At 43.9% G+C, this 143794-nt stretch overlaps 1 protein-coding gene across 1 annotated transcript; it reads left to right on the top strand.

Moving 5' to 3' along the window:
* Nucleotides 1–43625: 43625 nt before the first annotated feature.
* Nucleotides 43626–104443, top strand: KCNK5 (potassium two pore domain channel subfamily K member 5). The gene is made up of 5 exons (XM_077813616.1): nt 43626–43938; nt 97694–97805; nt 99107–99273; nt 100357–100525; nt 101681–104443. Exons 1-5 carry the CDS (start codon nt 43753–43755, stop codon nt 102499–102501), a joined length of 1455 nt encoding a protein of 484 aa, XP_077669742.1. The 5' UTR covers nt 43626–43752; the 3' UTR covers nt 102502–104443.
* The last annotated feature ends 39351 nt before the right edge of the window (nt 104444–143794 follow it).

Here is a 143794-nt window from a genome sequence, read left to right as displayed (position 1 = left end):
TGGCCTGTTAACACCCCTGTAGTCACAGGACAAAAAGGGGGGTTAGTGAGTTATGGGTTGTTGAAATAAGCAATAAATCCAGTGTCTCTATTCAGTCCATGATTTTTAGAGTCTTTCAAAGTCATGAAAGTGTTGTACAGCTTTCCTTTGAGGATGAGGACTGACAGATCACATATAGAGTGATTGCTTTGTGAAAAGTGTCCACCCACAGGTGGTGTGGTGTTTTTGCCTTATTTTCCTGTGGGAGTTCATTTGAGAGTGTAGCGATTGTCTGGTTTCACTCAAAGTTGTTATTTGAGCATAAGCTTTCGTGAGCTACAGCTCAGTTCATCGGATGCATTCAGTGGAAAATACAGTGGGGAGATTTATATACATAGAGAACATGAAACAATGGGTGTTACCATACACAAATTCTGCAGCCTTCAGCCTTGGTCTCTTCTGGGTAGCATTGTAGCAGTGATAGCATGGAGAGGGTGGGATTTACAGGGCCTTTGCAGTGCAAACATTCCACTCGATCAGGGGTTCTCAACCTTTTCCTTTCTGAGCATCCTCCTTCACCCCACCCCACCGCCAACATGCTATAAAAACTCCATTGCCCACCCACGCCACAGCACCTGTTTTCTGTTAATCCAGTAGATTAAAAGCCAGGACCGGTGTTAGGGGGTAGCAAGCAGGGCAATTGCCTTGGGCCCCGTGCCACAGGGGGGCCCCATGGAGCTAAATTGCTCAGGCTTTGGCTTTAGCCCCACACAGCAGGGCTTGACCTTTGGCTTTCTGCCTTGGGCCCCAGTGAGTCTAATGCTCTCTGGTTTATTTTGGAGGACCCCCTGAAACCTGCCTGCAACCCCCTCAGGCAGCCCCAGACCCCTGATTGAGAACCTTTGCGCTAGATAACAGCAGCTCCCCTCAGCAGCATCACAACCGAGCCATATTCGGCTCCCTTTGGTGAAGAAGCAGGGGGTTCTTTTCTTTTGGAGCAGGATTCTAAGCATTTGCCAGGAGGATCTGTAATGATGAACTTTCCATACACACTGTAAGGAGAGTGATCACTTAAGGTGAGCTGTTACCAGCAGGAGAGCGGGGGGGGGGGGGGGGTTAGTCTCTAAGGTGCCACAAGTACTCCTTTTCTTTTGTAGTGATAATCCTGAAGGATGACCCATCACTCTCACAGATCTTGGGAAACAGGCCAGTCCTTGCTTACAGACAGCCCCCCAACCTGAAGCAAATACTCACCAGCAACCACACACCACACAACAGAACCACTAACCCAAGAACCTATCCTTGCAACAAAGCCCATTGCCAACTGTGTCCACATATCTATTGAGGGGACACCATCATAGGGCCTAATCACATCAGCCACGCTATCAGAGGTTCATTCACCTGCACATCTACCAATGTGATATACGCCATCATGTGCCAGCAATGCCCCTCTGCCATGTACATTGGCCAAACTGAACAGTCTCTACGTAAAAGACTAAATGGACACAAATCAGACGTCAAGAATTATAACATTCAAAAACCAGTTAGAGAACACTTCAATCTCTCTGGTCAAGCGATTACAGACCTAAAAGTGGCAATTCTTCAACAAAAAAACTTCAAAAACAGACTCCAACGAGAGACTGCTGAATTGGAATTAATTTGCAAACTGGATAAAATTAACTTAGGCTTGAATAGAGACTGGGAGTGGATGGGTCATTACACAAAATAAAACTATTTCCCCATGTTTATTCCCACCCCCACTGTTCCTCAGACATTCTTATCAACTGCTGGAAATGGCCCACCTTGATTATCACTACAAAACATTCCACCACCCCCCCCCCCCGGCTCTCCTGCTGGTAATAGCTCACCTTAAGTGATCACTCTGGTTACAGTGTGTATGGTAACACCCATTGTTTCATGTTCTCTATGTATATAAATCTCCCTACTGTATTTTCCACTGAATGCATCCGATGAAGTGAAGTAGCTCACGAAAGCTTATGCTCTGTCAAGGTTCCTCCCCCACTCTGAACTCTAGTATACAGATGTGGGGACCTGCATGAAAAACCTCTAAGCTTATCTTTACCAGCTTAGGTCAAAATTTCCCCAAGGTACAAAATATTCCACCCTTTGTCCTTGGATTGGCCGCTACCACCACCAAACTAATACTGGTTACTGGGGAAGAGCTGTTTGGACACATCTTTCCCCCCAAAATACTCCCAAAACCTTGCACCCAACTTTCTGGACAAGGTTTGGTAAAAAGCCTCACCAATTTGCCTAGGTGACTACAGACCCAGACCCTTGGATCTTAAGAACAATGAACAATCCTCCCAACACTTGCACCCCCCCTTTCCTGGGAAATGTTGGATAAAAAGCCTCACCAATTCGCATAGGTGACCACAGACCCAAACCCTTGGATCTGAGAACAATGAAAAAGCATTCAGTTTTCTTACAAGAAGACTTTTAATAAAAATAGAAGTAAATAGAAATAAAGAAATCCCCCCTGTAAAATCAGGATGGTAGATACCTTACAGGGTAATTAGATTCAAAACATAGAGAACCCCTCTAGGCAAAACCTTAAGTTACAAAAAAGATACACAGACAGAAATAGTTATTCTATTCAGCACAGTTCTTTTCTCAGCCATTTAAAGAAATCATAATCTAACACATACCTAGCTAGATTACTTACTAAAAGTTCTAAGACTCCATTCCTGGTCTATCCCTGGCCAAGACAGAATATAGACAGAGACACAGACCCTTTGTTTCTCTCCCTCCTCCCAGCTTTTGAAAGTATCTTGTCTCCTCATTGGTCATTTTGGTCAGGTGCCAGCGAGGTTACCTTTAGCTTCTTAACCCTTTACAGGTGAGAGGATTTTTCCTCTGGCCAGGAGGGATTTCAAAGGGGTTTACCCTTCCCTTTATATTTATGACATGCTCAAATAAATTGGTTAGTCTCTAAGGTGCCACAAGTACTCCTTTTCTTTTTGCGAATACAGACTAACAGGGCTGTTACTATGAGCGTTGTTGTTGGGGAAGTTAGTGCACTGGAGCCGGTACACCATGTATTGTGATAGCCATGTGTAGGACCCTTGGATTTTGAAAGGTGTGTTGTGGGGTATGTTGATCATTGTATCAGTGGAGTTATGTCTGCAGGTTTTGTGTCTGTTGTTCTGGCTGGGTCTGGTGCTGCTTTGAGTGGTGTATGATGGTCTGTGGGGAGCTTGCTTCTGGAGATGAGCTTATTGTGTCTTGTCTAACATCCAGGTTGGAAGCATTTCAGAGCAAGGATCAGTTTTTTATTTGTTCTGTGAAGCAGTGCAGCATCTAGGACACTTTGGGGGCACCAAACAAATAACTGATGGTAATGAAACTACTCCAGCACTTTCATTTTGGGAGACCTGGATTCAAGTGCTGGATAAGGCTGCAAGTGAACATGCATCTGTTATTCAGATCCTAGTCTCAGTTCAACCACATTTCAAAACAGTCCATAAATAGATATAATTGTGAATGCTTGACAGTCTCTGGTCAAGAAAGACCCAGAACTGAGGAAACCAGCTTCAGGTTGGTTGACTCACCACAGAGTGACCTTTGGTTACAGAAGGATTTTAAGATATTGACTAAGGCTCAGTTTGTTACCTTTTGTAAAACTCTTTGAAGATTAAAAATATTAGCTCAGGAATATGCATCAAGTAATTTGCCCTTCTATTGATTCTTCCATCTGAGGATCTCAAAGCACTTCACAAACATTAATTCCCCCTTTTAAGGTACAAAAAGCATTATCATCCCTATTTTACAGAGAGGAAAATGGGGGGAACTAGTATGTACTAAATTATGATTTCTGGGTTATAGAAACTAGGGGATTTCATAGTAATTTGGCCTCAATGCTGATATTTCTGGTACGCACAATCTTGCCAGGTGGTGTAATTATGCTGCAATTTACCTGTCTGGGGCTGGAGAGTAGTTTCACCATCCTCTGCAGGACACACTTAACCAGACCAGTGACTCGCTGCTTGTAACTTTAAAAAGGGAGTGATCAAATCGGAGTAGGTTTGCACTAGGAAAAACTGCTACTTCTCTACAACAAGAAGTCATACGTATACTTACTTACTTTCTGAATGTCTCCATCAGAAATATCTGGAAATCACTCTCCCTTACGGCTATGAATGTCAAAAGTAACAGGTTGGGGGGGATATTACTAGATTAAAACACTTTATCACTTAATAATAATAATAATAACTTATAAACAGTTTTGATGACTCTCCTTGTTTCTTAACAGTGAGACCTGAAATTAATATCGAGGAATAGAGTCAACAAACTAAATTCCTGGCTAAAATCCTTGATGAAGTCCTACAAATCAGGGGATAACTCTGCCAATTTTGCCCACATTCCCTTCTGATTTCTTCTGCCCCTAATTTATAATTTCACCAACATCGTTGTGCTCAGTGCTGTATGAAACAGAAGAAAGACACAGTCTGTGCCTTAAGTTTAATAGCATAAAGCTGACCCTCTGACTTCAGTGTACCAGGAATGGCCTATTTGTGCAGACTGAACCTTGCTGTCTATGGAGATGTGCCTTGTAGAGAGATTTTTCCATAGGGAAATTTGCTTTAAAAATCTCACCAAGTCAAAGAGCAACTGATGCACCTCTTGGTCAGAGGAAACTGACCACAGTGGGTTTGTTTTCATCAAGGTTTTTCTTATCTCTAAGTTCCCCAGGGACCTGGTGACAGGATTAGCTGAAGAAGGAGAAAGAGGGCCAGCTGCAGGTTAGAAAAACCAAATAAGATTGAAAATCTTTGCTTAAAGGAAGCACTTTGGAGTCACTAAGTCTCCTTTCCCTATCATAAAAGGGGCTCTTTATATAGTATGTTTGATAGCAAGTCTGGGTCTCTGCGGAATAATTATAACCTCACTGCTGGTTGTTTCTTCCCACTGAAGAGGAGTGCTGTGAGGCTATAACTGCACTGCTTCTACAGGGGTAATCTCTAGGTAAATTATTCCAGAGGCTAATTGGATGCATTTGAGTAGGACAGGAAGGACGTGGGAGGGTTGGTGTGATCAGAAGTGTCTGTGTGGGGAGAAGGGCCAAGTATAAACCGGGTGAAAGATGGGATAGCTGTGGCCAATGCTTTGGTTATAACTGTCCTCGGAAAGCTCTGATCCATTCTGCAGAGAGTTATAGAGAATTTCAGGCTGGTGTATCAGGTGGCTCAGGGGCACAGGAGATCAAACAATTACATTGCCAGCTCAAGAGATCTGCATTAGAAAAAGGAATAGTGTCACAAGTGAAATGAGTTTGGTGGTCATTTGCTGCGCATATATACTATGCCAGGGGTGGCCAACGTGTGGCTCCGGAGCCGCATGTGGCTCTTCATAAGTTAATATGCAGCTCCTTGCATTGGCACTGACTCCAGGGCTGGAGCTATAGATGCCAACTTTCCAATGTGCTGGGGAGTGCTCAGTGCTCAGCTCCCTGCTCTGCCCCCACTCCACCCCTTCCCCCGAGCCTGCCATGCCCTCGCTCTCACCCCCACCGCACCAGAGCCTCCTGCATAACAGCTGGTCGCGGTGGGCAGGAGGAGTTGGGAGGGAGCGGGAGGCACTGATTGGTGGGGCTGCCGGCCAGTAGGAGGCACTGCAGGTTGGAGTGGAGGTAGCTGATGTGGGGCTGCTGAGGTATTACTGTGGCTCTTTGGCAATGTAGATTGGTAAATTCTGGCTCCTTCTCAAGCTCAGGTTGGCCACCCCTGCACTATGCAATGCTTTGCACATTACTTAAGGCTTACACACTTTGGCTCAGGACCGGAATAGCAAGGGATGCCACACGTTGAGACCAGTTTTTGAGAGACTGATTTTTCAAAAGGGCCATGTTTCAAGGGCTCTTTGCAATTTCACGTCTGAGTTAATTAACTAGTACACATACAAATCAAGTATTTTCAGAATTACATGGTAACACCCATTGTTTCATGTTCTCTGTGCATATAAATCTCCCCACTGTATTTTCCACTGAATGCATCAGATGAATGAGCTGTAGCTCACGAAAGCTTATGCTCAAATAAATTGGTTAGTCTCTAAGGTGCCACAAGTCCTCCTCTTCTTTTTGCGGATACAGACTAACACGGCTGCTACTCTGAAACCTGTTCTACATACTGTATAACTGTAGATACTATTTAGCTGTTGGCCCTTGGTGCCTGAACTTTTTGATAGGTAGATGTTTACAAACGTATATAAATACCACTCCCATGGCAGTAAACTTGCTACCCACCATTAATATCTTATACACTGATCTCACAGCAAAATTACCCTGGAGACAATTACGGTGTTGGATGACAACCTCCTTTCCTTTCTAGGTAACATGAAAGAGAGTGGGAAATTATCTAGTATTTTAATGTGGAATTAATCAATCTTTAATGCCAAAAAGACAGAAGAAGACATGAGAATTTTTAATGTTTTTTTTAGAAAGCAGGTTCTGTAAAAACACAACAGGGACCAGATCCACAGCTGGTGTAAGTCAACTCCATTGAAATATCTGGACCATGATCTTCATTGTTAATGCTGATCTGATTTTCCCCACCCCTTCCCAAATCTGCATAAACATCCAAAATTGACAGATGGGTGTGTATGCAACTTCCAGGTGACTGGATGGCTGTGTCACAGTAGATTATTGAGCAGAAGTATGGAGCTAACTATGGTGCTCAGGGCATGAAATTGTTCAGAGCCCTGAATAACATAGCTAGGCTGACCTAATTTTTAAGTGTAGACCAGGCCAAAGTGTTTCACAAACATTAGGGAATCCTCACTGCAGACCTGTGAGGAAGGCTGTTTTCTAAGTATTATTATCCTCACTGTACAGATGTGGAGACTGATTTAGGGAGGTTAAGCAATTTGGCCAATGCTACAGAGCGAATCCATGCCCAAGCCGGGATTAGAATTCACGAGTGCCTGGTGCACGAGTCCCTGAATGATGCTGACATTCTGTGCTGCTGTGAATGCACTTCACTTTTCCTATCCATTCTAACTGGCAGCTTTCTGTTTTCTTCTTTCTTCTCCCTCTCTCAGGGCAAAGAAAGAAATTTCCGTGGAAGATGCATCCCTTCTGGTTTGTCACCCCTTAGGCGTGAAGCCAGCCTTCCAGGCACCAGCTTTCTTTGGCACGCACATTCCACACAGTTTGCATAACAGAGACTGAGGGCGGGGGAGAGGGCGGACAAACAAAGGTTTGTTTAATTGAAAAACCACTGATTCAAAGATGAGCAAACATATTCAAGGTACACAGTGAATAAACATAAAAACACAACTTCAGGCCTTACACTTCTATATTAGATAAAATCCCTTTGCTAATACAAGTTACCTATTGCATTTGAACAGTTTCCCCATGTAGCCCCTAACTTAAGAGGGATCCAGCATTTCACATCTTCCCACTTAGAAGGTGCCCCTCAGGGCTTGTCTACATTTAAATCAGCGCAGCTATAACGCTTCAATGTAGACACTACCTGCCTAAGCTGACAGGAGGGATTCTGTTGTCAGCCTAGGAAATCCACCTCCCTGACTGGCGGTAGCTAGGTGGAGAGAATTCTTCCATTGACCTAGCACTGTCTACATGGGGACTTAGGTCAGCTTAACTGCACTGCTCAGGGGTGTGGATTTTTCACACCCCTGAGCGACATAGTTATGCCGACCTAATTTTCTAGTGTAGACCAGGCCTCAGTTTCTTGAATGGCTTTCATTTCAAGCCCCTTCCATTCTAAAGGGTTTGCAGTTTGCAGGAGGGAGGTCTTCAGTCACTGTCAATATTCATGGCAGGGAAAACTCCCTTCTTGCTTGGTTTCCGAAGACTGGAATTTTCTTTTCAGTTTCAAGTTGTCTCAATGTCTTTCCAACGGTTCACCATTGTCTTTCCCTGGGCTGGATAATGGATATATACTTGGAGCTGGTTTTGTGTAAACACCTGTCTTAGGTTGTGCCCCTCCTTGCTGTGAGGTGTAGTTGAAATTATGAGTACAGTTTTCTATATACACAGATACATGTAGTCAGGTTGTGGTTACGAATCTGTATCTCATAATGACCATCCAGTTGAGAGCATCAAAAGCTTTTATAAAAGACCTTACTCAATACACTTTTATAATACAGTATGCAACCAGGTGGTTCAACTGCTCATTCGGGGGATTTTAAACCTTCTTTTCTCCACTTGGAGTGTCTGAAGCCTGATTGTGACAACCACTAAGGATAACCTAGAGCCCTGTGGTTAGGGTGCTCATGTAGGACTCAGATCCCTGGTATACATCAGGCAGGGTGGGGACTTGAACCTGGGACTCTCACATCCTGGATGAATGCTCTAGGCATTGGGCTAAAAGTTATGCTGGGAATGGGGCGGCACCACCATCTTCTGTTTTCACTGCCACCATTTTTTGAATGGCACCAAAGTCCTTTTGTGAATCTGGTACCTCATTAAAAAAATGTCTGGCTGAAACTATTTGGCAAATGTATGTCAAATTCAAGAATTGTTTCCAGGCAACCAAAACCGTGTTTTTCAGCAGAAAAAAAACCCTATTTGTTCAAAAAATGGCACCCAGCTTTATTCGCGAAGATCCAGAAAACCCATTTTTTCCATATATTTGCCAAAATTCAAATGAGGATGCAAATTTCTCCAGGTTCACTGCCTCCAAGTGTGACAACAATAGGCAGATAATGAGAGGAGGTAGGACCATAATCCCTTACACTACAGAACCCCACCAGAAAAGCAAGTTCTTGTCTCAGAGAAATTTAAAGCCTCTTAGGAGTACTACTATCTATCTGTGGCTAGACTTTTGCATGCCATCCTATCCTGCCTCTCTCCCCGCCCACCCCTCCGTTAGCCCCTGAGTATAATTCATGCTATTTGCAGTATGTACTGCCCTCTTAGCTCAGGTATCAGAGTGGTAGCCATGTTAGTCTGTATCAGCAGAAAGAATGAGGAGTACTTGTGGCACCTTAGAGACTAACCAATTTATTTGAGCATAAGCTTTCGTGGGCTAAAGCCCACTTCATCAGATGCATGCAGTAGAAAACACAGTAGGAAGATACATATATACACATACAGGGAACATGAAAAAATGGGCGTTGCCATACCAACTCTTAATGAGACCAATCGATTAAGGTGGGCTATTATCAGCAGGAGAAAAAAAACTTTTGTAGTGATAATCAGGATGGCCCGTTTCAAACAGTTGACAAGAAGGTGTGAGTAACAGTAGGGGGGAAATTAGCAGAGGGAAATAGTTTTTAGTTAATGTAATGACTCATCCACTCCCAGTCTTTACTCAAGCCTAATTTAATGGGGTCCAGTTTGCAGATTAATTCCGGTTCTGCTGTTTCTTGTTGGAGTCTGGTTTTTTTTGTTGAATAATTGCGACTTTTAGGTCAGTAATTGAGTGTCCAGGGAGGTTGAAGTGTTCTCCAACTGGTTTTTGAATGTTTTAATTCTTGATGTCTGATTTGTGTCCATTTATTCTTTTGCATAGAGACTGTCTGATTTGGCCAATGTACATGGCAGAGGGGCATTGCTGGCACATAATGGCATATATCACATTGGTAGATGTGCAGGTGAACGAGCCCCAGATGGTGTGGCTGGTGTGGTTAGGGCCTATGATGGTGTCCCTTGAATAGATATGTGGACAGAGTTGGCACTGGGGTTTGTAGCAGGGTTTGGTCCCTGGGTTGGTGTTTTTGTTGTGTGATGTGTGGTTGCTGGTGAGTATTTGCTTCAGGTTGGGGGGCTGTCTGTAAGCAAGGACTGGCCTGTCTCCCAAGATCTGTGAGAGTGAGGGGTCGTCCTTCAGGATAGGTTGTAGATCCTTGATGATGCACTGGAGAGTGTATTTTCCACTGCATGCATCTGATGAAGTGGGCTTTAGCCCACGAAAACTTATGCTCAAATAAATTTGTTAGTCTCTAAGGTGCCACAAGTACCCCTGCAGATCTGAACTCAGTCCTCTTCCCTTCTAGCAGGACACCTTCTTGGGACTGATGGGGTGCAAAAGTGTGGGGCCTCTGGCAGGTGGCAGTGAATGCCTGGTACACCCAATCACATCCACTTAAAGGGAAACATTTACCTAAAGGGGAAGACTCGGTTGGTATTATTAAGAGAGTTTCTACCATCTTCATTTCACTGGCAAAAAATTGGAAGCAAAACACACATCCTGGATCACACAGGATATAAAGCCTCAGAATTTGGGCCTGATTTTGATCTCATTTATGCCCATTCTGTATCAGGGTACCTCCACTGGCTTCGGTGGCACTAACACAGAGTTACACTAGTAGGTGAGAGAATTAGCCTTGGGTCCTATTCCCATCAAGTGCTCCCATGGACTATTTTGGAACAATAGGTTTAAAATGTTGCTCACTAGGATAGCTTCATAAGTCACATCTCCCTTTCACGAAGTGGGACAACAGTCATACAATATTAGTCTAGCATATGTCAGTACAATCCAAATAGCATAATGTAGGGTACTCTTTCTCAGAGATGCCATTTTAGCCTGAGATGCTGTTGGCTCATACAAGCTAAACAGACATGAACCTGACCAGTGCTTGGATGAGAGGCCTCCAGGGAAAACACAAAACACAACGTGCTGCAGGAAGAGATACTGGTTTTGGTGAGTAGGCCGTCATTCAGTTTGAGTCACTACAAATTAAAAGCCCAAGCATGGTTTTTGGGGTCTTGCGGATGCGACCCAAAGCCAAGTGCTGAAAGTTCTGACCATGTCCAATGCCCTTTTTATCAGAGTTAAGTGTTCACCCCCATGTTCTGATCCAGTTCCAACTCTGACTACATTCAGCCAGCCTGAACTATGCCGCTATTTTCAGTTGGCTGTGGAATTCTTCATTCCCCGTCTCAAATCACTGTATAGCATGACTTCATGCTGTTAAACAGCTACTTCACTCCATACCATTGGTAGCTATACTAGAGGCCTTCTCTGTACACAAAATTTGGTTACCAGTTGAAGCTAAATTGATATAAATTGGGTTTAAATTACTATAAAAGTGACCACATAGGCGCTTGCACTGGTTTAACTAAATTGATTTAAAAACTGATTTTAGTTGAACAAGGACTTGGTGGTGGATGGCATGATTCCTCTGTCTGTATCTTGGGATCCTTTGAGATGAAATGGACACTGCAACTGTGCGATAGTTATTAACATTGCAGGCAGACCAAGACAACGAGTAGTCACAATCTCCTTACTGTCTGGTCTCCAATTAGATAAGGGTGAGGCCTCAAAAATGCTCAAGAGCTGAAATTCACCCCTCTGCAGCAGATCAACACAAAGCCTATGGACCACATAAATCCCATTCAGGTTTATGTGGTATTAAATGCTGCACAGACCTTGTGTTGCCCTTTTACAGAGGGGTGAATTTATCCCAAGGTATGTCGACCCGTGCTCCCCTTCCTTTCCCCAACTGATTCCCAGGATTGTTTTGGTGACTTCTCTTCCTAACATGTACTATTCTATATGCTGGTTGTTCAGTTAGTTTTCTGTCAAGCTCTTTGGAGCTGCTCTGTAAAGTAGTGAAGCTCTGGAGCTGCAGCGCATACTTTTACAGCCAGAATCTCAATGCGCCCTCTTGGCTAGCAGCCACTAAAGCAAAAGAGGCAATAAACTAGACACTTCTGTCCGTCAGAAGAATGTCAACAGACAAATTACCATAACCTGCCTGAACCAGCTCAGGCCTCCTAGAAGTCAGACCAGGATTGTCCTGAGAGTCTTTGTTTTGTTGTCTTTTAAATAGATGAAGAAATCAATGGGTATAATCATAGCAATCAGCAAAGCGAGAAGATGATTTGCATGGCTAGCCCACAAGGCATTATCACTGGAGCTGTGTAATTCCCTAGTTGCTATCAGTACCACTAATTACACCTGGATAAGTACCAGGTGTCCTATGAGTCACAAACGTCAGGCTTTCATCTGCTGATGGTGGATTCAGGAATGTAGTTTATGTACTGGATCCATCTGGAAACTACCTCAAGATAAATTCCTTGTCGTCATCATCTCTTTTCAGTGGTAGCCGTGTTAGTCTGTGTCAGCAAAAAAAACGAGGAGTCCTTGTGGCACCTTAGAGACTAATAAATTTATTTGGGCATAAGCTTTCGTGGGCTAGAACCCACTTCATCAGATGTATGAAGTAAAAGATACAGGAGCAGGTATAAATACATGAAAGGATGTCGGTTGCTTTACCAAGTGTTAGGTCAGTCTAACGAGATAAATCAATTAATAGCAGGATACCAAGGGAGGAGAAATAACTTTTGAAGCGGTAAGGGAGTGGCCCATTACAGACAGTTGACAAGAAGGTGTGACTAACAGTAGGGAGAAATTAGTATTGGGGAAATTAAGTTTAGGTTTTGTAATGACCCAACCACTTCCAGTATTCTACCTGCTACCCAAAATCCATAAACCTGGGAATCCTGGATGCCCCATCAGCTCAGGCATTGGTACCCTGACAGCAGGATTGTCTGGCTATGTAGACTCTCTCCTCAGGCCCTACGCTACCAGCACTCCCAGCTATCTTCGAGACACCACTGACTTCCTGAGGAAACTACAATCCATTGGTGATCTTCCTGAAAACACCATCCTGGCCACTATGGATGTAGAAGCCCTCTACAAGAACATTCCACACAAAGATGGACTACAAGCCGTCAGGAACAGTATCACCGATAATGTCACAGCAAACCTGGTGGCTGAACTTTGTGACTTTGTCCTCACGCACAACTATTTCAGATTTGGGCACAATGTATACCTTCAGGTCAGTGGGACTGCTCTCGGTACCCACATGGCCCCTCAATATGCCAACATTTTTATGGCTGACTTAGAACAACACTTCCTCAGCTCTCGTCCCCTAATTCCCCTACTCTACTTGAGCTACGTTGATGACATCATCATCTGGACCCATGGAAAAGAAGCCCTTGAGGAATTCCACCAAGATTTCAATGATTTCCATCCTACCATCAACCTCAGCCTGGACCAGTCCACACAAGAGGTCCACTTCCTAGACACTACAGTGCTAATAAGCGATGGTCACATAAACGGCACCCTATACCGGAAACCTACTGACCGCTATACTTACCTATATGCCTCCAGCATTCATCCAGACCACATCACACGGTCCATTGTCTACAGCCAAGCCCTAAGATACAACCGCATTTGCTCCGATCCCTCAGACAGAGACAAACACCTACAGGATCTCTATCAAGCGTTCTTAAAACTGCAATACCCACCTGGTGAAGTGAAGAAACAGATTAACAGAGCCAGAAGGGTACCGAGAAGTCACCTACTACAAGACAGGCTCAACAAAGAAAGTAACAGAACGCCACTAGCTGTCACCTTCAGCCCCCAACTAAAACCTCTCCAATGCATCATCAAGGATCTACGACCTATCCTGAAGGACGACCCCTCACTCTCACAGACCTTGGGAGACAGGCCAGTTCTCACATATAGACAGCCCCCCAACCTGAGGCAAATACTCACCAGCATCTACACACCACACAACAAAAACACCAACCCAGGGACCAAACCCTGCTACAAACCCCGGTGCCAACTCTGTCCACATATCTATTCAAGGGACACCATCATAGGACCTAACCACATCAGCCACACCATCCGGGGCTCGTTCACCTGCACATCTACCAGTGTGATATATGCCATTCTGTGCCAGCAATGCCCCTCTGTCATATACATTGGCCAAACTGGACAGTCTCTACGCAAAAGAATAAATGGATGCAAATCTGACATCAGGAATCATAACATTCAAAAACCAGTAGGAGAACACTTCAGTCTCTCTGGTCACTCAATAACAGACCTCAAAGTGGCAATTCTTCAACAAAAAAACTTCAAAAACAGACTCCAATGTGAAGCTGCAGAACTGGAATTAATTTGCAAGCTAGATACCCTCACATTAGGCCTGAATAAAGACTGGGAGTGGTTGGGTCATTACAAAACTTAAACTTAATTTCCCCAATACTAATTTCTCCCTACTATTACTCATACTTTCTTGTCAACTGTCTGTAATGCTACTCTCTTAGCACTTCAAAAGTTATTTCTCCTCCCTTGGTTTCCTGCTGTTAATTGATTTATCTCATTAGACTGACCTAACACTTGGTAAAGCAACCCACATCCTTTCATGTATTTATACCTGCTCCTGTATCTTTTACTTCATACATCTGATGAAGTGGGTTCTAGCCCACGAAAGCTTATGCCCAAATAAATTTGTTAGCCTCTAAGGTGCCACAAGGACTCCTCGTTTGTCTTTTGTTTGTTTGTTTGTTTGTTATCATCTCTTTAGATAGCTGTGAAAGTTACTCCTACAGGAGCTGATGTGAAAGGAGCACAATCATTCAACTATTTGGAATAAACAACCACTCCCCAGGATTAAAGGTACCAGAGTCTGGTTGGCAGCTGGGCCAGGACTGGATGTTGGTGTCTATCAACACTCCCTCATCACACCTCACTTTAAGATTCAAATTTATCTCCATCCCACCTACATCTGGTATCTTGTATTAACTAGATAATCGGGCCCAGATCCTCCATGGCAGCTAGGTGTCTAAATACCTTTGAGTGTCTTGGTCTATGTATCAGGGTGATGAGCCCTATAACAAAAGCTGAGATAGGTTTCACTTTTGTAAATTTACATCAGGAATGGTGACTTGGGGAAGTGAGGTGATTTATAAAATTAAATTCTACCTCATGCTGATCTTCCTGCATTTTGATATGTTCATTACTATTATTTTACATCCCCAGTGTTGCCAACTCTTGTGATTTCATCATGAGTTATGTGATTTTGTCAGGGGCTGGAGCCAATCCTGCAATGATGCAAGAAGCTCCAGCCCTCTCATGAATTTCAGCTCTGCACAGGAGAAACCACCCTCTGAGTAGAGAAAGCAGCCACTTGTCTGCCTCTTGGGAAGAGCAGCCAGCCAGGTCTGCTGCAGGAGGCAGATAGAAGAACACTCCTCCTCCACCCGTCCCCTGGCCTCAAGAACCAAGAGCTGTTTTTGGTTAGGGGAGGCGGGAGAAGAAATAACCCAGCCCTCAGGGCAGCTCTGCCACCTCACTCCTGGGAACAATGAATCAGCCTGCTCCCACCCACCCTGCAATCCTGGCAATACCCGGCCTGGGGAGAGGGAGGTAGAGCCCCTGGAGCTCTTGGGTGAATACCATCTGCTCCTGGGGACTTATTACTGTTTAATTTATCAGTTTGTTCCAAAACCTTCTGTACTGACATCTCAATCTGGGACAGCTCTTCAGATCTGTCACCTAAAAAGAATAGCTCAGGTGTGGGAATCTCCCTCACATACTCTACAGTGAAGACTGGTGCAAAGAATCCGTTCAGCTTCTCCTTGTCTTCCTTGCTTACTCCATTAGCACTTCTATCATCCACTGGCTCCACTGATTGTTTGGCAGGCTTCCTGCTCTGATGATGTACTTGGAAAAAAAAATTGTTTTTAGTTTTTGTGTCTTTTGCTACTTGCTTTTCAGAGTCTTTTTTTGTCCTGCCTAATTATACATTTAAACGTGACTTGCCAGAGTTCATGTTTCTTTCTATTTTCCTCAATAGGATTTGACTTCAAATTTCTAAAGGCTGTCTTTTTGTCTCCAACTGCCTCTTTTATTCTGCTGTTTAACTGTGATGGCGGTTTTTTGGTCCTCTTACTGTTTTTTTATTTTATTTTATTTTATTTTTAATTTGGGGTATACATATAGTTTGAGCCTCTATTACGGTGGTTTTGAAAAGTTTCCATGCATCTTGCAGGCATTTCGCTCTTGTGACTGTTCCTTTTAATTTCCATTTAACCAGCGCCTCATTTTTGCATCATTCCCCTTTTTGAAGTTAAATGTTGTTGTGATAGGTTTCTTTGGTATTTTCCACCCTACAAGGATGTTAAATTGAATTACATTATGGTCACTCTTACCAAATGGTTTACCTGCATTCACCTCTTGGACCAGATTCTGTGTACCACTTTTAGGATTAAATCTAAATTCATAAAATCCCTATGAGTAAGTCATTAGCTGTTTCAGTGTTTACTACTTTTAGAGTCAAGTCCTGTACAAACATCTTGATCACTGTTACACTGATGTGAATCCAGTGAAATTCTAATGGATTTACTCAAGATTTAGATTGAGATCGGAATCTGGGTCACAAGGTATAATTGAGGCTCCAACTCTTGAGGGAGAAATTAGAAAATTCCCTTTGTTAAATAAATTAAATGAATATATAAAGAGAACAGAGGGAGAGGAAAGGAAGTTGTGCTTGTTAAGCTGCAGGTCATAGGAGCATGATTAGAGAGACAAGGGGGGGTGAGGAAATTCTTTAACACCAACACAGCTACAACAACACTGCATAGGAGAACCATGTTCAGTCCACTCTTGATCAATGTATTACACAATGTTGTCAGAAGATGTTCTTGCCTTTTTAACTTTCCCTACCCCTGGTGCATGAGGATAGCTTAGTCAGAGGGAGCTAGTTGCTGGTATGAAGGCTGTTAATTAAGAGTGCCCTTCAACCTGTCCCCGAATGTTATAGGAACTAACCTAGGCACTATGATAATACCAATAATAAATAATATCATACTTATGACAAGAAAAACTGAAAGTGCATTGGTAAGACAGTAGGGCAGAGACAAGCTATCAAGAAAAGACCATTCAGGCCTTCACACATAGTAACAAATACGGTGAATTGTACTCAGAGTTGAGAGTTAGTGCAGAGAGCAAGTGTCTATATGCTCATAGGTTTCAGAGTAGCAGCCGTGTTAGTCTGTATTTGCAAAAAGAAAAGGAGGACTTGTGGCACTTTAGAGACTAACACATTTATCTGAGCATAAGCTGCAATGAAGTGAGCTACAGTCCACAAACTGCTCCGCGTCCCACCAGCAGCTCCCGCCGTCCTACGAACTGCTCCACCAGCCTGTCCACAAGGCACTCCAGCCGTCCCGCAAACTGCTCCACAATATATCTTTAGGCTCCCCCACTACTTAACACAACGCTCAGTGATTTCAGCTCTTAGTCAGTTCAGCTCTTTGGTGAATTCAGCTTGTAGTAGGGGAGCCTCAGTGCTGGTGCACTATTAGCCCAAAGTGAGCTCAGCAGCCTGTAACTAGACTTCTAATGAAATCAAAATTAGCTGATATTCCACAATGGAGAGAGGAGGAAGTGCAATTAGCATGTAAGGGACCCATGCCACCAAGTATTAATACTTGTCCCCAGCCTCTCTCAAGTCACACAGTTTTGGAACCCATGACCCTTGCCTAGCGAGTGCTACTTAGTTGATGGTGAGTCCCTCCATCATAACAAAAGGCCAAGTACAGTTCCAAGCACAGTTCCCATAATCAGGGTAATAACAATTTATTCTTCCTGCCCCAATAACAGAGACACTGAGGATCCCACAGCAGCCAAAGTGACCATTTGGGCAGCTATGGCCTCATTCTAGGTAGGGTGGGTGTGCCTATGCAAATGAGATCGGCCCCTGAAGTTCTTTTCCACAACTTGCCACACCTCACCACCAGATGTCAGGGCGGAGCTCATCCTGACACTGCTTACACACACTAGCTAAGGCTTTCAGGTTTTTTAAAAGGAAACATGCAGAAGCAGCATGTAGGCCTTATCTACACACAAAAGTTGTACTCCTGTAACTATACTGGTCTAATCAAATTGTAGGCAGTTGGTGAAGAGCTGAAAAAAGAGCACACAGGTAGGAAACTGCAGTATAACACTGTAAGATGATAAAATAAAGGCTATATTTCAACAGTAGGTAAGGGCAAGGGCAGCTGGCAACAACCAAGTAACAGAAAGGGACAGTGAGTATCATAACAGCAGGCATTCTGGAATACTCAGCTGATGAGATTAGTAATCTTTTTGACATCTTCTTTATTTAAAGATGAAACTTTCAATGGAATTTGTCCCAACCTTAAAGTGATCTGCAGAGAGAAAACAATAGTTTGTGCCCTCTTTTTCCTTTGTGAGGTCCAGAAAGGCAGTGTTTTTTTTAAAGTGTGTGTGTTTTGTTTTGTTTTTCAACTTTGATCAGGAATGTCAAGTCTGGTCTTCTCTGGTTTTGCAGGTAGACTCCTTGGAGGGTAAGGATTCGGATTTGGATTGTGAGCTTTATCAGCCTTTCATTGAAGAGATGAGGGCAGGGATGTTGAGTCTTTGTTTAAAAAGACTAATTTTCTCCTAAAGTGTTTCTCTGGTACACCTCTACCCCAATATAACGCGACCCGATATAACACGAATGTGGATATAACGTGGTAAAGCAGCACTCTCAGGGGCGGGGCTGCGCGCTGTGGTGGATCAGAGCGTCAGCGTGTCTGGTTCCAACATGTTGCTCTGAGCAGCATGTTAAGGGTGCCAGGCCAGGGCCGAGGGGTTGGATAAGAGGCAGAAGGTCTCAGGGGGAGGTCAGGGGACAGGGAGCAGGGGGGGTTGGATGGTTCGGAGGTTCTGGGGGTGGGGTAGTCAGGGGATGGGGAACGGAGGTGTTGGATAGGGCATGGGAGTCCCGGGGGGCCTATTGGGGGGGGGGTGTGGATAGGGTCAGGGGACAGGGAGCAGGGGGGTTGGGTAGGGGGTGGGGTCCTGGGGGTAATTAGGGATGGGGGGTCTCTGGAGGGGGCAGTCAGGGGACAAGGAGCAGGGGGGCTTAGATAGGTGGTGGGGTCTTGGGAGGGGTGGTTGGGGCGGGGGGTCTCTGGAGGGGCTCCAGTCCACAGACCTTACAAACCACAACAATTGCCTTGGTATACTCTGCAGCTGAATATTGTGCACCAGTGTGGTCTCATAGCAGTCATACTAAACTCGACACTCAACTCAATAATGCTATGCACACAGTGTCGGGCATGCTCAAATCTACTCCAGTTTACTGACTCCCGGTCCTATCAGACATCCATCCTCCACAGATTAGAAGAGCTGCTCAGACATCTCTCTTTCTTAATCATGTCAGTGCAAATATGAGGATCCCACTGTACCATGACTTGCAGAACCCGCCAAAGACAAGATTAAAATCCCGCAACCCACTATGAAACTGTATCAAGATCCTTACACCCAGCTTTGATGCTGAGGTTCAATGGAGAGTCACACGGAGCACTTTGACTGCTCAAAACAAACAGCTCGTCGTTGATCCTGTGGAGGAACCATCAGGTTTTGATTTATGTCAGAAAGACTGGCGCAGATTGAGTCGCATCAGGACATCTCCTGGGAGAAGTGGACAAACCCTCTCTAAATGGAAAATGAGGCAAACACCTGTATGCGACTGTGGTCACCAGGCACAAACAATAGAGCACATCATATCTAAATGTCCCCTTTGTCCTTTCGCCAGGGGCCTGAAGGGCATTCACCAGCTCACTGCTGCAGCAATGTGCTGGCTATCAAACTTAGATATTAATTAGTAGCTGTTGCTACCTACCCAAGCCATATGAAAGAAGAAGAATATTTCACAGTGTTTTTTCTGTTTTATGGGGAGTTCTCAAATCTTGTTACCCATAAGTACGCTTGGAAGGAATAGATTCTTCTCAGTAAATACCAGTGAACCCTGATTTCACTGGACACACAAACCAATGAAAAAATATTTTCAGCAATGATAATAAAAATTTACAGATGGGCAAAGTAGAAAAAAATGCTGTTTGGACTTACTAGAGTCAAAATTAAGTGATTTAGACTTCTGAATTCAGCTGGTTACAAATGGACTAGCAAATGAATGGTAAAACTGGTACGATTGGTTGATTTATGGGTATTTGCTTTGTATATTTTGACATGTGATGTTCACAGTTTTGTGCTTAACAGTTTATAAAGCTTTAACTTTTTAAATCTTAACATCTACTGACATTATATAGTTGTCTGACTCCTCTCCCCCATAATTTCTGGAACTGTGAAAATAAATATCTAAAAAAAATCTTAAAAATAAACATCAAAATTATATAAAAAAAATAAAAGTAGAATATTGACAACCTTACCCACAAGCATCCAGGCCCAGCCAGTCTGTTTCATAGCTACTACCCAGAATGTAATCTGCAGCCACTAGCAAAAGAATATATGGCCAGAGGCACTGTTACTATCTGAGCTTCAGTCTGCTCTTTAAAAACAAGATTTAGGACGTCCTGTTGAAAGACCTTTCCAGGGAGATGTCATATATTCTCACTTAGCCTAATAAAAGCTACAAAACAGTGGAGAGCTGCTCTGGAAACAAGAACACATATTGAGGGCAGGGGGGTATTGTAAGCAGAAATGCTGACTTTCTATTGTGCTGGGGGGTGCTTGACCCCTCCTCTGGCCCCGCCCCCCTTCCACCCCTTCCCCCAAAGCCCCACCCCACCGTGCCTCTTCAGATCCCATCCTGCCTCTTTCTGTCCCCACTCTGCCCCTCTGCATCCCTGCCACACTTCTTCCTACCCCATTCCGTCCCTCCCCTGATTGTGCCTCGCCCTCGCTCCTCCCTCTCCCCCCAGTACCTCCTGCATGCCGCAAAACAGCTGATTGCGGCGGGTGGGAGGCACTGGGAGGGAGGGGGAGGCGCTGATTGGTGGGGCCACCAGTGGGTGGGAGGCACTGGGGGGGAGAAGGAGGAGCTGATCAGGGGGGCTGCTGGTGGATGCTCAGCACCCACCATTTTCCCCCCATGTGTGCTCAAGCCCCACAACACCCCTGTAGTTGGTGCCTATTTGTAACGGAGAGCTAGCTCTGGGTTTAGAAGGTGACTAGAGTTCCCTGGAAACCTGTGAAAGCTGAATTCTCTATGTCCAAAGAAAGTGCTGGTGATGCCACTCCTCCAGCTTTCCTTCTGGCCTATGTGTATAAACGAACTTGCTTCTGTGTCTAAACTGTTGAAAGGGAAGCACTGCTCTGGAAAGTGGCAGTAAAGATGACAGAGACTTTGTAGGTCCTTATATCTGTTTATAAAATCCATGTCCCGTATTTGTATTTTCTAAAGAAAATAAAAATTCAGTGCCAGCAACCCAGCCCTCATGGGCAACTCTCCACCGCCAAGTCAGCAAATGTGAGTGCTCAGAGGGAATGGGACTAGTAAGGAAATACATTTCCCTTTCAAGTTTTCAAAGAATTTCAGCAGTGATTAAATATTATTTTAAATTTGTCATGTAAACTGAAAATTTCCATTTAAAATATTAGTAAAAGTTGCAGTGATGTGCAAATTAAAATACAAACATCCAATGTAATAAATCAGCTATTTTGACTCTCCAGTACAACCAGCGCCAGTTGGCAATGCTGGGTTCTCCCTCATTTTCCCAAGCTCTGAGACAACCACAGGGTATCAATATACAATATTCCACAGTACCATTCTGTGTAGTTTTAGTACTGTTACAAATCCAGAAGTTAATTTAAAACAACTAAGTGGCTGCTTGTACTTCAACTTTTATAAAGCAAATGCGGGGCTGAGGGGAGGAGAAAACCACTTTGGTACAGAGCAGATTTTCAGATATCTCCCTTAATTGCCCACAATACATACCTGGATCAATTTGTGAATGCAAAACTCATTTCCACAGTCAAATTGCATTAGTTGAGTGCAGTTACGAGACCTGCATGATGGGATGTGAGATTATTTTCAAATTCACCTTTAGGCAGTGTGGGCACAGTTAAGGAACCCTACTGAAAATATGATCCTATGTTGCTCAGGAATGTGAAAGATTAAAACCCATGAGAGACATAGGTTAGCCACCCTAAATCCCAGAATAGACACCACTCGGTCTACAGAATAATTCTTCCATCAGCCTAGCTACCACCTCTCGTGGGGGTGGATTAATTACAGTGATGGACTCTTCCGTCACTATAGCAAGTGTCTATACTGTAGTCCTGCAACTGTAGCATCTGTAGTGTAGAAAAGCCCTAAATCTCAAAACAAAGTTATGAAATAATCTATCAAGACTGCTCTGAACTTGGTTGATTTGAGACTAAGCATTGCAGCACTCATTGACCTGAGCCCAGTGGGATCTCGGCACCTCCTGTAAGGTGATGAGCTCAGTATCTTGAGGGATTGGCCCATAGTTCACCATCAAAGTAACATACTGTACAAGTGCAGGGATATTACATCATAATGGGAAAATATTTCACAAGTATGAGCTAAACAGGTATTTAGAAATATAAATATTATGTGCCCCACTTCTTTCAGGCAGTACTGTATGTTTAGGACATGATGCTAATCTAAAGGGCAATACATGGTAAGCTTTTTATTTGTTTTTTTTTTTGGGGGGGGGGGGGGAGGAATTGTTTTTAAAGTTCCGCTGCTCTTTATGTTTTCACTCCTCATCACAATTTTCTCCTATTGCATGACCCATCAGCGACAGGCTTCCGCGGAGAACCTGTAAACAGTCCATCCCTCTGAGAGCAAGGGACAAATAGTTTGTTTTATTGTTTTTTTTTTTAAAAAAGCTTTGTTTCTTCTCGTATGCTGGACCTTGAGCGGGGAATGTACCTTCAGAAATGACCAGCGCCCTTCAAATTCTTATCTAAAGAAATCCCACAGGAAACCTTGGAGCTCTTACAAAAATTTGGACTGTCTGTTATTTATCAATTTTGCAAGGACAGTAGTCTTTGGCTATCAAGCCCCCTTTAAGCCATCAACTCCCCCGTCCTATTCTCCTTGCTTTTAACAGTAGAGTTAAACATTGACTTAAGTTTGTTCATATCGGTGTATCTGCAGTACAAACACATTAACTAGAAATGCTGGCAAGATCAGCATTAGCCACTGAAACCTGACTTCAGTGCCTGCTTATGTCAAGAAACAGGTTCTATACCAACTAACTCCAAATACTTTGGCCCAGCCCACACTGGGTGGGGAAACTATATAAGCATCTTTTTCACAAGAACTGGTTCTCCAGGCTCATATGGCCAAAGCCTTTCTCACTTGCAGAGCTCTCCAAATTCTCCTTGCTAAATAGCTGTTATTTTTTATTTCTATATCATATATTTCCCATAGAACTCTCTATCTACATGCAGGGCCCCCTCACCATCGTATCTCCGCATCTCACAATCTTGTAGGTATTTATCCTCACAGCACTCATATCAGTTAGGGAATTAGCATTCCCATTAGACAGATAGGAAACTCGATACATGGAGAGAAGGAGACTTGTTCAAGATCACACACAAAATCTACGGCCTAGTCACGAATTAAACCCAGCTTCGTGAGCCGCAGTCCAGCAATTTAAAATAAAACCACCCTTCTACACTGCACTTGTCTCATAATATGTATTACAGCTATATTTCAACCATATGCTACAATAGTTACACATATTTAAAAGATTACACAACTGCCCAGTGCTTAGTATACTTAAGATATATGGCCATCCAGACTTTTCTAAGGGATTGTCTACAATATCGAACCATGTTAAAGAATTGTTCTGTAACATATTTGTGAACCATGTGTGTTTATAACAGTGTGGTACTGCTTGTGTGGAAAGATTTAGATCCCCTATGATTTAACCCTGATCTTTCCTGGTAAGCAATATGTCCCACAGTATTCAAGAACTAAAACAATACATCTCAAAAATATCATATTCCAGTAGGATTTATGATAATGTATAGCCAAATATTTTGGTGATGAGATGGTTGATATGAATGGTTTTGGTTGGAGGGAGTATTGGGAGTCAAAATTCCTGGGTTTTATTCCTGGCTCTGCCATTGATTTTCTTTGTGGCCTTGGACAAGTCACTTAAACATCCCCACCTGTGAAAATACTTGTCTACCTCACAGGGATGTAGTGAGGATTAAATAATGTCTATAAAGCAATTTAAGACCCTTGGATGAAAGGTGCAATGTAAATGCAAAGTATTGCTATAGTGACTGCTCAATCAGCATCTGGCTTTATGCCACCTACATACATTTTGGAGCCAACTTTGAACAAGGGCTTTAAAGAATTTCTAATATGATAACTTTTCACTTGGGTTTTTCTCTTTTCACTTTTCTGCAAGGTTTGGAATATTTTGTTTGGTGTGTGGTGTGTTTGTGATGTGGGTATGTGTATACAGCCTGTGCAAACTTACAATGGTTAAAGTTCACCACATTAAATAAAAACTCTTTACTGACATTTTTCCCTGGCTTTCAAAACCAAATGAGTTATAAACGGTTTTAAACAATGAAATACTTATGGTTATTCTATTCACAACTTGTTTTCTGCATTTTTACCTTGAGTGATAGCTTGCTGTCAATGAACTTGCACCTTAATGAACTTTCCATGACTATGGAGGTTAAGAAGGTTGAAAATAACCCTCCACCACCATCACCTGGGCCCCCTGACACCTATTTTCTGTGGCATGCAGAGGTTAAAATAAGGAGGGATCAAGAAGGTGCACAGCTTCTCTCATTCTGCTAAAAACAGAGGGGATCTCTCCTTGACTTAGGGAAGCAGCATTCCTTCCATGGCTTCCCAACACCTCTTGGCTGGTGCAATGAGAGTTCCCACTCCTGTTTCACTCTATTTTAGCTACTGGTGGTGCTGAAAGCCTTCTCGTTTGTGTATTGGAATCTAACAGTGTTTAGAGCCATTTCCAGGGTGTCAGCCCTGAATACAGGAACCAGGGAAATTGTGTATCCTCTGAGCTGCACAGCAGAATATTAATTAATTTGTTTGTTTGTTTGTTTTAAAGATACCTATCCCTTGGCACTTGCAAAGGTTTTCAGGATAGGACTCCATAGGGAAATGAGAACAGTATTCTACTGTATAAGAAAGTTACCAGGGACTTAGCAAATATTTTGATAACAGGTCCCCATGGTCCTTTTCCAACATAGCATACAGGAAGTAATATTTAAGAAATAAGACACAAGGCAGAACAATTTTGGGGGGATTACCAAGGGCCTTGGGCTGAAGCTGTAAAACTGAGTGACTCTGACCACGTGGGAAGTGAAATAATACCCAAGAAACATGCTGCCTGGAATTACTTTTTGTTATGAAATGAGATTCCTACATAAGAAAACAAGGGAAACATTCAGCGTGATGCATTATTGATGTGGATATGAGGACAGTGACACAGACTGCCTGGGGTGGGTGTGCTGAATTGGTTTGGGATTAAGGGTAAAATTCACCCCTGTGAAGAGGACTAGCAGGAAGCCTGTCCACCACTGAAGTCCCTCAGGGCTTAAGTGGTACATAGGACTCATACTGATTGGCTGCACAGAGTGAATTTCACCCTCAGGGATTAAGCAGCAGGTTCTTGTGTGGAGCTATCTAACAGGAGAGGAGACTTCTGAAAAACACGGGTCACTGAGTTTCTGTTTTGTTTTTTTACATTGAAACTCTTGTTGTTTTCCGCTTGGCTTTCTGTTCTATTCTGGGGCGTTATTTTTGGAGAAGCCAGGCATGTCCCTGCCTCGGCAAGTGCAGTTGGGAGCCTTGAACCGTGATAGCACAACCGCTGTCTTTAATGGCATTCTGAGCTCTTGCATAGTAGGTTGGGGAGGGAAAACAATGTATTGTACACAGGAAAGAATCTGACACAATGTTTTATTAATCATCATCAAGCATGTTATGGCGCAGACACGCAAACAGGAATGTTTCTGAATAGAAAGCGGACTGCTGTTGAATCATATTAAAGAAGTTCTGTATTAAAATCACAAACGAGTTTGATTCCCCATAGTTTAAATTCCAGGGTATTACTAATTAAGAGAGAGGTCTCTTGGTTGTTGGCTGCTAAATGTGTTAGTACATCCTAACACAGAGTCCGTTCTGAAAGCAATACTTTGTAACAACAACTACTCACACAGAGAGAGACTCAAAGCGATACTTTGTAACAACAGAAACAGCACATAGAGACTCCCCGCCCTTTTGTTGTATTTATCTCGCTTTGTTAACAATTGTGATTAAAATAGAGATAGAGGATGTATGTGGATGGATGCTTGGTGTGGATAATAAATGAATGATCAGGGAGGTGCCAGCCTAAGAATCCAGTGTCCATTGGCTGAAGAAGGCATCAAGTGGAAACTGGAATCCACCCAACAGCCTCAAGGATGGGAGAACCGAAGAACAAGATAACATCTGGCAGCATGGAGCCACCAGGAATGTGCCATCAGCTGATTGATTCAGGAACAGAATAGAATATCAGGGTTGGAAGGGACCTTAGGAGGTCATCTAGTCCAACCCCCTGCTCAAAGCAGGACCAATCCCCAATTTTTGCCCCAGATCCCTAAATGGCCCCCTCGAGGATTGAACTCACAATCCTGGGTTTAGCAGGCCAATGCTCAAACCACTGAGCTATCCCTCCCATAGACTACCTTAGGAATAAATTTGTATAAAAGTGGACTCTAGAAACTGAGAACTGTGGAGTCTGATTCTGCAAACCAACTTCCAGGAGCATCAGATGAGCATCTGACAAGGCCCTGCTCCCTCCTCGTGTCCAGGCCACCTGGCCAGTGGCTTGGCATGAGCAACTCTAAGGCTTGTAACTATGATAACAACCTTGCAGAACCTGTGTGTGTGTGTATGTGTATGAATGAATGTGTGAATAAATATGAAATTGAATGGAATGTTATAGTTATAACTAACTGCTTACTATGATTCTTTCTGGATTCACAATAAATGTGGCATTTTGCCTTATTCCCTTTAATAAGATCCTGTTGGTTTTTATTTTTTTGGTATAACACTCCAACCATTAGCAAAGCATGCAGATAATCAACTAAATAGGGTGCGAGGGGTTCTCACTGCTTTATTGTTTTGCAACTTTTATTCTTTATGTATATTTTTCTACAGACCCAAGGGCTTGTGTGGTTTACAGCCACAAAAGTAAAGACCCTGCCACAACGAACAAACCTGCAATTTCTGTCAGGATGAAATTCACTCCCATCCTGTGCAGAAGGTCAACACAAGAGCTATGCGTTACTTAGTCCCTCTTGAGGCTTAAGTAGGATTTAAGTGTTGCACAGGCCTTGTGCTGGCCCTCTGCATAGGGTAAATTTCACCCGCTACAAAATACTCAGAGAGAATGGTAAAGGGAAAAAGGGATTGCCCAGCCCAGTGCTCTAGTGCTAATGCTCTGTCCTAGATCCCCAGTCCATCAGCTCCCCACTTGGTCCAGCAAGTGTTGGGACCACTATGAAAGCTAGTGGCTGCAAGATTGGCTATATAGAGAATGTGGGGAATGGGAGGTTTCAGAGTAGAAGCCGTGTTAGTCTGTATCTGCAAAAAGAACAGGAGTACTTGTGGCACCTTAGAGACTAACAAATTTATTAGAGCATAAGCTTTCATAGGCTACAGCCCACTTCATCGGATGCATAGAATGGAACACGTAATAAGATATATCTATATATATACAGATAAGGCGGAAGTTACCATACAAACTGTGAAAGGCTAATTATTTAAGATGAGCTATTATCAGCAGGAGAAAAAAAACTTTTGTAGTGATAATCAAGATGTCCCATTTAGACAGTTGACAAGAAGGTGTGAGGAAACTTAACTTAAGGAAATAGATTCAATATGTGTAATGATCCAGCCACTCCCAGTCCCTATTCAAACCCAACTTTAACTTTTTCAGAGCTCCATGGGAGTGAGATGTTGCCCCATTTCCACCCAAGAAAGAACAATAATCCTGGGGCCTTTGTACTTCCACTATATGAATGTGAGCATTTAACCTTCAGAATATTTGCATAAACCTGGTAGTAATTTGTAAACCTGATGATACTGCACTTTACAGATTACTACCAGGTTTATGCAAATATTCTGAATTGGATTTTACCTTTCAGTATCAGTGTACTTTTGACAGCACTTCCAAGTGCATTTGTGTTCTCTGATTTGGTGCCTGGGGAATGTTGTTAGAGAGCTTATTCCTTCACTCTCCCACTTCCCTGGTCCTTCTCGCCTGAACAGAGAGCAACAATACCCAAAGTCCGGAGGGGCAAACACTTCGATGTTTATTGGGGTGAACTTCCAGCAAGCTTAAATCCAAGTTCCTTTTCCTTATTTTTGAATCCCAACTTACCTCCTGTTTGTCCCTAATTTATATAGTAATATTCCTAGCTATACCTTAATCAATCATTCTACTGAAATTTACCTAACAAATCCTAACATATTGTAACATGATTATGTAACCACCACCTTAATTAGTTTACACCCAGCAAAATTAATTATACAGCAGACAGAAACAATCACAGAACCAGACAGAGACCATGCCAATAAACAATAGCAAAGTGGGAACTATCATGCCAAACCAATACAGAAGTGAGGATTTCACAACTACATCTCTAAAGACATAAGAGTTTCCCAGCTGTGTCTATTGATAAGTGAGTTCTTACCAGACAAAAAACTATCAAACTAAATTTCCTTTTACATCTTCTATGCTCTTCCCTTTCTCTGGAGATGATAGATTGGATCACCTTCCTAACAGCCCCAGATTGACTAGTTTGGAATGTGAGGATGTGACCATTCACTTCCCAGTTTATGGCTGCCTCTGCTTGTTAGCCAAAGGCATTGGCCTACGAACAGGGCCTCAGACCGTCACAGTGAGAGATGGTCCTTACACAGATTCTTTCTTGTATATCTCTATTACTAGCTAAATAATAAACATATACCTAAATTCTTAAAGTATAGGCCTTTACAGGCAGGCCTGAATATCTATATCCTAAACATGATCAAAGGGGGCACAACCCCCTAGAGAACAGCCACTAATTATAACCTATAAGTAATGTAGTAAGCTCCTCCCCCTCCTCCCCCATGTACTAGACAACCTGGACCCAACCTCCTCGGACCCACTATAATGGGAAGTCTGGAACACTAATTGGAATAGGTGTAGTATGCCCATACGAGAGAAGGTGCAGTAGAATGATTGGTTCAGGTATAGCTAGGAATATTACTATACAAATTAGGGCAAACAGGAAGTAAGTTGGGATTCAAAAATAAGGAAAAGGAACTTCGATTTAAGCTTGCTGGAGGTTCACCCCAATCAACATTGAATTGTTTGCACCTTCAGACTTTGGGTATTGTTGCTCTCTGTTCATGCAAGAAGGACCAGAGAAGTGGGAGAGTGAAGGAATAAGTTCTCTAACAATGTTAAATAGCCTACAGTGTCCAAAGACAATGCATATCATAACTGGTGGGTCTGACCCCCTGCACCCAGCACTCCAGTTAATTTCTAAGCTTTCACTTTCATTTGAACCTGCATTCACACAGTGATCACATTTGGACAAACTTAATTTAAATGCATGGAGAGGAGTGGAGATGCCACAGCTCCTTGCTGTAACAGAAAATAGAAAGAACCCCATAATGCCTTTCTTTCTGTGCATCTCAGTGTGAAAAACAAACAGACTGGGTCAGGTGTGCAGGGTTCTCCAATTGTCCTAGCTACTCTATTTAAAAAATAGGGATAAATGGTGTAAAGATACTGACCAAAAAAGGCAGAGAGCTGGATTTGCACTTTGCGGTTAGCTCAGCACGGATTGATTCTCTGATCATTCTTTTCATTGTTATCAAAACACTTAAACGCTCCCATTAACTGCATGGTACAATATATTCTTTTGAAGGGAGGGTGTGTGGGGGAGGAGGGAATTATTTAGTTTGGAATTATTTGCTATTTACCTTTTTGGGTAGCAGTGAAACCATAATTCAGTCCAGTGACTCTCTCAGGGATGCATCCTTTGGCATATTTTAAGGATCAGCCATGAGCTATTCTTTATCCCTGCATAAGGGCTCTGATTAGAAAACTGAGCCATTGTGAAAAGATGGCTTGGAAGAACAGAAGTCATAAATGGAAAAGACCTATTGGTCATCTAGTCCAGCTCCCTGCCAAAGACAGTCTGTACCCTGTGTAGTACATATTCCAGTGTTTTTTATTTTCTCTCTTTCTACACTACTATATAGTGTTCTAGGGGCATAGTACTATGAGGTATGGTGGCCGAGTGGTTAAGGCCCTTGACTACAATCCTGATGGTTATGGGGCTGGAGTCTTGCTTCATTTCCCACAGTTCATCCAGCTGCATAACGGTTATCTGATCTGTTATTGAAGGCAGTCGGACAGGTTGCTGGCCACATCACTCTCTTGTGTTCTGTTAACTATGAAACTGATATGCCTTAACCATATCACCTAGATGTGCCATTGGCTTGGAAGGACTTTGACTATGTTACTGTGTGAAAGTGTTAGATTCTGTTGTGTAAGCAGGAATGGCTTTTTTTTTAAATCTAATCTATGCCATGATCACACCAGAATGCCGGGATCTGGAAAATTGTTGGTTAGATGTCACAAGAAACTTCCAAGCTAACAGTCTCTCACCCATACTTAACTTATTCACAGGTGTTTTCCATTCAGTGGGCAACTGAGCAAAAGACAGGAGGAGGTTTGAATTTAAATGGATACATAAATGTTGGGGATTCTATCCAAAGCCAGATGGGATAAACTAAGGAAAGGCAGATTTGGGGTCTGCGGCTAGGGCCAGAGCAGTGGCCGGGGCGGGGGGGGGCACCTGGGGCCAGAGCAGGGCTGGGTGGTACTCCCTCCCTGCCCCCTGCGGTGGCTGGCCTGGGCTTGCATAGCCCCCCCCCCGAACGTTCCTCCACACTTCCCTGGGGGCACACCCCACAATTTGCGGACCACTGGTTTAGACAATGGGCTTTAGTGTCATCTTTCCTACACTGTCTTGTCAATGGTCTTAAGTGCCAGGCTCTCCACCCTATCTTACCAGTGTGTTCCAGTAAAATCCCTCCTGCCAGCCTTCTACACATTACCCTGATAATGGATATTCCAGTGTTAAGCTTTCCACACAGTTCTCCAAGTGGATTCCAATGCCAGCACTCCTGCATACTCCGCTAATGGTCAATCTTGAAAAGGAGGGCAAAGTAATTTGATATATCTTGGTTTTCATAAGGTTGCCTATCTATCACCAAAGTGTCTTGAGTCCCTCCCATTAGACTCCTAAAGAGATTACCACCCACTGTAGAGAATTAATAAATATGTATTACTAATTAATCTATAATTATGTAGCTAGGATCTTTCCCATCATTATGTGGAAGGACTGTACTTCTCTGAAATTTGGGGGCCAGATCTTCCGCTGATGTACATTAGTGTAGTGATCTGGCCCTGTGTGTCTGCAAGAGACTAGCATAGAGATGATTATACATCTAAGGGCTGCTCTACACTGAAAACTTACATCAGCATAGCTATGTCTCTCAGAAACCTGAGGGCTTGTTTACATTACCCGCTGGATCGACGGGAAGCAATCAATCCAGCAGAGGTCGATTTATCACATCTAGTATAGATAAATCATTCTAGTATAGACATGACAAATCAACCACCGAGCACTCTCCTGTTGACTCTGGTAGTCTATCGGAGTGAGAGGCGCAGGCGGAGTTGACGGAGGAGCATCAGCAGTCGACTCACTGTAGGTAAGGCACCGCGGTGAGTAGCTCTAAGTACGTCGACTTCAGCTATGTTATTCACATAGCTGAAGTTGCGTAACTTAGATCGATTCCCCTCTCCCACCCCATGTAGACCAGACCTGAGAGACATAGCTATGCCGACCTAACCCATAGTGTAGACAGCACTAGATCGATGTAAGAATTCTTCCGTCACCCTACCCATCACCTCTTGGGGAGGTGGATCAACTAAAGCGATGGGAGAACCCTTCCCATTGCTGTAGTGAGTGTCTACGCTGAAGTACTATCCCAGCATAGCTGCAGTTCTGTAGCATTTTAAGTGTAGACATAGCCTAAATTAGGTTTATATTACAAAGAAAAGGTTGCTTTACTTGAGCTAGACAGTGCAATAGGTGAAAGGTGCACGTCTTAGTTCTTTTATTGTACTGGCAAACATTACTCATTTGTTAACTGATCTAGAGCTATAAAAACAATTAACAGCTCCTTCAGTCAAAGTGCAAGTTCAATTGTCATCTGTTTATATAGGCACACATTTAAATAATATAAAACATAGTAAATCTACCTGTCAAGTTTCTGCTTAATGAGATCAGTATTTTCATGTTTCATATTAGTGAGATGATATTTTCTCCATTGCAGGGGTGGGTGATGCATGTGCCGTGCATCCCAGAAAGCTTTACAACACAGCTCAAGGCAATCCATCAATAACAAACAATGGCAGCAATGCAAGATTATAGCACCCTGCCTGCAATTCTCAATTTGAGCTCCCTTTGAAGCAAGATGAAACAGTGCATGCTGAGGTCTGGAGTATCTGCAGGACACACTTCCATATTCAGATATGGGCTGCTACCTGCAATCGATTTCCTTTTATGAAAGATGAGTACGACTCTCAGGCTCTTGGTATGTTGCCAATGCAGCTCTCATTTGGGTAAAATGAAATCTTGCACTCCTTTCTCTCCTTTAAACTGCATCATCAAGGCTGATGTTGCAAAGTGAACTACAGACCCACAGACACACCCTTTACTAATTCTGATTGATACCCAGTTGCAAAAGTCAGAAAAAAAGATATAAAGACAGATCCTTCAAAACATCATTCATGTGAAGAGTTTTTATTGTTGTAAGTATCCCACTGAAGTCAATGGGACTGCATATATGAGTAAGGCTACTCACACAAACAACAGTTTGCAGACTGGACCTATAATCTTTATGGGAGTCTTTGTACCAAATGAATTTTAGTCACATTTAGGGAAAACATTTAATTTTCAGTTCTAATAGCAGTGCCATCTTCAAGACTGAATTCATTGGTGTCCCCAACTGGATCAGACACTTGAAACATGTGAAATACCTTGCATAGCTTTATTTTCTTTTTTTCCTATTTGGCAACAGAAAAGTCTAACACTAAAAGGAAATAAGTTGTGAAATCTCTATTGGATATAGCTGACAGTCTGATAATCATTAGTTTTCATAACCCTTGTTGCTAGCGTGATATATACATCAGATCTGATCCTGGCCCTAATAATCCACCTTGGAGGGAAGGGGACCCTGAGGGAGGAAATCTCTTGTTAAGATTCCCTTGCTGAGAATCCTGCTACATCATCCTATTGGGGAGAGGACTCCCCACGCATAGAAAAAGCCCCAGGACCATCCCAAATCTGGCAGATCTCCAGGTATTTGTGGGAGACTAGTGCTATCCATGCAGATGTCTCTGCCCTGGCTCTGGCTCCTGGCTGGCAGGCCTCTCTCCCCAACCACATCCCTGGCATTGTGGCTATCTTGGAACTCTATAACCAGGGATTCCTTGTAGGGCTATGCAGTAACACAGAATGAAGATAAATGATTGATATGTGCCCCAGCCCAGACCCAATCACCCCCAATCCGCCCAGTCTTTGTTCCCTTCTCTGGCACAGACAGGCCTCTGCAAGGTCTGGAGAATGTGTGGGAGATGGTGCTAAAGAAGCAGCTGACAACTTCTATGCAGAAGGGAAGAAACCACTAGGGAGAGTCCCCTCCAAACAGGTCTAGGGTGCATAATTGAATATGCTGCAATTTATAGAGTCTTCCAAAGACTTCCAAGACTTCCAAAGACTTCCAAAGACTTCCAAAGACTTCCAATTTATAGACTTCTTCCAAAGTCAATGGGAGTCAAAAGCATTCAGCACCCTGCAAACTTGCTCTTATGGTCAACTAAAATTTCCAGGCAGCTTTGATCTTTATAGTGGTGGCAAAAGCCTAGTCTTTAACTGAAGCAATGGGTCTTATGGATTCTTTCCGGTCTTCCAACTTGTCAGCATGTTAGCCAGTTGTATGGCAAGTTGCTTCCCTAGAGTCATATCAACTAATGAACTTTGCTTGCTACCTCTGCATCTGATCTTGGTATGCAATTGAAGGAAGCAGTGTGACACAATGAACGTTGAAATCTAAGTACCCTCAAACCCTCTTAATATCCCTCCTGCTTATAGTATCAACTCCTTTTTTTCCATTAAATTCCTGAGGATGACATTTCTATAGGCAACTGAGAGACCTTTGCGGGAGGCAAGCTTTATTAGGCCTGGCTGACTTAATACATAGTCTGCTCCTTCTAATTGCTATCCTCTATTATAGGATTCTATTCTGCAAGGTGCTAAGCATCCTCAATGCCCGTTACCCTCATTTTGCCACAGCTCCTTGATGTCTGCATTACAACTCGTGTTGTATCATGACAATTTGATGCTGCTTCATCTCACTGTATCTCCAACATCATGACAAATCATCAGTGTGTAAAACACTATGTCCTACTAAACTGTACGGCGGTAACTCCATTTTCGTATAAGATCACAAGATGTTGCTGCAGGATTTGGGACAAAGGAATAGGAGATGATGAAAACCTGATTTTGTTGTTAGTTTGTTTTGGGGGGTTCTTCTTCCCAGGATGGGTGACCATCCTTAGAAGGCCAGATAAAAGTGATTTAATTAACCTGAAACAGTAAAGAGGAAAAGCTACCAACTTTGTCTCATTTTCTCCTGCAGGAATTAGTCTGATGCATTTGCTTCTATGAGGAGAATGGGAGCTATTACAATAGCAAGGAATCCTATGAGCAGCCAAAATCTGCACACAACGCTCAACAGACATTTTGGCACTGGAAAAGCCTTTTAAATGCTTGTAAAATAAGGTTAACAAACTGAAGAATTATGCAGTGTTGAGGATTAAAATCTCAATGGAATTTGACAGTTTTTGCAGATTTATATATTTACTACAGTAATACTGTTTATTAGAAACAAACAGAAATTAACAGTTTCTTAGGAAACTAATTACACAGACTCCTCAACCATAGTATCATATAAATGTAGGGCTGGAAGGGATCTCGAGAGGTCATCTAATCAAGCCCCCTGTACTGAAGAAGAACCAAGTATACCTAGACTATTTCTGACAGGTGTTTGTCTTACCTGTTCTTAGAAACAGGTAAGACAGATGGAGATTTTCAATTTCTTTTGCAAGCCCTTCCAGAGATTAATTATCCTTATAGTTAGAAAAAATTTCCTAATATCTAACTTAAATCTCCTTTGCTGCAAATTAGGCTGCTTACTTCTTCTTCTACCTGCAGCAGACATAGAGAACAAATTGATCACCATATTTTTTTATAAGAGACCTTAACACATTTGAAAACTACAATGAGGTCCCCCCTCAGTCTTCTTTTCACAAGTCTAAACATGTCGAGTTAGTGTAGTCTTCCATCACAGGTCAGTTTCTCTAAATCATGGGCAGCGGGTAGCATAGGCAGGGGAAGGCTGTGCCTCCCCAAACAGCCTGGAGTGGCCCCACCCACGCTTCACCCCAGACCCCCTCCTGCCTGTTGTTCCCTTGTGTGGCCGAGAGGCTGGGGTAAGCAGGCTGGGGCCGTGGTGCGCACAAGACCCTAAAACTGGGGCCACGCCACACTGCCCATCTGTCTGGCGTTGGGACCGCGCAGCCCACCCAGTGCTCCAGGGCTGGGGACGCTCCAGCTGTGTTGCCTACCTGCCTGCCAGGTGCTGGGGCTGGTGGTGCTCTGTGCTCTGGCGGGGAAGGGGGGCAGAAGGGGAGGGGCAGGGCCTTGGGCAGAGGGGCCGAGGGCTAGCCTCTCCCAAGGGCATGTTTACCCACCGCCAGTGCTCTAAATCTTTTTTCATTTTTGTTACTCTCCTCTAGACTCTCTCCAGTTTATCCACATCTTTCTTAAAGTGTGGTGCCCAGTACTGGACACAGTACTTCAGCTAAGGCCTCAGTGGCAAGCAGAGTGGAACAGTTACCTTCTATGACTTACATACTACACTGCAGTTAATATATTAATAACCTTTTCTGTAATTGCATCACATTATTGACTCATATTCAATTTGTGATCCACTATAACCCCCAGATCCTTTTCTGTAGTACTAGTGCCTATTCCCTATTTTGTGTCTGAGCATTTGATTTTTTTCTTCCTCGGTGTAGTACTTTGCACTTGTCTTTATTGAATTTCATCTTGTTGATTTCAGACCAATTCTCCAATTAGCCAAAGTTCTTTTGAATTCTAATCCTGTCCTCCAAACCCCTCCCAGCTTGGTGCCATCTGCAAATTTTATAAAGCATATTCCACACTCCATTATCCATCATTAATGAAATTACTGAATAGTATGGGGCCCAGGACTGACCCCTGCAAGATCCCACTAGTTATGTCCCCCCAGTTTGACAATAAACCATAGATAACTACTTTTTCGTATGGTCTTTCAACCAGTTTTGCATGCAGTTTATAGTAAGTTCATCTAGTTGACATTTCCCTAATTTGCGTATGAGAATATCATTTGGAACTGTTTCAAAATCCTTTAAAAAAATCTAGACATATCACACCTGCAGTTTCCCCACTATCCACCAACCCTATAAAAGAAGGAGATTAGGTTGGTTTGGTATGATTTATTCTTGACAAATCCATGTTGTCTATTACTTATAACTCTATTATCCTCTAGGAGCTTATGAACTGATTGTTTAATAATTTGTTCCAGTATCATTCAGGTATCAAAGTTAGGCTGACTGGTCTATAGTTCCTCAGGTCCTTTTTGTTCCCCTTTTTGAAAATAGGTCCTATATTTGCCCATCTCCAGTCCTCTGGGACCTCACCTGTCCTCCAGGAGTTCTCAAGGATAATTGTTAATGGTTCCAAGATTGCTTTAGCTAGTTCCTTAAGTATCCTAGGGTGAATTTCATCAGACCCTGCTGTCTTGAAGATATCCAGCTTATCTAAATATTCTTTAACCTGTTCGTTCCCTATTTTGGCTTGCGTTCCTTCCTCCTCCTTGTTGTTGTTATTAATTAAGTATCTGATTACCATTAACCTTTTCTAGTGAAAACTGAGGCAAAACAGGCATTAAACACATCAGTCTTCTTGATGTCATACCGTTACTAGCTATTCTTCCCTCCTAAGTAGAGGACCTACACTTTCCTTCGTCTTTCTCTTGCTCCTAATGTATTTCTAGAATCTCATCTTATTACTTTTACATCCCTTCTTAAGTGTACTCATTATGTGCCATAACTTATTATTAGTTTATTATTCTTCATACCTTTCCTTTGCATCACAATAGTTTCCTGTTGTGCTTTTAATATTGTCTCTTTGAGGAACTGCCAGCTTTCCTGAACTCCTTTTTCCCTTAGATTTTTCTTCCCTTGGGAGTTTACCTACAAGTCCACTGAGTTTGTTAAAGTCTACTTTCTTGAAATGACTCATTCACCATCTCCTCCTGATTTAGTGGTCTGCAGTAGACCCTACCATGACATCACCCGTTTCCCCCCCTTATCTTGACCCACAGACTTTCAACCGGCCTGCCTATCACCTCCTTCTGGACTTCTGAACAAGTGTATATATTCTTGATGTATAATATAACACCTCCTCCCTTTTTTCCATGTCTGTCCTTCTTGAACAAGCTATACACCTGTATACCAATATTTCAGTCATGAGAGTTATCCCACCAAGGCTCAATGATGATGATAAAGGCATAAGTTAGCTTGTGTACTATGACTTCCAACTTATCCTGTGTATTCCCCATACCCAGACTCCTTGCATTTGTGACATCTAAGATGTTGAGCAGTTTCGCCCACTGTTCTCGCTCTCATTGCTTCTGTAACCCTAGCGTAATTTTCCATTTCCCCCACAACACTGAGCCCTCTGTTAAGGTCACTTTTTTGTATATCTACCTGTGGGCCTTTTCCACCTACCCCTTGTGAACCTAGTTTAAAGCCCTTCTCCCTAGATTGTTAAGTCAGTGTGTGAAGATGCTCTTCCACTTCTTGGTCAGGTGGACTCCATCTCTTCCCAGCAGTCCACCTTCCTGGAACAGCATCCCATGGTCAAGGAAGCCAAAGCCCTCCTTTTGACACCATCTGTGCAGTCATGCATTCATCTCCAGAATACATATCCCTATCTGGGCCCTCATCTGCAACTGGGAGGTTAGATGTTTTATATTACAAACAATAGCAGAATATTTGGCAATTTTCACCATTTTTCTCCCACAATGTCCCACTAAACCTGATTATGAGGCCTGACTGCCAAAGTTTTGTGGGTATTATGATGGTGAACTAAAAAAAGAAAGTGAATACAAGGACTGAAAATACTGCAATTGATTGATTTTTATAGCCATGATTTAGATTTTTCCAGGTTGATATGAATGTTAAAATCAAGAGTTTTATAATAAGAAATTGGTATTATCAATGTTTGTCTGCAAGAGTTGAAGTGAGATGGAAGAAGTTTAGAGTTTCTTCATGCAATAGTTTGAGAGAAACAGGACTACACTGTCCAACGTTGAAGGTCAGATTGCTATTGTAGATAGGCGAGGAGTAAGACAGTCAATGACATGCACAGATAATAAACTAAGATATCTGGGTTCCCTCATGAGAAAGTTGCTCATGAAGATTAAAAACTACCCCACTGAAAAAAGAAACTTCAACCGAGTATTTAGGCAGCAAAGCAACAAATTACAACCCCCTCCACCTCTCTAGGTACAAAAAAGTAAGACAAGATTTGCAACAAGAGCGGAGAAGCAAATCTAGATGGGTCAAAGCTTGTTAAAAGAGTGAGAGATGCAGAGTTGATGGACATCACCCGGAATGAGATCATGAAACAATTGGAAAGTAAGGACTTCCAGGTGAGAAGTGATGCAGCCTGAGAAGATAGATGCCTGAAGTTAATTGCACCTTTCACAGTTCAGACTCAGTAAAATCTGCAGCACTTGTCACTATGCAACAGGTTTCCTTTACCATAAAGTATTTTCATGTGCTCAATCTAAAACATTTTTTAACATTTATTTATTCATTTCAGGGTTGTTCTAGGAAACATCTGTACAGCAAATGTGTCTTAGATATACAACTTGGCTGAAAGGGATTTCCTTTTTGGACTGGAAAGCCTGAAATGATGATGACTTTTGCAAACAGTGCAAACGGTTGACACTTGTGGTTTCACTCACAATAGTACTATCTGCTGTTTCAGCCCTGAAATGTTTCAGCTTTTGAGTAAGCCATCTCAGCCTTTTCATTATCTCAACTGGCCTGGGAAGCTGTGGGGCCCATGTGACAGGTGCTGCGGGTGAACAATAGGGGCACTGTTTAATCTGAGGGAGACAGCGAGTAAAAAGGGCCATGGATAAAAGGAGATTGGATCTTTTAGGAGGTCAAGAAAAGCAACAAAGAGAGGTGCCAGCTATGGAAAACCACTTACAAAAAGCACCGCACTATAAGTATCAAATAAAACCATCCATGACTTAGACACATTCTTTCTTGCTACGCTCACTTTCAGTGCAGTATGAAAATGTGCCTTGTATTTTGTTCTGCTGCAGACAAAAGAAATTGAAGTGAAAATTGAAGTCAGGAGCTAACTGACAGACTCATAAGATCACTTCTGCTTCTAGAGGGTAGAATTTGCTTCCCACTGAATTGTGGTTAACTATTTTCTTGTGTGGGTTACCGCTCTAAAACCCAAAGAAGCAGTCTGACAAGTGTAGTAATATTTCAAAATGTCAACTGACTCAATTTCCTGAAAGATTCAGCAGAATAGTCGAGGTAGAGTTTGAGATGGAAAGTAGAAAGATTCTACCCAATCTTAAACATATGTTCCATAACTGTGTTGAAACTGTATTCATTCCTATTTGTTCTGCAAATCTGCACTGTGTTCTGGGATGTTCACGTTATTCCCTTAATATGGTTATTTCAGCTATGTAAAGAGTTATAGGTAGTCAGCAAGAGAGGTACAATTTCAAAAATGCAGTCAAATATCAAATACCCCTAGGTAAAGAGGCACAGATGTGCAAGAACAAGAAAATAGGAACATGTGATGGATTTTCAATCATTGGCGATTTTAAACTCAGGATTGGATGTTTGTCTAAAAGGTATGCTCAGGTTCAAACAGGAATTAATTCAGAGAAGTTCTATGGCCTGTGTTACGCAGGAAGTCAGATGAGATGATCACAGTGGTACCTTCTGGCTTTATAATCTATGAACACAAAACGGCTATAACTTGATCAGAGCAGTGGTCCATCTAGCTCAGTGGCTCATAGATAATTCAGAGGAAACTGCAAAAGCCCAAAATAGGCAATTATACAGTAACTTGCCCAGATCCTTCCTTTCAATTTTATTTTTAAATCCTGTGTAACGTAACTGTGGATGTTTTCATTATCCATCAACATCCAGTGCTTTTTAAAAATTATACTAAGCTTTTAGTCCAAAGGACACGTGGCAGAGAGTTCCTCGTGGTAAACGTGCATCGTGAAAAAAGTGTTCCCTTTTATCAGATTTAAATTTGCTGCTTTCCACTTTCATTAAACGTACTCTTGTTCGTGCTTTAGGAGAGAAAACAAATAAACTTGCCTGATTTACTTTCTCTATCCCATCCACTGTGTTTATCATCTCCCTTCTTGTCTCATCTCTCATCTAAACAAACACAATATTTCTAATATCACTTCATATGGAAGTTTTTCCATGGTTCTGTGGCCCCTTTTAAAGAAGCCTGCATATAATTGGGGATTCCCAAGAGAAGACTGAGATACTGAACAATCAATACATTGACAGATTTATGTTCTTAGTGAACATAAGAATTCTCATACTGGGTCAATCCAATGGTCCATCTAGGACAGTATCCTGTTGTCCGACAACGGCTGGTGCCAGATGCTTCAGAGGGAATGAACAGAACACGGCAATTTATTGAGTGATCCACCCCCGTCATCCAGTCCTAGCTTCTGGCAGTCAGAGATTTAGGGACACTCAGAGCATGGGGTTGCATCCCTGACCATCTTGCCTAATAGCCAGAGATGGACCCCCTATCCTCCATGAATTTATCTAATTCTTTTTTGAGTTATACTTTTGGCTTTCACAACACCCCCTGGCAATGATTTCAACAGGCTGACTGTACATTGTGCAAAGAAGTCCTTCCTTATGTTTGTTTTAAACCTGCTGACCATTAATTTCACTGGGTTGACTCCTAGTTCTTGTGTTATGTGAAGGAGTAAATAACACTTTCTTATTCACTTTCTCCACAGCATTAATGATTTTATAGACCTCTATCCTATCCCTCATTAGTAGTTTCTCTCACCCTGCTACTAAACTGCTGAGCTTGAAAAAAAGAGAACCTACTATAGGTTATAGTTGCCTGTGATGAATGTATTAATTGTTGGAGTAGGCTGTTTATGTAGGGAGCAATTTAGTTTTCTATAAGCAGTCTCATGAGAGCACTGCTTTGACGTCACTTTGTGTTTTACACACCAGTAACTGAACACCCACACCTAAGGCAGGATTTCCCCCCACATTTCTCATTTTTATCTTATTCCACATTTTTCTTCTCATTTTGCTCCCTTTTTCTTCCTTCTTGCACTGTCTCTTCTTTCCAGCTTCCCTTCCCTTCTCTCCCCTCCACCCTTTTTCTCAGTACATTTCACCCTCCCACTGTCTCACATTTCCAACTACTCTCATCCAACACAGTGCTGCAGCTTTTCCTCTCTCTTTAACCCCTTCTTTAAAAGTAAAGGTCAATTCAATTCCTGGGCAAGGCTTTATGAACAAGCCACGCTGGACTATCTCAAGCTGGGAGTTTTTGAATGTCTTATGGAAAAACACTGGCAGGGGTCTCTCTTTCATATGCATTATTTATTAAAGGCACGAAATATACTAGGGGTTTTACCACCACACAGGACAACACGGTTCCTTTCCTGAAGATCTTAAAATCTACACAGACAAGGGAAATGGGTGAAAGGGAAGCTGTGCATGGCTCCTTTCCCCATTTTTTGGCCCCTTGCCCATTTTATTGGTCCTCGCCACTTTGGCCAGCTCAGATGAAAACTAGAGGCATGTTCCAAAAACTTGTGACAGTCTATCCCCTCCTCAGGAGAAATGAGGAGAACTGCATCCTCTTACCCCTGCTCAGCTCCAGGAGAAAAAAGGATCAGATCTCACACCCCTTTAACATGGGTGGTCACTCACATATATGGGGAGAGGTGTGTAGAGCCCCCAGGCACCAAAAACATCAGTTGTCTTCTAGATTCACCCGATCTCCAGTAACATGGGTCACCCTTCTTCCCCTGACACTACTAGTTTTAAATAGGGGTTTGTGCTCCAATCCCCATTTACCTGTCACAGATTATGACAATACACACACAGAGTACAGGCAGAGGTGTCTCACATCCACAGAGAGAGGGTAAGCAGAGGTCTCTCTCAGACACACAAACACAGGGTACAGGCATCTCATCCCCACAGTACAGGCAGAGGGGTGACACTCTCACACCCCCACAGTACAGGTGGAGGGATGACACTCTCTCACACACACAGGTACAGGGGTATCTCACACCCACACAGTACAGGCAGAGGGTTGACCCCCTGCCACAGTACAGGCAGAGGGGTGTCTCTCTCTCTCTCTCATACACACACACAGAGTACACACACAGAGTACAGGCAGAGGGTTGACCCCCCCCACACACAGTACAGCTGGAGAGGTGTCTCTCTCACCCCCCCCCCACAGTACAGGTGGAGAGGTGTCTCTCTCACACACACACACACAGAGTACAGGCGGAGGGGTAACGCTCTCACACACCCCCACAGTACAGGTGGAAGGGTCTCTCTCTCTCTCTCACACACACACACAGGAGTACAGGGAGAGGGATGTCTCACACCCCCACAATACAGGCAGAGGTGTGACTCACTAACTCACTCACTCACCCACACACAGTACAGGCAGAGGAGTGACTCACCCCCCCAACACACACACAGTACAGGTGGAGGGATGTCTCTCTCTCTTCCCCCCCCCCCACAGTACACATGGAGGGGTGACACTCTCTCACACCCTCCTCCCCCACAGTATACGCAGAGGGTTCACCCCCTCCCCGCCCCGGGTACAGGCGGAGGGGACTCTCTCTCTCTCACCCACACCCACAATAGAGGCAGAGGGTTGACCTCCCCCCCCCCCCCCCGTACAGGCGGAGAGGTGTCTCTCTCACACACACAGTACGGGCGGAGGGTTGTGTCACACACACACAGTACGGGCGAAGGGGTGTCTCACACACAGGCACACACACAGTACGGGCGAAGGGGTGTCTCACACACAGACACACACACAGTACGGGCGAAGGGGTGTCTCACACACAGACACACACACAGTACGGGCGGACGGGTGTCTCACACACAGACACACACACAGTACGGGCGAAGGGGTGTCTCACACACAGACACACACACAGTACGGGCGAAGGGGTGTCTCACACACAGACACACACACAGTAGGGGCGGACGGGTGTCTCACACACAGACACACACACAGTACGGGCGAAGGGGTGTCTCTCTCTCACACACAGGGCACAGGCGGAGGTCAGACTCTTTCTACCGGGGCTCTGGTCGCCCTCCTCGGGGCCGCCGTGGCGGGCTGCACGGCGGAGCGCACACACGTGGCTGCCGGGGCGGGGGAGGCAGCCCAGCGGAGCGGGGTCGCAGAGGCACACGGAGCGGGCAAAGCGCGGCTGAACGCAGGTCCCCCTGGCCTCCCCGTCCTGGGTCTCCGGGGTGGGAACCTGCCCCAGAGCTGCTCAGCCGAGGCGGGGAACTTTCCCCTCCAGCCGCCCCGCATGCGCCGCCCGGGAAGGGCGGGGGAGAGTCGGGGCACCAATTCAAACAGCCGCCGAAGGAGCGAGGCGGGAGGGGGGAGGAAGAGGGGACGGAGGCAGCCCGGGGGAGAGGGGAGAAGAGGAGGGAGGAGACGGTGGGAGGAGAGAGAGCGAGAGGCCAGCGGGAGGGAGCCACACAGACAAAAAGGGAGGGAGAGAAGAAAGGTGTGGGGGGAGGGAGAGCAAGGCAAGGCAGGAGAAGAGGAGGAGGAAGAAGAAGAGGAGGTAAGAGCAGCGTCTCTCAGTCGCTCTCCAGAGGGAGCCCAAGGCTGCTGTTCCCTTCCCTGCGCCTCGCCAAGGCATTGCCAGCGCCCTGCTTGTCACTGTCCCCGAGCCGCCCCCTCCAGCACCATGGTAGACAGGGGCCCCTTGCTGACTTCTGCCATCATCTTCTACCTGTCCATTGGGGCAGCTATCTTTGAGGTCCTGGAGGAGCCGAACTGGCGAGCAGCGACGGAAGATTACAAGGACAAGAAAACTGAGCTGCTCAAGGAGTTTCCCTGCCTGGGCCAGGAGGGGCTGGAGAAGATCCTGCAGGTAAGTGCGGGGAGCTGCCTCCCCTCACCCATTCGGGCTGCTCCGGGGGTGACTATGGCGGGCTGGCCGGTGTGACCCTTTGAACGTGAGGATCTCAAAGCGCGGTTAAGAGAGCTTCACAAATCCTCCCTGTGAGGCAAGACAGCCTTAGTAACCCGCCGCGGAGACAGGGAGAGCTAAGGCTGATGTCTCCTTAACCAACATCCTCCCAAAAACGAGACACGTGTGCGTGTCATGCGATTAACCCCCCCCCTACCCCGGCCCCGCGCCAAAACTTTGAATGAAAGTCTATCGGGATAGTGCTGTGTGTTCCCGTAAATGTCTTACGAGCCTCTTTAGAAGTCCCTGCCCCAAGCAGGTTCCTGATTTAGCTGGGACACTTGCCATGCAAAACCTAGGTCCTAAGTATCTCAAAGTTTACCTCTGGGAGAGATCTCTAACAGGGGAGGGCCGTTCTTCCTGGGGATGTGTGTTTTGGAGAGCAAATCCCATTTGAAAGTAGGGTGCAGTTAAAAGAGGTGTATGCCTGTCTTTAAGGAAGGGGGAGGGGAATAGCTTTGGTTTTCTAACAAAGTATTTTCATTCATACCTATGGGGGGTGTCTTTGACATTTGAGATTTCATGAAGAATTTTATTTTTAACATGAGAAAAGAGAGTTTGACAAATACTTTCTCTTAATTGGTGTACTGAGTTTGAATCAACTTTCTATAAATTTCCCACACTGCAAAAGTCATAGTACTGAGCATTCAGCTTTTTTTGCCAGTTGCAGGCAGGGCATATGGCTTCCCTGGGGCACAGGCCAGCAGACTGGGTTTATATCAACAGGTGATGTGCGTGGTAGGTTTTTTTTTTCCCTTTTCTTTTGTCCTTTTAAGACAATGTAGTATCTTGTATAATTTTAAAACACATCTAACTGAAAGGAATAGTTGAGTTTACAATAAAAACGTGAGGTTTTCCACCAAAGGGAGAGATGCTAATTTTTTAAAATACAGTTGGTTTACTGTAAGTGTAATTTGTCTTTACTGTCTGTCGAACAGTGGTTAGAGTCTAATTAAATCCGTTTTCTAAAATTGCTTTTCAACCTTTAACCAGAACGGTGTAAAAGTTTCCTTTTCAACTACCAGTTTAACTCTGTGTGTGTGTGTGTGTGTGTGTGTTAATTTCCCTAGGTTTCAAAAATGTATTGACTCCTCCTTAGGCTGCCTCAATAAGGTACTACTCTGTGGAATTACACTACTGAACTGTTTGCTGATGCATTACTGTAGCAACTCTTTAACGAATAAGATTAACTGAGCCACCAAAACTAACAGATTCCCCCTTCTTCTTTTTTATCTCTGTGTGGATACTTTTGGATATCTGGAGCCTAGGTGGTGGCATGAGAATCAGGGAAACAAAAGATGAAGTCAAGAAATTGGTGCGCTTGATCCTCTTCTTTGTTTGGCCTGTGTTTGTTTTTTCTACGTGCTTAGTAAGTTCTACTTTGAAAAGTTTGCCTGGGATCTGTGTTTTAACTTTAATAACTTGGTCTGGTTTCCCCTTAATCCAAGTTTTTCCCAATCAAAATTGTATGGTTTGTTTGGGTGGGAAGGGTTACAATTTGAGCTTCATTTGTATGAAGCTTAGTATATTTGAAGGGGTAAATACTAGATATTTTAATAACCAATTACTAAAGAACCCCTTTATAATATGGTGAGTAAATGCAGTGTATAGTTTAATCTTTGTAATATATAGCAAGTCTATTCTTTGCATCTCACTTAACCTCCGTGATTTGTTACATCTATAGCACTGGACCGTTTCCTAACCATAAGGAGTGGTTGGTGGTGGAAGGGAGAAGCGTTCCTTGTATGTATAACTCCTCTTTACAGCTACTTAATAAGACTCAACAGATCACACAGTAATACTAAACTGTTAGTGTCTTGCTATGCATCTAGTGTGTGCATTAATTGGCATGTAGTTTGGCTCTTTGGAGCCTATGCAATAGTTTTTACATGTAAAAAACACGTACAGTAACTCCTCGCTTAACTTTGTAGTTATGTTCCTGAAAGTGCAACTTTAAGTGAAACGATGTTAAGCGAATCCAGTTTCCGCATAAGAATTAATGTAAATAGGGGGGTTAGGTTCCAGGGAAATTTTTTTCACCAGACAAAAGACTATATATTGTCTTATTTATATTATATACACACACACACAGTATAAGTTTTAAACAAACAATTTAATACTGGTATACAGCGATGATGATTGTGAAGCTTGGTTGATGTGGTGAAGTCAGAGGGTGGGATATTTCCCAGGGAATGCCTTACTGCTAAATGATGAACTAGCAATTGGCTGAGCCCTCAAGGGTTAACTCGTTAAAGTAGCCTCACACTCTACAAGGCAGCACGAATGGAGGGAGGGGAGAATGGAGGGAGGGGAGACAGACGGCATGGCAGACAGAGAGGGACACACCCTGTGTGAGAGAGAGATGCGCATTGCTCCTTTAAGTACGCTGACCCCACTCTAAGTACACTGCCTTTTTAAGTAGATAAGCAAGCTGAGAGGGCAGCTGCTGCCAGGAAGCTCCCTCCGTCCCAGTCCTGAGCCCTAGTTCTGAGCCCTATCGTGTGTCCCCCCTGCTCTATGGAAGATGAGGTAAGCAGGGGGGAGGGGGACACCCTGACATTAGCCCCCCTCTTCCGCCGAGCATGTTCCCTAATTGATCAGCAACGTAACCACCTTAACTGGGACAACTTTAAGTGAGGAGTTACTGTACACTCAGGGCAGCCGTTTATGGAGGTGAGCAGTGGGGAATAGAGAAGTAAGAAAATGAGGTTGGCCATATGTTTGATCCCAGCAGGGCCAGATTAACCTTTTACGGCCTTCGTGCCAAACATATCTGTGGGCCCCCATGGGGGCAATGGAGCATGGTGCATTGGGGGTAGGTCCCTGGAGTGAGGGGCCAGCCAGGGGCATGGCATGTCCACCCAGCTCAGTGTGAGGGCACTATTCACAAACCAACAGTTGGCAGATGCACAATGGCCCGCCCGGCCCTGTGCTGCCAGCATGCCCCTTCCCCTCAGGGGTGGGCCCATTGCCACGCCACACATTTTTCCTTCCCCGCCCAACACTGGAATGCCCCCCTCTCCCCCCAATTCCCTATGGCCAGAGCCCCCTGGACCCACTATGCCCAGCACCCCCACCTCAGACTCTGCTACAAATGCACAGTGCCCTGCACACCACCACCACCCCTGCCCACAGCCCCACCACAACTGCCCAGCACCCATAGAATCATAGAATATAGAATATCAGGGTTGGAAGGGACCCCAGAAGGTCATCTAGTCCAACCCCCTGCTCGAAGCAGGACCAATTCCCAGTTAAATCATCCCAGCCAGGGCTTTGTCAAGCCTGACCTTAAAAACCTCTAAGGAAGGAGATTCTACCACCTCCCTAGGTAACGCATTCCAGTGTTTCACCACCCTCATAGTGAAAAAGTTTTTCCTAATATCCAATCTAACTCCCCCCCACTGCAACTTGAGACCATTACTCCTCGTTCTGTCATCTGCTACCATTGAGAACAGTCTAGAGCCATCCTCTTTGGAACCCCCTTTCACGTAGTTGAAAGCAGCTATCAAATCCCCCCTCATTCTTCTCTTCTGCAGACTAAACAATCCCAGCTCCCTCAGCCTCTCCTCATAAGTCATGTGTTCTAGACCCCTAATCATTTTTGTTGCCCTTCGCTGGACTCTCTCCAATTTATCCACATCCTTCTTGTAGTGTGGGGCCCAAAACTGGACACAGTACTCCAGATGAGGCCTCACCAATGTCGAATAGAGGGGAACGATCACATCCCTCGATCTGCTCGCTATGCCCCTACTTATACATCCCAAAATGCCATTGGCCTTCTTGGCAACAAGGGCACACTGCTGACTCATATCCAGCTTCTCATCCACTGTCACCCCTAGGTCCTTTTCCGCAGAACTGCTGCCTAGCCATTCGGCCCCTAGTCTGTAGCCGTGCATTGGATTCTTCCGTCCTAAGTGCAGGACCCTGCACTTATCCTTATTGAACCTCATCAGATTTCTTTTGGCCCAATCCTCCAATTTGTCTAGGTCCTTCTGTATCCTATCCCTGCCCTCCAGCGTATCTACCACTCCTCCCAGTTTAGTATCATCCGCAAATTTGCTGAGAGTGCAATCTACACCATCCTCCAGATCATTTATGAAGATATTGAACAAAACCGGCCCCAGGACCGACCCCTGGGGCACTCCACTTGACACCGGCTGCCAACTAGACATGGAGCCATTGATCACTACCCGTTGAGCCCAACAATCTAGCCAGCTTTCTACCCACCTTATAGTGCATTCATCCAGCCCATACTTCCTTAACTTGCTGACAAGAATACTGTGGGAGACTGTGTCAAAAGCTTTGCTAAAGTCAAGAAACAATACATCCACTGCTTTCCCTTCATCCACAGAACCAGTAATCTCATCATAAAAGGCGATTAGATTAGTCAGGCATGACCTTCCCTTGGTGAATCCATGCTGGCTGTTCCTGATCACTTTCCTCTCATGCAAGTGCTTCAGGATTGATTCTTTGAGGACCTGCTCCATGATTTTTCCAGGGACTGAGGTGAGGCTGATTGGCCTGTAGTTCCCAGGATCCTTCTTCTTCCCTTTTTTAAAGATTGGCACTACATTAGCCTTTTTCCAGTCATCCGGGACTTCCCCCGTTCGCCACGAGTTTTCAAAGATAATGGCCAATGGCTCTGCAATCACAGCCGCCAATTCCTTCAGCACTCTCGGATGCAACTCGTCCGGCCCCATGGACTTGTGCACGTCCAGCTTTTCTAAATAGTCCCTAACCACCTCTGTCTCCACAGAGGGCTGGCCATCTCTTCCCCATTTTGTGATGCCCAGCGCAGCAGTCTGGGAGCTGACCTTGTTAGTGAAGACAGAGGCAAAAAAAGCATTGAGTACATTAGCTTTTTCCACATCCTCTGTCACTAGGTTGCCTCCCTCATTCAGTAAGGGGCCCACACTTTCCTTGGCTTTCTTCTTGTTGCCAACATACCTGAAGAAACCCTTCTTGTTACTCTTGACATCTCTTGCTAGCTGCAGCTCCAGGTGCGATTTGGCCCTCCTGATATCATTCCTACATGCCCGAGCAATATTTTTATACTCTTCCCTGGTCATATGTCCAACCTTCCACTTCTTGTAAGCTTCTTTTTTATGTTTAAGATCCGCTAGGATTTCACCATTAAGCCAAGCTGGTCGCCTGCCATATTTACTATTCTTTCGACTCATCGGGATGGTTTGTCCCTGTAACCTCAACAGGGATTCCTTGAAATACAGCCAGCTCTCCTGGACTCCTTTCCCCTTCATGTTAGTCCCCCAGGGGATCTTGGCCATCCGTTCCCTGAGGGAGTCGAAGTCTGCTTTCCTGAAGTCCAGGGTCCGTATCCTGCTGCTTACCTTTCTTCCCTGTGTCAGGATCCTGAACTCAACCAACTCATGGTCACTGCCTCCCAGATTCCCATCCACTTTTGCTTCCCCCACTAATTCTACCCGGTTTGTGAGCAGCAGGTCAAGAAAAGCGCCCCCCCAGTTGGCTCCTCTAGCACTTGCACCAGGAAATTGTCCCATACGCTTTCCAAAAACTTCCTGGATTGTCTATGCACTGCTGTATTGCTCTCCCAGCAGATATCAGGAAAATTAAAGTCACCCATGAGAATCAGGGCATGCGATCTAGTAGCTTCCGTGAGCTGCCGGAAGAAAGCCTCATCCACCTCATCCCCCTCGTCCGGTGGTCTATAGCAGACTCCCACCACTACATCACTCCTGTTGCTCACACTTCTAAACTTAATCCAGAGACACTCAGGTTTTTCTGCAGTATCGTACCAGAGCTCTGAGCAGTCATACTGCTCCCTTACATACAGTGCTACTCCCCCACCTTTTCTGCCCTGCTTGTCCTTCCTGAACAGTTTATAACCATCCATGACAGTACTCCAGTCATGTGAGTTATCCCACCAAGTCTCTGTTATTCCAATCACGTCATAGTTCCTTGACATCATCAGGACCTCCAGTTCTCCCTGCTTGTTTCCAAGGCTTTGTGCACCCCACACAGAACCTCTACTCCCTAGAGCCCCAACACACAGAGATCTTCCCTGCCCCCTCACAGCCCAGGACACGCCCCCAGGCCTCCCAGAGATCCACACCCTGCTTCCTGGCCACACTCACCAGCCCTTCTGGGAAGAGACTGTGTCTGCCGGGCTGAGCTGCCAGGGCTGGTCCCAGGGCAGGGAATCACTCCGGCATCTCAGGAGAGGTGCGATCATCCAGGCCAGGGCCTGCCCTGGCCAGACTCCCTCAGGACCCACTTGCCTGGAGGGGCCCAGCCAAGCCCCGCACACCGTCGTGTGTCTCCCCCCGATTGCTAGAGACTGGCCAGGTTTCTGCACCGGTCCCAGGCGGCTCAGCTCCAGGGAGACAGGTGGGGCCCCACAGGTGGTGGGAAGCAGAGACTGTCTGGAGCCGGAGGTGCGTTCCCAGCAGCAGCAGCATAGAAGTAAGGTGGCAATACCATATCAGGCCACCCTTACTTCTGCGCTGCTGCCTTCAGAGATGGGCGGCCAGAGAGTGGCAGCTGCTGACTGAGGGCCCAGCTCTGCAGGCAGCAGCGCAGAAGTAAGGGTGGCAATACCATACCTTGCCATCCTTACTTCTGGGCTGCCGCTGGTGGCGGCTCTGCCTTCAGAGCTGGGCTCCCGGCCAGCAGCTGCTGCTCAGCTCTGCAGCAACGCAGAAGTAAGGGGAGTAGTACTGCAACCCCCCTACAATAACCTTGCGACTCACCCCTCCCCATCCCCCCCCCCAAAAAAAACAACTCCTTTTTGAGTCAGGACCACTACAATTACACCATCATGAAATTTCAGATTTAAATAGCTGAAATCATGAAATTTACAATTTTTAAAATCCTGTGACTGTGAAATTGACCAAAATGGACTGTGAATTTGGTAGGGCTCTACCTATGAAGCATATCCTTGTAGGATATAGTGGAGAGGATTGATGAAGGCTCAGGAGTGTTAAGTGATCCATAAAAGTTAAGTATGCGTGTGGGTATGTGTAAAGACGCAGAGACAAAGAAAACAAGAGCCTGCTACTTCTATCACAGTTGATCGGGCTCTCCTCCTTGTGCTTTTATGATTCTGTGCTTACTGAGATCTCATTCCATTTCTGTAATGCTCCTTCAGCATCTGCCTCTGTGGGTATGTCTTCTCTGCATAGTTAACCCAGACTCTTGCCTTCATTTTAGCCCAGCCATCCTTACCGTCCATGCAGAGAAAACGTTGACCTGAGTTTAGAGGTGTTTAAACCCTGGACTAGTTTATATGGCTGGGTTGTAGCTTACAGACTAAACTGCTCTTTAACTCAGGCTCGCTCAAACCCACCCATATTGCAATGGGGATGGAGGCAAAATCACTCAAGTGCCAATAGTCCTCCAATGCCCTTCCACAATTCCTCTCAAAGCAGTAGTGTGAATTCAGATATTTAGGAAGTGGGGGAGAGCGGGAATTCTGATCCTTCCCTCCCTTCTGCCCACCCCTTCCACCCCCCCAGCAAGAACCCCATTTGTCTTCCCCACTCTCCTCCCACAGGTACTCCAGGTCTCTCCCAGTCGGGGAGTCTCCCATCTCTTATCCACATGGTACATGAGCCTGTGTTGCCGCAAGTTGGGTTCTCGTTGGACTCCCCTGTGTTTCAACATACAGGAACAGACTTTTTATGCACCAGGTTGCAACACCATTGGGCCCGGCTGGCCTTCTGTCTGGACAGAGGGGTGGCAGGGCAAATTTGAACAGTGTTGCGACCCTGTGCACCAAGTCGCAATGCCACTTCCTGAAGTTTGGCCTGGCTGGGTCAAATTTTAGTGGCATTGTGACCACACAGCTGGAGCAATGCTCTGGCAGCAGCTGTGCTGATTTAGAACAGGACCACTGCTTAAAAGTGGCTGGGCCAGGGCCCCTGCCGGCTCTGTAGCCTATGGAACTTTAAGCAAGTGCAAAAACCTTGTGGGGGGCATTAGCTCCCCTAGCACCTCCAAACTGATGACACTGCCTCAAAGGACAGACAAGTTCTCCCACGACTGACTGGGAGTGAATTCTAGAGTGTCTTGGCAAAAAGAACTATGGGATACATCTCCAGACACACATAGGTGAATGCAGAAACAGTGAGGACACAGTAACAAGGGTAGGCTTTGCTGTGGGAATGTTCACACCCAGGTTAGCCTCACTCAGGCACCCGTCACCTTGGCCAGCTGTGCAGTGAAGACAATACCCAGTCACGCTTCTTCTATTGCCCCTCAGGTTTCTGTCCTTTATCCCCCTCTATGCCTTTATCTCTCTACACCTGCGACGTGTGAGGGTAATCTGTTGGTGGGCCGCAAGACAGTTTGTTTACATTGACTGACTGTCCGCAGCTCCCAGTGACTGTGGTTCGCCGTTCCCAGCCAATGGGAGCTGCGGGAAGCAGCGGCCAGCACGTCCCTGCAGACCGCGCCGCTTCCCGCAGCTCCCATTGGCTGGGAACGGTGAACCAATGCCACTGGGAGCTGCGGGCAGCCGTGTCTGCGGACAGTCAGTGTAAACAAACTGTCTCACAGCCCGCCAGCGGATTACCCTAACGGGCTGCATGCATCCTGCGGGCCGCTGATTGCCCACCACTGCTCTACACCCTTATCCTTGTTAGACCTCCTCAAGTTCTTATGGCTTCATTCACCATCTCCATGTTGACTACTTTGAAAATAATCACACTTTTCAATATCTAGTCCCACCTCTCTGATGACTCTTCCTGTGTGTTCCGTTGCAAGCTCAAACTCAACATGGCTAAAATGTGACGCTGATTTTTCCCTTCTCTCAGCCCTCTTGGTAGCAGCTGATGATAATGTTGCTATCCTCCAGGTCATCTAGGCTTACAATATTGCTGTCACTATTGTTAAACTATGGTATATAATGTCATCATGTGCATGGCATTTCTCACAGAGAATGAAAACGTGGAGTGACATCCAGCCCCATTGAAGTCAGTGATTAAAATCCTATTAATTTCATTGAGGCCCAGGATTTCACCCATGGTAGCTGCATCACTTACAGTCTGGGTCATATTTAAATTTTCTTTCCCCCAACCAGTATCCATGCTTTTGTTGATTCCTGCTGGTTCTTATAACATCTCTAAAATCCATCCTTTTTCCGTCTGTCTCTGGTCATCCTGCCTTAACTACTGGAACCACCTGTCAATGTATTCGCCCTCCAGCACATCCAAAACTACTAGGCTGGCAAAATTATCTTCCTCTCCTACTGCTCAAACTGCCATGCCCCTGTTTGAGTCCCTTCATTTCATTTCCTTCCCTGAACTTGTCTTCAAGGTCCTGCATGACTCCAGACACACATCTTTACTTTTGTCTCTTCCCTTCTCTCCCTGTACTCCTCTTAAGCCTTCTGCTTGGTTGCTCCGTTTGTATCCTTTCCCCTCGGTACTTGCCTTCTGCAATGCAGCCCCATGAGGCTTTGAATAGCCTTCTTGATCTTGTGTGTGTCAGTCGACTGTCCTCCCTTCTTCAATATCCCTTCTAAAAACCCACTTCTCTGTGAAGCCTTTCAACAAATGTCCACCAAACTTACCTTGCCTTCTAATAATCAACCCCAAGAAACCACAAGAAACATGCAGAAAAATGTTAGCTCTGCTGACCTGCTTTATGTAACAGGATGGTGGGAAAGAAAACAAAAATAACAAGAAATGACTTTGTCCCAAGAGCAGGGCTGCATGCTGTCTTGTCTCATACCCAGCACGCTGTGTTCTGATTTACTGTCCAATTAAGTAGACACACTGGGCTCAGGAACAATGGAAATTCTTTTTGTGGAGTGGCTTGCAGAATCTGGTCCTATGATCTTAAGCTCCAAGGAGCCAGGGACCTTATCAATTTATTTGCTTGTCAAGTTCCATTTAGACTAGTATTTCTATATTGATTGATTGGTTGATTATTAACAGACTAAAATTGCTTTTAAGGGGGACAGTGTCAGGTCAATTTGGCCTAAAATTTAGATTCTGGAAAACAAGGTTTCGCTACACTTAATAATAGAAATGCACCAAATTAAAATACATTCTCATGGAAACAGGGTACCAAACATTTCCTACAGAATTTACGAGTGACACCTTGCAGCATATGCTAGAGCATGAGAACTTGCAAATGAATCCAACCAGTCTGTTTTCACCACCTGCACTGAGAGAAATGCAAAAAGTAAATCATGTAGTGAAAAATAAACTACTCTTCTAATAACCTTATGTAGTGTTTGTAATAAAGGTAAGGATGCTTGTTCCCTATTAAGGATTCACAAATGCTATTTTTGAAGTGTGTCTCACTGAGGCATGTAGAATTATACCAATGTGCACAGTGAGTCTCTAGGTAGTGTAAATGGCTGCTTTCAGTCAGGTGACGCTATGCTTCTAGATAAAGCAGTTAAGCCATGTTTCAGTTTTCCTCTGATCAAACCCTGTGTGTCTTTATTTTGACAACTTTACACACGCCTGAAAGGCGATGTTGGGGATTGGTGGGGAGGCACCCATGTACTCAGTGGTGGAAATTGGTGTCTCAGGGTCCACTCCCAAGACTTCTTGAAATGCCTTGTGTAATTTTCCAAATCCAAGTAGATTCTGAGCAATTTCAAAACAGCACACACGTTAATTGGTTATTTATCTGGAATAACTGTAATTTACAGTTAACTAAATTACCAACAAATGATGCGCACAAACAAAGTAGAGGGCCCCAAATGCCCTTGAGAAACTTTTTTTTTAGTCTTTTGCTTTCTAAATCTTCTAGGGCTAACTCAACAGAAAGTTGCATGTTGTTTCCGGTGAGGAAGGTTGTCATTTAGCATCACGGGGCCAGGCAGCATGATTTTGCAGCTGAGCTGGCCACCACAGGAGCATAGAAGAGAAGCTTGGGATAGTTTACAGCCGTTCTCAAACTTTATTGCAGAGCGACCCCCTTCTGACAACAAAAATGACTACAGGAGCCCAGGAGGGGAGACTGAAGTTTGAGCCCGCCCAAGCCCCATCACCCGGGGGCGGGGCCAAAAGCCCAAGTCACACTGTCCTGGGCGGGGAGGGGGGCAAAGCCCAAGTCCCGCCACCCCAAACAGTGGGGGGCTAAACCCAAAGTCTGAGCCCCACTGCCCAGGACTGAAGCCCTCGGGCGTCGGCATCAGTCCCAGGCCCCACCAAGTCTTACGCCAGCCCTGGCGACCCCATTAAAACAGGGTCATGACCGAGTTTGAGAACTGCTGGGATAGTAGCATAAGGCTTGGTCTAAAACACAGTTTTTGTACTGGTATAACTATGTTGGGAGGGGGTTAACTAGTATGGTTGTATTGGTATAACCCCACTATTGTGGATGGTGTTATACTGGTATCAAGGTGCCTTATACCAGTATAGCTTATTCCTGTTCCTGTATGGAAATAACTATACAATAATGGACCCTTTTTTACCAGTATAAAACTGCATCCACACTAGTGGGGTACAACTTTTTGTGTGCAGACAATGAAATCTGCAAACTTGTACATACAACCTACTATTGCAGCCAGTTGCATCTGGTGGTGGTGACTTCTGAAGACCTTCCCACTGTTTTTCTTCCTCTGTTGTGGGAGTGCATTTTCAGAGCAGGGGTAGATATGAGGCTATGTAGTCTTCCCCTTCACTCCAATTTCTTTCTTCTGCTCTTTATTGCCCCACCCAGCTTGTGAAACACTGAGGTAACGATTGGGAACTATACTCATGCGATGAGTCTTACTGACCTTGTTTATTGGAAACTTTTTCTTTTGGCGGTGTTGGGGGCAGTCAAAATACTTCTCTTTGATACGCCAGAAAGTTTTGCTGGTGGCAGTGAAAGAAAGAATTCAGAGCTATGTGTAGAAAACTTTTTTATTTTGGGAGAAAAGCATACAAAAGGAAGAGAAAAACTGCCTGTTCCAGCTCTTGATGTTTGCTTCCTTTAGGTATTTGAACAAATAACTAAGGTCTTTATTAAAAAATCTTACACCATTATAAACAGAAGGGCTAAAATATATCTAAAGTAACCAGGTAGCTTGACTATTTGGACCAGAGCCCAGTGCTATGAAGAAGTGCTTAGAGAACCTCAAGGAGAGCTCAGATTAGTGTGCATGGGGTTTTTGTGTGTGTGTGTGTGTGTGTGTTTTTTGTTTTTTGTTTTTTTTCTGAAGAAAAATACCTGCAAGGGAGTTCAGAGAGTATGCAAACAGGAAGATATAGAAGTTGACAACTTCTGTCAGGATTTAAGGATTTTGTCTCAATACCAGACTTGTACATGTGGTTGATTTGTTTTGTTTCCCTCTCATTTGCACTTCTTATAAAAGAAATAAAATACTTTCTTTGAATGCTCTATATCCAGGGTTCATTACTTCAAAGTTAACATCCTAAGGTTTAATTTTGCATACAATATTTGTCAGGTTTGAGAGCATCTGTAAACTACTTTTCCAAAACTTGAAAGGCAATTAAGATTTAACTCCACTTGCTCAACACTCAGTAAAGGGAGTAGCGATTTTTAGTGGTGATTCATTCCCCTCCAAGTAATCATCAAATTTGATTTGCTCTTCATTGAAAGGTGCCATTGGCATATTTTCATAAGAACTGTGTTGCATGTAAATTGGTCACATAGTGTCACAAACTGCACAGCTGCCCTGATTTCCTGATTTGCTACAGTCTAAAGAATTGAGGGGAGGGGACAGAATTTAATAGTAATCTGAACTTCATAGTTTGCACCAGGCTGTCTGATTGTCCCAAAGCAAAATGCAACATAGTTTAAATCCATGGAATATTTTCAAATCTTACATGGTTAAAAAAAATAAAATCAAGCCGCCTCCACAGGAATGGGACAGGAGATTGCTAATACAAAATTCTTCTTCAGGGAAAATATAATCATTGTTAATATCTCGAGCCCAAGAAGTTTTAAAGCACAAATTAAGTCTTATCCCTGAAAGGTAAATATTGTTTTACATATTTTAGAAATAGGGGAACTGAGGAACTTGGGCCTTAATTGACTTGTTTGAGGTTGCTCAGCAACCAGTTGCAGAGGTGGGAATGGAACCTAGGACTCCTATCTTCTTTGGGATTGCCAACCCTCCAGGATTGCCCTGGAGTCTCCAGGAATTAAAGATTAATCTTTAATTAAAGATTGTCATGTGATGAAACCTCCAAGAATACATCCAACTAAAACTGTCAATCCTAGTCTTCCTGCTCTAACTACTAGATTACACTGCTTAATAGGCAATATCTATACTAGGAAAATTGAGACCCACAATTCACCAGTAGAAGACAGCACTGCAATACTCTGTAGTTTAGATAATTTCAGAATGGGTAGGTGGAGGGTGGTGAAGGGTTAGGTGTCTTGTGGGATTTTTTTGTTTTGTTTTTTAGTTGCTTTATTGTCTAATCCTATTTGGAGTAGGGTTAAATGGCAAGGTGGAAAAATGCCTGAACCCTATCAGTGCTACAGCCTCCCCTATTGCCACTGTCAGTTTTCTTAGCACAGACTCAGCCTTAGGTGCGGCTAACGTAGTCTTCCCCTGGTTATTTTAGGAAATAATACATAACATCATGCCACCATACGGCTATTGCATCACCCCCCTTGCTTCTGTATCTTGTAAAAATTCAGGATTGCATTCCATTTTTCACTGATCTCCTTTTTGGAACAAAATGTTACTTTCACCGTAAATAAGAGTTCAGTTTGTTTTCAATTAGATTTATTTTCCCACAATGCTGTTAAATCCTTAGAACAAACATACTAACAAAATAGAGAGACAACCAGAAACAAACTACGTTGCAACTGACATTAGCAGTCAAGCAACTGTGCAGTCTCTTTAGAAAATAACTAAAACATTTGTTGGGTTTTTTTAAATAGCAACAAGCCCCAAACCAAACAAAATAGACATAGTTGGGACACATGGCTGAAAGTTCATATTTAGTCCCTCTTTAAACAAAGTACTGCATTTGTAGCCCTCTCACGGAGTTCTTAACATAGTGCTGTCTTTAAAAATGCTTTTACTCAGGTCTGACCTTACGGATGGGTGACATGAGTGACTGCCTAGGAGACCATTGTTGGGAAGGGTGGGGTGCAGAGGTCAAAAGGGTGCCGGCACCCGGGTAGGTAACCCCTGCCCCGTGTGATGTCCCGGCTCAGCAGAGCGAGCGGGTGGGTCGGGCCAGCTTCCAGGTGCGGGAGGGAGCTGAAGTTGCGGTGGGGAGGTTGTTGCAACTTGCCCCTGACGAGGGATGAGCTAGGGGAGCCCCGGTGGGCCCAGGGAAGTGCCCTGCAGGGCAGGCTGGAGCCAGGGCTAGCCTTGCACCTGTGGCTGTGCCATGCACTGGACTCCGGGGGCCAGGAGAGCACTAGAGGGAGAGCTACTTCTTCCCAGTGTCTCCTGCACTCACACTGGGCTGCCTGGCGCAGTCTCTAGCCAGGGTAGCTGCTCACCTGCCCCCAAATGCCCGTGGAGCAGGGGTGGCTGGAGTGCACCTGGGCTAGTGGCGAGTGCTCCTAGGAGCACACAGCAGTGCCTGAAGTTGAGTGGCACTGAGGAGCGGAGGCAGCGGGGCTCCCTGGGGGTTGGTTCATGGTAGTTCAGGGAAGCAGATCCTGTGCTGGGCACGTGCTGTGCTGAGCTTCAGTTAGTGGCTCGCAGAGCTGCCACCCCCCTATCCTCCCATCACGTCACACTGTCACCAGCTTGGCATTCTGCCTGCTAGTGCCAGGCAGTGCCAGTGCCTTTTGCACTGGTCTCAGTTGTAGGTGCACACTGTCCCTACCGTAACTTAAAAGCTTCTCCAGTAAACTCAAGGTATGTGACTGTGTGTTTAAGTACAGATACACCATAAAGAAAGGGAGCCAAAATACAAGTTTGTCCAGGGTGCCATTTTCTGTAAGGCTGGCCCTCCTTTTACTGAACCATGTGGTAGCCTTCCTGGGGGGCTAGTAGTTACAGATATAGTAGTTTCTTAGTAGTGGCTCTCAACCTTTCCAGACTACTGTACCCCTTTCAGGATTCTGATTTGTCTTACGTTCCCCCAAGTTTCATCTCACTTAAAAACTATTTGCTTACAAAATCAGACAAAAAATACAAAAGTGTCACAGCACTAAAAAAATGCTTACTTTCTCATTTTTACCATATAATTATAAAATTAACCAATTGGAATATAAATATTGTACTTACATTAGGGTGACCATACATCCCATTTTATCCACGGCAGTCCCCATTTTAAGCCCTGTCCTGGACATCCCCACCTTTTTGGCAAAAATGATCATCAGTTGACAAGAGCAAATAGGACAAATACCCACTTTTGCCAAAAAAGTGGGGTGTGCCCCCCTATGAGGGCATGGAGGAACATTCAGGGGCATGGTGAGCACAGACAAGACGCACCGGGCCTCAGGCTGTTAGCCCTGCACGGCGTGGGCCTTGGGCAGTCAGCCCCAGACATGGCCAGCACAGTACGAGCAGAGACTCCAGGTGGCTCAGGCCAACACCTTGCAGGGGTGGTGGTGGGGGGACTCAGGCCAGCCCCTGGCAAGTATGGGGATCAGGCAAGCATCGCCACCTGGCAGCTCAGGCCAGCCCTACGCAGTGTCCTGTTTTTACTTTGGGAAATATGGTCAGCTCTAGTATGTAGAGCAGTATAAATAAGTCCTCGTCTGTATGAAATTTTAGTTTGTACTGACTTTCCTGGTGCTTTTTATGTAGCCTGTTATAAAACTAGGCAAATATCTAGATGAGTTGATGTACCCCATGAAAGACCTCTGTCTACCCCCAGGGGCAGGTGTGTCCCTGGTTGAGAACTACTGTCTTAGAGGGATATCCTTGTGCAGTAAATTTCCTTTAAAAATACTAACCCAACTGAAAATCCAGGTGACTTGGTTTCTAAAGGATGTAGATCATGTTCTAAGACTGTTAATTTTGACTATTAAGTGGAGTGTATATATACGGGGAATTGATTTGGGTGGCAGTGGTTTGGTTTTTTTAATGTAATAATAACATTTATAGGGGATTTTATGTTCATCAAAAAGAAACTGGAATTTCAAAATGTAATTTTGTCAAATGCAAAATGGGAAATTCTTGAATGCTCATTACCTATCTTTTAGTATCTCGCTACAAACTCTTTTGGCACGTGTCCTACATATGACTAACTATATCTGAATTTTTTTCCCAGCTACCTTGGCTTAAGACCTTGATTAATGACTAATTTTTTTTTTTAAAAAGTAGTTCTCATCATTTTAAGCAAAAAGGCTCCAATTCATAAAACCACTTGAACACATGCTTAAATTCTACTGACCTTCTACAGGACTTAAGCATATGATTTGCTGAATCTGGATGCAAGTGCCTTTATCTATTCGCATCCCTACAAACCTGCATGTGCGAACTTCACTTCAGTTTCATTGGTTTGATCTGCCAGGTAGCAGAAATAAGGAGAATGGTGAGCATTTATCACAGAGCTATTTAAATACCCTGGGAGAAATTCTGCCCTTAAATTCACTGAAGTTGGTGGTCTGAGGGCAGAATTTGGTCTTCTGTAGTCTCCATTCTACCTCAGGTTCAGGTTTGTTAAGCAAGGACATGGCAGAACCCTGGTGGGTTAGCTTGGTATTGGTATGAAGTGCTCCTATTCCTCTTTGATTAACCAGTAGTTGGGATATATATTGCAGTTTCCGAAGAGTTGTGTTCTGAAGAGTTGTGCTCCATACATTTTGGCAGTATTTTCTTACAATGTGGCATAACTGTAGCCCTGGATATATTTGCATAAATGATGTATTTAAATAAAAGTTTAAAAATCTGTGTTAACAGCAGGATAAGCCATTCCTTAGCACTCTGCCCGAGCAACTCTGTTTTCACATCTGTCCCTATTTGACTCTCACAGTCGGGTGCATAAGTTCCTGCAGGGTGAATTTGATTTAAATCAAATTGAACTATTGGAACTCATTTACAAAACTTTTTCTTAAACATTACATGAATGTATTGTCTCATACTATAGAATTTATAATCCCTATTCCATGATATCTTTGAGCTATAATGTATCTTAATTAAAACTATATTTAGATAGGTTTTTTTCCTTAAAAAGCATTTTATCAAAATCTGATTTTTTTTAATTTATTTTTTTTTTAAATCATTGATTTTTATCCACCCTGAGTTCCTGTGACCCAAGGAGCAATTGACTGTCCATTAGCTTCTGAAAGCTGTTGCTAGTTCAAAGACCTTGGGTGTTTCTTCCTTTTCCCTAAGAAAACAGCATAAAGAGGGAAGGGGCATGGAAGCAATATAAACAAATTGTGGATCATAGTCTTTCAGAAGAGGCTGAATCTATCACACCATGAGATATTTCAAAAGCTCCTGTTCCATCACCATGCAGGTCTGTAGAGTTTTCTCTATATTCACTTGGGCTTAGCCCTTGTTGTGGGGTTAGTGTTACAGTAACTTGTACTCTGGGGCAGTGGTTCTCAACCAGGGCTCCAGGGCCCACTGGGGAGGAAGGGCTGTGAGCTGGTTTCAGGACATCTGTCAAACAGGGCCAGCATTAGACTCGCTGGGGCCCAGGCAGAAAGATGAAGCCCCACTGTATGGGGCCCTCACTGACACTGAAGCCTGAGCAACTAAGTTTTGGGTGTTTCTTCCTTTTCCCTAAGATAATTGCCTGGGGCCCCCTGTGGTTGGGGGCACCAGGCAATTGCCCTGCTTGCTACCCCCTAATGCTGGTCCTGGCTTTTATATGCAGAAAACCAGATGTTGTGGCATAGGTGGACTGTGGAGTTTTTGTAGCATGTTGCGGGGAGCCTCAGAAAGAAGAAGGTTGAGAACCCTTGCTCTGAGGATCGTGTTGCCTTCTTAGAAGAGAGGTAAGAGCTGGGCATGTTTGCAGAAACCGGCAAACACTGAAGGGATTCTGTTCGTGTTTTATGAATGTACCCTCCCACGAGTATGTGTAACCAGTTTCCAGCTGCTCAGAAATAAAATCCAAGCCTTTCAGACTTGTGTGTCTGCGTGATGTGTATATATAAACCAGCTTGTTTTTGAAGTCGCAGCAGGTGCAATACTCTAATAAAATTAGATAATGGATATGTCTGAGTTGGCTCCATCAAGGGAAACTTCCTCTGCTATCTTAGAAATATGAATCTTGGCTGTCTGTCACAACAAGGCTCTACGTATTTATCTGTTGTTTAATGCTACTTTGGATTCCCAAGGCAGCTTTCATCTGACAGTCTCTATAGTTTACAAACTACCATAAGTGATACCTCCGTGGTTGCTTAGCACCCACCGGCAGCCAGCTCCTCCTGCTCCCCCCGGTGCCTCCCGCCTGCCAGCAGCCCTGCCAATCAACTCCTCCCTCTCCCTGCCAGTGCCTACCACCTGCCACGATCAGCTGTTCCACAGTGTGCAGGAGGCCCTGGAAGGCGGGGGGAGCAGGAGGAGTGGGGATGGGGCACGCTCCGGGGAGAGGGTAGGGTCGTGGCCTGGGGTGGAACAGGGGTGAGTGCTTGGGGAAGAGGTTGCTCGGGAGTCAGGCCTGGGCGGAACGGGAGTTTGAGCACCCCCTGGGCCTGGAGGAAGCTGGCGCCTGTGCAAACTACTACACTAACTAGTAGTTAATGTAGCCTCCTGACACCCCAGTGAGGTAAGATGGGAGAGGGAGAAAACTAGAACAGAGTTCTCAAATGTACAACATTTTGTGATAAGTTACAAGTTGTAGCCAGCTCAGGGTCCCAATACTGCCAATTCAAGGCTCATCTTACTGTGCAAGCCAGGGTGTGAATCTGCCATGGGCCTCAGAGGCTTCTCTCTGCATCTTTGAGAAAGGGTTGCCCTGACTCAGACTCCAGAAGAGGGTTGACAGCTATGAATCCTGAGTAGATGGAAGGGCCTCCCTCCAGCCCAGAGTTAGGTGCTTAACTCCCTTTGAGGGGCAGGGCTTAGGCCACTCCCCACTTCTTAGTATTTCCTATTGGGCTAGTTTAGGCACCTCCCCATTCAGCATGCTGGCTTTTGTGAATGTGTTTTCTAAGTGCCTAATTCTCCCCAAGCATTGTATAGGGAGGCTGGGCACCTAACTCAGGCCTGTGAATTTCACTAAGTGCCTGGGCACCTAAAAGCTTGGCTGAACATTGCAGCACCCAAGTCCCCCTTGTGAATCCCACCTCAGGAGGGCATTGGGGACAGAGGCAGCAAAGGAGCCATTCAGAGAGGTAGAGTCAAGCCTAAACTAACCGGACAGGTCTGACTTCTCCCTCCATGAACCCCCTTATGCAGCAGCCTAGCCAGGAACCTTTCCCCAGCAACTCCTGCCTCCATACACAAAAACACATCTGTAACTGAATGCAAATCTGGTTGGTTTTTTATCCATTGTTAAAAACAGGTTTAATGGTGAAGCAATTATAATTTGTCAAATGTGGAGTTGCATTTGCATGCTTCTGTCATTTTGTCCCCTTCTGATGGCTTGTGTGGCAAACGGACAAGTTTTGAAGGTTGAGAGTTCTAACACAACTACTGCTTGCCCTAAAAGATGTTAAACTATCATATTTTAAAAATGCAGCTTTTTTTCTTAGTGCAGACATAATATAATTGGAAAGGTCTCTTAAGATAGGTGAACATGATTGATAGCGACACTTCTTTGGCCACAGGACAGAGTCTAACTCTGTGTGGGTTTTGCTTTTAAATTATTTTGTAATGTGGGAGCCTTCTTGACTGCCTATCTTTACCTTAAAGCAGCAAAAAATGCCACAATCAAGTTCACTCTATCCCTTTGTAGGTAAATTGTAAAGCAGGTTTAGATTTTCAAGGCATGATTGTAAGAGAAGACCATTGGGTCTTTTGTTCTGTGTTTGAACAGTGCTTACCACAGTGTGGGTCCTGGTCTATTACTGAGGGTCATAGGTACTACAATAATATAAATAATAAATATACTACACCCATTACCTGTGTGTTGTATATTTGGTCCATTTGTGATAACTTTGCTCTACAGTATCTGTTTGGAAGGTCCTAGACCTTACATCTTACTCAGTAAAACTAGTGTAGATACACTTCTTAGTTTGACTTCTGTTAAATGTAAGATTTAGATTATATTTTTGGAGCATCCTGGCTTTATTGGCACACACTTAAGAATGCATACTCAGCTTTGCGGTGATATGGCCAGCTGGTCAGTTGGACAGATATCACAACAGCTGCTTTCTCTTTTCCGGCTGAAGAATGTTTTTGTAATGCACTTTCAGACTAGATGCTAGAAAGAAACTTACTGCGGAACGTGTTTCAGAGTAGCAGCCGTGTTAGTCTGTATCCGCAAAAAGAAAAGGAGTTCTTGTGGCACCTTAGAGACTAACCAATTTATTTGAGCATAAGCTTTCGTGAGCTACAGCTCACTTCATCGCAGCTTATGCTCAAATAAATTTGTTAGTCTCTAAGGTGCCACAAGTACTCCTTTTCTTTTTACTGAACTTGTGTGTCCTTTGAGACGAAGGGTGTGTAGTTCATCTGATTATAATTTTTCTAGGGTTCTGATGACCTTCGAAGTGCCCTGATGATGAGCAGCTCTTAAGCTAAAGATGTTTCTGCATAGCAAAGAGGGAAATTTAATTGAGCAATGACTTCCTTTATCCTGTGGCATGTAAGGAGGAGTAAATAGAGACACTTGCTGAGTCTTGTTACAGGAGCACAGGAAGGAGAGAAAGGATAGTAAACGGAAGCCTGGAACTTCACAGTAATTGTGCTAGCTAGTTGATCATTTCTTCATTTAGAAGATTCAAGTGTGGCTCAGCTTTCCATATCCTCCGGGGTTTTTTTCTGTGCTCCTTGCTCCTAAATATCAGTATTGCCTTTTGCTTCCAATAGCAATCTGTTGGATATGTAAGAATATGCTGCAAATACATAGAAACTATCTTGTTGGTGGAGAAGTGCACACAGTTCAACAGGCAATAACTCTCATGTGACATTTTGGACTTGTTCCAAATAAACTGAAACTGTTCTATGCTAAGTGGTGCTCTCGAAATTAACTGATTACTGCCCCACGGTTTACTTTACTGTGTTGTAAAGTCCACTAGCTGAAGTGGAGTCATTAGTGAAATCTTAGACCTGTGAATTTGTGTGGGTTTTGACTGCTGATTTGAGTGTAATCTCAAATGTTCTTGACACCTAGTACTTCTTTGCAAATGGTTTGACTATTTGTGATGTTATATGAGACATATGGAAATTTATTTAAAATGTTTGTGGGTTAATTTCCAGTTAGCTCCTTGGATTTCTTACTTTTTTGTATGTACCTGCTGACTCCTCTTGAGAGGAGAGATCAGGAATTGTAGCTGTAGGGTTATTTAAAAATTATATTTACCTCATGTATAAAACTAACAAATTCCTCTAGTTTCTACGGGGATCTTATGCAATTGTGAAGGGTTGTGGAGGTGGTCTGTGAGATAGCAATTGGGAAAGGAAGTGTTCATGAGGCAGTTTATTGTTTAAGATGAGGTCCGTAGTGTGAAAAGCTTTGTGAAGCCTTGAGGTACTGTGTACTTCACAAGTCCACAGCGGAAATGAGGAAACTAGAACAAATTTATCTTCACTTAATTATTACCTCCTTTTTTTCAAGGAACTAAATATAGTTCTTTCTTTTGTAGTGTTGGGAGGATATAGATCAAAATAAGCTTGACACATATGTCCCAGCTTCTCAGTGAGATTAAAAATTAAATTGGAGCTTTCATTATAGAGAGGTGCAGCATGACTTCCTTTTACGACCTGAGTAGCATGATGAGCAAGTTCATCTCAGCTCCTTCTAGCAGCCAAGGACTCCACCTCCATGCCTTTGATAATGTTCTCTGATATTTTTTTAAAACACTTGTGAAGTTCTTAAGTTGTTCCGACTGTACATAGAACAGTCAGCTTGGGCCATGTAGCATGGAAAACACCGACCTGCTGTAGTGTGTTTCTGCTCTTAAAGAGAAATTGGAGCAAAATGATATCCTCAACCAAACCAATTTCAAGCACAAAAGGCAACTATAGAAATTAGCTTATTTCTGAGGTGGGAGGGGTGTGATGTTTAACCTTCTGCTGAGGAATATTTGCAAGTATAGATGTGAAAGATGCCACTGAGACTTCCTCGTTCCTACCCACACAATTATGCCACAAGCTGTGGATTCTTTAATAAAACAAGCACTAAAGGAGTGGATCTGGTCACATGATCTCTGATGTAATTCCATTAAGCTACACCAGTGTCAGACTGGAATCAAGGCCCAAGAATTCTAGAGTCGTAGGGGGATAGTGGCTTGCATTCTTGATGTTCAGAAAGCTTCCAACAAAGAGCCAATGGATTTTAAATATTTGTCTTTCAAGAATATTTAGAGCTCCTAATATACCTATGTTGTCAAACAATTCTGCCAAGGAATAGCAGAAGGGTATGCTAGGCCGGAGTGAGATGGTTCTCATTCACTGCAAAACCATAGTGAGAGACACGTTCTCCCTGTTTGTGTATCGTTTGCCTTATGTGGCTTGAATGAACTGAAGCTGGGATTTTGACTACTGTACACTCTAAGGGGGGGCCAAACCGTGGCTCGTGAGCCACTTGCAGCTCTTTTACCGTTAAAATTGCAGCTCACAGAGCCCCCTATGCTCCCTCTCCTATTCTCCACCTACCAGACTGGACGGGGGGAAGCTTGGGGCTTCTGCCCTGTGGTGGGGATAGGGAGTTCTTCTGTCCAGCAGGGAGTGGAGTCTCAGGGCTTCAGCCCTGCGGGGTGTGCCTGCTGGGGCTCGGGGCTTCAGCAGGAGCAGGGCTGAAGCCCCGAGCCCCGGCATGTGCCTCCTGCAGAGCTGAAGCCCCGAGTTACCCCCCTCCCCACATGGCTGAAGCCCTGAGCCCTGACAGCTGCCTAAGGCGGGGCTGAAGCCCTGAGCTCCAGCATCTGCACCCCATTTCTTGAACTTCTGAAGATTGTCATATTCCTGCTCTGAGGGCCAGCAAGTTTGGCCACCTGTGCTCTAAGCTCTTGATTCAGGCAAGGAAGGGTCATGATCTCCCCCTGTCCCTTAGGGATTCCCTATCTCCGTCCCCCTCAGATTTTTTTTTTTTCCAGTCTGGAAGCTGACTGTCTCACTTAATGTACATTAGAAAATTGCCCTTATTGTGAAATGTGTTGATATCATCACCACATCTGGGGACATAACGATGCAGCTTTGCATGATGGCACAACTTTGAAATATCTTGCATGATACTGCCATGCTGAAACCCGAACAAATCTAGTCTTGTCTTTGACGGTAGGAGTGCATGTTAAAACCGGTATGTGAGAACTTTGTATTTCTAAGGCTCAACATGAAGATATAATCAAGTTAACCACTGAGAACTGTTAATAAAGCAGTAAAAACAATTATAGGCCAAACTTTAAAGCTGAACTCAAGCTGTGAAAGTAAGTTTGCTAAAGCTGTCACAGTCAAACAAAATGGCTTTTTATTTATTTATTCAAGATATTTTCCACAGGATATATCCCAATTAAATGTGACAACTTGTTTACAATGGGTTCTTGCCCAAGGACTGAATGTGATGCAAAACTGACAAGAAACTGCTTAGAAAAACAAATTTATTTTCCTGTGCATCCTTTCTTCGTGTGTGTGCATCTGGCTTTTAGATTGGATGCTCTTTGGGGGCAGGGAATGTCTTTATTCCTGTGTACTGAACACCACAGAGCACACTGTTAATAACACAATTGTGCTGGACATAGTAAGAGAGCAGCAGAAGAGTATACATTTTGTGTGGGTTTTTTTGTGTTTTTTTTACTTGTTCACAGACATTCATCCAAGATACACAATACCTCTTTCATTCTGAAAGTGTCCAGAGCTGAGTGCGGAACTTGTGTTGGAGGGAATCATGACACAAGAGATGGGACTGTGGTGGATATTGGACAATATTTTGTTCTAACAGTTGGGAAAACTGGGGTCATCACGGTGTGGTGGTCAGGACATTCATTAAACTGGATGCATAGTAACTGAAGTCTCAAAGAAAAGTTAGCCTTGTCTACACTGAAAACTTGAGTTGACCCATCTATGTTGCCTAGGGGTGTGAAAAATGTACACCCCTGAGAGATGTAGTTAAGCTGACTTGAGCATATGGCTTGGTCGCCAGAAAAATTCTTCTGTTGATCTAGCTACCACCTCTCAGAGGGGTGGATTAACGACAGCGACAGAAAAACCCCTTCCGTCAATGCAGCTGTGCGGCTCTAGTGTTTGTAGTATAGATGTAGCCATAGTTTTTCTGTGGAATTACTTTCCCACTACTCCTGTTAAAATAAAACTATCACCTCGCTGCTCTTAAAATGCATCCTGTCGTTGACATTGGAAACTTGCCCTGCTTCCCTCTCTTATTTATTGAAATGTTCCAGAGCAGAAGAGAAACTAATGTGTTTAAGACTTTTGCTTGGGTTTTCAGCAGAAGTATTTCCATTGTAGTTAACTAGTTAAAAGTTAGTAAAGGTACTGCATCGGGACACCTGTATAGCCTGCAATGCAATATCTGCCTCTGTTTTGTAGTCCAAAAAGTCACCCAGTAAAAAATGCCATCACCTTACTCAGCACCTGTGCACTCTGTGTGTGTTTGAGTCATATCTGCTCATCTTACTCCTGTTAGCCTTGTGGCACCCATGCAGCTGTTGAAGAAGAGCAGGATTTTATTCTTCCACAGTTGTTAGGCCAATATTTTTGTTCTCCAGACACAGTTACTGGAGATATCAGTCCCCCATCCACAGACAAACAAAAACCAACAGCACTGGCTTGACTTTCAAATCCTTGATAATGTTCTGGCTCATCCTGCTATAGGTTTCAGGTTGCCACGCATTAGGAAAACATCATATTTGGATTTGTAAACTGAGCAAATTCTTAATGTAAGTTGTTGTCTGTTAACTTCCTAACTGTGCCATATCTTGGTAATTTTAAAGTGGGACAACTAATGTTAATCAATCCTTATTTGATTAAAATATCTGGACAGTATCTTCCAGCTTTCTTCCTACGAAGCAAGACCTTGACAATAATGGCTAAATTTTGCTAACCTTCAAAACTAACTTGAGCCAAGTAAAATCTTTAACCTTTTTACTTTTAGCTGTGTTAGATCTTTCACATGAAAGTTAAATCATCTTTCTCTTTCAAATAACCTCTAGTAGCCTTCACTAAGGTATGATCTATGTATAATATATTAGTTACCATAGTAAAGTGAGAGGTTGACCGATAGAAACATCAATGTGTTAAGTAGCTTATACCACAACACATTCAGTGACCTAAGGGGTCTTTAGAATTCTGTAGGGTAAGTTGCCAGACAGCTTGGTTGTTCATCTGAAACTTTTTCTCATTTTGCTTAATTGTATCCAATTGAAATTACAAGGGGAAGCTTATTCTTCAATTTTACTTCCTTTCCTACAGACACTTGTGTAGCTGCATTTTGCAAATGGGTAAAGTGGTACAGTGAAATTAACACTGGGGTGCTAGTCAAGAAGAGCTAATGAGTCCTTGTCTGCTTTAGAAAGGTGTGCTGCTTGAACGGAAGGTGTGCTGCTTTTTTTTTTTTTTTTTTTTTTTTTTAGATCAATTTAGTTTTGGTTTAAATGAGGCATTTATTAGTTTAGTTTAAACTGATTTTTAATAGACTTAAGCCAAATTGAAATAAGCCACTCTTAAACTGAAATAACTCTCCATACTGGTTTGCACCTGTTTAACCAAAATCAATTTAAAATCACACCTTTAGTGTGTGCTACAGCCCACTTCGTAGGATGCACGAAAGCTTATGCGCAAATAAATTTGTCAGTCTCTAAGGTGCCACAAGGACTCCTCATTCTTTTTGCAGATACAGACTAACTCAGCTGCTACTCTGAAACCTTTAAATTTACACATACAGTTAATTCAGCTTAATTTTCCTAAGTTACATGCCTTAAGAGGTATTGATACACACAATTATGCCTCATCTTTTCTTGTCCTGATCATGACTAAGGTAAGGTTACACTGCAACCTTTTGTGGAACAGCTGTGTCAGTCAGGGATACGACGAGATGAGATTTGTGACTGACATATCTGTACTGGCAAAAATCACTAGTGTAGACAGTTCTACTAACCTATATTGGCAAAAGCATAGTTTTGCTATTTCATTCAGGTGAACTAGATAAGCTATGCTGGCAAAAATGAAATTTTTCTGATATAAGTAGCGTCCTCACTAAAAGCATTGTGCTGGTACTATATCGGTATAATGAAATGACAAAGCACACCTAGTATAGAGTTGGCCTAAGTAAAGGTCCCACGTGCTGACTAAGGAAAAGGAGTCTGGAGCACTCTGTACAGAAGAGAATGAAAAGCCCTGTTAGGGTTCTGTATTCTTGTCTCCTGCTGTCATGGGTCAGCCAACTCTGTTAATGAAAACTAGGTCTGGTCAACACTTAAGTTTAACTATGAAAAATCACACCCTTAGCTGACCACTAGCCCAGCAAAAAGACTCTGACTCTCTTTTGCTGGTCTAGCTTATTTTGTTCAGGAAACTATATACTGGCAAAACTGCACTCTTGCCCGCATAAGCTGCATCTACGCTAAGAGGATTTGCCAGTATAAGTTTACCAGAAAACCCTTTCTTGTGTAGATGCAGCCTTAGTTTCCTCTGCTTCTTAATCACAAAAACAGAGTGATTGTGAGGCACTAAATAGCAACTCAGAGCATTAATTTCTGAAACTGAGTTCTGATCTAGGGCTTGTTTACACTGCAGACGCTATCATGGCACAGATACAGCACTGCTGCTGCGCCACTGTAGCACCGTAGTGTAGACTCTTCCTACAGCAATGGAAGGGTTTTTTCCATTGCTACAGTAAGGTCAACAGAAGAATTCTTCCATCCACTTTAGCTGCATCTACACTAGGGGTTAGGTCAACCTAACTACAGCTCTTGGGGGTGTAAATTTTCACATCCTCAGCAACATAGTTAGGTCAAACTAGCTTTTCGGTGTTGACCAGGCCCAAGTAAAAAAGCCTAGCCTTCTTGCATACATCTTTAGGTGAGAGTGAGTGTGTCTGTTTTTAATAGTCGATGTCGGCCCTTAAACTGTGTAGTCTGTGTCATCTGACCAAGATGCTAATGGCTTATATAGAGGGTACAGCCCTTTTAAAGTACTTCACAAGCAAATGAGGGAAATTCTGTATTAAGTGAAGTAGCATTTGACTGGCTGATATATAGATCTACACAGGGGATTTGTGAGTGCCGGGGGTGGTAAGTTCCAGTTTTCACTACTGCAATGACAGAACAGTTCCATCCAACTAAAACTCATAATTCAGCAAGTTATTGTTTAACTCTGCAGAAAAGTACAAGAGGAAATCACCTCTTTGCTCTCATCCCATTAATACCCCTCACTTTTTTTTTTGTCTGTCCTATGAATTATGGCTTTATAGGAAAACTAAACTGTCTGGTATTCTTCATACACAAGCAGATCTTAAACAGTACTTTCTGTGAAAATATTGACATGCCTCCAAGAGATAAATGCACAAACATATCAGAATTCTTGCCCAGAGAGGATAGTAACGTATCCAGTTATTTGTGCTGAATGCAGAATGAAAGCAGAGCTCCAAGTTTTAACCTTCCCTTTACATTTCATTTTTCTTTCTCCTGGCAGTGTTCTCTGGCTTCCTAAGTACTTACATGATTTTTACTGTCACGTTCACACTTCATCTTACAAATGGCAAATACTCTAAACTTTACTGTTTTATTTTTAGAGGTAGAATTTACTTCTCTGTTGTTCCAAGAAGTATTAATCATTATATCCCTTTCATGGCTGCTACTGCATAGATTTTGGGACCAACAATAGCATGACTTCTTAAGGAGCTATAATACTACAGGGAAAGGTGGGCAGCAGAGGAGGTTGTTCTGAGGCACTGGAGACCCTGCAGGCTGTCTTCTGCTTTAGGAGGCTGAATCTTTTGCCTGTTCCATGGGGCTGGCATTATTATGTATTATTTGTATTACTGTAGCACTTAGGAACCCTAGTCTTGGATCAGGACCCCATCATGCTTTACAAGAACAGTGGTCTCAGCCCCAGATAGTTTACAGTGTGAGGACACCTGGCTGGGCTGAAACATGCAAAATTTCCTGCCTTCTCTTACCATCCTGTCTCTTTTGATAGAGTAGAGAATGTGATCCTTGGTCTTGTCTTGTTAAAAAATTGGTTAGTTTGACCCTATTAAAGACTTGCCTTACAACAGCTTTGAAACTGTTTTCTAGCCATAAAGGTGCCTCTTTCAGTCCTGCTGTACCTTCCAGCAGGGACACAGTAGTTACATGATGTGAAGTAAAACTGAAAAAATGACGAAAGTGGCAACTTTCTAAGAGGCAACAGAATCATGCACTGAAAGAACAATTGCTATTTCTTATCTAGGAACCCAAATACAGTCCCACCTCTTTTTTTTTTTTTTTTATGGTCATCCCATATGATAATGGTTTTTCACATGTCTTGTTTATTAGTACATTAAACAAGAAACAAAAATGCTAACTCGTGCTTTTAGAAAGCAAAAGTAAGAGACTAAGGCCTGGTCTACACTTTTAAATTACATTGTACAGGAGTGTGAAAAGTCCATGACCCTGAATGACCTAGCTGTGCCAATCTAACCCCCTGGTGAACATGCAGCTAAGTCAATAGAAAAATCCTTTAATTGATCTAGCTATCATTGGCTGGGGAAATGGCGTTTCGTCAGTGTAGGCTGTGTCTGCGGGTTTATGCCGGCATTGCAACAGCACCATAGCTAAGCCCGCATAGTCCTAGTAGTGTAGATATGGCCTAAGAGCAGTGGTCTGGTCTCTACTTCCCTTTTAAAAGGGAGAGAGGGGACAAAAACTAACCCTGGTTCTAATGCTGAGCATCCTTATGAGGAAGATTATAAAAAATCATTCTGGAATTCACTGTTGTGAAAGTTAAATCTCTTTTTGGGGCTATGTGGCGAGAAGGGGTGTAGGGACTGTGTGGCAAGAAAGGCTGGCTCTATAATTGCTGCAAATTTCAAGTGAATCTGAAAAAGGAATACTAAAATCCATACGCAGAAATCCAAGCTGGAACTCGGCAGAGTGCAACTCAGGTTTATTGTTTACAAAGTGGGGATATTTTTTAAGGATTTACATGTTGACTAAACATCTCTTGAACTGTTCCTTATAAACTCAAAATATAGTGTGTTTATAAATGAATCTCTTAAAGTGGAAGTAATGAAATTGGTGTCTTTCTTGCCACAACAACTATGTAGACAACACCCTGCTCTTGTTTAATGTGTAGCTTGGGGATATCTTGATTTTTGTTTTTTTTATTTTTATTCCTTTTTTTATAGTTGCACTATACACCTTGGTTTTGATCCTATCTTCATTAACAAGTTAAAATATTTGCATGCACACTTTCCTTAATCTGAGGACAGCTTTGTATTTTGTATCAGATGTGTCCAAACTTTTGATAATGCAGCACTTTGTACAAGTAAAGAATCGTGCAGATTATCGCAAAAAGAAATCTGCAGTTTGGTTCTATTTTTTAATAGCAGAGGTTTATACTGTACTATCAAGACTTCATAAAACATCATGTATCAGTTTTGGAACACCACTGAAGCACATGTCAAGGGAAGAAAATATATCTTGTGATTCATGCTCCTTGCTTTTTTTTTAAATTTGCCCAAAGAGTTAGCATCTTGTAAGAGTCTCCCAGACAGAAATGCAAATGAGCACGTTTCTACTGCATGCTGTATTCGTTTGTTTTTTATTAGCTGCGTTATCTCCACAGTGAGGTGCCCAGGTGATTTTCACTCTTTGGCCTTCCTTTGTTCTGACACACCTTTGTAATATTTTGGCAGCCCTTGAGGGAGAATTCCTGCATATCTTTGAAACCTGCTGGTGGAAAGGTATGATTGTTGGATGTTCCATGTATGCTCTATGCCAGGGATTGGCAAACTTTGGCCCGCGGCCTGTCAGGGTAAGCTCCCTGGCGAGCCCAGCTGGTTTCTTTACCTGTCGCATCTGCAGGTTTGGCCGATGGCGCCTCCTACTGGCCGCAGTTCGCCGCTCCAGGCCAATGGGGGCTGTGGGAAGTGGCATGGGCTGAGGGGGCTGCGGAAAGGTAAATCCAACATGCCTGCTGTCTGCTTCTGTCATTACCTCTATGCTTACAGAAGGACTGCAGTGGCTTATCTTAAAACAGTACACTACAAATTAAGGACATTATTTTTTCCCATTGAAGTTGATGGCAAAACTCTCATTGGCTTTAAAGCCCAAAACAGCGATGGAGTTTTTGACATCTCCTTCTCTACTTTGATTCTGTCTCTGACCAGCAAGAGAAAAGTTGTACCCATTTGTCTACTTTGTAAGTCTCATCTTGCCTGAGCCTTCTTCCTTCTATGAAAGGACAGAATTAAGCCAAGTCAATTGGATTCCCAGCGGGTCTGTTTTTGTCTTTCTGTATGTTAATCTACCTGGACAGGCACATTTCCATTGGCAAATACTGTTGTGCGCGCGTGCGTGTGTGTGTAACATCCATCACTTAGTAATACGTCTGTGGCGTAAGTGCAGTTAAAATCCCCTCCTGGGACTCCTGTTTCTCAATTTGTGACTTCTGCAGTGTTTGAAGTTTAATGAAAAGGGGGGTTGGGAGGGTTAAGTGAGGGGAGATTCGCTTACTCTCTGCCTGTTTATTTGTAATAAGATAATGTCCCACAGGAGAGTGTTTTCTTGTCAGGTCAATGATCATTATTTCCCAAGATATTTTCCATTTCCTTTAAAATTCTCAGCCCTTGTTCTCTCTGCCAAGGGACAAAAATTAAAACAAAAAAGAGAGAGGGCATTTATGTCTCAGGAAGAATCCTGTCCTCAGCCAGATTCACTGCATTAATGCTTCTTGTTCAGCTGTAATTTTCCATGTGATAGTTGGAAATGTCACAGAATTCCCTGAAACTTCTGTTCACCGTCCCCTGTCCCCCCCCACCCCCACCCCCGCCCCCACACACACTCTGGGAACAATACCAGCATCAATCAGAACTGGTGGTGCCAGAGTATTTTTATTGGAGATGCTACCTAATGCTGGTTGAACAAATAGTTTAGACTACTTTACAGCGGCACTGAAGGACACTGTCCCTCTGAAGAGATATAGATACCTTAGAATGCATTGTATCCAAGTACATATTTTATTTTAAGGAGCATCTGGTAACATGAACTATTAAGGGAATTAGCACATAACTGTCTGATATGGATGGGGTATACTTTGCTCTTTTGTATTTAGACTACATAATTTTTAAAAGTATGCAGAGAATGGGCACACTGGAAATTCCCAAGATTATATTGCTCATCTCTTCCGTACCTCGTGCACTTTCCCTTGCTATCCTGTGCCTAACTTTGATTGTAAGCTCTCCAAGGCAGGAAGTTTATGTATAAAGCAGTGTCTGTGTGCATGCATGGTGCTGCAGAAATAATGTCTTAAAGTCAAATACAAACTAGCTCTTCAAGTCGCCTCTGATGACACGTTAAGAATCAACCACTCAGGGCTTCTCTAAACATGGAGTTATTCTGGAATAATAGATGTTCCAAAATAACTCTTTCTGGATATTCTTATTCCAGAATAATGATGATACCTAGCTCAGTAAATATCAAAACACTTTACACAGGAGGTCAGTAGTCTCCCCTTTTTACAGATGGGGAAACTGAGGCACAGAAAAGGGAACTGACTTGCGCCAGGTCACCCAGCAGGTCAGTGGCATAGCTAGGAATAGAGCCCAGGTATTCTAAGTCCTGTCAGTGCTCTATCCACTATGCCATACTGCATCCCTTTTCTGATTTGGTTTAATCCACTTTGAAAATGAATTAAACTAAACCTGAAAAAGACACTGTGATTCTGGAATAAGTATCCACACATGGAGCTATTTCAAAATAACTATTCTGCTTTAAATTCACCCTGTGCCTTATTGTGGAATATCTTTCTTGTGTAGACAAGACTAAGCCCTGGTCTACACTACGGGGTTAGGTCGAATTTAGCTGCATTAGGTCAATTTTAAAATGACTGCGTCCACACAACCAACCACATTCCTTGGACCTAAAGGGCTCTTAAAATGGACTTCTGTACTCCTCCCTTACGAGGGGCGTAGCACTAAAATCGACCTTGCTGGGTCGAATTTGGGGTAATGTGGACGCAAATTGACGGTATTGGCCTCCGGGAGCTATCCCAGAGTGCTCCATTGTGACCGCTCTGGACAGCACTTTGAACTCCGATACACTAGCCAGGTACACAGGAAAAGCCTCGGGAACTTTTGAATTTCATTTCCTGTTTGGTCAGTGCGGCGAACTCAGCAGCACAGGTGACCATGCAGTCCCCTCAGAATCGTAGAGCGTAGAATGTTTCTACGCTCCCCCATCATCTCCGTCCCTGAGTTATCGCAGATTAGAAGGCGAAAAAAACGCACTTGGGATGACATGCTTTCTGAGCTCATGCAGTCCTCCTGCACTGTTAGGGCACAGCTTAATGCATGGAGGCATTCAGTGGCAGAGGCCAGGAAAGAATTAAGTGAGCGCGAAGAGCAGAGGCAGGAGGCGATGCTGAGGCTAATGGGGGAGCATCTGTTGGAGCTGCAGGAAAGCCAACAAGAGCACAGACCCCCGCTGCATCCACTGTATAATCGCCTATCCTCCTCCCCAAATTCCATAGCCTCCTTACTCAGACGCCCAAGAATGTGGTCGGGGGGAGGCTCTGGGCACCCAGCCACTCCACTCCAGAGGATGGCCCAAGCAACAGAAGGCTGTCATTCAAACAGTTTGATTTTTAGTGTGGTACAGTAAGCAATGTGGCCTTGTCCTTCTCTCCTCCCCCACCCCACCCGGGCTACCTTTTCTGTTATCTCTCTTTTTTTTTTTTTAAATTAATGAAGAAAGAATGCATGGTTTCAAAACAATAGTTACTTTATTTCGAAGGGGGGAGGGTGGCTGGCTGACAGGGAATTAAAATCAACAAAGGGGGTGAGTTTGCATCAAGGAGAAACACACACAACTGTCACACCGAAGCCTGGCCAGTCATGAAACTGGTTTTCAAAGCCTCTCTTATGCGCAGTGTGCCTTGCTGTGCTCTTCTAATCGCCCTGGTGTCTGGCTGCTCAAAATTGGATGCCAAGCAATTTGCCTCAACCTCCCACCCCGCCATAAACGTCTCCCCCTTACTTTCATAGATATTATGGAGCACACAGCCAACAGTAATAACAATGGGAATGTTGGTTGCGCTGAGGTCTGACCAACAGCGCCAGTGAGCTTTTAAATGTCCAAAGGCACATTCTACCACCATTCTGCACTTGCTCAGCCTATAGTTGAACTGCTCCTTACTACTGTCTAGGCTTCATGAGCCATGGGAGCAAGGGGTAGGCTGGGGTAGGTGCGACTGCGCGGTGCTGTGAGCTGGGCGAGCAGCCTGAGGCAGAAGCCTCCACTCGCAGGAGAGCGGAGTTGTAGCGGAAGCGGTGGAGCCGTACACCATGGACGAGGACGGCTAGCAGTCCTACTGCACCGTCTGCTACAAAGGCACCCAGGAGCTGCTGCTGTGTAGCAATGCCAGCTGCTGCAGGTGCTTCTGTGTCGAGTGCTTGGAGGTCCTGGTACAGCAAGATGTCAAGGCAAAAGAGCAAGAGCCCCGGAGCTGTTAAATGTGACAACCACAGAAGTGCTATGGGGTGTTACAGCGCCGACCTGACTGGAACGGACGGCTGCAAGACTTCTTCACCAGCAACAAAGGACAGGACTATGATGCACCTAAAATCTAAAAAGGCCCACACATTTCCCAGAGTCACTACCCTTGATAACAGAACATAAACATAACACAGTAGACTTGCCCACAACAGCAGCGGTGATGGTGAGCTGAGCGGCTCCATGCTTGCCGTGGTATGGCATCTGCACGGGCAACCCAGGAAAAAAGGCGTGAAACGATTATCTGCTGTTGCTTTCACGGAGGGAGGGGCGACTGACTACATGTACCCAAAACCATCTGCGACAATGTTTTTGCCCCATCAGGCATTGGGAGCTTAACCCAGAATTCCAATGGGCAGCGGAGACTGCGGGAACTGTGGGATAGCTACCTACAGTGCAACACTCCAAAAGTCAATGCTAGGCATGGTAGTGAGGATGCACTCCGCCGACTTAATGCGCTTAGTGTGGACATACACAATCGACTGTATAAAACAGAATTCTAAAAATAGACTTCTATAAAATCGACCTAATTTCATAGTGTAGACATGCTGTTAGAAACTATGGGTATGTCTGTCCAGGGAAACTCAGGGAAGTTTAAGACAAATTAACTAAGGGTCTGAATCTAAAGTGCATTTAACCCCTGTGTGGATGCTGTCGTTCATAAGTAAAGTAGCCTTAGGCCAGGTGTACAATACAAACTTTTGCCAGCATAGCTATCTTGGTCAGGGTGTAATGAAGTTTGATCTCTGACTGACAGAACTGTGCTAGCAAAAGCCCCTAGTATAGATGCAGTTATGGTGGTATCGATTTATTTTGCTCGGGGGATGGGAATAAACTATACCAGCAGAACACTTCTAGTATATAGTTGGATCTAAGGCCACTTTACTTCTGAATGAGAGCATCTGTACATGGGGTTTAATGTACTTTAAATTCATACCTTTCAGCTAGTTCAGTATAACTTTCATGAGGCCTGGTCTATGCCTAAAAGTTAGGTTGACTTAGCTGTGTTGCTCAAGGGTGGGAAAAATTCACATCCTTGAGAGACAGTTAAACTGACCTAAGCCCTGGTGTAGACACTGTTAAGCTGAAAGAAGAATTCTTCCATTGACCTAGCTACCGTTTCTCGAGGGGTGGATTTACTACAGCAACAGAAAAACTCCTTCTTCAAGTGATTGCTGATGTCCATTCATTGCAGGTGTGTGTGCTCGCCACATGCACCGATGCCAGAAGCTTTTCCCTCAGTGGTATCCGTAGGGGACTGGCTCTGGCGCCCTCTGGAGTGGCATAAATATGTGCTGGTATAAGGAGCACTGCCAGCCCCTCCTCCATCAATTCCTTCTTACCGCCAGTGACAGTTCTGGAACATCTCCTTGCCTCGGCAAGCTTACTTCTCTCAACTGTGTCTAATTGCAAAATTTTTGTGTATAGTTGTTAAAAACTTCTATAGTTCCCTTAGTGTTAGAGTTAGTAATAGTTGGTTAGTCCCGTACGGGACTTATCCTAGGGACAGGGCATGCCACGGTCCCTGGGCTTAAAGCCTTGGGACTGCTGCAAGATACCTATGCCAGTCCCTAATCCCCATAAAAGCTATCTAAAGTGTTTGGGGGAAAGCCACGTGAGTGACACGTGTCGCATCTGTAAGAGCTTCAGGCCACAAACGAACAAGAAGCAGGACATTCGTCTCCAAGCGCTCCTTATGGAGTCGCCCCTCATACCAGCATCGGGGCCGACTAGATTGGATTCCGCTCCGAGCACTGCGGCCTCAGTGCGGAGCATGCTGCCGGCACTGACTTCAGACTGGCACTGATCCCCATCCCTGGTACCAGCTGAAAAGTAAACAAAGGCTGGGAGAGTGCATTCACCTGCGTCCCCCAAAGGGAAGGAGAGAGCCAGAGGACGGCAAAGACCCCAAGGGGCAGCTCTTTCTCTGCAGATGGTGGCCGGGCTCCAGCACCTACTGAGCTGTCAAGCCCCCTTCGAGACCTGCCCGCTATCCCGGAAAGCGGCAGAGGCTCTCGGCACCTGACAGTGCCATCCATGCCGGAGGACTTTCAGGCTGCTAAGGACATATTGTTCCTTCCAGTGCTGCCCACACCAACTAATAAGGTGCCTCGTTCAATGGGAAAACCCGCCTTGGGATCCTTCCAGCCATATTCATCAGTGCGGCACTGCTCCCCGCCACAGCGGGTGCCCTGCCAACTCTTACCTGAACAGCGCCACCACCCCTCAGATGTGGGTCAGCATACCTGCCAGAGTTCCCAGTGTTGTTCCCCGCTCTCTAGTAGTGTTCACTGGGATTCCAGTGTCAATTGCCGGCTGCCTGGTGCAGACCCTTGCAGGCGTGTCTCCAGAGTCTCAGCACCTGGAGCGTCCAAATATGTCTCCAGGCTTATGGCACCATTCCGGAGGGTTGGTATGCCAGTCCCTGGAGTCCTGTCTCAGGTTTGCCAGTACGGATCCCCATGGGTGCATAGACGGTCTCCAAAATGTTGATCCTCTAGCTTCCGTTCTTGCTCCCGGTCCACGGAGTGCCATCGCTCTCATAGCATGAGGCATCAATCTCCAGGGTACCGTCACCAATCTGACGAACGCAGCCACCGATCACCGGAATCGCGGCACTGAGAGACATTGCAGCTCCCCAGCAGAGCTTCGCAGAGAAAGCCGATGGGAATGGGGTAGACAGGCGACATCAGTCCCGTCCTGGTCCCCCAGACAAGCCTCCCCCTCCTTAGGCTCTGAAAGTGAGGAGGAAGAACTGCCCATGGGCCAAGGCCACCCACTGAGGGCATCGGCATTTCCTTCTGGTCCCCCAGAGGCTGCATGGCCGCAAGGCCAATGGCCAACACCCTGGCACCTGTGGAACACCTGGACATTTCCCCAACCTTTGCAGGGGCATTAGTCAGTCTCAGGAGCATCAGAAAGATGGTCAGCCACAGTCTCCTGCCTGCCCCCTGACTCGAAGCAGAGTCAGATAAAGCTCCCCAGGGACAGCCAGCTCCAACTGAAGCTCCCCAGGCAGAGGCAGTGGAGTTACCAGGCCCATCTATACCTGCCTCCTCCTCCTCTTCGCCCAACGAGGCGATAGTGAGGCCCTCTCGCATGGTCCCCCAGCATGACGCAAAAGCCCACCAGAAGCTTTTGAAGAGGGTGGCATCGAATCTCAGGCTGGAAGCCGAGGAGCTGGCAGAGTCCTTGGACTCCCTGTTCAATGTGCTGAGTGCAGCAGCCCTCTTGAAGGTGGCATTACCAGTCCGCAAGGGAGTTGTGACACTGATCAAAGCCCTTTGGCAAACCCACCCTGCCACCCATCTCTAAGGGGATGGAGCTGAAGTATTATGTCCCCACTAAGTGGGTTGAATACCTGCGCACACACACCCTGCCCTAAGCTCACTGGTGGTGTCAGCAGACAATGAACGTGATAGACAAGGCCAACCAGGATTGACCCCTAAGAATAAGGAGGCAAAGAGGTTCGATCTTTTTGGTAGAAAGAGTTATTCTGTGGCCAACCATCAGGTCCTATTTGGCCACTATGATTTTAACATCTGGCAATCCATGGCCAAGTTCACAGAGTTGCTGTCTGAGGAGCCCAAGAAGGAATTCCTGGCTATTCTGGAAGAGGGCAGAGCAGTAAGGCAGCCCTCCAAGCAGCTCAGATGCGGTGGACTCTGTGGCCCGGTCTATGGCTTCAGCCATTTCAATGAGGCGGACATCCTGGTTGCAGTCGTCAGGCTTGTTAGCAGAGGTCCAGCAATCCATCCAGGATCTCCCCTATCTCCCTGTAGTAAAGATCCGATCCAACTCTGGTAATGGAAGGTGTGCTGTTCGTGAACCCACGACCCATTGTCTCCCTGATTTCAGATGCGTCCGACCTCGGGTGGGGAGTGCATTTCAGTGTACTGCAGACTCAGGGATTATGGTCATGGGAGGAGCTCGTGTTACATATAAATGTCAGAGAACTCAGAGCCATCCGCCGGGTTTGCGGAGTCTTCCTTCCCCAACTGTCCGGTTGGGTAGTGCAGGTGTTGACAGATAACACAGCCTCCATGTTCTGCGTCAACAGGCGGGGGGAGTTCGTTCGTTGGCTCTGTGTCAAGAAGCCTTCCATCTATGGGACTTCTGCATTCAGCATGCAATCCACCTGGTAGCCTCGCACCTCCTCAGCATCCGGAACACACCTTAGCAGGTCCTTCTTCTCTCACCATGAGTGGTCCCTTTATTTGGAGGTCATCAGGATGCTCTTTCAGAAGTGGGGAGCTCCCCGAGTGGACCTGTTCGCCGCCAGACACAACAGAAATTGTCATCAGTTCTGCTCTTTACAAGGTCTAGGCAGAGGCTCGCTTTCCGATGCCTTTCTCCTGTTGTGGTTGGAAGACCTGATGTACGCCTTCCCACCAACTCCGCTCATCAGCAAGGTTCTCTTGAAGATCAAGAGGGACAAGGTGCGGGTCATTATGATCGCACCAGGATTGGTCAGTATGCTCATGGACCTGGCCATAGCGCACCCATGGCCACTTCCTTAGCTGCCCAGACCTACTCTTGCAGGATCATGGTCAGCTATTGCACCCGAAGCTCGCCTCTCTCCACCTCATGCCTTGGATGCTGCGAGGCTGAACCTAGAAGAACAAGCCTGCACTAGTCAGGTCCAGCAGAAAGCCCTCCACCAGAGTGACTTACCTGGCAAAGTGGAAGCATTTTCTCTTGCTGGGTGTCAGAGTGGAATATTTCCCCGACCCAGACATCCTTGCAGTTCATCCTGGATTACCTGCTTCACTTGAAGCACCAGGGCCTCACCTTTTCCTCAATCAAGGTGCACCTGGCAACCATATCTGCCTTCCATCCCTGCATCCAGGGTAGATCTGTATTCTCACATGGGTCCTGGAAGGCCTTAAAAGACTCTTTCCGCCCATCCGGGGCTCGGTTCCCCAGTGGGACCGTAACCTGGTCCTCTCCAGGCTCACGGTTCCACCTTTTGGACCTATGGCTTCTTGTTCCCTCTCCCACCTGTCGTGGAAGGTTGCATTCCTCGTAGCCATTACTGAGGTGAGGTGAGTCTCCGAGATTAAAGCCCTCACTTCGGCGCCCCCGTATAAGGTGTTTTACAAGGACAAGGTTCGGCTGCGGTCCCGTACGGCCTTCCTGCCAAAGGTGGTGTTGCACTTCCATGTCAACCAGGATATCTTCCTCCCAGTGTTCTGTCTAAAGCCTCACACAACCAGCAAGGTGAGACGCCTGCACACTCTAGATGTCAGACGTGTTCTGGCTTTCTACTTGGGGCACACCAAGCCCTTCTGCAGATTGACTCAGCTCTTTATTGCAGTCGCTGACAGGATTGAAGGGCCTTCCGGTGTCCTCCGAGGATTTCAGACTGGATCACCACCTACATCTGCACTTGTAACAAGTTGGCGCAGGCTGTGCCTCCACCAATTGTGAAGGCTCACTCTAACAGGGCTCAGGTGTTTTTAGCTATTTTCCTGGCGCATGTCCCTATCCTGGACGTCTGCAGGGCCACGATGTGGTCTTCAGGACACATGTTCACCACACGTTACGCCATTATCCAGCAGGCCAGAGATGATGCTGAATTTGGCAGAGCTGTGTTGCAATTGACACGTCCATGAACTCCTGCCCAAACTCCAGGTACTGCTTGGGAGTCATCTACAATGGAACGGACATGAGCAATCACTCAAAGAAGAAAAAACGATTACTAACCTTTTGTAACTGCTGTTCTTTGAGATGTGTTGTCATGTCCATTCCATGACCCACCCTCCTTCCCCTCTGTCAGAGTTCTATCAAGAAGGAGTTGGGGTGGGAGCTGGCCACTCCGGAGGTTGCCAGAGCCAGTCCCCTACAGATACCACTGAGAGAAAAATTTCTAGCACCGGTGCATGTGGCGAGCCCCTACAATGAAATGGACATGAGCAACACATCTCGAAGAACAGTAGTTATGAAAGGTTAGTAACCATGTTTTCTGTCACTGTATTAAGTGTCTACACTATAACAGCAGCAAAGCATCTGTGCTACTGTAGCGCTTGTAGTGTAGACCTACCCTGAGTGTCCCCATGTAAATGTGCTCGTGGTAAAAATTTCAAAAGCACTTCAGTTCCTAAATCCCATAAAGTCAATGGAATCTAGGAGCTTTTTGAAAATGTTATCTCTCTGTGAGTAACCACCTAGAAATCTATCCTACCTTTGTAGAGGTGCAGAAGGGAAAGACTTACTTATCTAGTGGTTTTTTCTACTCCGATTTGCTACCATTCTGTTTCCAGAATTTCTTAAATAGGTCTTATTTTCCTCCTCCTAGGTGCTGTTGACAATATTTTTCTCGTTAGACCAGGGGTGGGCAAACTATGGCCCGTGGGAGTCTGGGGCTTGCCCAGCTCTGGCGCTCCGGCCTGGGTCGGGGGCTGCACCACGTGGCTTAGCCCCATTCCAGCGCTCCAGCCAGAGCTCAGGGTCAGGGGCCGCACCACGCGGCTCCCAGAAGCTGCAGCATGGCCCCACTCCGGCTCCTATGCATGCCAATGGCCCCCTCCAGTGCTCCAATGGGAGCTGCAGGGGTGGTGCCGGCAGATGGGGCAGTGTGCACAGCCACCTGGCGGCGCCTCTGCATAGGAGCTGGAGAAAGGACATGCCACTGCTTCTGGGAGTCGCTTGAGGTAAGTGCCACTCGGAGCCTGCACCCCTGAGCCTCTTCAAGGATGATCTGTAACTTATTAACCAGAAATGGCTAGTATTGGTCAGAGTCAAAGAAGTAACAAAAGTTTTCTTCAAATACAATGATGTAGAACTGAAAGGAGGTTCCTTTCCCATGTTTTCTGCTTGTTGTCTATAGACCATGCAGTAAGGTCTAAAGTTCAGTGGAGATGCAAATAGCAGTGTCTGTATGAGGTTGATGCTGAACCCCTTTCAATAACTTTTTACTGGGGCTAGTGCTCATGTAGTCAGAGGCTGCAGGATGGAATCCTGGACAACTGACTCACATTTGTATCTCCCTTAGCCCAGTTATGATATGTATCATAGTGGTTTTGGGCACCCAGAATAAATACTCTTGAAGATCAAAGCCTTGTCAGTTGTTGCTCATCTCCCTTAGTTGTTCTTCATACCTGTACAAAGACCTGAAACTAACTTCCCCTAGGCCACAATAACGTTAATGTTTGTGTTGCAAGAGCATGGCTTTTTTTTTTCTTTTTATCCCCTGTTCTAGATAACCATGTTGTTTTTTGTTTTGGAACTAAACATGGCCTTCTTCAAGGCAAGGAGTGGGTGGTACAGTAATTGAGGGAAGAATATTTTTGCCATATCATATTAGGTTTCTTAGTATTTTACATGCTTTGCTATGTTTGTCATCTTGGTCTTCATGTATTTATGCTAGAACAATCTGTTCTGTGTTTTCTTTTCTGGCTAATAAGTGAATTTGGAAGAACCTCCAGCACTGATCCTTAGCCTCCCCTCCTCATCTATGCTTTATTGCTTTCTTTGGAACCTAACTGGTTCTAAAGTCCTGTGCAGTGCAAGCTGGTTAGGTGTTCTCTTCCTTCTTCAAAATTAGCCAGTCTGCTGATAAAGCAGTATTGCAAGGAGTAGAAATGGCAAAGGAAAGGAAGAAAAAAATCCCCATTAGTGGTTTCTAAAAACCCAAAGTTGAATTCTGAAGATACCGAGCAATTAATTAATAGACTTAGGCTGTAAAAACAGCAGCAAAATAGTCTGGCCTGCCATCTCCCAAATCATATCTTGTTGTCCTTTTTCAAAAGCAACAGGCAAAGCAGCAACCTGGCATGCATTATTTACTTGTATGCTTCAAATATCAGGCTCAGAGGCAGGGACATCTCTGTATGAAGCTGGAGGCTCTATATGTGCTGGACGCTCTCTATGAGGTAAGGAGAAATTTGCTCAGTTTAAGTCTTGGTTGTGGACAGAGTAAAGTTAGGAGCAATAAGTATAAGTAGCGTAACTTGGATCTTCCAAATATCTATGTGCAGAGCTGCACTGTTGCATAATTAGCATGAAAAGCTGAGAAACTGACTGGGCAAATGGAAAAGGAGGAGCTTTTTAGCTTAACCACTTACCGGTGTTAGGTACCATGGAGCCAAAGTTCTTTGTTTTTATTTTTTAATCTTATTTGATAACTAAATTGCATATGACTTGTCTAAGGGCTCATTAAAGCTTCATGTTCTGCCTGTAAAGATAACTCTGGTTTGTTTAAAAGAATTGCTAGCGTAGCTAGCACCAGTTGGCGCTCATCTTGTTAAAACTTTGTCACGTCATGTTGACTTGACCCCTGTTTAGAGAAGACATTCCCCTTCTTCTGAGGATTGAGGAAAACTGAGCAGGTCACGTGCACACTTCAGAATTGTAATTTAAAATGTTGACACACCCACTACTAGATTATTTTTGATGCATCCCAAAGTGAAAGCCTGTTAGTGTTCCACTGTAGTTCACGAAGCTATACATTGAATAAGACTGGGAAAAGAGCAGTTGAAACTTAGTTAACTTTGCTTTTGGCCTGCTGTGGGAATCTGTTAAGGTAAAAAAATCAGTTAAAACAATAGTTGAAATGATTGTTGCTAGCTGATACTATTTAATCAGCCTTTTATTAAAGGCAGTATATGACTACAAAAGAGACCATACACATTTTTTATGTGTAAATGTGTTATCTGGGAATGTAAACAGTGTAGCTAACACCTGTTCTTTGCGATTTTTTTTCCCCCATAGTGAGGGAGGAGGAACTCTCTCTCCAGTGATATTAAATATGTGTTACTAATTAGTTATTCAGGTATTGTTGACTATGGTTTTATTAGGCTTATTCTTATTTGCAGTTTTCAACACCTAATTCCTATACCTTGATGACATCTGATTATTTGAAATACATTGCAGCCTCTGCATGCAAATTTCAACAGTTTGTTACTGGTTTTGGCTCCCTTGTGTCATAAACTATTCAAAGCGATTATCATGTGGTGCTGCTAGATGGGATTCTGCTAATGTTCTGCTTGGGAAGAATCAAACTGCTACAGAAATTCTAGGATATGCAGAGAACCTTGAAATCTGGAGTGCTGGGATTAGATGCCTGGGAGGAGACACCTCTCAAAGCATCTTGTCTAACTGAGGGTCTGTTTACAACACTCTCAGTTGAGCAGGAATTGAATTTGTGCAGCCAACAGCTGTCTCTTGTTTAAAATCTGGAATTTATTTCTCACTTGCTTTATAACTCGCCATCCTTCCCTCGTGCAGGTGCAAATGAATGCTGCTGCTGACTCATATCCTGGAGGCTTTGCCCCACACGCCTCCTATCAACTACATGCTACATAGATCATAAATGACAGTTAAGTTCTCACAGATTTGTAAGGCACCAGAGTGTTGCCTGTTAGCTTGAGACAATGTGATTAACCTGTCTTATTTTTCTTTCTACAAAAAAAGGTCACACACCATTCCCACAAAAGCAAACTAGGAAATCCAGGACTCTCCTAAACACTTTTTTTTCTCATCTGGCATGACTGTTATCCTGATGAACATCAAAATCATATTCCAGCCCCAGATAATGCTGAGAGAGAGGGGAAATGAAAGGTCAACCATCCTAAGTCCTGTTGATTTCCAGAGTCCCATAGACACTTTATCAAGTGCCTGAGGCTTCCTGAACGGCTCACTTGCTTGGCTGTGCACACTGACCCTGGTCATGTGCCAGCGTGTTTCAAGCAGCTGAGGATTGAGGGGCCAAGTGAACAATCAGGATGATGCTGTCATTATGTCTGAGACGGAAAACTGGGATGGGCAATAACCAAAAATGTGTGCTTTCCTGCTGATTTTAGATCCATTTGGAAGGAGCCGTTGTCCTGTGTTCCTGAGAATTCGTACATTACACACATACCATGAACAACTTGCCTCATACCAAATGACTGGGAGAAATATACAAAAGTAGAAGGAGAGACTTAAAAGGATGCAGCTGTTTTGTACACTGCTACATGTGCTTTGGTTCCTTCCTTTGCAGTTTTTTCAGCTGTCCCTGAAGTCATGAGCTATAACCTCCCCCTTCACCACCATTCTTGCATTTTTGCTACACAGGCCTTCTGTTGTAACCTTTTGTATTCTCTCCATTTCTTGACCATATTTCTGGTCCCATGCCACTTTGGTTTTTTGGCTAGCAGAAGCAAGGATGGTGGCAAGCAAAGGGTACCTTACTGTAGAGTGGTTATTTTCAGAAATAAGGGGAAAAGTATAAAATTGAGCCCCTTTAGGCAGACATGAGAGGGGAAAACTTGTGTAGAAATAAATTTTTATCAAGAGGAAAAGGCAGAAAACAGTTTAATGTCTAAGTTTACACTTTGATAAGGCCACTAATCAGATAATCACCTTCTCTTCCACCCCTGGCCCAAGAGTGTTTACAGATGAGAATATTTATTTTACCCTGTATACTGTATCAGGTCACAGGACATAAAAGGGCTCTGTTGGCTTTAAATCCTTTCTTGTAGTACTGCAGGTCACATAGCAAAGGCTAGATTGTGAGAGTTCATAAAATGAAACTTTCATTGCTAAAAATTAACACAACAATCTCTGTCTGCTACAGACAAGTGGGGAATACTGTCCGCTAGTACTGATACACTCAAGGTTTGTTGAAATCTTCAGACTTTAACTCCATCATATGTAACGTGCCTAAACTCATTCACACCAACTGTGAATCTCCCAGAAGAAGATTGCCTTAGTGAATAACTGAACCTGTGAATCAGTTTCTTCTTTAATATTGCAAAGGTCACGATATTATTATATTCAAGCTACTGAATGTATGAACTCTGATTATTTTCAGGGCCAAACACTTACTTCTTTACTAGCATACAAAGGGCTTTGCATCCTTCTAATATTGTCTCTTGGTTTCTGGGCTTACCCATGTTCAATAGCTGCGCAGGTTTAATACTAGGTGTGGCTTTAAACCAAAGTAGTTCAAATTGTGCAAAATCCTGTGCCAACACTCTTATTTCTGTTTAATTTAGGTTAATAATCTGGTTTATATTGATTTTATTTTAACTCAATTCCATAAATAATGCCTAGAGTTAAACTGATGCAACTCTGAATATAGACTAGGCCTCTGTCTCTAGGTAGCTGAATATGGAGATAATGCAACGTGAATTGCTTTCACCTCCTTTGCCCTACATGTTGGGATTGGGTCTCTTATTTTCTTGGGAATGTACATATGCTCACCTGCATTAATATAGGACTTTCTAGAGGGGTCTGAGTAAGCGCTTTCCAAGTAAGTTTATTTTATTTTTTGCCCCCTCTGAATATAACTCCCTCCACCATAGTCTGCTCCATTATTACCATTGCAGCCCACTTCAGGTTCTTTCTACATGAATGCTTTTACTACAGAGACCTTCCTGACAACCAGGGACAAAAAAGAGGGATGGAAGTTCTCTTTCAGTAGGTACAGGTGGAGACTTCTCTCCCCTTAGCCTGAGCCATTGCTACCCTATGGATGCATACATACAAGCATATCTAGCCCTGGGACTCTTTCCTTTCACGTTTGTTGACTTGATCTCCCTTCCCCTCTTGAAATGGGATGTAAGTAAAATCAAAGATGTGACTGTGGTGCCGATTGCCTGAGGATTAGTTGTCTTCTGCTATTTCACTCTGTTGCTGCTGAAAGAGGAATAGCAGTGTGAAGTTTCATCTGATTATAAATGCAAACCCTATGCTTCTGGACATTTTATTGTAATTGGCTAAATTGTTGGTGTTGCATGTACCTGTGATTAGATAACTGATCCATAGTGTTTTCTATCTTTAAATTTACGTTCAAGTCTCTGGATATAGGCATGAAAAATGAGATCTCAGTTAAAATCTGAGGTACAGCAAGTAATGAAAAGAAACATGAGCAGGTTATGGGAATTCAGAGCTTTTTGGTGACGTGGGCGAGTAAATATTAACTGAGTCTGCTGTAAAGGAGCCAAATACTAAGTGCATATTATGTAGAAGGTAGTTGATCAGGAAAAGGATTTGCTGTTCACACCGGCGGTTTTCATCGGTAAAACTTTTGTCATTCGGGGTGTGTGTGTGTGTGTTTTAACACCCCTGAACAAAAAAAGTTTTGCCAATGAAGTTCCAGTGTCGACAAAGCCTAACGTATCTATGGTTATTCAGTGTTGGGGTCAGAGCAGGGGACAGAGCAAAGGGCTACTGACAGGGAACAGCAACTACTGGTTTAACCAATAGAGTATGCTCTCAAATGCAGGATTCAGTACTGACCACTGTTGCATATAGAGTAAATATGGTGCTGCCATGGTGAGAGTATAAAGAAAGCTGACTGCGCTGATTCTAGGCTTAAAGGATTCAGTTAGTCCGACCCTCTCTGACTAAAGAGAATTATTTCATATTAGGACAAGATCATTGTTCCCACTGCGGGGTTTTAAAATGCCATGAAAGTGAGAAACTGGGAGAACTGTTTTGTTCAATGAGCGCAACATAAAACAAATTGCAAGTTAAGAGCCACTGAATCTAATGGGTAAATGTAAGAAAGGATGTGCAGAGATTATCTATGCAACTGCCACTGGCTTATGTGATCACATCTGCCCAGCATGACTTGGATAATGACTTGACTGGGTTTATGCAAAGAGATGAAATGCAGCTAATCTAAAGGGGGACCTAGTCTTTGGGCCAAGTGGTTTCTTGCTTTCCTTTATAGGCAGAAATAAAGTGCCTGTTGGGCAGGGTGAACTATTCTGGCTTGTAGCATCCCTGTAGTTACCTGCCATATTCAGCTCTCCCACCTAGCTAATGCTCCGGAAATCTGTACGTCATAATGTACATCTCATTCTTCTGCCTTATCTGGGCAGATTAAAGTTTTGAATGCACTGACTTATCTTCAGATAATGCTGTGCTAGTTACAGCCATAACACGCCAATTAAAGAACTTACCTGGATGGGAGATGAGCCAGAAAATCACTGCAGGTGTCTAAACAAGGAGACTGTGTGTGAGACCAATGTCAATTTTTTTTCTCCCTTGTGAGGAGAGCTGTATTGTGGATTTTTTTCCCTAATGTATGTGCAATCAGACTTTCATAAAATAAAGTGTCCATTTGCTCCTGAATGGTATTCTGTGGTTGTACAGGCCCGCTGTGTTGCAAAATTGACTATATTTGTTTAACAAAGATGCATCTTATTGCTGTGGATGTGACCATAACTATGTTACATGTTTGGTTTGTTTAAAAAGAAGGAAGAAAAAAAAAAAACCACGGACCTTGTACAGGTTTATTTGCATAGACAAAATGTAAAAGTCTGTTGTTTTTTAAAGTTTAAAAACTAGGGCTAAAGTGGCATGCCTTTTGTATATCTGGCTACAGTATGGCTCACTGCTGTTCACACAGGCAGGGCCCAACTGTTTAATAGTTGTAATTTAACATGGTCAGGTGCTTTTAATTAATAGCATAGACAAGCGCGGGGCGGGGGGGGGGTGTTTCTGTGGCCAAGCTTGCTCGTCATTCTACGGTTGTATTCTTCATCCAAGCCCCCACCACTCTCTTGCTCTTTTCTCAGAGGGCTGGGTGCATGCTCTCCTTTGTCCCCTTTTCACTGACCCAGAAGTCTTCTCCACAATACCATTTTTATTCAAATTTCTGACCACTGCACTAAGAGCAGGTCTGGCAACAGTTGAGACAGACCCTCCATAAAGACCTGCTCTGAGCATAATCTGACAGCCTGAAAGTTGAAATGTAGGTGGCTTGTCTTCAGTGGCGCTCTCATCTTTGCTAGCACTGGAGCTGTGCTGATATTGCAGTAGCAGTAAATGTGAAGGGAAAATGCGGGTGTGGGCACAGCCAAAGTATATGTGCATATGGTTTGGTTGTGTAAGAAGGCTGAGCCTTTCCAAACATTCTTGTTTTGCTCTCCGAGTTTTCTTTTCCCCTCCTTTCCATACTAGCAGAAAAGGAAGATGTCAGGAGAGAGATCCATCTATCCTTTTTTCTTTTTTTCTCACCCTTTTATCTTCCTGAAAACTAATTTGTCTTTTTAAAAATATGTATGTTTTTGTTCTTGTTTGCAATCATATCCTTATTTTGATGGACAATCTAAGTGGCACATTAGCATGGATAATCTCCTGTATATGCAGCCTTGGGCAGAGGGGAGAAAGTTATTGGACTGGCACTTTGACCTTTGAGGTAAATCCTCAGTCAAGTCAGTCATTAATAGTTAACAGTTAAGATGTCACTGAAGGAAACCTGAGGCTGCATTGGAGCATTATTTTATCTTGGGGAAGTACCTTGGAAAGAGAGAGAACTTTGTCATCTTGATTATGTTGGAATGATCTTTTGCCTTCTAGTTCGTATTCCAGTTGATATAATTGAAAGATGTATTAGTTTCTTCCCTTTCTTGGATTCCATTTCTAGAATCCCTGTTTATGTTCAGTAATAACTCCAAGAGTCTAGGAAATTATATACTTGAGTGGGGAATGGCAAAGTTGGTGATGTCTTTGACACAATCTATTTGAATTCAAAAAGATTTTAGCAGCCTAACAAACTTCTGTACAAAAAATGTATTTGCTGTTTAATTCTATTAGTGTCAGCTTGAATTATCTGCTGATGTCAAAAAGACATAATTGTTTCAAAAAAGTCAAGAAGTTGCACTCTGCTTAGAAAACTGCTACATATTTTTCCCTTTGCACCAAAATTAACTTATTTTTCATCTCCTGTGTTTTTATTTCATGCTGGTATGATCAAACACATGGCATGAGATTCAAGGCTGCACGTTTTTCCTACAGAGGAACCTTAACCAAGTAATAGTTTTGATCCCTATCAATAGTAATAGTTTTGGTCCCTACCAAGAAACTTGTGCTGTTTAAGGGACGTTAGTTCTATACGAAGTGGGAGAGGGAAGAAAGGCATGTTTTATCTTCTGCTCCTACAGCTGGGTTGTATATGTTGAATGTGCCTTGTGGCACACAGGCTTATTACAGCCAAAAGGTACTAAGACAAGGATGAAAGCTGAGACCGTCAGGCAAGACTGCAGCTCATAGATAATTGCATGTCATTGTGGACAAGAGGGAGTTGTAGCTTTGGCAGGGGGGAAGTCTATTAATCTAAATTTTGAAGTGTTTACACAGCATTGAGAAGATTGTTGGCCCTGTGTCTGTCTTAGGACATTAATTGAATCATTGTGAAGGGCACTAAGCCAGGTGTGGGCTTCTCTTCCATTCTAGCTGCCTTCTTCCTCTTGAGCTGTGTCTCCCTCACATGACTGAAACCACCGCTACTTGCAGATAGTGCTCTTAACTGCTTTCACAGACTGGTAAACAGAGCTCCTTAGCTCAAGTTGAGGGTGCAGTAATGTGGTATGATATAATGGCCCAATGTCAATGAAGACTGAAATTTCAACATGTAGGATTTAGTGTGTATTTTGAGGTCAATTGTCTTGTGAGGAATTAAACTAATCCAGTATGTTTTGGAGAATGGGATGTAATTGGAGCGTGAATGGTATTAGACCAACATCTAGTGCAGTTTTAATATACATCTCCTTCTCCAGGTGATGGATGAAGTTCAGGCATCCATGCAGAGTTCCCCGTATCTGTCAGCTGCCTTGGACACGACTGATTTGTGAGGTTTTGAAGCTGTCTGCAGTCCCTAGCAAGAGTTGATGAAGTCCATTTTGGAATGGCTCCATTCATTTCCTCCCTCCCACCCCCGCCCCAAAAAAAGGAGAGATCAGAGGGTTGTGTAAGCAATTGTTCATCTGTTCCAAGAGTTTCCTCATTTTGGGATTTCACCGAGGTTTTGTCTACACAGAGAAAGCACACTTGTTGAACTGAAACTCGTACCTTTGTATGTAGGTATGGACATTCGCTGATCTTGGTGCAAGAGGCAAGAGTAGCTTATTTCAGTTTATCTTAAACCTATTCCCAACTGACTTAAACTAAACAGAAAAGCCATTCTTGCATCAAAGAAGTGTCCACACACGCAGTTTAACTACATCAGTTTAAACTGACACCTTAGTTTATACCAATGCAACTTTCTCATGTAGGCCTTAGTTTTCTCATTTCCTTCCTGCTCAACATGCATAGAAGGAGTGTATGGGCTGTCAGCTGGCATTCGACTCTGTATTTCTATTTTGTATGACCTGACTGGCTGCTGCAATTGAAAGACTTAGGCCATGTGTATAGTATGGGCTACAGCAGCTTAACTGTGGCACCATAACACAAATGCTTCCTACAATGACAGAACAGGTTTTTCTATCACTGTAGGAACTCCAGCCTCAGTAACTAGGTTAATGGAAGCATTCTTCCATCAACCTTGCTGTATCTATAACACCTGCCCCTTCTAGGGGCACTTGTGGCTTCAACAAATCTGCCTACAGCAGCACCCATCTTTGTGGTTTCTATCAACTGATAAGAGTGCTCAGCAGGCCAGCCCTGTTTTCTACCTGCGCCTCTAGCTATAGCCTTTAGCCTACAACAAATATTGTACACAATCTTGCATGCTTGTCAGACTTCCCCAGTAGAGAGATCTGTAGTCCTATTCCTTCATCCAGACTCCAAAGCTCCCTTCTTTTTATCTCTAAATGGGCTCCAATAGTGAAATGCATTTTAATTTTTTTTAATTGTGTTTCTCTACCACATACCCAATAAATTCACTTTGAGGACAATGTTGTTGCAGGAAGGGTAGTTGTATGTGTTAGGGCTCAAAATTAAATAACCTGGGTTTTATTATATTTATTTAATTAGTTCTGCATGTTTATTCATGGGGTTTGGGTCTTTGTGCTAAGTACAGTATCTGATCCACATCTCACACACACACCCCCTACGTACCAACCTGCATGGTACTGGCCAGTGTAAGGAGAACACACAGCATACAATGTATTGTGTCTGACCCTAGAAGAGATCATTTCTCTGTGCTTAGATTAGACTAGCCTACATTAAAAGTGCCTGGAGTGCAACCGGAGAAGTCCTAAATTGCATTTTGAATTGCAGAGTAAGGACTAACTAATCAGTTATGGATTTCTATTAAGGGCTTGTCTTCACTAGAGTTTTGAATTAATTGAGATAATTGATTGCCAATTAAAAGGTAAAGAACAAACATTTATAGCCAGGATCAAATGTGTGGGGAGTACGCATGCCAGCTTTTACAAATGTGTTAACTACCTCGACTTAATTGCAATCAAAAGTTTAGTGAAGACCTATCCTAAGGCCATATCTACACTACCACTTTAGTCGGTATAATTTATGTTGCTCAGGGAGCATGAAAAAACACACCCCTGAGTGACATAAGTTACACCAACAGAAGTGCCGGTGTGGAGAGCACTGTGTCGACAGGAGAGCTCTCTCCCGTCGGCACAGAGTGGCTACACAAGTGATCTTACGGCAGTGCAGCTACACTGGTACAGCTATGCTCCTGTAAGCTCGCTAGTGTAGACAGGGCAGAAGAGTGAACTGGGTAACCAACCATTTCTACTGAGGAAGGTTCAAGTATATATCACAACTGTGGTCAGATGCATTATTATTTATTTATTTAAAACCTTGTAAACTTCTATACACATTATCTGTGGCCACTGTGCTTAGGTGTTGTTTCTAGTGCAACCTCCCTGTGATTCAGTTTGGGAAACGCTGGTCTAGGCTAAAATACCTCCAAAGATCATCCCCACAAATGTGAGGATTCTTCATGAGCCTTCAGTGCCCTCTAGGCCTGAGCTGATGATTTGCTAGTTCTGAAAAACAAAAATATTGACCCTTCCCGCCGCAAAATGTTATAAAAAAAAAAACATTTAGCATTCAAATGAGCTCAGTTAATACAAAGACATGTTATGAGAAAGAAAGCTGAATGAGAAGCAGGGCTGATTCAAGAAACTAGAGGCCGGATAGCATGAAATAACTTGGAAGAGTTAAGCAAAGGAAAACAAACCAAAAGGAGCCCAGTTTTGTGCTGGCTCATCAGCCTTTGCCAGGGACAGCAGGTGAACTAGCACTTGCCTGTGCTTTTTTGTTTTTGCATTTGTGTCGCTTGGCCAGAGGATTCCATTTGGCCCTGTTCATGTCCAAGCTATTCTAGGCCTTGTAACAATGTTTGAAAGTTTTAAAATTTGATTGACTGTTTTGCAGAATATGTCCCCACTAAACCATATTCAGTAACTGTGCTAGACACCAGCTGACTACTACTTCACCAATATAATGTGGGAGTTAGCGCATGAGCTGTGTGGAGTCATGTAACTCTAGCTATAGCTTATTCCCAAGTAAACCTGTTTAAACACTGCTGCAGTTTTGCAAAACTCTACTTGTGGGGAGAAAAGTTTTTTAATAGGCAAGAACATTTTCATTAATGGATTGGGGAAATCTGAGGAACTGTCCCAGATTGAGGTGTCATTAGAGGAGATTTTGGAATAAATTGATAAATTTAACAGTAATAAGTCACCAGGACCAGGTGGTATTCACCAAGAGTTCTGAAGGAACTCAAATGTGAAAATGCAGAACTACTAACTGTGGTATGTAACCTGTCATTTAAAACAGATTTTGTACCAGATGACTGGAGGATAGCTAATGTGATGTCAATTATTAAAAAAGGCTCCAGAGGCAATCCCAGTAATTACAGTCCAGTACACCTAACTTCATTGCCAGGCAAATTGGTTGAAACTATAGTAAAGAACAGACTTATCAGACCCATAGATGAACACGATTTGCTGGGAAAGAGTCAATATGGTTTTTGTAAAGGGAAATCATGCCTCACCAATCTACTAGAATTTGTTGAGGGGTCAACAAGCATGTGCACAAGGATAATCAAGTGGATATAGTGTACTTAGATTTTCAGAAAGCATTTGGCAAGGTCCCTCACGAAAGGCTCTTAAGCAAAGTAAGCTGTCATGGGATAAGAGAGAAGGTCCTCTTGTGGATCAGTAACTGGTTAAAAGACAGGAAACAAAGGTTCGGAATAAATGGTCAGTTTTCAAAATGGGGAGAGAGAAATAGTGGTGTCCCCCAGTGCAAAGTAATGCACGTTGGAAAACATAATCCCAACTATACATATAAAATGAAGGGGTCTAAATTAACTGTTACCACTCAAGAAAGATCTTGGAGTCATTGTAAATAGTTCTCTGAAAACATCCACTCAATGTGCAGCAGCAGTCAAAAAAGCGAACAGAATGTTAGGAATTAGTAAAGGGATAGATAATAATACAGAAAATATTACATTCCCTCTATATAAATCCATGGTATGCCCGCACCTTGAATACTGTGTGCAGTTCTGGTCGTCCCATCTCAAAAAAGATATATTGGAATTGGAGAAGGTACAGAAAAGGGCAACAAAAATGATTAGGGGTAAAGAACAGCTTCCATCTGAGGAAAGATTATTAAGACTAGGACTCTTCAACTTGGAAAAGGGATGACTAAGGGGGGATAGGATAGAGGTCTTAAAAAAAACATGACTGGTGTAGAGAAAGTGAATAAGGAAGTGTTATTTACTCTGCATAACAGAAGAACTATGGGTCACCCAATGAAATTAATAGGCAGGAGGCTTAAACAAAAGGAAGTATTTCTTCACACACAACACAGTCAGCCTGTGAAACTCTTTGCCAGAGAATGTTGTGATTATAACAGGGCTCAAAAAAGAACTAGATAAGTTCATGGAGGATAGATCTATCAATGGCTATTAGCCAGGATGGGCAGGGATGCAAAACCATGCTCTGAAGTGTCCTAGCCTCTGTTTTCCAGAAGATGGGATTGAGCGACAGGGGATGGATCACTTGATGATTGCCTGTTCTGTTTATTCCCTCTGAAACACCTGGCATTGGCCACTGTCGGAAGACAGGATACTAGGCTAGATGGACCATTGGTCTGACCCACTATGGCCATTCATATGGTTGGTTGTATCTCCTTCTCTCTCTCTTCCCACAGTCTTAGCAAGGATGGGAGAGTAAACTTTGTGCCTGGTGTCCAGTAAAATTTCATTACCATTTTTCAAGGTTGAACTAAGGGGAAGACTTGATGAGTATAACTTTCTACTTCAAGCTTCATGTTGGGCATTACATCCAGATGATTTTATCTATAAATTGTTTCCTTGTAGGTGGTGTCAGATGCTGCTGGGCAAGGGGTTGCAATCACTGGGAACAAAACCTTCAACAACTGGAATTGGCCTAATGCTGTCATCTTTGCTGCTACAGTAATCACAACAATCGGTGGGTATTTAGCATGTAAAGTCTCCTGGCCTTTAAGTCCAGTGGACTGGTACCATCTCTTGTCCAACTGGCTGTCCACTGAAAGGAAGATAAAGGCTTATAGGAAGTGTATACAAATCAATAAAAACCTTAGAAAATTGATCTTTTAGGCACATTTGGTGAGGTGATGACAGTTTTTTTTCAATTTCTGTGTCCACAGCACTCAAATCCTTGAACTACATAATAGAAATGTTTCCCTTGCTGAGTAGATACAATCCTGTGTGCTGAAAAGGTGGGATTAATGTATTCTTAGTTCCAATCAAGTTTTACACTTGCAAGTCTATGTGATATAAATTTAGTGTAGAGTGTTGCCTTTAACTTAAAGGAATATTCTTGGAGCTTGGCACATCCACACATGCCTGAGATTTTGTGAAACTCTCCTATCCTGTACCGTCCCACACACTCCCAAACAAGCTGTTGATAAACGCATTGCCATTAGTGAAAGAGACAGATCTGAAGGCCTTCCTGTGTGTCTCTTGTATTTCTTGCAGAAAGCTGGGCAGAACTGATGTGCTCTCCTTAATCTCACTGCTGATTTGTTCATGTGGAACCCTATTGCACCGTACGGCTTATTCCTCATCTCGGCTATGCAGACAGACTGTGCTGCAGAACTTGCAAAATCAGCTGCTGCTCTCTTGCAAAAATCTGCCTTTGCTTTTACAGAAGGTCTTTGCTGATATGTCCAGAGAGCTCTGCAAGATGCAGGAAAACATCAGGGACACTGTTTGTTGTTTGTTCTTACAAGGAACACGCAGTGTTTGCACATACAAATTGACCAGTGGAGATGGAAACCTTACTGTGAAACCAAATACAGCACCATGTTCTGCTTGTTACTATTATTAAAAACCTTTTGAAAAAAGCCTTACTTCATTGTTCTTTAAACCAGTTTTTGCGTTCTTGAACTTTTTACTGGAAGTTAAGAAAATTCTAGCAGAGGGTTAGAAATGGGACTAGTTGTCCTTACTGGGGCTGTGCTCAGAATATTTGCTAAACTCTGTTGCCATCAGAGGGCCAAAGCCCTGACCCAGGCACCGTGTTCTATCACAACCTTTCCTCCACCTCTTCACTACCAGGCTTCCTTTATCTGCAGAAATACCAGGGCAAGGCTTAGATGTTCATAATGGATCTCATAAACGACATGTCTTACCTGGGGCGTCTTACCTGAGGCTTCTCGTACAGCAGATGTCAGGGAACAACTCCCTATGTATATGCTGCACTGCCTTGAATTGGCATCTGTGTAAATGGTCTTTTATCTCTTTCAGGCTATGGAAATGTTGCTCCTAAGACACCCGCTGGACGTGTCTTCTGCATATTTTATGGGCTCTTTGGAGTTCCTCTCTGCTTGACATGGATCAGTGCTTTGGGGAAGTTTTTCGGTGGACGTGCCAAGAGGCTGGGCCAGTTCCTAACAAAGCGAGGAGTAAGCCTGGTATGGATTTCTGCTTCTTTTTCCTCCTACAGGGTGTGGTTGGTGTGTGACTTGAACTTCTAGTTCTTCGGCTATCTGCTAATCTAGGTAGTGTACTTGGCTCTTAAGGACCATATTCTCCAATAGGATTACATGGGTTGAGTGGAGAAAAGAACTCAGCCCTGTTTGTAAGCTCTCTGAGGCAGGATCCATGACCACTAGAGTTTGTACAGCATGGAGCACAATGGGGCCCTGATTGGGCCTCTGGGTTATATGGTAATACAAACATTTGATAATATTGTAGTGAATATGGAGACATTTACAAAACAGTGTTACAAAAATGTGTATAATCGGTGTATATAACTGAGTGTTAATGCAGTAAAACCAAGCAGGTACAGTAAACTATTGAGGGTGAAATAAACGTATGTACGCAGGCAAGTAAATGGGTTTTGTGCAGGAGTTGGTGGAGAATGGGAAGGAAAGTGCTAAAATTCTCTCCACGCCTGCCATGAATTTCAGTATGTATGGTGATCACTCTTGTGGCTTCTCCAGCCACAGCATCCCATCTCTCCAGCACAGAGCTTAAGTGCTGTGGGGGCCAAGTTCTGCCTCTCTGCATCAGAATGAGTTGTGCCTATAGAGATTTAACAGGCTGATGTCCATTACAGGGCTGCTGTTCTCTCAAAGGCGTTAGTGGTGTCACCTACACCTTAGTGCAACTTGTGTAGTTCCCAAAACCCTTTGATAGAACTGAAGCCTAGGAATTCAGAATACTGTATGTTTAATTCACATAACATGCCCTGGCTCTCCCTTTTCTCTTGAACCCTCCAGTGCTATCTCCTGTCAACCCCATAGTGCTCCTTCACTGATCACTTGCTCCTCTTCTGTCAGCTGTGCCCCTACCTGCACCGGCCTTTTGCAACCCCCTGCCTTACTATCAGAGCACGCCTTATCTTTTGCTCCAGCAGCCACTGTGCAGGGTTGGTGATATGCTCGTGGGCTGCAGTATTCGGGCTAACATTGATGGACACTGTAAAATGCGCTGGGGTGGAAGAAAACTTGACTTGTGTGTCTGAATTATTTTTTTTTCTTCATCCTTCACAGCGAATGGCACAAATTACATGCACAGCCATTTTCATTGTCTGGGGAGTCTTAGTCCATCTGGTCATTCCTCCCTTTGTCTTTATGGTGACTGAAGGCTGGGACTACATTGAAGGTCTCTATTTCTCATTCATCACAATCACCACCATAGGATTTGGAGACTTTGTTGCTGGTCAGTTAATTCCCTATTTTATTATTTGTATATTGCCTGAGGTGTGTCTGTCTTCAGTGTAAATGTCAATAGTCTCGGGGGGGGGGGGGGGGGGGGTTCAACTTCCTGAGATCTGGGTGCGTCTGGAGGCTTTTGCATTACTGAAGCTTTTATTAAAGATCAGCACTACTCCACGAGACTCTGGAGCTAGCCCTGCAACTTTTCAAAATGGCATTTCCTAGACCCTGAGCTCAGTGCTCCGCAGAGGTTGGGGGAAGCAGATGGGCGTGGGGTTAAGGAGAGTTGTCTCGGCATTGTGAAGTGGGAGACACTGCTCCATTACTGCCCTTACTTCCACTGGTCCTAGCAAGGACAGGATTTTGCTAAGTGTCTCATCATGTGGGGAGTGACCCAGAGGGCTTGTGATCGAACCCCATCAGTGGAAAAAGTCTTGGGTTAGGCCAAAGAGCTGGGAAACCATGGAGCCCTTAACTTTTAGGTCACGGTCCCTCACACACACACCCTTTTAGAGCAATCAAAACTTTTTAGAAACAAGCCTCATAGCATCACTGGGGCAAGCATTGTCCCTTTTTCTCAAATGAGAGAAAATGAGGCACAGAGTTGTTGAGGCCTAATCTTTGAGGAGTGACCTTTAATCTTGGGTGCCCAACTTCAGCCACCTAGGCTCTGCTTTGGTGAGTTTGTATTTGCTCTCCAGAAGTGCCAAGCGCTCATAACTTAACTAAAGTCAGTGGCAGCTCTGGGTGACCGGCACCTCTGAATATTGAGCCCAAGATATCTAGAGTTCAGTGCCCTAAATTAGATGGCACTCCTGAAAATTTGGGCATAGCTTGTCCAAAACCATCCAGGAGAGTTTGAAACAGAATCTAGAATCTTGATTACTGACTTCTGCTTTAGATAACTAGATTGTCCTTTCTCCCTAACCCATTTTTAAAGAAAGATCATTCATATGCAGTAGCTCATTCTAGGAGAGTTTAAATGCAAACCTCCACATGTTTTCTGTTTCAGCTTTGCTCTTGGAAGACAGGTGTGAAAATGGTGGTCTGAAAACTCTTGAAGATTCTTCATTGGATTTCAAGTTATATCCAGACTAAAACTTCTTTAAACTTTGTATACTCTTGTTATATAACCTTTCTTGTTTTGAATTCTTTATAGGTGTAAACCCGGACGTGAATTACCATGCCCTTTACAGATATTTTGTGGAGTTCTGGATCTACCTGGGCCTAGCTTGGCTTTCACTCTTTGTCAATTGGAAGGTCAGCATGTTTGTGGAAGTCCACAAAGCAATCAAGAAACGGAGGAAAAAAAGGAAAGAGTCCTTTGAAAATCACTCTCCCTCTAAAAAAGCCCTTCAGATGGGCAACTCCAAGGATGTGAACATCTTCAGCTTCCTTTCCAAGAAGGAAGAGACCTACAATGATCTCATCAAGCAGATTGGGAAGAAGGCTCTGAAGACAAGCAATGACAAAATGATTAAAGCAGAAAATGCTAAACCAAATATCCAGAATGCCCACAAGGATGCCCTGGTGACATACACAAAGAGCAAATCATTCGATTATGACAAGGTTTCCCTAGGACTCAAAAACTGTCACATCATGAGGCACCTAAATGACAAATGCACTGGAGACAGCCCCTTTGAGGGCACCATATTTGTAAACCAGCTGGACCGGATCAGCGAGGAAGAAGGGGAAGCTTGGGACTCCAGGGATTACCGACCCTTAATCTTTGAGAGTGCCAATATAAATTTTGCAAATGAGGAAGAAGACAATGAGGAAGATCTTTCAGATGATGAGGAAACTTCAAAGTCCTCCATGGATGACAATCTTGAAGAGGATCCAGAGACTCCCAAAAAACTGGTGAAGTTCCCGTCCTCTGACGAATCTACCTTTGCCAGTAAAGAGTCGGAGATTTCTGTGCCTTATGAACAACTGATGAATGTGTACAACACAGTAAACAATGTAACGGCTACAACGTGACGCAACATGCATTTTGGCAACGTTTTTTTAAAGGTGGTTAATACTGTCATTCAAAATTTATGCAGGAAGAAGGCAGATTCATTACTAGCACCTCCTGTTTCTAACACCCAAACCAAAAACCTCCTATGTCTTAACGTCATCAACAGTTGTTTGCTTTTTGGAGTCCAATCAGCTTTGCTTGTCTATGTTAGAACAGTTGCAAGATGACAATTTAAAGCTTGAGGTATCTTGCTTCCTCTTGGGACTCTGTAGTTCTTGAAGAAAGCGGGAGGAAATGACTAAAGTTGTTACACTGGACCTATTTTTTTTATTATGCTTTTCATGGGAGAATTCATTTGGGTGTAAAACTGTACAGTTGCAGACAAACTGGTTTAGGCATATAGAACATGTTAGATTACTGCACTAGCCTCTCACCTCTAGAAAGCTGGATTCAAGTTCTGCGTAGCTCACAAGTGAAAATAAGTTTGGGGTCTTATCCTAGCCACACATCACCAACTTGCTACCACTAGATGTGGCATAACCGGTAGTCTATCTCCAAGAGAAGCTTGGGACTGGAATAACAGGATGTACTTACGGTCAGAGTTGAGGTGCATTGGCAGAGGTGAGTAAAGAAGCTTCAGAGCTACCATGATGTTTCTCTGGGTTATGCCAGTGCTGTTAGTAAATGGTGAACAGTGAATTTATGAACAAAAATATTAAACTAAAAAACACCGAAGGAACTGGCTTAAAGAGAGCCTGCTTAGCAAACAAGAACCTGCCTGGAATGAAATCATCTTTAGGGGCATGAAAAGCACTTGTGGCTAAAGTTCACTGTGTCCAGCAGCCAAGAAGTGTGCAAGAAGGAAGTGGGAGGGAAGCCACCTTGATCAAAGTAAAGAGGAGCACAAAGGATATGACAGACTTTTTACATGGAAAGTGTCCTTCCACTGTCTGTATTCTAGAGAAAATACTTGAATACACTTTGTCTGTACAGATGAAGTTTTAGTTAAACTGTCCTTTTGAGTAAAATCACCTTTTGAGTAGCAAATCCTGTCTGAATGTTGCAATGCCTGTCAAAGGGACCTGAAGAACTGCTACAGAAACCTGTACAGTATGATCACTATCTCTGTTTCAGAAACTCTTGCTGTACCTCCCCAACTTGGTACTTCAGATTAGACTTGAAGTTGAGATGGTTTTAAAAACAGTCACATTTTGACTATGGTATTTTTAAAAGCATAACTCACTTGGGTATTCAATGGTTGTTCTGCCCCACTTCCAAGAAGGTTGTGTAATGGTAGACCTTGGGTAAAATTTTCAGAAGTGCCAGTGACTTAGGGATTGTTTACTCAGAGGATTAGTGCGTAACAGTTGAGAATGTGAATCAGCAGTGTACTAGTTTGCTGTATGCTAACTGGCCATGTGGACCCGTTACCATGCACTAAAATCTCTTTAGTGTGCTTTGACATATTCCCATATGAAAGCGTATTGTGGAACTTTTAGTGTGTTGTAGCAGGGTCCACTTGACCAGTTAGTGTGCACCAAGCGGGTGCACTGTAGATTTATACCCTGGCTTGCTGCATGCTAATTCTGTGTAGACAAGCCCTTAGTCCCTTTTTTCCAAAAGTGACTCAGGCTCCTAAGTCACTTGAGCACATCTGAAATTTTTACCTCTTGCCTCTAATTAGAGCTTTTGGTTGATTGTCGGGTATGTGGGGTGTTTTTTTAAAATGTTAACCCCAGATGTTTTGAGTAAAAAAGAAAACGGTAATATGTTTTTCTTTCCTTTTTTTAAAAAAGAGATCCACACATACACCATGTAAAACTCTTTCAAATGAGGCTCTTGATTACGTGTTGGCAAGAGGTGCTGCTACTCTGGATACTGGGACACTGCAGAGGAGGGTGTGCTGTGGGAGGGGAAAGGACAGTGTCCCAGTATCCAAAGTATTTTTAGAACAGAGAATTGTCAAGACCTTTGGACTTAAAATGGCAAGTTTTTGTTTTATAGTATCTAAATCATTCCAAGATGCCCTAGAAATTTTGAAAGTTCAGAGAACAGTTAAAACTGCAATATATGGATTTGGGAAGGAGAGACATAAATATTGTTGCCTCTAGAACTCGGTGAGAAGGATTGTATGGAATTTTGTAACCCTAACCTTGAAGGACTAAATTTACTAATAACTGTAAATATTCATTGCTGCTTGAATCATGGGAGTCTCCTTCCACATTAGGAGGAGAAACTGTGGGAACCCAGCACTCCAGTTAGATATCATGTTGACAAGAAGTTCTGAAGCCACCTACTGTAAAACAAGGAACGTCTGTATTGGTTGCTCTTTGGATAATTGTATTATGTTCATGAAGGTGTGTAACCTAATTGTAACAAGGGCAAGATCCTGCTCTGTTAAAAATGTTGGAAAAATGTGAAATTAACTTAATTGGTTTCAGCAGTTATTCCACCTTTACAATATTATAGCTGAAGAGAGAATCTAACTCAAGGTGTAATTTCATACTTTTACTGCTTTTTGGAGTCTTGATGACTAGATGATCAGATTTGCAACAGTTGCAAAAGAGTGTCTGTACTAGGAAGGTTTTGATGAGTTCTAATAGGTTTTCTTTTCACAGCCTTTCATTATGACTCCAAGCCCCTCAGGTATGCCTCCTTGTGTAGAGGGTTTTGGGTGATAACTGTATCTTGATGCCACTGTGTTGTTGTTATTGTTTGTTGTTTTCAACCGTAAGAAATGGGAGGCAGGGCTCCGTTTATAGAGGTGTGACTTTTACTGTGGCAGGTCTAATATTCTCATTAAAGAAATGCATATCACTTAAAAGAAAAAGGAAAAAAAAAACCCACCACTCCAAAAAACTCTTCTTGTTCTCCAGCTTGTCTTCCATTGTTGACACAAAGAGCAAAGTTTTAGTGACAGTTAACTACAGGGTTAGGGTTGGGGAGAAAGGCACACTGAAAAAGATGGAGGAAGCAAGTCCATCTTGGTATTCCGTGTTAAGTAGAGAAGAGGAGCAGCTGAAGTGTGGTCCATGGAGCTTTAGAATGTGGTTTCTCTTTAATATAGAAATTACATGACCCAGACACTTCTCTTGGCTGCTCTGACTGAGATGGAATGTTGCACAATCTCCATATCAAACTGCAGCTATGTCTTTAAAGGTGTGGAGGGATGTGATCTGTTCCATGTTATCAAGTTAGGTGCAGCTCTCTGCCTTCTGCCAAGCTGCTGACATGGCCCTCATTTGGACTTTCCCGACATAGAATATAAAAGCCTACATTATAAACACCATGGATTTTCAGGTGCTGATTAACTTTCCATGGAACTAAGTACAGAATTCTTTTTTGGAGACATAAACACACCTCACTCAAGACAACCCATTCATGTGCCTTACTGTAACACTACTGGGCAAAATTCGCCTCTTTGCAGTGGGCCAGCACAAGGGCTATGCACCAATTAAATCCTGCTTTGCACCTGAAGATTAATTGGGATTTAATTGGTACATTGCAGAGGGCCAGCACAAAAGCGAAGAGGTGATTTCCCTCCACCCCCAAGTATTTTTCAGATCTGGTGCCATCTCAGAATTGCTTGAGTTCTAAGCCAGCCATCCCTCTTTGTCCACCTGTCTTCCACGTTTTAAGAAAAGCAACATCCTGGGGCCTTAACTAGCATTGTCTTCTTGCCCTTTGATTCTCATGTAGCGAACCAGAAGCGTGTTCAGTGTTTTAGCTCTTCAACATAAAAGTGCCTATAGCTAGTTTCAATTCCCAGATGCTGCTTGGGGAAAATTCTGTATAATGTGAAGTAGTTCAAGGAAATGTAACTTTACTGTTTGCCACCATTTAGAATTTCACTGGGGTTTGTGAACTGAGGTTGTGGTTGGTTCTTCAGTAATTTCAGTTTTATAGGTGGGATTATGTGGTCAGTGGCTAACTTTAATAAAAAACCAAATTTATGGTAGATATAGACTTAGGGAGGGGGGGATATCCTTCCAGCTGACTAATGGCTGCTAACCTATTTCCAGCCACCTCTGGGCCATTATATCTGAGCATGGTTTCCCCTTTCATGCCTGATTTCCATTTGCCAAGATGATCCAATGCTGTCAAAGGCATTGGCAGTTGCAGCCAGGTCTTTGTTATGTTTAAAATTTTGTTCCTACATCCAAATTAAAAAGACAAGGCAGCCTCATCTTCCACTTAGCTCTCCCCTCTGTCTCACGCCAATTAGACTGGTTTGAGGGTGACTAAATGGACTTCAGTGGGGTGTGTGTTTTGTGGCAGGCAGACTAACAAATCTGATACATTGGTATGAAACTGCTGAGTAATAGACAATAAGAGCCATGTTCTTCCAGTGCTGGGGGCTTACGTGAATCCATTGCTGCCAATGGACGCCACAAAACTTAATGGATGCCATAAAACCAAAACAAGTGCTTACTGACAAACACCTTGTCATCCTGCATAAGATGTGATTTTTTTTCTCTATTTGATTTGAGTGGTACAGATAAAAAATATATCAACATTCTCAGTAAAATAGGAACAAAAAAGTAATACAGAAGCCTGTTGACCTTAATAGGAGCCTGAGAGCTCTATCTTTTCTATACTCTTCTTGCTTTCTAGGCTTCAGTCTACTGATTGTGATGCATTTAACTTATATATATATATATATAAGAAAGAGTCCCTAATTTTTAAAGTCTATACAGTCCTGGTGATCTCATTTCTGTCACTCCGTCACATGAACAAATAAATCATCTGTTTGTTCTTTGTTTGTTTGGTGATGGTCACTGGAATCACAATGTATGTAAATATTGGATAACTCTGTGTCAAATGTAATTTATTTTAATATTTTGCAATAAAACGTGAATTGTACAAGTTGTTTTCTTCAGACATAATTGGGGGAAGTAGAGAGGTCATCAAGGAACTGAGTCTTATTTCTATGATACCAAGACATTTGTATTGCAGTTCACAGACAAGGTTGGTCTTGTTCCAAAAAGCTACAGCCCTGATACAGCAAGTTGTAAGTTAACACACTGTACTCTGAGGGAGCAAAGTCTGTCAAAAGGACAGGCATGTTGGAACAGAGGTCAGCATTTGGAAGGCTAGCCAAAAGGTCATATGGATATGCTTGTGTACCCACAACCGTTCTCCAAATCCTTCACTCCACAATGTCTGAATGGGAGGTAGATGACAAAAAAAATTGTATTAAAACTGTAGGAACAATCCTCCAGTGGCCATTGAATGGGCTAGAAGACCTACCAGCACTTTTCTGTTTCCAGCAGTTTAATGTACTGAGCACCAGCAGCTTCCAGAGAAATCAGTGGGAGATGGGGTGACCAACACTTGAGAAAAATCAGGCCACTTACTGCACATGCCTAACTTTAGGCACCCAAGTCTGAATGTGGCCTAATAGGTATGTGTATGATATGTACATAGCCAATTTGACTCTCCAGCTATTTAGCACCTAGCAGTTGATGGCAGGAAGTGCCAGACTGGGACACTGTTCAGTACTGACTCGTGAGCATAAGTTTTACCTTTTCGGATCTCAGACACAACTGCCTGTAACACCGGTGATTTCCTTTGAGTGCTCTCCCCAAAAGGCCCTAACCAGCCTTGAGCCTGAAAGTTTGGGGATGTGCTCCTGCCAGCTTTTATGTGGTAGCATCCCTGCTGCTATGAGGTAGTGTTGTCGAGTGGCTAGAACGGGGCCATGGGTCTCGTTTCTATTTGATTGCTGCTGACTCATCATATATCTTTGAACAAGTCACTTCACCTCTTTGCCTCAGTGTTTACACTCCTGTAAAACATGGATGATACATAGCGCTATAAGACCCCTTGAATGAAAGGTTACTAGGCAAGTGCAATATTTATTAGACTTTGCCCCTCTCTCTCTTGCAAATGGGTGGAATTACACTCTGAGTCAGTGTGTGAATGAGGGAGCTGATCCTACATACCATGCCTGGACTCTGTGTAACTACTGAGGAATGTGGTTTTATGAGTGGAGACGGGAGGAAAATTTAACCCTGCCCATAATACACAGGGCTGGCAGGTGTCCTGTATGGCCTGTCAAACTCACACCTTGGACAGCCTTCTCGCAACTGCCTGCATTTCAGCTGGGTTCTCTGGCATGCATCCATCCAGCTGAGCAGTGGGCAGGCACCCGGCTTGTGGCTGTGCCTCCCGGCCACGTGGGGACATTGTGCAGATATCCATCAGCCCTTTGTGTCTCCGCTCCTGCGGCAGCCAGGAGGGAGTGGTGTAGTGGTGGCCCAAGGTGAGGAGCCCAGTGCTGACCCCAGGCTCCCTCTGCTCCCCAGGGTCTCCCATCACAAGCTGCCAGGCACCTGGGAGAGTAGTTGGGGTTCTTGGGTTTGGGATGAGGAACAAGTGTCCAGGCTGCCTCCTTTTTCTGTCTCCTGCTCCTGCTCCTACTTGGCTGGGAGGAAGAGGAGGTGCCTGCTGCAGGGTGTCTGGCTGAGGGCAGGCTTGAGGAGGGGGCACAATGAAAGAAAAGGGGATGTGGTATTGCCTACTCCAACCACTCAAAAATCATGAGCCAGCTTAAATCATGAGACTTTAAAAAAAAAGGGGGGGGGGGCCTTTGGGTCTGTGTTTTTAGTTTCTGAACTCCGGCAGCCCATCCCCAGTCGGAGTCAATTCGTGTTGCTGGCTCCCCCACAGGTATTGAGGTAAGGTGATGTTGATCCCCCCCAAGGCAGAAGCTCTCACCCCCAAATCAATCCTGCCCCCGTTTCCCCCACTTCTCCGCCTCCTCTCTGCTCCTGCAGCTCCAGGGTTGCTTAACCCCCCTTTCCCAGGTCAGGGGAGGGGCAGGAGGGCTGCAGCGAGGTCCCCTCTGCCGCTTCTCAGGGTGGGTGTTGCAGGGAGGGAAGGGAGAGGTGCTGTCCCCGTTACTCACAGGATAGGGAGGAGAGCTCTTTGTGTTCCCTCTTAGGGTTATAATACATCTGGGTTTTCCAGGATATAGCCTCTCTTTTGAGCCTCTGTCTAGGGGAAATTTTTCTAATAACATGAAACATCCAGGGTTTTTGCAGAGTAGAGGCTGCACCTCAGAAAGAGCCCCCACTGGTCCGTTTCCCAATTGGTCCCTGTCCTGCATCAGCATCAGGTCCATTTCCCTGCAACCACAGCTGTTGGATCCTGCCCAGCTTCCAGCCCTGGGGTGGCTGTGACTGACAGCTCTCACTGCGTCCTGGGCAGGGTGTGACACTACCCCCTCCACCCGTGCTGCAGGTCCCTCGCTCTCCCTCCCTCCCACAGTGTCCCAGTCCTCTCCCCTCTTGGCCTCTGTAAGAATGGTGTTGGCTCCTGAGAGCAGAGGAGGGGGAGGCAGGGGCCGTGGAGAAGCCAGCCAGTCAGAGGGTTCCCCCATCTTCCTGACCAGCGCTGTAATGCTCCACAGGGCTGGAGCTTCTGGTGTCCTCACTGGACTGGCTCCATTCAGCTCTGGCTGAAATCTCATGACTTGCAAAGGTATCCTGAGAGTTGGTGACACTGTAAATGAGGGGAGCATCCCCTGGCCCCTGACACACTTGCTCCTGTGACGTGTAACTTGTAGAGCTGTCTTACCCCTGACAGCCATGAATATAGGCAGGAGGGGAGGAAGAGTCTATAGAGCCTATCATTACTCTCAACATTTCAAGTTGGTAAGGCAGCAGGGATCCTGCCATCTGGGGCTGGGAGGCCTGGCGGGGGGTTGAGAGGAGGAGAGTTGCAGAGCAAATCACCCCACACTACAGCAGCTTTAGTCCTGCAGGACTGGCTGGGCTCAGCTCCCTGTTCAAGGCATTGCGATGCGATATATGGGAACACAGCACATACAGATTTGGCCTGGCTGCACAGGGCAGCTGAGTTTAGCCAACTCTCCGGGACAAGAGCCACTTCAACCGAGACAGAGAATTTTGTGGGTCAAAGCAGGACCATCCCATGAAACCTGGGACTCTTGGGAGGTCTGCCCTGCCCCTTCCTAGTGTACATCCCTTGATACTGATATTAGGCTTTCAGCCCCTCCTTTCCCCTAGAGTCCTTTTGGCTGTTTACCTTGTGGTGTCTAGATTCAATTATTACCTGTAGACTTTGCACAGCCTGGGATGTTTAAAGTATTTGGGGGAGCGTTGTTCAGGTTCCCTGTTGGCAGACGCCAGCCTGCCCCTGGCATCTGGCGCCGTTTCTGCTGACGCATGTGCAGGCCCGCTCCCAGCAGAACAGAGGTTGCCTGTGTAACATTGCTCAAGTGGGCATTCGTTCCTCCCACCCCTGCCCTAAACTCTCAAGAAAAGCAAACTGAAAGAAGCTTCTTTGGCCACCATGGGGGAGGGAGGAGTAGAAGTCCACCAAAGCGGCTGGGATGGAGTGGATATTAAAAGTCCCATCATATAATCAGCACCAGGATGGGATATCCTTGTTTCACATCATAACTAGACAGAAAACAAATCCTGTCTTCAGGGCATAGTATTGTGCCTAATACAAACTTCAGCTATAAATGTATACAAAAACTGGGCTCAGTGCCCATAGAAATTAACAATTCCAGATAAAAAGGGGTAAAAGATAATCCCAGAAGGAAGAGTGGGAGCAGAAAGAGTTCAGAGAGAAACCATCTCCCACAAACAGAACTTGAAAACAAGCTGAGCCACTCCAGGCTGGAAGCCCTTTCTCTGATGTTCACATTTCCAAATTGAGCTATTACTTATGGACAGAATCCTGTTGACAAACTGGACTGTGGGTTTACACCTGTTTTATCTTCTGCTGGTGTTAGCTACTCAAATACAATGGTGTCAAGAATGGTATAAGACCTCAGATATGACAATCTTCAAAAACTATTTTATTTTAAAAATATTGATCAGACTAGTTGTCAGATATTATTAGAGATCATCAAAAAACAAAAAGTTGACTGAAAAACTTCCATGAGAAAATGTAGTTTTTGTTGACACTGGCATTTCTACAGGAAAATTTTGATGAAATATTTTAATTTTCTTACTGGAAAAGTCTATAGTTGTTTGGAATAACGGTGTAACTGTGTAAATTCAAAACTTTTTTTTTTAAATTTGAATTGATGTTTTGAAATTAAACACATTTTTGGATAATTTAGAAATGAAATTTCTTTCAGTTTTTGGAAACCAAAACAATATGATGGTTTCAGAGCAGCAGCCGTGTTAGTCTGTATCCGCAAAAAGAAAAGGAGTACTTGTGGCACCTTCGAGACTAACCAATTTATTTGAGCATAAGCTTTCGTGAGCTACAGCTCACTTCATAGGATGCATTCAGTGGAAAATACAGTGGGGAGATTTATATACATAGAGAATATGAAACAATGGGTGTTACCATACACACTGTAACCAGAGTGACCAGGTAAGGTGAGCTATTACCAGCAGGAGAGTGGGGCGGGAAGGGAGGAAGGGGGAAACCTTTTGTAGTGATAATCAAGGTGGGCCATTTCCAGCAGTTGACAAGAACCGCTGAGGAACAGTGGGGGGGAGGGGGGAATAAACATGGGGAAATCGTTTTACTTTGTGTAATGACCCATCCACTCCCAGTCTTTATTCAAGCCTAAGTTAATTGTATCCAGTTTGCAAATTAATTCCAATTCAGCAGTCTCTCATTGGAGTCTGTTTCTGAAGTTTTTTTGTTGAAGAATTGCCACTTTTAGGTCTGTAATTGAGTGACCAAAGAGATTGAAGTGTTCTCCAGCCGGTTTTTGAATGTTATAATTCTTGACATCTGATTTGTGTCCATTTATTCTTTTACGTAGAGACTGTCCAGTTTGACCAAAGTACATGGCAGAGGGGCATTGCTGGCACATGATGGTATATATCACATTGGTAGATGTGCAGGTGAACGAGCCTCTGATAGTGTGGCTGATGTGATTAGGTCCTATGATGGTGTCCCCTGAATAGATATGTGGACACAGTTGGCAACTGGCTTTGTTGCAAGGATAGGTTCCTGAGTAAGTGTTTTTGTTGTGTGGTGTGTGGTTGCTGGTGAGTATTTGCTTCAGGTTGAGGGGCTGTCTGTAGGCAAGGACTGGCTTGTCTCCCAAGATCTGTGAGAGTGATGGGTCGTCCTTCAGGATAGGTTGTAGATCCTTGATGATGCGTTGGAGAGGTTTTAGTTCGGGGCTGAAGGTGATGGCTAGTGGCGTTCTGTTATTTTCTTTGTTGGACCTTCTGGGTAGGTAACTTCTGGGTACTCTTCTGGCTCTGTCAACCTGTTTCTTCACTTCAGCAGGTGGGTATTGTAGTTGTAAGAATGCTTGATAGAGATCTTGTAGGTGTTTGTCTCTGTCTGAGGGGTTGGAGTAAATGCAGTTGTATCAAAGAGCTTGGCTGTAGTCAAACTGGACTATTTCTATGTAAAAGAATAAATGGACACAAATCAGATGTCAAGAATTATAACATTCAAAAACCAGTTGGAGAACACTTCAATCTCTTTGGTCACTCGATTACAGACCTAAAGTGGCAATTCTTCAACAAAAAAACTTCAAAAACAGACTCCAAGGAGAGACTGCTGAATTGGAATTAATTTGCAAACTGGATACAATTAATTTAGGCTTGAATAAAGACTGGGAGTGGATGTGTCATTACACAAAGTAAAACTATTTCCCCATGTTTATTTCCCCCCCCCCCCCCCCGCTCCTCAGACGTTCCTGTTAACTGCTGGAAATGGCACACCTTGATTATCACTACAAAAGGTTGCCCCCCCCCCCCGCCCTGCTCTCCTGCTGGTAATAGCTCACCTTACCTGATCACTCTGGTTACAGTCTGTATGGTAACATCCATTGTTTCATGTTCTCTATGTATATAAATCTCCTCACTGTATTTTCCACTGAATGCATCCGATGAAGTGAGCTGTAGTTCACTAAAGCTTATGCTCAAATAAATTTGTTAGTCTCGAAGGTGCCACAAGTCCTCCTTTTCTTTTTGCGAAAAAAATAGGAGTTTTCCATTTTCAGGTTTTGGATTTTTTCGGGGGAGGCAATCTGAAAAGGTAAAACTGAAATCTTTTGATTTCCAAAAATTGAAAAACAACACTCATTTTGATTTAACGTTCCATTTAAAAATGTTTTAAAATTTCTCAGAGAAAACATCTTTTTTACTGAGAAAACTCAAATGGGCATTTTCCCCATAATTGTTCGTGGGAGAAAAACATTGATTTTTTTTTCCAGCCAAGTCTACTATTTTTGAGAAATAACAAAGAATCCCCAAACCTATCTCTCATTCTGCCTAAGCCTGAGTGCACTGCAGTACAACACACTCTGCCTTTAATTGTACTCAATGCATCACCACTTCTTTCAAAGGAGCACAGGCCTACACTGAAAAAAGGAGTGCCAATCTACCCTGATCAGAGTCCTTACATGGTCCTATAGGTTCTATGGCTTAAGGCACTTGTTGATTGCATCTCTGTTTACACCTTTCTAGTCAGTTTCTGGGTTTATAAGGAAATATTGTAATTATTTTCTAATGCTTTTCAGATCACAGCTTTTAAAAACTCTTGGGCCTATCTATGGGCCGAGCACTGCCTATACTTATGCTTAAAACTATGCTGGGGTCAGAGAAGCACTTATCCCAACCATACACCCTGTCTGTGGACGAGACAAAAAAATATGTATGGTCAAAAGTGTGGAGGGAATCAATTTGTTCCCCTGGATGCAGGTCTACAGAAAGTCTCATAAAAACTAGAAAGCAGCTATTAAAAAAAAAAAAGCAGAGACCACCTAATGAAAACTTCCTCTTTGCCTTCCTGCATGTGGCTGGCTATGTTTTTACCGCCAGAAATGAATGCTGTATTTCTCAGATTGGATTTAACCTCCACACCCTGTGAGGTAAGATGATAGGGTTTCATTTATAATGCCAAGGCTGTTCTTCCCATGCAACCCCCAGACCTGTTGCTTATCTCCTGTATGTTTGCAGTCGGTGGAAAAATGGGGGCGCAGCTCGAGACTCCAGGCACAGACAGCCTCCTCCAATATTTTTCTACTCCTTTCAGGCTGGGACCACTGCCAGCTTCACCTCTGGCACAGCTGGAAAAGAAGGCAAATTTAGTAAGGAAATTGACATGATTTTTCATTTCTGACTAAAATGGGAAATGAATGAAAAACTAGCAATAAGCAATATGCCTTGAGCATTTGTGTGGGAACACTGCTTACTGTGACTAATTTTATGGCCATCTGCTGTTATAAAGTGATGCAGTGGTTGTGGCTTACCCCAAAGCAAATCAGAAGGGTTCACAAGGAGGGCTCTGATAAAACTAAGAAGCAGCGATTTATGAGAGACCTGCTATTCTCTTCCATGATTTCCCAACAGAAAGTGGAAGCCCCATCCTTTGAGTCATAGAACAAACAAACAAAAAAACCCACTTAGACTGGACTAATAAATATACCATGGAGAACAGTTCAGTATTGGCAGGTAGGTGGGATAGATCACAGGCTCTCAAAGCACATACCACACCATGCTTGCTGGTCATGTGATTATGACTCTTCTTTCCTATAGTTGCTTGCCTGCCTGTCTGTAGAAATAAGCAGCTAAGGGTCAAGTCTAGTAGGGAATGTTGTAACCACCAATGGGAAAAGAGACAGGAGGTACTTGAGGAAGCAGAAAGGAGTGAGGAACAGGAAAGTAATTCATGAGATCAAAGACCTGCTTTCCTTTCTTAGGCTGTACTCTGTGGAGCCTTTCCTGATGGGCCACATGAAAGCTTTTCTAGAACCAAGGGGGGGGGGGAGGGGAGGATTGAGAGGGGTCATGTGCATGGAAGGGGGGAGGGCGTGTCTCACATGAAGCTGTTCACAGAAGTAAGCTGTCAGAGAATCTGTGCTATAAGCCCAGCATACAACATCATAGGAGATTTAAAGGAAGCTGATTCCTGAGCTGAGGAAAGGTGGAAATACAGCTAAATAGAGTAACTAAAACAGAAGCAGAGCAGGCAAATCATCAATGGCACCCAGTCCACAGATAGAACCGGAGCCAGTACGGGGACCTGCCTAGGGACTGACAATTCACACAGTGCTGGCCGAGCTGATGTAGGAGGGGTGCGCGATTCAGGAACTGGGACCAGCGGATCCGGCAAATGATGCAACGACTTCTTGCTCTTGTGAGCCTTGGAACACACCCCTCCTGGGTGGCCGGAACTCATGGATGGTGCAGTGTCTTTCTTGGGTATGGAAGACGACTTACTGCCATAATTGTGCGCATCCTTCCATGGTTCATGGCTAGGCCCCAACATGGGATCTATAGCGCTGGTATCAGCGGAACTGGACTGGGACTCGGTGGTAGGAGGTGCACTCCTGGACTGCTCAGGCCGATGTCCAGAGGGGGTCCCTTGGCCAGGATCTGATTGAGGCCTCATGGCAACCTCCATGAGGTGCTTCTTAAGGTGTAGGGCAGGGAAGGAGAGGCAGATACTACACCTGGACGTGATGTGGGCTTCCCCCAAGCAGTACAGACAGCGTTGATGCTAGTCAATGAGTGAAAAAGAGCAAGGACATCAGGGCAGGAAGCGCAGACCTTGAATCTTGTCGTCATAATCCAGTACCCAGACAAGTTCTAGGGGAGGGATGATTGGGGGGGGAACCACTGAAGTGACATCCCAAAATCCTTAATCCTACAAAGATTACTATGAACACTAAAGCTACCACAAAATCAGTAAAATCCTAATTATGTACAAGAACAAAAACAGTTTTTCTGGAAAGTTTGGAAAGTGTGTCACCAAGGATGAGAGAAAAGCAAAAGCTCTGACTCAGATTATGCAGCAGTGAGAAGGAACTGAAGATGTGGTCGGTCCACCCTACCCTTTATCACCTCTGGTGAAACCATGAAGCAATGCAAGGGCACATTCGTGGCCCTACGGACACTACGACCTTGAAAAGGTCCAACTCCAGCCACATGGCACATGCACATAACCCTCAGTGGAATACAATAGGGAGCATCACTTGAAGAGCTATCAAAATCATCTGGGCCATCAAGGAACATCACAGTATGAAGGATTGGTTAATGGCTATCGCACCTTGGAAATGCTATGTGCAAGGAAGCTCATCCTATGCATTTGGAGGCTGAACAAAGGAAATAAAATAAAGACATCAGGAAAATTTCCCATCCCTTTGCTGGGTGAACTCTCAGGGCCAGAGATTCTAACCTGACACAAAGATCCCCAAAAGTTACCCCCTGGATCTGCCCTGAAAGACATCTTGAATTGATAGACTAACACATCTGTCATCTTTAGGAATCACAGATGTGTTTGCTTGCTATAACCTGTAAATAACACTTTATTTTTCTGAGTTAATAAACCTTTGTTAGTTTATTACAGGAGTGGCTACACAGGTGTTGTTTTCATGTGAGATCTAAGATTCAGATTGGTCTGGGGTAAGGGAACGGTGAGACTATTATAGTGATTCAGGAGTTCACATTTGTTACTGGCTTGCGGAAATCTAATTATAGAACATACCATCAGTGTGGGGTGTCTGCCCTGTGGTAGGCACTCATGGTCGTGAGCCATTCCAGGCAGAGTGACACTGCCAATCCCTAAAAATGCCCAGGCATGAGAGACGTTGTTTTCTATCTCAAAATACTTGATCTGTTAGAGATTTTAAAAAGAGGAAAAAACGGATTAAAGCTTAAAATTTGCTTTCCTTTATAAATTGCTGCTTTCCAACACAATATGTGACCTTGTGCATTCATACAATGTATCGTCTTGGAAATGTTTGTGATAAACTTATCTTCCCTTGGCCAAGAGAAGGAGAAGGGGAAAGGGAGGAAAAGGCTCAGAGACTGTCAAAGTTTATTTACTTTAAATGTTCATTCTTTCAAAAACCACAAGACCTAGGACTAAGAGGTCAGTGACCGCTTCCAAAAGCTATTACGTGTGGACTTCATGCAGTAATAACCCATGCTCTTCTTTAAAGAGGGATATTACTGCTGTCAAAGGCCCCTGTCTTTCTCTTTCAGCTCCCATCAATATGTTCCCCTTGCCTGTGCATCCTAATTTCCCTTTCCTCTGCTGTGCTGCATTTATCCTATCCTATAACAATTCCTGTAACCACATAAGTATCAGAGTAGCAGCCGTGTTAGTCTGTATTCGCAAAAAGAAAAGGAGGACTTGTGGCACCTTAGAGACTAACCAATTTATTTGAGCATAAGCTTTCATGAGCTACAGCTCACAAAATGCATCCAAAGTGATGTATTTCATGAGCTGTAGCTCACGAAAGCTTATGCTCAAATAAATTGGTTAGTCTCTAAGGTGCCACAAGTCCTCCTGTTCTTTTTCTGCATAAGTATGCCGTGCTTGTCCCTATGCAGGGTAGTTGTAGCCATGTTGGTCCCAAGATATAAGAGAAACAGCTTGGTGAGGTACTATCTTTTATTGGACCAACTTCTGTTGATGAGAGAGACGAGCTTTCAAGCCACCCAGAGCTTCTTCAGGTCTCGGAAAGTACTCTGAGCATCACAGCTAAATGCTGTGGACCAGATTGTTTAGCACAAGTAAATAACGCATGTTGTGAGGGACCATTCAAGATGGAATGGCCCGTTAGCACCTCTGCAGTCAGAGGACAAAAATAGAGGGTTAGTGGGTTACAGATTTTTGTAACACACACTAATTTTTGTGACCCACTCACAGCCTCTTTTCAAATAAATTGGTTAGTCTCTAAGGTGCCACAAGTACTCCTTTTCTTTCAACAGAAGTTGATCTCCTGAAAGATGCTACCTCACCCATCTTGTCTCTAGTAACTGTCCCTATTATGCAGCCCACCATGGCCACTTGGCATTGCACACTGACAGCAGAGCCCATACTTGGATTCTCCTGTTCTAAAAGCACAGGATCTTACTGCTTGAATCAGAGGCTACTCTCTGTTAGCAATATGCGGCCCATGCCACACAGCTGAACAGTTTTGGGGTTCTCTCCATTAAGGACACCGATGCACGTACATGTTATTTTATCCATTGTGGGTTTGATTCTGGCAGTCTCATGATTAAGAAAAGATAGCATAGACATATTCTGACTTTTTGGACCCTATGTACACCGGGCCAGCAACTGAGTTAAGGGCACATCTAATCATTTGCCAGTGGGTCTGGTGTTACCTGAAATGGCTTTCACAGAAGGGCCTTGCCTATTTTGAGTGAATTTGCTTCTCTTTCAGCCCCACTTGCCCTTGCTCCATCCCCCTGCAGCCCCCGTCTGCCACCAAACCTGAACTCCTCACCACCTCTCTTTCACAGGGCTCCCTCCTCCCACCACCTCAGCCCCAACCTGGTTTAAAGCACAGTTCCCCTTCTGGAGTGTAGATGAGACCTACTTCTATTTTAAGAATCATGCTAAAGCTCAAGAAAGGGGTACATTGAACTACCTTGTATTCAGCTCTGCTGACATGATTGCAGTTGTAGTGTGGATGGGATCTAAATTGGTGTCTTTGTAGCACAAAATAGGCAGCTAAATTGTCACCTGCACAAACAAACCTTTGGCTCCAAATCAGCAATTCAACAAAGGAAAAGAAAATGAACGGAGCAAAATGTGCCTGCTTATTCATTGAAGACAGGATGACCTAGAGAATGAAAACAAAGAGAAGAGATGAGAGTCAGAAGCAGCCAGCGTAACCCAGTCAATTTGCACTGCGAGCTTTTATGCTATGAAATACTGGTGGTAAGATTCTGTACGATGCTTGAAAACCCCACCGATACTTCCCCTCCGTATTGCATTTATTTCTTATACATGCCAATGTAACAGGACCTTTAGGGATCCCTTGGATGGATGTCAGGAATTGTTTGTGGTCTGTGCTACGTAAGACACTAAATTTAATCCTCAGGGTGAAATGAAAACGATATCAAGCCCGCATTCCTGTGCTGAATGTCTCCACTAACCAGACTTCTAATGAAAGGCTGAGTTGTATGCTCTTCATAGAGGATGTACCTTCCTTTTGCAGGGAATCAGCACAGTTAGAGTCCGTTGGAAGGGGGTTCCAGTGGGTTAGCCAGTTATCTCTCATGCTTCATGGCAGAACAGAGTTCAGTATCCCTAAATAAGGAGCACAGAACCAGTTCAAGTATATCCCTGGAGACCACCTCATTTGGGGTCCTATTAAGAAATGGTTCTTAGCTGACCCTCACATTTTATCATTCAAATAGTGTCTTATTTATTTAACGAAAATACTTATAACTTCCACAGATTAGGTCAGGTTGCCTGTGACTGGGGAAGAGAGAGGGTGCAGGGTAGACTGGGAACAGGGCAGACTGACTGAGGAGAGGCTACCTGAAGGGAGGGGAGTTCTGGGACAGGAACAGAAAGCAGCAGTAGCATGAAGATAGTGGTTCCTGAGGAGCTTCATATCAGGTTCAGCATGAAGTGGCCAAAATAGGAGTGAGCCAGAGGAAGCAGCAGCAGCTGGGAAGGGTGGGGAGGAGCCTGGAGAACACCTGTAAAGGAGACGAGGAACAGGAGGAAGTAGCTGGGAAGGGCACAAAAGAAACCCTGAGTAGGGAGAAAGTAAGGCAACTGGGAGCCATTGAGGAAAGGACCCTTATTCCCACCACTACTTCCCAAAACAAAACATCAAATTATCTCCTTCCCTGCAGCCACTTCCTTCTCACCTGCCTTGCCTCTCACTGGTGTGGGGTGGAGACTTTCTTAGGCCAGGTCTAGAGTCTAGGTAGAGTCTGGAAACAAGCAGACTTAGGATCCAGGAAGTGTAGCACAGGCTCCGCTTCCTCAGACTGAGGTGGTATGGGACTTGGAGGAGTGAGGAGCATGTCAGGCTGTCTCCCTGTGAGTGACCCCTCCCCAACTCACAACCCCTTGCAACCATGGGTTCTCTCTGAGATGGCCCTGACCATGAGGATGCAACCTTAGCCTTGATTAACTCCAGTGATCTTGGCAGGTTTTTCCAACAGGTAAAATTGTTCTTAAGTATTTCCTAATAGGCAAACTCCATTTTTCTAACTGAAGTTTATTTTAATTACCATTTCCTGACCTTGTTAGAAAGGGGAAATAATTGGTTCCTGTCCTCATTCTTATAATTATATCTTTCAGTTTCTGGCTGCCCAGGGCCTGGAGTGGTCGGGACACCATAACAATAAGGAACTAAAAACAGAACTCATCAAAACAAAGCAGCATGGTTGAATACAGATCCCAGATCAGGAACAAGAAACCCTTCAAGCTCCAACCCTCTGTTCTCCAACATACAATGTGGATGACCCAGCTTCTTAAAAGAAAATAAGATGTCTTGTGCCCAGTTCTGACAGATAGCTGTGAGGTCCTGTTGTGTAGCTTTAACGTTCATTAATGTACGTGTAGGCAAATATCAAGTTTGCCCCCAGTATATTTCAGTCTGTCTAAGGCTAGGTCCCCGCTGGTTAAGTGATTGAGGGTTAGTCAGTAAGTAGTTGCATAACTGACTTTAATATAACCATATGGTTGATATAAGCACTCTGCTGTTAGGTCTTTCATCCGCTCTGGTGCTGTATGTGGCTGGGATAAGGAACACAACTATCTGGGTGCATTTCCTGAGATTGATAGTGCTACAACTCGCTGTGTTGCTCTCTGTTCTCATTCACAGGGTGTTGTGGGGCAACTTGTCTGCCCAGTCAGGGGATTGAGAGAGAAAATAAACTAGGTACAGGAAATTCATTTCCTGGCAGGACCCAACTGGTGTGGTGGTGTGCTGTTACGTGTCAAAGGTCTGGCTCCTCCTTGCCCCAGTAACCCAGACCAACGGCTGCAGCTTTCAATGGAGGCAATGGGGTTTTTTTGTGCCTTCACAGAGAGATGCCAAGAGATGGTGGAAGGTGTTTCAGAGGCTGCTTTTAGACCAGAGAAGATGGAGGCAGCAGGAGCACAACAATAAGAGATGGGGACCATGAACAGATGGACTGAGCAGAGGCAGGTTCCCATGGCAGATGCTCCCAATGCAGACCACCTCTTCTGAACCAGGAGCACAAGCACACAGTAGCGGGACTGCATTCTGATGGAAACATGGGATGCGCAGCAGTGGGACCCGAACTTTTGCATATGAAAAGCCACTCTCTTTGGAGCTGTGTAAGTAGATTGCCCCAGCCCTGGAGCAGCAGAACTTCCAGATGCAAGAGCAGCAGCCACTAACAATCCAGAATTGTGTTGCTACCTCCCTGTGGAAGTTGGCAACCCCAGACTGTTACAGATCTGCCAGTAATCAGTTCAGGGTAGACGAATCCATGGTGCTGGAGGTTTTCAAGGCAATTAATGCTGTGCTTTCCCCCGGGGTGGAAAAAAATGGAAATAATCCTGAAATAATTTTGGGGTTTGAACAGATGTGATTCCCAAACTATGTAGCGTGATTGATGGGACTCATATATATCCATCCTATGCTCACCATGTCAAGGAATTAAGTACATTAACAGGAAAGGATACTATTCCTTCATTATGCAGATCCTTGTAGATCACTGCACCATATTCATGGACACCTACATTGGATGCATAAGGATCCATGATCTTCTGGAAGTCTGGACTGTTTCAACAAGGAGACCCTACCATGTGGATTCACCCCCATTGGTTCATGGGCCCAAATAGTCTCTCAAATATGTCCCATTTGAAACTCTATGTCTTGCTCTCTCATCTCACAATCATGGTGGAGATACTCCGCCAGCAACTTCTCCTCAGACACCTTATTCTCCTTCTTTGTTTTTCTTCCAACTTCTTATTGCTTCTCCTTCAACTCCATTGGCTTTTCTGATCAGATGGAGCAGTCCTTTTGCACCTCCATTGTTACATCATCTCTGGTCCTCCATGATGTTGAACTCAATTTCTGAAGCCTGTCACTGACACTGAGTGGTCTCCTAGTTGGCCTCCCATCCCTCAGTGAGACTATTTCTGTCTTACTTGGTCCTGAGCGAGGAAAGAAAAGACTGGGCATGTCCTTGACTCCCTATTTCCACACTCCGTGTATACAGCCACAACTAAAAAGTAGCAACTGCTACCTCAGAAGAATGCCATTCTCTTTTCTGGTTCTTTCACGCAACAAACGCCTGCAAGCTGTGAATCTTTCTAAAGGAATTTTCTCAGAAAATTAAATGGGGAGTTGATTTTATTTTTCAAATCTCCCAAAAAACCTCTTTTTGGGAAAGGAGGGTGGGGGGTGGGCACAGGAGAGAGTACCATGTCCTGGCTGACAGAGTGGCAATGGGGATTATATTAAACGTCTTTCAGGCAGCTGCAACCTTACAAGACACCATGCTGCTTCAGATTCCAGAATGGAAAAGGGCCCAGTTATTCCTTAGGGAGAAGACTTTCTCTACATGCAAAGGAAATCTTCCTATTTCTTGTGACAGATAAACTTATAAGTGACTGGACAGGGATTGCAAGTTATAATGGTGGCAGAGGGAGGCTTGTTTTACCAAGGAATCTCAGAGACTGCCTGTAATATTTAGTGAGGCGGGGGGGGGAGAGGGAGGAACCTCCAGGAATGGACCAAAAAGCAGATCAGCAATAAACTGACTTCTACGCTAGTGGGAATGTGCCTGAACATGCAGGTATATTTGGATGGTAGTGTGTTCTGGCAAGCTACATTTTGCCGGGACTTAGGTGTAGTCAAGAAGCTTTTTACTTTCCTATGAATGTTTTTTCATTAAGAAAATATTATTGCATTCAGCTGCTATAAGATGCTGGTTTGCAGATGGGTTTTAATTCACTTGCACACCATTTTAAGCAGCATAGTCAGGATGGATGGATGGATGGATGGACAAGTGTAATGACAGCATTTGCCCCCAGCTGAAGCAGCAGCTAGGATTAGAGGTAAAATCCACCCAAATATTTTGTAATATCCTTCATAACAACAGAGTTGTCTGTGCCCGTTTTACTTGGCAGAGAGACTACGTCCTCTCCTAGTTCTTCTGTGTGATGCCTTTCCACTCCACTGCGCTCTTCCTGGTCTGGGTCAGGAAAGAGTTCCTGTGATTTGTGGTTGAGATCATCTCTCAACCTAGTGTCATTACCCACCAACCCTTTTAGGGCTGTCTGGTGGGGTGGAGCATGTCTTCTCAGACATCTAAGTTCTAAACATACACCCATCCTGGCTCCACAGCTAAGTCCATGCTGAAATCAGGCTCTATACACAGCATGCTTCTCAGAACATGGTCCAGTTCCTCATGAAATAAACATGTTGTCAGGTAGTCCTGGATTGGCCTTCTGGTACCTAACCTTGAGGTTCTTCTTTGAGGAGTTAAAAGTCAGCGGTTTTGGTTGCTTCAGCCCAGAGCTGTATCAACATTCTGGTCTGATTCTCCTGCCAGGTGACTACACACTGATACCTGGGCATCTGAGTAGGCACCGTTCTGCTGTATTAAACACTGGAGATGAATGAAGCTAAAGGATGGTGAGCAGAGGCCTATGAAGGCAGACCACTTCCAGTCAGGGATCAGACCACAGGTAAATGGCAAAGATAGTACGCAGGAGACGGTGCCCAGGAGGCTTATGGGAAGTAACTGAGGGATCATGAAGTATCTATTCTTGTGACTGGCCGCGGTTGTGTTTTCCCTGCAGATATCTCAGGGCTTAGCAACATCTGGAATAAGCTCACTCAAGGTCTGCCCTGTACCTCAGGGCATGGTGGGTGCCTTGTCATGTGGTACAAATAGAGGCTTGTTGATGTGGGAGAGCGGACCATGTTTGACAGTGGGTTTTCTCCTTAACTCTAGATAAGTCTGCGACAAAGATAAGGCCTAAACGCAACATGCCTAGATTTTGCAACTTTTCCTGCAACTATGTTTTTCAAACCACTGATAGTTTTGCCTCTCATCTCTTCACAGCAAAACTTTTTTCTTTAATGTGGTGCCAAGAGTTGAATGCCAAGGTCCAGTCAGGGCCTACCTAGTGCAGCCTAATTACCTCATTGTTTTAATACCTCATTATTACTCCTAACTCATGAATAATTCACATTTAACATTCATAGTCAATGAACAAAAGTTACTATCACAAGGAAAAAGAGAATCCAACCTCCCTTTGTCTAGTAACCTGCTGCAATTCAGTGCATTTATTATTTGTTTTTTGTAGTGCCCACAATTAGCTAGGAACTTCCCAAATAAAAGAGAGAACACAGCACTCCCCTGCCCCCCTTTCCCCTCACTCCAGGAGATTACAGTCTAAAAGACAATGAGACAAACATACAAAAGGTGTTTTCATCAGTATGGTTAGGATTAGAGGGCCAATTCTGCAAGCACACTAAAATCTGCAGGAGTTACATAGAGAGGCTTTGAAGATTTGCGTGAAATGAAGGATAACCGTATGAAAAAAACATTGACAGTTATTTTTTAGAGGTGGCACCTCCCAGTGTTTTTATTCATAGTGCAAAATCTGATTGTTACATCACAGTGAATGAACCTTTGCAGGAGCGTTGTTTGAAAACATATTCTACTTTTCAGCAGATCAAATGGTTTTTAATAATTCCCTACAGGAATCTGAACAGAATGCATCAAACAATAGATGTCCCTTTAAATTAATGCTCACCCTCTGCTAAGTAGGATCAGGCCCTAGGTTAGTGTCCTACGATCTTATAAATTTTGTCAAAGTAGGTTTGTTCATTCTTATAATACTAGCTAGAGGTTGATGTTGGACTTTAGCTCCTGTAGAAGTTCCTACATGCATTATTCCCTTGAGACATTTGTACTTTAACATGAAACATAAACACACAGCAAAATATAACTACTGCTGGTAAGTGCCAGGATATTCCAACTGTTTTAGAGGCAGACCCAAGCCACTACCTTGAGTCTGAACACCCCAAAATTCTGAGCTGTTCAGAATCCAAATCTGCACCCTGCCGCTTGAGCTGATTTTTAAAGACAACTGAGCAGTAGGAGAGGGTGCCCTCTCCATCAAGTACTAGAGAAAACCTGCCTCAAGAAACTGCTCACTGCTCAGAATTGTCAGTTTCACCTGTCACAATAACTTACTGGAGCTGTGGAGAATTTTCCAACTGGGTGGCAATTTTTGCAGGGTAGGGGAAGGAGAGCTGGCTGGGTTTTCACACAGAATTCAGATCCATCTCCAGACTTCCCCAACATTTATGCTTCTGTCATCTTCCTGGGAAGAAGTAATGCCTTCCCCAGAAAAAGTGACCCCTTCCATGTGATTCCATTACTCTGAGAAGCTAACTCATGAGTTTCAATTCTGCAAGTAAAAGTATTCATCTGATCATGAAGAAGAGCTCTGTGTGGCTTAAAAGCTTGTCTCTCTCACCAACAGATGGCCCAATAAAAGCTATTCCCTCACCCACCTTGTCTCTCAGTCTCATATCAAGCATAAACTCTTCACTTGGAACGGTCTGCCCTCCTCTGGAATCCTGTATAACTACAAGAAGCAATGAGGGCAACAGCGCCAATAATTTCGCTTTTCAAAATCATGTGTCAGAGAGACAGAGAGAGCAAGGAGATTTAGAGAGCTGTCCACTATGAGATCACTCTCTTGGGATCCGGAATGACAATCCTGAGAAGAAAGCTTGGTTCAACTGGTGTGATGTCCTCAGAATCCTGGCACTTGTTATAGCCCTCGTTTCATTTCCCTGTCGTGGGATGGAACAAGGAAGTTTTTAACTGCTCCTCCCCCAACCCTGCTCAGGTTTCGACAAGAGAAAAATTGTGGGTCTTTTTTGAAATAGTGAGGTCTGATTACAAGCTAGTTAGGAACAGATTATTGCTGGCTGGTGAGACCTAACTGTCAGTCATATTTCATACTGTTTCGTTCCTTTGTCTGCATAATGCAGTCCTACTGGTTAATGTGATGGTAAAACAGAGAGATCTGGGTCAATGACCTGCATGACTCAAGATGTATGTGAGAACAGATCAATAATTGTAGATAGCACTTTCTGTCCTGAAGGATCCCGAAGTGCTTTAACAAACTGTACACTTGGATCACTGCACTCACAGCTGAAATGAAGTGCCTAGAGTGGAATGCAGCTGCTATTTAATAGCCTGCAGCAACAGTACACAGCGGTTTAGAACTGAAAGCAGATATTCTTATCCATGTGAAACCACACGGGTAATTTAAGTTGACAGTAGAATCGCGTGAGTATACATAACAGGGGTTAGGACACTGTTTTTTGTGAAAAGACAGATCCCAGTTCAGATTGAAAGCTCTGTCCATTCCCACCCTACAGCAAAGTTTGGAAGCATTTCTGGATCCTAGCTTTTGGTTTGGGGCCATGTCTACTAGATACAATTCCCAGATATAAGATATGCTGTAAAAAGAAACAGACTATGGCATGGGACAGTTTGTTAGTATAAAATGTTTGCAACAGTGAGAAGCTAATGCCAGTTAATTCCCTAGTTATTTACTGTAATCTCATAATTTAAAAAAGGAACTCATCTGCCTTGGGTGTAACTATGCAGCCTCATATGGTTTCTCTTAAGATGATATTGAAAAGGAAATAAATAAAGTAACAGTTTTTAGAAAACTTATGTAGTTTTCTTCATCCCCTATGTCAGCACAGATAGGTACCATAAAAATGATAGCTAGATAGTGAGTTTACCACCATAAACTGTACAGCTAGTTTAAATATGGTGTGTACCTGCCATTTATCTTCCAGAGGAAGTGTTCATGGGGTAACTGTGGATGAACTTTTTAGGTGGGGTCCTGTATCACTCCTTACCTGCAAGCACACCAGCATGGAGTGATTTAAATCAAAGTGATTAAAATAACCAATTTTAATCATGATTTAAATCATCAAGGAGGAAACCAGGATTTAAATAATGGATTTTAGTATTGTTTTACATTTGTACTTTTTAGTTATTTTCATAAAGAAAGGCTGATTCTCATTGATTGATATAAACTAGTATTTCTTTTTGGTAACCAGGAGGATACACCATAACGATACACAATTATTTAAGCAATTATATAGCCAAACATGCATTTATTCAGATTCTTAATATTTACCTGTTTTATTAGGTTAGAAAATGGGGAATGACGCATTTCTTGTTTGTTAGATGATTTATTTTTGACTTGTGATTTGTGTCAAGCTACATTTGCATGGAAATTGAATTCAATTAAGATGCACAAAAACAGCATTTCAAAATTGTTTTTCATTTGTTAAATAAAAGCTACCTAACATGTTAGATACATAAAAAAAAGTTTAGCAAAGCATGTCTTGCATTTAAAATGAACTGCTTTATTAAACAAAAGAAATATTATCTGTAGATATTATAGACTTGAACTGATTGTTTCTGGTCACTATGTCCTTCATGATTTTAGAGCTAGAAGATCTCATCCTCTCACATTCATTTTTATTCATAGATGGGAAGAGGAAAACAAGCTATCCTGTTTGTTCATCTCCCAATTGATTTCTCAACTTTGAATGAACTAGTCATTGAACTGAACTAGTTGAACAAAATGAAATGAAGAAAATATTCTCTCTGCACCTGCAGAAGAGGCTAAGTCTGTCAAAAGCTGGTTTAGCTCTTCAACAAACTCTTCACAATAGATGGACATAAAACAATGCTGTGTTTTCAATGGAATTGAGCAAGGTCATTTTCCAAACTGATAAAGCTCCCTCCTACCATGGGAGTACATTCCCGATTACCTTCTGTCAAGAACAAAAAGCACCAGAGAGCTTTCTGTTCACTAACTGATTATTTGTTTTCTTATAGTTTGAGAACAGGCAAAGGAGAGAGACTAATGATTTTGGGTCTGAACCAAAGTCTGACAACTGAATGAACTAGAGAAAGCCGTAAAAGGGACAGCTGCTGGGTGCAGCAACTCTGAGTTTGAATAGTCTCTCTCTGCAGAGGCTGTGAGAGATCCCCAGCCAGGAGAGATTAGAGAGAAGGCAGATTATAGCATTCCAGGAGCATGGCAGTGGTGGTTCACTGAGAACTAGTGAAGGGAATGGGATGTAAAAAGACTGTTTGGGGAGAGATTAAGGAAAAGAGGGATTAGGCCATGCTTGGGTCCTGCTAGGGAGAGGTTTTCAGGAATAGCTATGGAATGTTGAAAGCCTTCCAGGTCTTGTCTACACTGAGAAATTACATCATGGTAGAACACAACTTTGAGGAGTCACGGTAACTAGCATGATGTTACATTCAGTGTAGACAGGGACCATTGTGTTTCACATCATCTCCCCTGGTCATGGTTAATCCCAGGTAGGGTGACCAGATGTCCCGATTTTATAGGGACAGTCCCAATATTTGGGGCTTTGTCTTATATAGGCGCCTATTACTCCTCACCCCCGTCCCGATTTTTTACACTAGCTATCTGGTCACCCTAATCATACCAGCTGTCATGATGTTAAACATAACAGTCCATGTCATGCTGAGTGCCACAGTGTGTTTAACATCATTGTCGTTATAAGAACTCCTTAAGACTGTGTTCTAGCACAATGCAATTTCCCAGTGTAGACAGGCCCTTAGAGTGGGTGTGGCTCTGTGCATGGGGCAGCATTATCAAGCATGGTAATACCTTGTTGAGGGAGCCTAGGGGTTGTGGAAACAGGCAGTAACAGAGAATGGGGAAGGAGGAGGGATGCAGAGAAGGGTAGGAGGACTGTAGGTGCTCTTCACTGATATCTTTGTGTATTTTATAGATACTCCTGGAGAGAAGTGCCTACACAGAACTCACAGGAGCAGGACTAGAAACTAATGCTTTGAGTAAAGCTGGGAACCACAGAGTGAAGTGTGTGCTCATGCTGAGAATAGAAGAGAGCAGGAGATAATCACAGTAAAACTTTGCATAACTAAGCACTTTACAAAAGTGGGTACTGAAACAGAGGCACAGAGGTTAAATGTTTTGCCCAAGGTCAAGCAAGTCAGTGGCAGACCTTGCAATAGAACTTAGATAACATTACCTCTCAAGAAAAGGCAAATTTGTCATCAAACAAAAAAGTACAGGTAATTCAGGAAGACTTTTGCAATCATCTAAGTCAGGGTCCCATGTACTCCATGATTCAGTGGCCATTTGCTGCAGAATTTACCCTTTGCCACTGAACATGCTCCAGAAGTTGAGCTTTCATTTTTTAAAAAATTGTTTCTAGCCTTTATGGTTACAAAGAAAACTTTCCAAATGTCAACTGAGTATAAACTGTCTGCCAACCAGAAAAACAGCAAGCAGGGTGGTGAAAGCTGCCTAATTCATCTCAAAGGGATGTTGACTTTGGAACCTAATAATGACAAAGATTCCATTGTTATTTTTTTTGCAACTGATCACTTTAACAGCAAACTCCAACTAATCCGCTTATCCCACAATCCCAAATTGCCTCCCGTGCCTCCACAAGTGCCAAAAATGCCATTTGTTAACTAGACAGCTGCCAAAGCCTCTAGCTCCACTCTAATAACTTCTGCAATGTGGTTATGTATTTTCAATACAAAACTCTTTAGCAGTCTGTACATTTTAAAATGTAGGGGCAGTATAAAACCAATTGAATATCAAATTAAATGGCCCAGGCAATATTATACTCATAAAATCAGTTTTAGATTTCAGTAAAGATCTCCAATTTTTTGAACTGATCTGCGGATGGATTTTCTCATCTATTGCACTGATATGCTATAGAAATCAGGTACCTTACTGCAGAAATTAGATTCAGCTTGTGGCAGAGTACACAGGTCCTTGATCTAAATAAGTGCCTGCCGCTGGTTACAATGCAAATGTTTTAGGGCTTGTCTACATGGAGCCATGCAGGAAAGTTAAGATGAATTAACTAAAAGTGTGGAAGTTAAGGCACATAAATTAAATCGCATGAAAGTCCTGTGTGGATGCTCTCATTCATAAGTAACATGCCCTTATTTGCTGAAATTTATTCTTCCTCCAGGAAGCACTCATATGCAAATCAGTGGTAAAATATTGAACTTCAATGGCAATTAAATGAAACACAATGTGCTCTTTTTAATCTGATGTTTCCTTCACCACACCCAAGACACATGCAGTGCTGTGTAATGAAAGCATTTTTTTTTAAAAGGGGCGGGTGTGGGGGGAGAAAGACAAGCCTCCAAGTAACCACTGTGAATAACAGAGCCAAGTTAAAGATTTACTTGGTGATGAGATTATCCAACAACTTCCTCCCCCCATAAAAAGTAGAAACAATTACAAATATTTCTAAGGGAAGAGGGAAAAAAAACATAGTTGAATGATCCATTTTAGGGGCTCTGCCTCTGACCAAGTGGTTATATCCCTCTGCTTGATGTCACAGTCCCACCCTGCCTGCAATATCTCCAGGCTTGGCCATCTCTAGTCATTGAAGCAGCAGAACAATGGCCCCTGATAAGACTGTTTATCACTGTGCATCCACCTGACTATAAGAACACCAGAAAGTTGGGGCAACTTTGAGCCAACGTGAGCACAATCCATGACTTTAACAATACAAAGAATTGTGGGAAGGTATATCTAAAAAGCTGCAGGAAGAACATGGGATCAAGTGGACATGCACAGCATCTCAGGGAGAGGCTAAAGGGGCTGAAGGCGAGCTAGTAGAAGGCCAAGGATAAGAATAAGAGAACCAGGGGTGCCCCAACAACCTGTTTCTTATATGATTAATTGGACTGTGTTCCGAGAACCCATGAGCACAGAGTCCCATTTCAGTATGGACTCATCTGTGGAGTGTGGGTTAACAACCTGGATGTCTGCAAAGATCCAACCCAGGCTGCCCTGGACAACGAGCAGGGAGAGGGAGAAGGAGAAGAAAGGTGGAAGAGACGCTAGTCCCAGAGAAGAGCTTGTCCCCAATTCATAGGAACTGTTCTCCTTGATGACCCGGGCAGAGCACAGTGCGGTGGAGGTTTCCCAAACTGAATAAGCACTGGAAGACAGCAGCTCAGGCTGGTAAGATGGAGGCTACCATTATTGTTGTTGTTATGAAGGATATTACAAAATATTTGGTTAGGCGCTTACCGTACAGCCCTAGGTGCTGGTTCATCTCAGCACCATTACAGCCCTCCCTGCTATCCACCGCTCCCAAGTGATCAGTTCAAAATGGCAGACAAGGGGAGGTGGAAAAAAAAAAATCAAAGCGGCACTTTACAGCAGCTTTTATTAAAAATCATTAATGAGAAAGGTAACTATAACCCATATTCCAGCCAAAATATAAATTACCATGAAATTATTCTTGAAGGCACTCATTACCATTGCAAGCCAACAGCATGTTAAGACACCTTGCCACTAGCATAGTTTCAAGTGTAGACCTATCTTCACGTGCGTGAGCGATCCCAAGTTAAAATCACAGCGAAGACAAGGCACTTTTATCATGAGGTAAAGTCACCAAGGTCAACTCCAGCCTGACTGCTAACAGGCTAAGCTAGCTAATGTTATGCACAGAGATAGGCCTGAGCCAAAACACTGGTTCCTAACCCCCTTCCCTTTAAAGTTTGAGTTGGATGGGTTAAAATCTGGATATAAACTTTTCACTCTACACCTGTCTCTATGATAGGATTACGAACCCACTCCCCAACCCCCAGATCCAACCCCCCCTGAAACACTGGACTATTTGAAATCCAGATCTGAATTTTGCAATGTGGGTTCTCTTGTGGCATTTCTAAGGCAACTAATCATAGACCTATCTGACAGGCAGCTTGAGTGACTCCCCTCCTCCCCACAACCTCTGGAGTCAAAAACAATTGCCACCAGGAAAAATATAATTTTTACTGATTTTTTGCCCCTAAGCTTTACAAAAAACAAAAATAAAAACAGTTCAGTGTTTTAATGGAAAAAGTTTTTACTTTGGAAAATGAAGCAATGTAAGGACCAAGAAGATGCATGTGAGAGGTTTCCATTTGTTTTACTAGAGATGAGAGGAGCAATATGTGTTTTGCAGGGTAGACTGGTACCTCCCATTCTAATGCACTTTCCCCCTGCCCATTCTGCAGCTGCTTTGGAAGAAGAAGTTAGAGCGTAACTTCCACTGTAATCTTAGTAATGCAATGACAATAGATAAATATCATCTATGCCTATACCTTCTTTCCTCTCCTTCCTCAATATAGAATAGCCTCTTTCAACTCACTAATTACTGTAGAGAAACCTCACTCCCTTCCAAGGAATATATTATTTCCACCCAGATGGAAAGAGTGGTTGTTCTGTGGTGAGGGTGATTCACAGCATGGTGACAGCGCAATGTGCCTTTTGATCACTAGTTTAAACAAAGAAAAGCCTGGAAGTGGGTATACGGATATCTCACACTGCAGCGGAGAATGTCTATGGTTAACACAGTGTTATCAGACAGACAAAGTTTTCAACTCACAGATGTAACCAATTTATGCAGGGTGCAGGCATTTTTGCAGAAGACAGAAAGAATGCAAAGTTCTTGAATGCTTTGACTCTCTCTATCACCTTTCATCTAAGGATGGACAAGTGTTTTACAAATATTCATTAATGAAGCTTCAGAACACCCCTATAAGTAAGCATTATTAGTCCCATTTTAGAGTAAAAGAGACACAGGCAGGTTTCCCAAGGTTACACAGCGCTTCAGTGCCAGACCCAGGAGTAGACCACAGGAGTCACACCCCCCCCCCCACCCGCGCAACCCCCTAATCTAACAACTGGCCAACTCAAAAAAATGAGGCAAATTCATCCCTAGTGTAACTCCAGCGACTTCAGTGGAGTTGTCCAAGGGACTAATTTTGTCAGCCAAAAATATCGCTATCAAGCTTTTAAAACAAAGACCAGATTTGTATCTATTCGGAAGGAAAGCCATTTAAACCTGAAATAAAACTAAAAGATGGAATTGCTGGATCTAGCTTGAAATTAGAGGTGGGTGAAAAACAGTTTTCCAATCCTATGTACATTTTTGTGATATCAAAAAAATGTCCTGTCCTAATTCGGGATGACAAGTCAATCTCAAAAATAGTCACACACTGAAAATCTGGGGGAAATTAGTAGAGGTCAAATGAAACATTTCATTTCAATAATTTCAAAATGTGTACTTGCAATTTCATTTTTTAAAATAAACTATTTTAGCTTAAATTCAAAACAAAGTTATTTTGAACCAGAAAAATTGATTTTTTTTATTTTGAAAACTTAGAAACAAAACACTTTGAAACTTTTATGAGTTGAAATATTTGTTGAAACTGATCATTTCCCATGAAAAGTTTTGATTTTGACAAATTGTCTGATGGAAAAACACTTTGCCAAATTCCCAACTGGTTCTATCTGAAATGTAGATTTACTGTGTAAACATCCACATGGAATGAAGAGCCCTTAGAAAATACTGCTGTAAAGTTCTGCCATAATTAGGGAATGAATGTAGTTTGCTGGACCTGTACCAAATAATTAGGCCAGCCTGAAAACAGAATAGGTAAGAAACTGAAATTGTCTCTTTTAATTGAGTATTCCTAATCTGTTACAAGAAAAGCTTTGAGTCATAAAAAGCTCAAAAAGAGTAAGTGCTCTGTCCTTAGATGACTCTTAAAACTTAAAAGAACAGTTGTATAACAGTGTGAAAAGGTTAAGGAATCCAAAGGCAGGATATGTCAATTCTTCCATGAGAGACAAGGTAGGTGAGATAATATCTGTTATTGCACCAACTGAAGAAGAGCCCTGTGTAAACTCAAAAGCTTGTCTCTCCCAAAAATTTGGTCCAATAAAACATATTATTTCACCCACGTTGTCTTTCTACCATCCTGGAGCCAGCACAGCTACAACAAGACTTCATACAACTCTTCCATGTGTCACCTTCAGCAGATGAGATCCCTCTCCACCATTAAGAACTTGAGAAAGAAACTTGTATTATCTTTTCAAAATATCTAGGAAATTGAAGTCTAATTCACCCAGAATACTATTCCTCTAAGAACTGCAAGTCTGAAAACTCATCTCACAGGAAGTTACACAGAGTTTTCATTCAAAGCGTCTATTTCTGAAGGAGGCTAAATGCTAAGAATGATGGTTGGGCACTGTGAAGAAGTTGGATTATACTTTGCACTGAAGCAATCCAAGCAAGCCCACTGTTGATGAAACACAATGGCTGAGGAAGACTTGGAAAAAAAATGACAAATGCTACTTAGCGGTGGGGATGATTCAACCTTTACAGTAAGAGTGAGTGGTCCAGGAATAGTCTATGCTACTTGTTCGTCACCTTTTGGGACACCAGTGCCAGTTCATGATACTAAGAAAGCCAGTGCCCACCATTCCCTATTTAACTGTGTATGCTTTGTCCTACATCCTCCAACCCTCAGTTTTGTGATCAAACATCACCGAATGGAGGTGGGCAGCAGCTGATTACCACTAAACATCATGAGGGGCCTGACTCATGAGGAGTAGTGCTCAGTCATGAAACTGCGAGTAAGGATGGTAGTGAGGGGTGCCCCAAACCCTGAAATATCAGTCCCCAAACCCTAAAATATTAGTGTAAACATGTATACACTGTACTTGTAGCTCATGGAGTTAATGAGACTATTCCTCTATTGTTCTTCGGTGCAAGTTTTTGTTTTTTATTGGGCAGTTATAGGTTTGGTCCAAAATATTGTGGGATCCCTTCCAGGATCCTGTCCTGTTAGGTGCTTAGTGCCCTCAAGCGCTACTGACTTTAGTGGGAGTTGAGTGCATTCAATAGCTCAGAGAACTGGGTCCCTAAGTGAGTGGTATCTGATTCTGGAATGACTGAAGCACTGGTTTTGTCTCAGATCTGTAAACACTGACTGTTTCTGAGTGATTTCATTGTTGTCTTTTACCAATGTTGCACCAAATGTATTAAAGAGACAGACCAAAACATAATGGAAAAAATGAGCTAATAACGATTCATCACTGCATCCCTAGCATTGAAATGGCAAGGATATTAGGTTAAAATTCAAGCATACAAGTTTCTGGCTGAACAATATGTTCCCAACAAATGCTACTATGCTATGAGTTATATTTGCATCGCAGCAATATACAACGGGGATCCAGCATAATACAGATATACATTTCTTTAAAATTAGAGAGATTTGGTACGGTGCCCTATAGGGGTTATAATCCAGGGAGTGGGGAACAAAGATGTGTTATGACCTCAGTCTGTCTTGGGCTACTGCACAGGATCTTCATAACACTCCGCACTATGAACGCTCTGTGGTTCTGTCTCTGCCATGCTCCCTACAGTGGGGTTGTACAACAGCAACTCACAGATTAGTAATGTGGGAATGGGTTTGATCAATGTTCTTTAGAGTTTTGCATGCATGGAAAGTAAAATAATAAAATGAGATGTCCTTGGTATATTTTGAGAATAGTCTATGCACAATATGGTAGTATAAATGCTTCTTCCTCATCTGTTCCAATGTCCCTGCTCCCTTTCAGTAATAAACCTATCCTGATTAAACTTTCTTTTCTGAGGGGTTTTAGGTGAGTTCCATTTTTTGTAATCAATGCATTATTACTGTTTGCAGTTTTGTTGTAGTCATGTAGTCAGAATATTTGAGAAACAGGGTGGGTGAGGTAATATCTTTTACTGAACCAACTTCTGTTGGTGAAAGAGCAGGGGGGAAAGTAAAATGGAGCTCTTACCGATACGGGGCAGCTCTGGTCTCCCCGGAAGGGGTGGGGCTTTGGGCGGAAGGGGCGGGGCTGGGGGGGTCAGTGTCTCCCAGTCAGTTCATCTGCGCTCCCTGGCCCGCGCCACCTGGGGCTCCAGTGGTGATTTAAAGGGCCTGGCACTCTGCAGCAGCGCCAGCTGGAGCCCTGGGCTCTTTTAAATCATGGCCCTGGGGCAGCTACTTCTTTTGCCCCCCCTCCCCCCTCCAGCCACCGACGGGGGAGAGGCAAAAGGGGCAGCGACGTTAAATCATTGCTGCGGCAATGCTTTAAATTCAGCAGTACGGGCCGGTACCGGCGGCTACCTTTTACCGGTACGCTGTACCGACCCATACCGCCTTACTTTCACCCCTGTGAAAGAGACACTTTCAGGCTACACAGAGCTTCTCTCTTTCATCAACTGAAGTTGGTCCAGTAAAAGATATTACCTCCCCCACCTTGTGTTTCTGCATTATCAGTGGCAGTGTACTACATAATTGGATCTTCAAACCAGAATCTGAACAGCTCTGTGAGGCCAAGATATGCAAGATCGCAACTCTCTGTCAATGTCTCTTCCATTACTGAGTCAATAACTTCTCTATGTGCTCTTACCTTCCCTAGTCTGGGCCCAACTACACAATGTGGTATTCGATGGACCTTAATGACCGATAATCTCATCAACATCTGAGATATTTTCTTTTCAATAATCAGCAATTTTTACGGTGGGAGATTAATCTTTATCCATTTCAAGCTGGCACTAGTGCCACTGTGGCCAATACGTAGGTCAGAGAGACGCAAATACTTCCCTGAGGTCTCAGTTTTCAACTCTGGCTCCCCTCTAGCTTTGCATGGGGCTTGTCTACTGAAGTGGCACAAACCCAAGCTGTGCAGTTCAGAGAAAACAGGACATCAGCTTTGTTAGATCCTCTTGCAAATAAGAGTGCTAGGAGCTAGAGCTGGTTGGAAAACAGGAGTTTTTTCCACTGAGAATGTCAACAAAAATTTTTTTTTAAAATCATTTTTATCAAAAATTTCCATGGAATATTTCAGCTTTTCATTTAAAAAAAATAATGAAAACTTCAGTTCAAAATCTGAATGTTTTTTGCTTTGGAGCTGAAATATTTTTGAAAACTCAAAATTTTCCATGGAAACCAGACACTTCTCTTTCACACACTTTTTTTTTTTTTTGGTTTAATCAAAAACCCAATTTTCCATAAAAATTTTTGACAAGCCCTACCACTATCCTCCTTTAATATAAACAGAGCCAATTCCTCTCCTTGTAGCCATTGTCTTAGGATCCCAATCCTACATAAGACGAATGAGCTCTCATTAGAGATTAATGCCACAATCCCCGTTGAGATCTTGGCCCTGCAAATCCTTGCATGGTACACAGCAGGGTTGTACTCTGGTATAGATGTGAATGGAGATGTGTGGAAACATAAAACTAGAATGCTACTCATAGTCCTCCAACTGCTTAACAGATCTGGCCCAGGTATGCCTGCTCCTTTACTTGCAAGTGCCTAAGGTAAAAATCTGAGGGAGAAGGAAAAAAAATCCCGAACCACTGAAACAGTCTCAGGATTTCTATGACTAAAAACTGCTCCTTGTGTTGATTTTGGCGACTCTTGTTGGTCCTTGCAGATAAAAAGAAAATTCCATCTACTTTGTGTTTGCCCTTCTTGTCAACATTTCTGTGTAATTTTCAGGGCTTTGCAAAGTAGGTAAAGCAAACAAGCATCCCCACTCCAGGCAGTTTCCTGCTCTGTTCCCCTCTGATCCTAGATAGAAAGTGTTTGCAGCAATAGTTCCTCTTTATTATGGGAAACAAGACAAGCTCCTGACTGAGAGAGAATTTGTCTGATTCCATTACACACCAGAACAAGTTCTCACATAATGCAAAGTGACTTCTTCATATGCAAACTTTATGTCACAGCAGAATTCTTCATAACAAGATGGCTTCACAATCTCCCACCCTTGAGGATTTAATTGCCTGAATATTATTTCCTGACATTGTGCATGTCTCCATATTTTCACAGGGGCTTTTTCCTCTGTTGAAATAATAGGCTCATTTCGGAAGCAGATTGTAGCTTTTCTCTGCTTTGTAGGAGAACAGTGTGAAATACAGCACGTTTTGGAAACTGGGCAGTAACGTAATATAAATATTGTCTACCATGACTCTTATACTTCTGGGACCAAGATCCATTTTAGCCCGTCAGGCCCATTGAGGCAGAATCCATTCATGAAACACATTTAGCTTTCATGTGAGTTCATTTCAAACTCCATGAAGGTGGAGGGTCACAGAGCCCAGGCTCCACCCTGAGCCCAAATGCCTGCACCAAAATTTTACAGCCCTGCGAGCCCAAGTCACCTGCCACAGGCCTGCCACAGGTGTTTAATTGCAGTGTAGACATACCCTTACAGACCGAAGGCAGCTGGTCATTCCCAGAAAAGACAGATCATGGGTATGCATTCTTTGGGTATCTCTTGGAGATAAAAATGAAAACTATGTAGAGCATTGGAGTGTTACTGACATCATTGTAGGCAATGTGAAGGTGGAAGGAATGCCAGAGGCTTTTCTCTTTGTCGATCCCTTTTAAGTTCTTGGCTGGAAGCGGTGTGTCCTGCCACGACCTTTACTGTCACTAGCTATGGTTTGTGAATATTTTTCTAAGCTTACCTTTAATTTTAACCCCATAGGTTCCCAAAAATCATGCTGGGTGTGTCTCCATCTCTACTGTGATGCGGCAGAATTCACTGTTCTGTGATGTCAAAGCCATCATTAGGCCCCACTGTAGAAAGGAGCCAGTCCATAAGGGTCAGGTAAGAGGCCCTTTTCTTTTTTTACTATATACCCTGGTTTTGAATCTTTTAAATTATTGTTTAATGCCCTTTGGTTGAGTGATGAAGTTCACAAGTTCTGGTCTGACCAGCCTTATTACAGACTTTCCCCATAGCAATGCTGCTACTCTGGAAATAAAAAATCCCCCATAAAAAACTTAAGCTCCATGATCCTTATGCAGGCAAAACTCCCACTGAAGGGGAGGGAAGGGACTGAGGAGGGAAGATTGCAATGAGAGTTTTGCCTCCATAAGGAAACACAGAATAAGGCCCAGAGCAGATCATTGCTCAAATAAACCACAAAGATATTTTTTGCTTGTGGGTTTCTTCATAATATGATGATATGCTAAGTCAGTCATTTCTGTAGAAATTACTCTAGTCCATTCTTCGGGACAGAAATCAGCACTGAGCAGTAAGAAAACGTGACCCATAATGCTGTGAACAAACATTCTCACAGAAACGGAAGCAGCCAGTTTGAACATAACCCAGGTCAGTAGTGACTGAAAGCACTGACTCTTAACATACGTCTACACAGCCTAGAGCAGCGAGTCTCCCAGCCTAGGTTGACAGACTTGGGCTAGCGGGACTTGTGCTAGTACGATAAAAATAGCTGTGTAGACAGCGCTTTTAAGTTGCAGATCAGGTTCAAGCTTGGGCTCTGAAGCCAAGGGTGGCGGTTGGGTTTCAGAGGCCAACCTCCAGCCCAAGTCCCCACTTCAAAAGCGCTGTCCATGCAGCTATTTTTAGAGTGCTAGCATGAGCCCAAGTCTGTTAGCCCAAGCTGAGGCTCGCTGCCGCCGGCTGTGTACACATACTCGTAGGCACCCTGTGTGACTGGGTTTGTGGTTTTAATCCAGTCTGCGGTGGACAAATGTCCAAATTACAAAACTGACACGAGTTTGTCCCCTTGCTGGGCATCTCAGCAGAGGATTAAAAGAGTCTAAACTCCACTCTCATCCTTTGAACTGATCCCTCTGTGATAAGGCACATTGTGTCAGAGAGAGAGAGAAGCTTGCACTGCTTGCCCATGGTCTACCTAGTCTCTGGATGACCAGAAGCCTTCACTCTCGACAATGCTTTCAGTCCAGCAGCTTTCACCAGCAGTAAACCACTTAGAAAAGCTATTTTTGAAGTGTTTAAGAATTATTTGCAAATTCAAGGTCAGCTGCTTGAAACAAATTCACATGTGATGGGGTGGGTAGGGGGAGAGCATTAATAAAAAAAATCTGTGGGTGTCAGATTGTTTCTGGATGCACATGTGTGGGATGCTGGGAAGGTTTGAGAGAGAACCACAAATTGTTTTGTAAATTCTGTGGGGGCAAAAGGAGGAAATGACTATTTTAGAAGTCAAACACATCACTAGCGGGGAAGAGAGAAATTAAATACCCACGCCATGGAGACATTTAGTGGCAAGAGGCAGAAATGGGAAGAGCTGCAAGAAGAAAAGACAACAAATAGTCCAAGAAGAATGGTAGCTACAGTTGGTGCCCAAGAATATATTTTTGGTGCCCCGTTCATATCAAGAAGGCAGGCTCCCAACCATAGGTCATTTCCCTTCTCTTCCCTTCTCCCTCACGAGAGCAGGGTACATGCTTTCTAAACAGGTAGCCTCTACCTACATCCCATGTTCCCAGCATGTAGTCCGGGGCACAGAATCTTCTGGCCCCGCCTCTTCCAGCTCTGGAGAGTAGCTCCAGGAATACATAAATCTTCTATGTTCAGCTGGTCCTTATTCCACTGTTGGCAGGGATCTTCTAAGGAACCCCTGCTCTAGCTGGCTGACTTTCTCCTAAAATGCAACTCTTCTCAGTCATACCTCCCACACCCCAGATTGAGGTACATTAGGCATAGGCTGAATGGAGGCTGCCCAAAGTCATTTTGAAGGTGGCTTTTGTTAAAGAGAGCCTTCTGGAATGTCATAGTCGCAGGGCTTGTCTACACTGGCAAGGTTTGTTGCCAAAAACTGGCTTTTGGCGACAAAACAGCGATAGCGTACACACTGCAATGTGACTTTTTTCCAAAACAAATGCCCAGTTTTGATGACAAAAAACGTCCACCCCTGCAAGAGACTTTTGTCTTTTCCCCTCCCTTTATTGTCAACAAACAGCCCGTGTAGACACCACAGGTTTTTTTCGATTTTATTGGGCCCCCAGAAAGTATCCCACAATTCTGGTCAGCGATTCCAACTCCACTGCCCTGCAGCGAACCCGCCCCACCCGCTTGCAAGCCCTGGGAATTTTCAATCTCATTTCCTGCTTGCAGGCTTTCCAGAGGAGCTTCCCAGGTGAGCATGGCTGGCTATCGCACCAAATGCGCTCCCGCTTGGACCACCACTGAGTTGTTGGATCTGATCAGTATATAGGGAGGGGGGGGTCTGTTCAATTGCAGCTGTGAGTGACCCGTAGGAATCGGGACACATGGGCAAATTTCTCGAGGCTTGTGTGAAAAGGGCTATGCTCCAGACACACAGCAGTGCAGAGTGAAGATAAAGGAGCTGAGGAAGGCGTACGATAAGGCGCGGGAGGCGAACCATTGCTCCGGTGATGCCCCTAACACCTGCCGCTTCTATAAGGAGCTGAATGCTATCCTCGGTGGTGACCCCACCTCCATTGCCCTTTCACAATGCAGCTGAAAGAGGAGGTAACCCAGAGGCTGAAATTGTGGATGAAGAAATTGAGCTAGAAGAGGATGTGGAGCTCCCAGTGGGGTCAGCAGCCAGGAATTTTTCTCCACTCCAGAAGTGCTCAACAGGGAACAGGAAGCAGATGAGAATCCAAGTAAGGTGGTGTGGCTTGTGTAGGGAATCGAAAAGTGGGAGGCAGGTAGTGTTTTCTGTGAGCTGGACATTGCCCTATGTAGCTAATCTGCATGGCCAAGCAGGGTGTTGATGGACATCAAGACCTGCAGGGAATACTCCAGAGAGAGACTCTGGAAAGTTTCCAAGAGGTACTTGTTAGTCCTCTGCCGCAGATTCCAAGGGATTGCAGCCTTGTTAGTTCCCCCATTGTAAGAAACTGTACCATGCCATTTAGCAATCACTGGAGCTGGGACCAAAGCAGCACATAGCTGAGCTGCTTATAGACTGGGGTGAAAGCCACAAGCATTCAGCAGCTGAGCCCTGGTTTCTCTGGTCACCCTCAGCAGCGAGATGTCAGCCAGCAGGTTGGCTGCCTGTGAAAAATTGTGGGACAATTTTAGAATGAGTTCCCTGAAAAGCTGCCCTGCAAGCTGTGAGCTTTTTGTCCGTACGCACAACTGCCTTTCCCCGGCTCCCAAAACTCACCATGACTGGGGCGCTCGTGGAACTGTGTGCCTGCCTAGAGTCTCAGAGAGAAAGTGATTTCTATTAGCAAAATGCCCTTTTTACTAAAATGTTTCAGTCATTTGCTGAAATGTGACAATCCCTCTTCTGTTCAGCACAGACCTTGAGGAACACACCACACACACCCCCTGGACCGGCTGCGGCAGATAAGAAAAAAACCTAGACGCAGCAAAGAAGAGATGTTCCACGAGGTGCTACAGCGCGATGAGAGGCAGACCAGGGAACGGAAAGAGTGCTGGGAACCCGAAAGGCAGGACAGGAAAGAGACTGCTGCTTTTGCTAGGCAAGCGACAGAGCGGATGATAATAGTGATGGAGGATCAGACAGAGATGCTCAAGTCTCTGATACAGCTGCAGACTGAGCAGATCCAAGTTCGAGCACCACTGCAGCAAATGCACAGTTCTTTGCCAACCTCCCCCACCACCACCACCCGCAAGCCCACACATTCCTTTTCACTCCACAGCACTCCTGAGTTTCCCCATCACTCCACCCCCTCTCACAGCTTGCACAATCATAGCTGGAGCGACACACAGTAAATAAAGCCTAAAAGGTATTTAATGGTACAGCGTTTTTATTCTGTGTTCTACAAAAGCATATAGCGATCAATTCACTCTCGGGAACAGGCTTCTAAAGCATTGTGTTGCATGGATCTTGGGCCCCGAAATTGTACATGGATGCATCAGGGAAGCAATTCCAAAGCAGACGTGTTTCTGCCCCTCATTGTAAAAGTGGTTCCTCAAAGCCACTCTGATGTTAATAGCAGCCCTCTGGGCTCCTCTGACAGCCCTAGCATCTGGCTGTTCAAACTATGCAACCAAGCGCTCTGTCTCAGTGCTCCACACCTGAGCAAACATTTCACCCAGATTATGCAAAGTGCAGCACGCGGCTATGACCACGGGAATATTTTCCTTGGTAAGATCTAGCCTGCCATTTAAACACCTCCAGCAAGCTTTCAAACGGCCAAAGGCACATTCAATTACCATGCAGCACCTGCTCAGCCTGTTGTTAAAACACTCCTTGCTGCTGTCCAGGTGCCCTGGGTAAGGTTTCATGAGCCAGGGCTGTAAGGGGTAAACCGGGTCTCCCAAGATTACTATGGGCATTTCCACATCCCCAACTGTGAACTTGTGGCCTGGAAAGGAAGCCCCTGCCTGAAGCTTTCTGTACAGGCCACTGTTCCTGAAGATGCATGTGTCATGCACCTCTCCAGATCAGCCTGCACTGATGTCTGTGAAACAGCCCCGGTGATCCACAAGCGCCTGCGACACCATGGAGAAGTATCCCTTCCTACTGATGTATTCAGAGACAAGGTGGTCTGGTGCTAAAATTGGAATGTGCGTGCCATCAATTGCCCCTCCACAGTTAGGGAAACCCATCTCTGCAAATCCATCCACTGTTTCATGCACATTTCCCAGAGTCACCGTCCTATGCAGCAGGATGTGATTTATTGTCCTGCACACTTGGAGTAATAGAGCCCCAACAGTGGACTTTCCTACTGCAAATTGATTTGCGACTGTGCCAATCTAGCAGTCTGGATTCACCAGCTTCCACACAGTGATTGCAACACGCTTCTCTACTGAAAGGGCAGCTCTCAATCTGGTGTCCTTGCACCGCAGGTCGGGGGACAGCTCAGCACATAGCTCCATAAAGGTTGCTTTACGCACCCTGAAGTTCTGGACCTACTGGTCGTCATCCCACACCTGCATGACAATGCGATCCCACCAGTCAGTGCTTGTTTCCCTAGCCCA

Source organism: Eretmochelys imbricata, chromosome 3 (assembly GCF_965152235.1).
Source record: "Eretmochelys imbricata isolate rEreImb1 chromosome 3, rEreImb1.hap1, whole genome shotgun sequence".
NCBI lineage: Eukaryota > Metazoa > Chordata > Testudines > Cheloniidae > Eretmochelys > Eretmochelys imbricata.
This window is presented reverse-complemented; position numbering and strand designations above follow the sequence as displayed.

What these genes read in the sequence shown, in the direction of transcription:
- KCNK5 (XM_077813616.1), top strand. Translation starts at nt 43,753, where the DNA reads ATGGTAGACAGGGGCCCCTTGCTGACTTCTGCCATCATCTTCTACCTG. An exon ending in GGCTGGAGAAGATCCTGCAG is followed by an intron (nt 43,939 to 97,693) that starts GTAAGTGCGGGG and finishes GTTTCCTTGTAG; the next exon opens with GTGGTGTCAGATGCTGCTGG. An exon ending in TACAGTAATCACAACAATCG is followed by an intron (nt 97,806 to 99,106) that starts GTGGGTATTTAG and finishes TATCTCTTTCAG; the next exon opens with GCTATGGAAATGTTGCTCCT.